Source organism: Marmota flaviventris, chromosome 1, assembly GCF_047511675.1.
Source record: "Marmota flaviventris isolate mMarFla1 chromosome 1, mMarFla1.hap1, whole genome shotgun sequence".
Taxonomy (NCBI): Eukaryota; Metazoa; Chordata; class Mammalia; order Rodentia; family Sciuridae; genus Marmota; species Marmota flaviventris.
In genome coordinates, this window is record NC_092498.1 from 219,589,753 (window position 1) to 219,705,073 (window position 115,321).

Genomic DNA, 115,321 nt, shown 5'->3' on the forward strand with positions numbered 1-115,321 from the left:
CTTCTGCAGCTGGCAAGCCATGTGTCAAAAAAGAAAAGGGGCTGGGGCTGGGGCTCAGCTGGTGACGCATCCCCAGGTTCAAACCCCAGGAGGCGCTGGGGTGAGCTGCGGAGGGGACGCAGTTGGCGCCCACCCCACACTTGCGTGTTCTCATTTTGATTTGTTTAGTGTAACCTTCGGGTTAGAGTTTGGGGAGGTGGCCTGGAGGCCTGTCGCCCCAGCCTGCCTCCTGGTGGACATTAGCCTAGGCCCATTCCTGGATGTTCCCTCCACACCCTGTCCCGCTGGTCCTCAGCCCCATCTAGGATCCCGTGCTGCACGGCTTCACCGGTCTTCAGCCTTAAACTCTGTCATGGCTTTTGAGGCCCTGGAGACTTCCCTTGACCGGCTTGAGGACTGACCAGGTGCTGTGAGAAAAGTTCCCTGACTGGATTTGTCTTTCAGACTGTGATCAAGGGTTTGGGGAAGGACACCTAAAGGCGAGGCCTCTCTCACGTCCTATTAGGGATACCGCATGCCTGTGCCACATTACCTGTGATGTGACCTTGACACCAGATCGGGGGTCCACAGGTTCTCCATGGGCAGTTACCATCCTCCCCTCCCTGCTATGCTCTTGGGAGACCAGTCTTGGCATGGCACCATCCTCATACGTGACCCTGGGTATCTGCTGTGGGTGTACCCCTGGACACTTGTGATCTTCCCAGGTGTGGCCCTGGCATGGAGTCCTCTCCTCATCCCAGTGACATCTGGCTGCTGCCTGCTGAGACCTGTCCCTGAGCCCCTCGGAGCAACCCCGCTGATAGGCAGGAGCTGAGGTCTGCGAGGCAGGGCTGACACAGTGCCGAGAACCGCACCTGGCCTCAGCCTGGTGTGTCCCCAGAACCCACAGCTGCTCCAGCTTTGACCTCTCTACCTGTACAACAGGACAGGGTAACAGCACGGGCAGTGTGATAGTGGGGTGTAGGGGCCATCCCTGGACAAAAGCAGGCCCCTACCATTGTACAAATCATGTCCATCTGGGTGTCACTGGGGTGGAGTGTGGTCCGTCGGGGCTGCTGACTGCAGCGTGGCGTGCATGGCCACAGGCTTTGATCCTGGTGATGGATGGGATACCCGGACAGGGACCGCCTTGCCTACTGCATAGTCCTGGAGTGTCCTCAGGTTTCAGGAGCACAGTCCTGTGATGTTCAAGCTCCAGGTGGGGCCGCCTCTGGACCAGTAACTGTCAGTGGAAGGAATGCAGGGTTCTGGCTGCTTCCTCCTGTCGGCACAGGTGCTTGGCCTGGGCTCTGGGGGAGAGACCACCAGGCACACCATCCCAATCACAGCAGACAGGAGGGGCTGAGGCCTGCCCAGGGGTCCACCCTGCTCCGCCTACAACTACACTGGATGCCCAGGGAAGAGAAGGAGGCGTCCTAGGGAGGGAGACGGTACCCTCCCACGTCGCTCTTTCTTCTCCTTACCTTCCTCTGTCCAGCCACAGCACCACTGGGGACCCCAGAAGGTTCAGCTGTAACCTTCTGAGGGATACTAGCTGGCATCACCAAATGCGGGAAGCCGGGAGCTAAGGAGACTCAGGGGAAGTGGCCAGCCAGATAACAGAAGGGCTTAGCCAAGCCTGGTGGCTAGCTGGGGGATGATGGGACAGGATGGACACAGACCCAAGATGGGGCCCGGGTCGCAGTCCACCCCTTGCTTAGGGCAGCAACTCTGAGACCCCACAGCAGTGGATCTGGCTCTAGGAGGCCGTTATTACCTCCTGGAGGCCCCCGCGGCCACTACGCGGCCTCCACCGCCCTGCGGGAGTTAGGAAGGGGCGGGAGTCTGCTGGCTGACTTCCGCGCGCCCGCCCGCGCCCGCGGCCTGCACGTTTGGGGGACCATGCTCATCCGTGTCCCCAGCGTCCTCACTGCTACGTAACTGGCCTGGACGTCCTTGGGAGTTTCCAGGGGCCTCCATCAGGTGACCTGTTTTCCCGACCCAGTCACTGGGTTCTTAGCCCAGGGCCAGGAAGCGACGCCTGGGACCCTTGTGTCCCAACAGGGCGAAGATCCTTGCTGTGGCAACTCGACCCCGGCCTGCCCTTCGCGGCCTCGCCCGCCTTCTCTTTTCTTCTCCCTACTGTGGTCCTCCCCAGTCCCAGGGGGCCGCGCACGAGTAACTCCCGAACCCAGGGCAAAACAGGAACCAGCGCACGCAGGGTCGGCCCGGCTCCCCACCTCGCGGACTCTGCCACACGACACCTGGTGCCCAGGCAGGGGAAGGCCTGCGGGGCGCTGGGAACAGCGAATGGAGGACTTCAGAGAACTGGGAGACAGGAGACCTGGAGCGTGGTCAAAGCCGGGCTCCTGGACCGGGAAGCGGGGGAAGGGTCGCGCACGTGGCCTGGGGGCGGAGCTGGCTGCTTCCGCACCCCCACCGCGGCCACGTGCGGACCCGAGCCCTCCCCATCGCGAACGGGGGCGCGCCCAGGACGAAGGTGGAAGTGTCCGGGGAGGGGGCAGGCTCCCGCCGGCCGCGCGCCCCGGCGTGGGGTGGGCGCGCCCGCGAGGAGGCGGGGCGCGCTCCGGGAGGAGGCGTGGTACGCCCCGGGAGGAGGGGCGTTTCGACTTGGGGCGGGGCGCGCTCCGGGGAGAGGGGCGTGCCGGGGTGCGGGCGGGGTTCGCCAGCCTCGCTTCCCGGTGTGGGGAGGGGGTTCTCCGGGAAGGGCACGGGACGTGCGCCTGGACAGGGCGGGGCTCCCCGGTCTCGCGCCCTAGGATGGAGAGGGCGCCCTCGAGGCTGGAGACCCCGGCGATCTCCTGCGCAGGAGTGGGCGCACCGAGGGGGCGGGCTTCTCTGGCCTGAGCCCCGCCCCCAGAGCCCGCGCGCGGCTCCTAGGGCGGTGGAGGGCGCGCCCGGCGGGGGGCGTGGCCGTGTCGCCCCGAGGGGGCGTCCTCCGGGCGGGGCGGTCCTCGGCCGCCCCCGCGGGCTCCGGTGCGTCAGGGCGCGTCAGGCGGGGCGGGGCGGGCCGAGCGCGGGCGGCGGCGGCGGCGGCGCGCGCCGAGCCTCCTCCTCCTCCTCCGCCTCCTGCACTCGAGCAGCCGCTACCGGCAGGACGGGCTCAGCTCCGGCCGCCTCCGCTCAGCCCGCTGCGCCTGCACCCCACGTCCTTGCCCGGCATGTCGGCGGCCGTGGCGTGCGTTGATTATTTCGCCGCCGACGTGCTCATGGCCATCTCCTCCGGCGCCGTGGTACACCGCGGGCGGCCCGGCCCCGAGGGCGCGGGCCCGGCTGCCGGCCTGGATGTGCGCGCGGCGCGCCGGGAGGCCGCCCCGCCCGGGACCCCGGGGCCGCCGCCTCCGCCCGCCGCGGGCCCGGGAGCTGGCGGTGCCGCGGCTCCCCACCTGCTGGCCGCCAGCATCCTGGCCGATCTGCGCGGCGGGCCCGGAGCCGCCCCAGGGGGTGGCTCGCCCGCCTCCTCGTCTTCAGCCGCCTCTTCCCCGTCCTCGGGCCGCGCCCCCGGCGCCGCGCCGGCCGCCGCCGCCAAGAGCCACCGCTGTCCCTTCCCGGGCTGCGCCAAAGCCTACTACAAGTCCTCGCACTTAAAGTCGCACCTGCGAACACACACAGGTGAGCGCGGACACGATCCCCGACCGCGCGGGGGTGGCCTCCCAAGCCCCCTCCCCCGCCGGGACCCCGAAACTGCGTGGCGCGTGGGGGGCGGGGAGGGGGGCGCGCCCGGGCCGTCGCCGCGCCGCCGGGAGGGCGTGGCCTCGGTGGGTGGGGCCCGCGGGGGGCGTGGCGGCCACGCGGTCGGGCTGCGAGCTGAGGGCGGTGGCGGGGCTCCGGCAGAGCGGGGCGCCGGCGCGGCGGGGTCAGCGGGCGCGATCGCTCTCCGCCTGACCGTCCCTGGGTCTCGTTTCAAGTTCCTTTCAGTCTTGCGTCCTGATGTGGGTGGAGGGCAGGTGGTTGGAGCATCCGGTTCCAAGGTTCTTCTTGGTTCTCCCCCTCCCCCAGCCTCAGTTTCCTTATCTGTGAAGAGGGAGGAGGATCCGGGTCTCTGCCTTCTGGGTGGCCGCGCGGATTCTCCCACGAGGGCGGCTAAGTTTCTGGCTCCGGGCCCGGGTGGGGGTGCCTGGCACATTTTCTTTCCTCCGTTTTCTATTTTTTCGAGGTGGAGGGCGCGTCGGAGTGCGGGTTGGGGCCTGAGCCTCGAGCGGAGAGGCGTGGAGAAGGGATCCCACCACTTTTCGTCAGCGTGTTGCCCATTTCCTCTACCTCGTGAGGCATCCCCGAAGGTGCGCGGGGTCGAAGCGCAAAGCAGTCCAGCCCTGGGCGTCTGGGGAATCCGCATACTATCTGCGCCCTGGTCATCTTTTCACTGCCAGCCCTTCTCCGGCACCCCACCGGGCTGGCGGTTTGGAGTAGGCAATGGAAGGTGGGCCTTTGTGGCCCTTTGGGGTCTGGCCATTGGCGTGTTCACTCCTTCAGAAAGTAGAGGGGAAGCAAAGGTGGTGATGTGAGGCTGTATTTGGATGGAGCATCCATCCTGTCTGTCTCTTAGCGGGTGACTTATCTGCTCTGGATTGGGTGAAGGATGCCCGGCTGCCTCCTTAGGGTCATTGTGGGGATCCCTTAGGGGTACTGGCACCCAGAGGGGACTTGTTCCACAGCCTCTCAGGGAAGGAACAGAGTTGGCCAGGGCCTTGCAGCAGAGGTGGTCTTGGAGATGGCTCTGCAGGCAAGCCCCAGACACATTGCAGGGTCTCCAATACCAAATGGAGGGACTAAGCTTCCACCCTTGGGTTGTGAGGAGCTGGACTTGGAGGCTGGAGAGGAGGAGGGAGTAGGGTAGTGGGCGCGGAAAGTGCCTGTTTTCTGCATTTCCCCCATTTCTGTTTCGTCCTCATAGCCTGGGGCCAGGACACTCTGCCCACCTTGGAGCCTAGCAGGACAGAATATAGGGTGGACTCTACATTTAATGCCAGAGGTCTCCACCTTTTGCTGAGAGGTTCCAGGGTGTGTTGGGCATGCATTTCTGCAGGAGAGACATTTGGGGAGGAGCTGTGAAAGTGGCAAGGGAACTTTGGGGGCAGAAAAGGAGATGCCTGCAGGCCCAGGCTGAGCTGAAGAGTGCCTTGGCTGCTTGCTAGTGGGTTTGCTGTTATGACCTGTTGGGTGAGGTGGACCCTGTGGGGTGAGGTGGACCCTGGGGGAGCCCTGCCTTCTCCACTCACGGCTGCACACCCGCTCCTGTCCTGCTCCAGAACCTCAGTGTTTCCTGATGGTGTGGCTCTGAGTACTAGTGTACTGGCTTGGTTTGTTTTTTTCTGGGCCATCTTTCTTCCTGGGTTGGTTCAAAGGGGAGGCCAGGCCACCTCCCACTGTGGCATCCAAGGGATGCGTCTATAGGCTCTGAGGCGATGGCAGCGTCTGCCCCTGAGCCCGGCTCTGGGGTGTCAGCATGGTCATCCTATGTGGAATGAGAAACAGGGAAGAAGTGGGGCCTGAAGGCGAGTTGGGATGCCGGCATGCAGGTGGACATTTCACTACAGCACTGTGTCTCCTCTGCATGGTGGGGAGGGCAGGGTGCCCTCCTTGGGTGGATCCCGAGTCCCTGCCCCCAACCACAAAGCCCCCTTTATAATAAACATTCGGTGGCTAGGAGGACAGTCCTGGACCCAGGCATCTCTGATTTACTTTCTAGCGTGCTGGATGACTCCTCATTCACGGTCTCTTCCGCGCCCAGGACCACGGTGGGTTAGCGTCCAAGGGCCACTTTTAATGGAAAGGGCTTTGGTCTCTGTAGTCCTAAGGGAGGTCGAGGCAACTGTTAGGTCCGCTTGGGAAGCCAGGAAGGCCTACTTGGTCCTAAGGCCAGCTGGGTTCACCCTGAATGCCGTTGTTAGTCACCTGCTGTCTGTAGGGCTGTGGTCTGGGAGAATCCTGTCCTTACCCAACTCTGCCTGGGGACTTTCTCCTGATCTCAAGGGGACAGCAGTCTGGCTTAGCTCTCAGGGCAGAAAGAAGGGCAGTGTGCAGTTTTGTGTCCCCAGCAGCTTTGCCACATTTGACCCTGAGCTGAGGGGGGCCAGGAGGAGCAGCAGGATCTTTTTCTCAGAAGAGTACCACCTGGTCTGTGGGTAGAGCCTGGACCACAGGCCCCTGTGCCCACAGCTCTTAGCCCTGTGGAGTGCCCCTGTGTGGGGCGGGGAAGGACTTTGGAAGCTGTGGGAGATGTTGATGCCGTTGCTGTGGATACCTAGAGTGAGCCAGGGATGGGGTGGGGGCAGGGTGGAAGGAGAGGCGTGCTGTGGACTCCTTGCTCTTGGAACATTCTCCATGCCCAGAAGCCCCCTGTCCCTGGTCCCCAGTGCCCAGTACAGTCAGCAGTGTGCCTCGGGGGGGTGTCTGGCCCCTTTCCAGCCGAGGAGCTCAGACCTGGAAGAGGTCCCCCCTCTGGGCACTGCAGCCTGCTGAGCAGTGTTCCTGGCTTCCGCCCATTCCACGCCAGGAGCATCCCAGTTGTGGCAACTACTAGTGTCCCTGGAGGGGTTTGCAGGGTCACCCCCTGTTGCACTCTTCTCTAAGGTCCCAATTTACCTAAGTCTGAAAGGTATCACTGAGTGTCTGCTGTGTGCCAAGGCTGTGCAAGGCCCTGGGGGACAAAACCGGTCCCTGTCCTAACCATTGAGCTCCATTCCCAGCCCTTTTCATTCTTTATTTTGATTTTAAGATAGAGTCTTGCTAATTTGTCCAGTCTGGCCTCGACCTTGTGATCCTCCAGCTTCAGCCTCCTGAACTGGTAGGATGACAGGTGTGTGCTGCCAGGCCAGCTTGTCCCAGGACTTGTGAAACCTCGCGGAGGGAGGGACAGCTGTGGAGAACAAGGCTCCCAGAGGAGCGGGTTTCAGACCTGCGGCTGGCCTGGGTGGGTGGGGCAGGAGGCTGGGTTTCCCCGTGGGAGGAGTGGGCTGGGCTTGGGCATGGATTTTGAGGTGGGGAGGTGCAGGGCAGGCAAGGTGAAGGGCTGTCTGATCCCAAGGACGGGGCTGGGGAGGCAGGCTTGGCTTGGCAGAGGAAAATCCGTTTATGGAGAAGGGATTAGGGTGGAAAGGGCTGAGGGTGGAGCAGGTCTGGGAGGGAGGGTGGGAGGTGGGCCAACCTGCCAGTTGGGGTCGGGGAGGATGGGGTGCAGGGGGAGGCCAGGGTGACCTCAGTTTTCTGATAGGGAAGCCCGAGGTGTCAGCAGGGTGTGACACTGCCCCAGGAGGAGGCACTGGGGATGGGGGCCTAGAAGGATAGCAGCCCGTCTCGCAGGCAGAGCTGTGAGTGCCCCCAGGGGCAGACTGGCAGTTCTGGGAGGGGGTGTGCCAGGCCCAGGGGCACTGAGGTACACCTCCATTGGGTGCCCAGAGACTGCCTCCCCCACTCTGCAGGCTCCCCAGCTGGTGGGAGGAACAGGGCCCCCCAACTTTGTGGGGGATGATAACTATCCCCCACCCAGACTGCCTGATAAAAGTGGCCCAGATGGGCTGGGAGTTGGTGAGTGATACCAGCCAAGGGGGCTGGACGCCTGGGTAGGGAGCCTCGCAGGGGTGTGTCCCCCTCGCCCTCAGGCCCCAAGATCCCCAAGAGGAAGGTACCAGTCTGAGTGTGAAGTGGCCACACAGGCTGGGTGGTCTAGGAGGGACAAGGGGCCTTGGGTTGTTGGTGGACCTTGTGTCTTTAAGTAAACGGAGGGGTGTGCTTAGTAACGGAGAAGATGAGCACATTGGTGCCTTGCTCTCCCCGAGTCCTGAGCTTGGTCCTCTAGGACTGCACAGGCCCCATGCCAGGTCCTGCTGAGGACTCAGCAGTGCACACAGCACCCTGCCCTTGGCTCACAGTGGGGTGTCTAGATATCACCATGAGTTACAAGAAGGCTCGGGACAGAAAAGCTGACAAAGGGCACAGGAGGTGGGGGCCACCAGCAGTCAGGGGACCCTCTGCGCACAGCCCAGGTGGAGACCTCGATGCTCACTCTTGAGTTAGGGCTGAGCAGCCGCTGCAGGGCTGGGCAGAGCCGCCTGGGCTCTGGAGATTCTGAAGGTGGTGGGGTTTGCTGGCAGGTGGCACGTGGGGAAGTGAGGGAGTGAGGACCCCAGGGATGTGTCTGCTGATGTTTTGGGCAGGAACAGGACAGTGATTCCCAAGAGGAAGCTTGTGACATGGTGGGAAGCTTTGGCTTGGGGGGTCGAGGGCCGCAGCAGTGGAATGGGTAGGTGATCAGGGACCAGATGGTGTTCAAGACCATGGGGCAGGTGGTGCCACCCCACAGGCTGGCCCAGGTTTGCCGGATGCCCTGGCCTCCGAGCCTCCATTTGACTGAAGGCTAGCGCTCTTCCAGCTGAGCTGTTTTGGCAGGGTGGCAGGTTGGCCTCCCGTTTTCCCGTTTTCCTGCATGGCACCCAGGCAGCCCTGCTGTCCTGAGCTCACCCTTCCTGCCAGAGTCAGAGGGTCAAGTCCACCTTGGCTCCGCCCACAGTGCCTTTCCTGCGTGGTCCCCACCCACCACATCCCCCTGTGGCCACCTTCCAATCAGGTAGCCCGTAGTAGCCAGGTGGCTGTACTTGGAATTCTGGTGGACTCAGCTCTGGGCCATCCCCATCTGCCCCCCCCCCGAAATTAACCCCCCAGAAAGGATGGTAAGATTGGGCCAGGCATTTTGCGGCCGTGTGCCCGACGCTGCGCACCCCCTACCTCCGCCCACGTGCGCACGTGTGTCCTCGCCACCCAGCGTGGGGCGGCGGTTGGCCGACGCTCAGGAGGGGACCCTAGCCCGGCCCCCGCTCCCTGGCAGGACCACGTGAGCGGGGCCGGCTGGGGCTGCTGATGTCCCAGCCGCCACCAAGCAGCTACGTGCGGCAGCTGTGTTCCCAGCGGCGTTCGGCGGGCGGGCGGGCGGGCGCTGGCACCCCTCGCGGTCTCACAACCTGCTGGTTGCAAAGTGGAACTGGGGTGGAGAGGGGCCATTGGGAGGCGGGACCAGCCTTGCAGCCCTGAATGGGGAAGTGAGCCTCTCTCCCCTATGGCCTTCCCTGCTGCTCCCTGCAAGATGGCGACGGGTCGGCTTACCTCCAGGAAGGAGTGTGGCCCCTTCATCTCTTGGTCTTTGCCAAAGCCATCAGCCACAGCCCATAACCAGACTCCCTTAGGAGCTGTCAGATCTGCCCCTTGGGGACTGGGGGGTGGAGCTTCTTTCCGGGCTGTTTAGGGCTTCTGGTCCGATTGAGAGGGAGGCCTGGGTTATGGGGGGCAGCCCCCCCAGGGAGTTGGGGATCTGGTGGTCTTGGGGAACAATTGCTCCCTACCTCCAGCTCCTATCCCACAGCTGCTTGGGGTCACAGCCTTCTGGGACCTTTGGCTCCTCCAGAGGTGAGCATGACCCCGAGGTACCTGGTAAGAAGCTTCCCTGAAGGGTGTCTGCTGGCTTTGACCCAGTGGTCTGTCTGCAGGGGTGTGGGTGTGTAGCAGGGAGGATGGCAGGAGGAGGGAGGTTTTCTTTGGCCCCTTCCTGGTGGGGTGATGGCAGGTGCTTCTTTGGCAGCCCAGCCCCTACCATTTCTCCACCTCTTCCTCAGTCCTCTCCCCTAGAGCAGCCCTTGAGCTGCTTAGACCAGAGATGTCACCACGTCATCCTGGTGACCCTCCTGCTGGTTCCCAGTCACCTCTGTAGCCCCCCATATCTGGCTCTGTCTGGGGGCGTTTCCCTGTCCCTGGCTGAAGGGCCCCTTTCTGTCGAGTTCTGCACCTCTTTCCCAGCGTCTCCCATCTGGCGGGCATGTTCCCTCATCCCGGATCAATGCAGTCCCCGCTCCAGGACTGCCACCCTGGCTGTGAGGTCCTTTCCCTAAGGCTAGACCTCAGTGTCACCAGGGTACCTGGTGCTTCATCTCCCTTTTTCCCACGTGGGGCTCCATCCAGTGTCACAAGGGGCCTCACACATTTGAAGATTCCCACGCAAACATGCCCAGCTCTTTCCCTGTGCACCCCACCCTTCAAAACCCTTGAGCAGCCAGGCACGCCAGCACACACCTGTCATCCCAGCCACCCAGGAGGCTACTGCAGGGGAATCGGGCAACTTGGCCAGAGCCTGTCCTTAGCAGTGGGGGTTGGGTGCTGGAGGTCGAGCTCAGTGATGCAGGAGAGCACACGGGAACCCCAGCCTTCTGGGTGCCCTGCGCGTGGCCAAACGGACATTCTTTGGGTGTGTCTGGCTCCCAGTGCCCTTGGGGTCTGGGTGGACCCTGAATCTCAGTGTCACTGGCTTGTCCCTCCCCAGTCGTTGGAGGTCCCTGTTTGCTGGGTTGTCGTGTGCTGTGTGCTGAAGGCCGGGTTTCACGGGGTGTCCGTGGGCCCAGTTCTGGAGAAAGTGGCGGGACGGCGGCGGCCTGGTCCCAGGTTCCAGGAAGGATGGGCGCGGCTGGCCAAGTGGTGGGAGGGATTTGCAGAGGAAGTGCCTGCCCCTGCCCAGCACCATCTGTCTTTCAGGGGAGGGGGGGGTAGCTGCAGCCCTGCCCCTTCCCAGAGGCCCCGCCCTTGAGCACTGGGCCCTTATCTACATGGTGACCATCCTAGCTGGTCATTCTACCCCGCCAGCCTGGCTTCTACCCTGCGTCAGGGGCTCTGGAGGCTGAGGCTGAGGCTGAGACGGAGGCCTCTGTGACTGGCAGAGCCTGATTGTCGGAGGCTACAGGTGGCTCTGGGAGTGCGTGGGTGGGGCTCTTCACATGTTCTTGGTCCAGAGAGGGGACACAGTGGTCAGTGCAGGGGCTTCCGGGTGGGAACTTGCCCAGACTGCACCCTTCTTTGCGACCCGATGGTCATTTGAAAGAGGAGGGGCTTGGTTGGGATCTCTGACCCCTGGGAGGCTCTGGGATATCCCACAGGAGGGTGGACTGGGGGTTGGGGGTAGAATTGTCCATGGAGGGAGTGGAGTGGCTCATTTGCATTTGGAGCCACTCCCCAAACCAACTTGCTGGTTCCAAGTCGGAAGAAAACCTAAAACTAGGTGACCTTTGATCCTTCCTAAGGATGTTGTCCCGTCTTGGGGAGGGGGAGGAACAGCAGACCTGGGGACACTGTATCCTCAGGTGTCATATCCTCAGGTGTCACCAGGTTCTGGTACCATTCTTTATAGGAGTTTCTAGGACCTAGAGAAGGAAGGGGTTCCTGGCGGGTTCCTGATGGACCCCGGGGTGGGTGGGGTGACTTTAGTGCTGTCTTGCTTTCTTCCTTTTGGTGGTGCTGGGGATGGAACCCAGGCCCTGGCATGTGCCAGGCTCTGCCACTGAGCTGTGCCCCATTTGCTCATTGCAAGTTCGCATCTGAACACAGCCTCTTGGAGAAGGGGCTGAGAAATGCCGGGCTGGTTGCACCTTTGAGTTTGTGGAAGCCTCCTGCCTCCCCCTGACTGCTCTCTGCCCCTCTGTGCAGGTGAACGCCCCTTTGCCTGCGACTGGCCCGGCTGTGACAAGAAGTTTGCCCGCTCCGATGAGCTGGCCCGCCACCACCGGACACACACAGGTGAGAAGCGCTTCCCCTGCCCCCTGTGTACCAAGCGCTTCACCCGTAGCGACCACCTGACCAAGCACGCCCGCCGCCACCCTGGCTTCCGCCCGGAGCTTCTCCGTCGCCCAGGCACCCGCAGCACCTCGCCCAGCAACTCGCTGCCCTGCAGCCTGGCCAGCAGCCCTGCGCCCAGCCCGGCACCCAGCCCAGCCCCTGCAGGCCTGTAGAGCCCTCGCTCACACGCCCTGGGCGTGGGCCCCCTGCTAGGCCTCGGCTTGGACACCAGCAACGGGAGGACATGTCTGCCCCCTGGGGCCCACGTGGGGAACAACCCGGAGCCCCATGCCCCCTCCAGCAGACCCTGAAGATGCCCCCTGCTCACCTCGAGAAAGCAAGGAGGGGCCTGAGACTGGACCTGGGTCAGCCTTGGAGTTGGCCCTGGACAGTGTCTGTATATAGCCATGATTGTCAACTGTCTTCCCGTCTGTTCTGCAGGGGCCCCAGGTGGGCAGCCCGCAGGCCCTCCCCCACGCCCCGACGCCCTCTGTCTTGCCCCAGTGGTGGTGGTTGAGAGGCTGGGCGGGCCCAGGGCTTGTACCAGGGGCTGAGGGGATGGCCACTCTCTCTAGGTTGGGATGAAGTGTGCACAGAGCCATAGACGGACCAGGGGTTCCCTTGAACTCCTGCCTGTCCCTATCCCCACCCTACCGAAAGCCATTGGAGACGTTCAGGGAAATGGGGGTGCAGCTGGCCGCCCCCAACTCGGTTACTCAATCTCAGGTGTCCATAGGTTCTGCCCATGGGAGGGGCAGCCTAGCACCTAGGCCCCAGGGAGGGGGAGGTGTTGGGGTTTCCACAGGGACCCAGGCCCTGCCCGGGGTAGGGAAGGAACCGGGGTTCCCTGAGGAGAGTGGCAGCGCGGGGTGTGTGTGCTCGTTATTTATGCCCGCTGTCTGCTGGCTGGCCCCCCTCCCCGGGTGTGTGTGTGTGAGTCTGGGGAGGCTGGTGCTGTGGGCCAACCTCTTTGCTTCCACTGGGGTAGGGGCCCTGGCTTTGGCCTTTGTGGCATTGTGTGACAGACAATCTTGTACAGGACCCTGCTGGCCACTGGGCAGATGCCAGCGGTCCCTGCCCTGCAGGTGGGCTATTGCCCAGGCCGTAGTGGAGCTCTCGGGCTCTATCCGACCCTGGGCTTTCTGCCCTCAAGTCCCTCTTGCTCTTGGGTGCCTGAGAGGAGTGGCCCCTGGGCTCGGACACTAGAGGCAGGAGGCCCCGCTGTTCAGCCTGCGGGGATAGCTCGTTTTTTTTGGACCGGATAGAATATTTTTTCAGGCCCCAATCCCTTTCTTGTTTGGCCCCGTGGGTGGTCCGATGTCCTCAGGGGTTGTGAGTGGGGTGGGTAGGATAGCCTGCCAGGCAGAGCCTCTCCAGGGTCTCCCACTGAGGTTTGGATTTCCTTTTGGAAGAAGGACCCAGGACCTCCATGCTGGAGTGGAGAGGGATCCAGGGTCCTGCCCCAGACCTAGAAAGGGTCTGCCTGTCCTGAGGCGCTGCAGGAATTTGGCATGCCCACTTGCTCAGAACCTTCCAGTCCCCTGACTGGGGGCTTTGGGGTTTGGGTGACTCTGGCTTCTTCCTGGCTCCAACTCCAGGCCAGACGCAGCGGAAGGCAGGGGTGGTGAGAGGCAGGGTACAGTGCCCTTCTGGAGCTGGGCTCGGAGGGTCTACCCGGTGCAGCCTGCACCCCAGTCCTTCCCAGGGTCCTTGCAGGCTAGGTGCATCTGTTTGCACACCCTCCTCCAGTGTCAGATGCCTTAGTCCCTGGGGTGGGGTGGGGGGGCTGGGACTCCTTTTTCCTTGTGTCAGATGTGTCTTGCTTGGTACCAGCTCCCCCAGGGCCTGTCCTCTGCAGGGGTGGGACTGTGCTTCCAGGACCCAGGAAGCTGGGAAGTCCTCTGAAGCCGTGGCCCCTCTCTGGTATCTAGAGGCAGAGACTGCAGCCTGCTCTCCCCGCTACCCCGACCCCGGGAGCTAGCGGTCTCTGGGACCCAGTTCCAGCCATTTAGGTGTGGCCTCTGAAGGGGACGCAGGGGGGGAGCCCCAAGGGACTTGTGCTTTCCGTGGGCGGCGCCCCTCCTCCACCCTGCCTGGCCTCATCCTTGTATTTAATGAATTAAAGCCATTTTTTAAACCCTGCCCCAGAGTCTTCTGTGGTTTGTTCCCTTGGAGGGACCCCTGCTGGGGGCCCTCTGAGGCTTGCTGCCCTGCCCGCGGGGAAGCTGAGGCAGGGCTGGTGCGGGGCTTGGTGGTGGTCTTGCAATGCGGCTCCCCGCAGCCCTGGGGCCCAGGGAGGGGGCCTGCTGCAGTGCGCACTGCGCAGTCACCCACGCCGTGTGCAGCTGCGCCCCCCGCCCGCCCGCCGGGTTACCTAGCAACGAGCACGGTGACTCGACGCCCGCCGGGGGCGTCAGCAGCCTGCCCCCTTCCCCTTCCGGCTCTGGTGGGGCGGTGAGGGCCTGCGCTGCACCCCATGCGTAGGCGAGACGCTCCTCCCCGGAAGGCCCCTCAGGAGCGCCCCACTTCCCCATCCGTGCCCCCCCCCCCCAGGTTCCTGGGGCCCGGTCATCCTGCCGCTCAGGTACTGAGTGCCTGCTGTTTGCCAGCTTCCCACTGGGAAGTGGGGGTGGGTGCCGGGTGGAGGCCTAGTGCCCCCGTGGGCACCGAGCAGCCGGTGGGAACTTGAGCCCCTCCCTGGGAAAAGATCTCAGCCCTGGCCTCCCCCGCGCACCTGCCCTCTTCTGAGTCCCGCCCAGGCGAGGCGCTGGCCCGCCACCTGGTGACCACCCTTGGTACTGCGCAGCTGGCGTCCACTTGCCTTAACTCTTATGCAGGGTCCTTCCTTGGTACCCGGGGTCCCGCCCGCTGCGCCGGCTCTTTATCTTTATGGAGGACAGCGGCCCTGAAGGACGGCCTCCCCTGGCTGCTACTCACTCGTCCCCAGTGCTGCAGACAGCCCGGACCTCGCAGCCCTCCAGCTCCTGCTGGACCTCTCCCTAGGGGCTGGGCTCCTGGAGCGAGGGCTGCACGCCGGGCTTTGGACCCTCCACGTGGCCCAGAAACACCACCATTCCTTCTTTTTTCTTTTTTTATAGTTGGAAATGGACAGAATGCCTTTACTTTTTACTTGCTTATTTTATGTGGTGCTAAGGATCGAACCCAGTGCCTCACACACGCTAGGCACGCCTCTGCCACGGAGCTACGGGCTTTGAGTGGCCTCTGGACCCCTGGCCCACGTGGGTGACCCCTCCTACCCCCATCTCCTGTGTACTCCATTCCCGCTCACCGGACTGCTTCCAGGCCCAACCCATGCTTGTCCACCCACACTCCCTGACCAGCCCCAGCCTGGTCCTTCCCTCAACCCCACACAAACAGGTATCCCCCGCTTCCTTCGGCTGTCCCTGCCATGTCCCCCACTCTGTGTTGTCTGTGGCAACCCCATCTTCACACCCGTGGGCCTTCTGGACTGGCCGTTCTTTTTTCTTTTTGTTCTTCTGTGGTGCTGGGGGTGAAACCCAGGTCCCTGCATGTGCTACATAAGTGCTCCACCAGTGAGCTGCACCCCAGCCCCCATTTTTAAAAAATACTTTTTAATTGTCCACGGACCTCTATTTTATGTATTTATGTGTGGTGCTGAGAGTTGAACCCTGTGCCTCACATGCCAGGACCCCCGCTGACCCCAGCCCCTTCGTTTGTTTGTTTGTTTTGGTTGAACCACCTCCTGCCCTCTTTTAGAGTCCGGGTCTCACTGAGCTGCTTAGTGCCTTGCTTTTGCTAAGGCTGGCTTTGAACTTGTGATCCTCCTGCCTCAGCCTTCCAAGCTGCTAGGATTACAGGCCTGCACCACCGCGCCCAGCACCCCGCCCCCACCCCCACCCTTTATTTTGAGACAGGGTCTTGCTGAGTTGCCCAGATTGGCCTCAAACTTGCGATCCTCCTGACTCAGTCTCCTGAGTCGCTGTAATGACAGGTGTGTGCCACCGCACCCACCTGGACTCACCTCCTGTTACTGCCCACCTCCAGTGCACTTTGAAGTCTCCCCTGTGCTCTACCTTCAAAATGCATTTGGAGCTTGATCCCTAGCACCAAAACCCCACAAAATATACTCAGAATCCATCACTTTTTCCCACTTTTTCTTTGTGATACTGGGAATTGAACCCAGGGCCTCGTATATACCAGGCAAGTCCTCTCTCACCAAGCCACACCCCAACTCCTCTGCCCACTTTTAGGGATTCATCTGATCTGGTCCCAGCATTCCTCACCTAGACCAGAGTTAGCACCTCTGCCCAAGTTCTGTGGTGCCTCCAGTGTGTCCTTCCCACAGTAGCCACCAGAGGGCCTGTGAGCACCCAGGTGAGGTCCTCCTGTGCCTTCAACCTTCCCTGGTAACCGCCTCTGGTGGAGTCAGAGCCCAAGTCCCCCCCCATGGTGCACCAGGCCCCCACGACCTGCCTCAGCCTCTCCCTGCCTCCCCTCCTCCCTTCCTAACCCTTGCTGCCTTTGCTGCAGCACAAGTGCCCCCAAAACCCCAGGCCCAGGCCTGTGTCGGGCCTGGGCCTGGGTTGTGCCCTCTGCCTGGAACTCTTTGCCAGATCTTCTGGGTGCTCTTCCCTTCCCTCCATCTAGGTCTCTGTCTAAATACCACTTCCTCATTGAATTCCCTTACCCTAAACAGGAATTTCTGTAAGGAAGATATACAAATGGCCAGTCTGCCTGCGAAAGGATGCTCAACAGCACTAAACCACAGGAAAGTACAAATAACCACCACAATGAGAAGCCACTTCCAGAATGGCACTTCTTCAAGGTGAATGTAGGTAACGTGTGGCCCAGGGAGGCCTTTCCTAAGTATCCATCCAAGAGAAATAAAAACACGTGCAAAGACTTGTACACAAACGTTCAAAGCAGCATTGTCTACAACAGCTGAAAAGTAGAAGCTACACGAATACCCATACTTAGATGAATGGATAAACAATATGGCCCACCCCGCACCAGAATATTACTCAGCCATGAAAAGGAACCAGGCTCTGACACATGCTATAACATGAAAGAAACTTTCCCAATGTAACTATTTAAAGCGCACAATTCAGAGGCATTAAAGAGCATCACTGTTGTGCAAACACAACCATCCTCTGTCTCCAGAACTTTCTCATCTTCTTAAATTGAAACTGTCCCCATTCAGCACTAACTCCCCATGCTCTCCCTGGCATCCACCATGCTACTTCCTGTCTCTGTGGATCCGAGGGACCCTTGTGAGTGGAGTCCTGTAGTATGTTGTCTGGCTTATTTCATTGAGCATAATGACCTCGAGGTCCATTTTACAATCCCACCAAAATGCACCGGCTGTTCTTGCAAACTCCCATGAAGATGCGGGCTTAACCCAGGGGCCTGTGAGTCTCCCTGTCACGCCTGGTTCTGCTGCAAGGCCTGGTTTACAGTCGGTACCCAGTGTTTCCTGAACCTCTAGAGTGTAGACAGGGGATTCCACTGCTGACAGGGTTCATGTAGGGGAGATTTGGCATTCACTGAGAGCCAACTGTACTCCGGGGCGGACTAGATTTTGAGTGGGCGCGGAGCGACGCACGCGTGGCTCTCCGCACAGCATAGGGAGACCTGCCCCGAGGACCGCCAGGTTTTCCAGCCGGCGCTTTTAGACTGTGCACTAACGAAATGCAAATGAAATGCAAATGACCGCAGCCAGGTCCCAAGGCGATTTCTCTAGTCAGGCGCGCCGTGGACAGCCCAGTCACCGCCGGGGCCTGGGACCCAAGATGGCGAGGCTGTGCCGCGAAGGACCTGGCGCCAGCGCGGGAGCAGCTTCCAGAGGCCACGATCAGGGCCACCCACGCTCTCCAGCTCTCTTGTGTCCCGGAGCCGGGGCCCGCCACCCGCCGCGGCCTCGCGGCCGTAGGCCTTTCTGAACAGGCACGCCGCGGGCAGCCCCTCCCGGGGTCCCTTGCGGCGGCGTCCCGGGGGCCTCCGGGGGCCTCGGAGCAAGATGGCGGCGGCGGGGTCCGTGAGGCGCGGGCGGCGACGACCGCGGCGCCAGTGAGGGGCCCCGGGCGGCTCCGGGCCGGGGCCCCGCCGCGGGACGGATCATGCTACGCTCCACTGGCTTCTTCCGGGCTATCGATTGCCCCTACTGGGCGGGGGCGCCCGGGGGGCCCTGCCGGCGGCCCTACTGCCACTTCCGGCACCGCGGGGCCCGGGGGCCTGGCGCGCCCGGCGGTGGCGGAGCGGCGTCCGCCGCAGCAGGTAATGCTCGCTCGCCCGCCGGGTCTCGGCTCCGGGCCTGGGTCTGGACCGCACCGCCGGACCTGCCCGCGCCCCGGTTCCCCGCCCAGCCCCTTCCCCACACGCTCGCGGGCCGCGGCCCCCCCCGCCCGGCGTCCCGGGCGAGGGTCTGGGCCTCCCTGAGCCTCCCTGAGCCTCCCCTCCTGCGAGCCTCCTCTCCGGCAGCGGCGCTGTGAGCAACGGGCGGACGCGCCCTCCGGGCCTGTCGCGGGGCGGGGGAGGCGGGCCCGCGCCCGGCCGCCGGGCTTCCCGCCGCTCCCCGGCCCCGTGGGCTTGTGGCAGCCCTGTTCACGTCCAGGACCCGTCCCAGCCGCGCCTCTGGTGACAGCGCCTCTGGTGACAGCACCGCTGTTTCCAGTAGTTGTGTCCCGAGGGTCGTGGAGCACTTGCTGTCTGTCCAGCAAACAGGGAGTAAGTCAGAATCCACTTGGCTGGGACGGGCGCGGCCTTCCAGGGAGTGCCCTGCTCTTCGTTGGGCAGAGGACCTTGGTGGACTAAGTGTTGTACCCTCCTGTCATGGCAGCCTTTGAGCGCTGCGAGGGGTCAGCAGGGTCTCTGGTGAGAGGTGGGAGATGAGGTGAGACTTGAGGCACTGTGAGGATTCGGCGCAGGCGCAGGCTGGGAGCCGGGATCCAGCATAGTGTGGTTCACACTCCTCCTGGTGACCTCTGTCTCTGTGGAGTGGCCGTCCCCTTCCCTCGGGTCCTTATTTCTTCAACCACAGGTTTCTTCATCCAGCGTTGTTTTCAGACATGTCTCACATTCTCCTTAAGGTAGTGATTTTTGGGCTAAGGATCTTCTGACTTAAAAAGAGGAGCACTCTTGCTAGGTTAGATCTTGGATCTGTTTTCCTTTGTCAGAGAAAAGAGAATGGTTTTCCATTTCTCAAGTTTCCCATGTAGCTCTGCCAAGAGGACCCACACCTGCACCCAGCAGTCTGCAGTGCATTCCTGGTCCAGCTCTGCACCTGACACTTGGCACCCTTGCTGGGCCAGAGGTGATGGATTCAGAGCGCCATAAGATGCAGGTCTCCTCTCAGGAACTTGCTGTTGAAGAGGAAAGTTGGTGTGCCCACAGATACCGCAGCCAGAGGTGGGGATGGCTGGGGAGTGCATATGGGAGGCTTCTCTGTGGCCATGAGGCTCAGTGTAGTTTCTTGACTTCATTTATGTTCTTGCTGATCTTATGTGATGTTCTGCAAGAGCAGCCTGACTTAGTTTTCTCATTACTCCCTCAATCCACAGACATCCTCATTGTGTGTGTGTGTGTGTGTATGTATGTGCGCATACAATTCTAGGGGTGGGATCCAAGGCCTTGTACATGCTGGACAAGCACTCCACCCCTGAGCCACACCCCGCTGTTTTGGCTTTCTGAGTCCTCCAGGCATTGCTTTCCAGCCTTCTGAAGTTAGGGGTGTTGATTCCTCAGGTTGTCCCTTTGTGCCACGACAGCCTTTTGGTAAGTTTCTTTTGTTTCCCAAAAGGCCATTTCTTTGAGTTTTTTTGGTGATGTTCTGTGTGCCCCACAGTCCTACGGGGAAACGTGTCTGCTTACCTGGCCGGCCAGCTGCTGCATTTCCTTTTTGCTGGTGGAGAATGAATAGCCTTGTTCCAGTTTCTGGTAGGGAGGAAGTGTCCCTGCCTTCTAGAAGGCACCTTGCCCCACCTCAGTTCAGCCTTCACTTTGTTGGCTTGTTGTTGTTTTGGGTACCAGGGATCAAACCCAGGGACACTTAACTACTGAGCCACATCCCCAGCCCTTTTAATTCTTTAAAAATTTTTTTTTTTTTTTTTTGTTTTTTTTTTTTAATTTTTTAAATATCTTTTTATTTTTTTAGTTATCGGCGGACACAACATCTTTGTTTGTATGTGGTGCTGAGGATCGAACCCGGGCCGCACGCATACCATGCGAGCGTGCTACCACTTGAGCCACATCCCCAGCCCCTAATTCTTTAAAAATTTGAGACAGATTCTCACTAAGTTCCCTAGGGTCTTGCTAAGTTGCTGAGGCTGCCCTTGAACTTCCGATCCTTCTGCCTCAGCCTCCCGAGTCACTGGGATTACAAGAACACTGAAGTGTCTGCCTTCAGGTCAGCCTCTTTTGCCCAGCCTTGACAGTGTCCATCTGGACTCTGTAGAAGAGCAGAGGAAGAGGCAGCCCTTCTGCTGCCCTTTGCGTTTACCCAGCAGGTGTCAGTTGCTTGTGATTTCCATTTTGGTTTTTGAGCCCCTATTTTTTGCTAAGCACTTTTGTGTCCAACTTTGCTTCCCCCAGAGAGGCCAAGTGAACATGGACATGAGTTTGTTCTGTCTTTTGTTGCTCAGGGTCACTCCAGGAAAACTGGGCTAACTGGGCTGCGCAAAATAACCACACAAGAGACACAAAGACCTTTTTCTTTGGGGTCGCTGTGACGGCTCCTCTGACCTTAAGGGTCCGCAGGAAGAGAGAGCGAGAGCACACGCTGACCCCTTTTATTGAGGAAAAGCCATTCAAATGAGGCAAGGGGTCAGGTTTCAGGGGGCTGAGTCTGTCTTCATGATGTCCACTGTCAGCAGGATGACTGACACCTGGGTAGGCCACACCCAAGGGCACAGTAGGAGAAGGGGACACACACAAGGTACTTCCATGGAAGATTCTATCCTAAACAGGGCAAGGGGTTATATTACAAAGGAACAGGTGAGCATAGCTCCACCCATGGGCTGTAGCAAGACACACCCCTGCACTGTCCCTCGCACCCAAGAAGGGTGGGGAAAGCTCTGCCACGTTTCTGTGACTGAGCGCCTCAGCACCCAGCCAGGGAGTGTGACTCAGTCACGTGTGAGGTTGGTCTCCCACACCACAACATACCAACAAGGCTGGGCTTGGGACCTCAGGGAGCTGTGGGCTCTCTGAGGTGCGGGGGACTAGGTATTGACTGGGGCTCTGAGACAGGCAGGAACTGGCCTCGGGATGGCAGCATCTGGAGCTCTGACTTGAAGGGCAGGTGAGAGTACTCCTGGGTCAGAGGGACAGTGGCCATCCTCTGAGTATTGAGCTCTTTTAGGACTGGGCTGGGGGGGGGGGGCAAGAGACCCACCTGACTTGTGGGAACACTTGCTCTTTGAAAGTTGAGTGTTCCTTGGAGGAACTAAGCCCTGTATCTCCAGGGATGCCCAGCCAGGCAGGGCTGAGGTCAGGGAGGTGGTGGTGTTTCTCTGCTGTCAGAGTGGGGTCTTCTTCCTCTGTGAGCTGGCTCAGAACAAGGAGTGGGGCCGGGCAGCAGTACCATCCCTAAGGCTGGGTCCCTTTGGGCTCTCAAGTGCATTGTAGGGCTGATATCCTGCCATCCTGCTTCCTCTTCTCAGAGACCTGACATGCTGGGCACTTCCAGGACCCAGTTCCTCCTGGAGAGATAACTACTTTAGACTCCCTCCCAGGGGAAGACCCAGTTCTTGAAGAAAACCCAGCAGAGGGCAGTGCTGCCACATTAGGAGGCTTGGCAAGGACCTGGGTGGGGGTCTTCACTAGCTGGTGGTCAGTGTCAGGTCAGCTTGGCCGCCTCCTTTGGGGTGGGAGCTATGGAGCCCATTGAAGGAGCAGTTGGTATTCTGGACGTCAAAGTCAATTTTCCTGGATAGGGAGGGCTGTGTATCGTAGGTGTGGAGCAACATCTCTGGTCTTCCCTTAGTTGATGACGGTGGTACTCCTGCCCCCCCAGTCAGGACAATCACAGATGTCCCAGACACTTGCAAGTTATTTGATGGACAGAGTCACCCTGCTAGAGAACCCCTGGTTGTGTGTGGAATTTCTTGGGGCGGCCACTCTATTTTCTCTTTAAGCCTCTTCCTGCCCAGGGAACCTAAATCCAGCATGGCCAGGCCTGACTCCAGAGGCCTGGGACACAGCTTTACCCCGCCTAGTGGAAGAGCCACTGGTCTGACCTCACTGCTGGCTGGCTCTGGGGTTCTATCCCCATCTGTGGAAGCTGGGGTAGAGGTAAGGCACCAGGCACCCTGTGAGCATGGCAGGGCCCAAGCCTCCCTCCCGCAGCTGCACAACACAATGTGGGTTGGCTGCCTCTGTTGACCCGGTGCTTTTACTACCCTGGACTGGGCCTGACATTCATTTTAGAAATGCTAGGGAGCACAGAGAAGTCAAAATGCTTCTTAATTGCCACAGGACGGCTTTGGGTTTGGTGTCTCTGTAGAGTAGTCATGAGCATGCCTCACACGTCGCACTGGATTCTGTTGTTTTCTGAGGAGTTTCCCTACTAGGGCCCCCCTGGACAGCCGGGGGGGCTGTGAAAACTGCCTTCTTGGCCCTTCCCAACCTGCAGTGGGACGTCCTGGCTTGGGCTTTTAAAATAAGACTTCCTGCACAAGGTCACTTGGAAATCTTAGGGTCCTTTGCTTAGTGTGGATCAGTACAGCTGGGATCTCAAACTGCAACCCTGCCTCCCTGGTGAGTCCTGGGCCATGTCTGGGGACATTTGTGTCTATTACAACTATGGGAGCTCCTGGTCTGGAGTGGATAGAGGCCAAGGTTGCTGCTCAGCACCCTACTGTGCCCAGTGCCAAGAGGACACCTTATTCCAGTATGCCAGCATCTGGCCAAGGGCCTGTAGAGGCAGCAGAAACCATGAAAACACTTTCTGTCCCCCAGCCCTTGTGCTCAGGCTGGGGCCTGCTAGGGTCGGTGGAACCACCTGTCTGCTGGGAGTTGCCTAGAGGACCTGCAGGTCCTGAGTGCTCACCCAGTCCCAGCCCTCACAGCTCTCCTCCTGCTCCAGGGACTCCAGAGGAAAGGAGGTGTGGCCCTCAGCGACCACAGAGATAGTCGAGTCCCAAGTGAAGGTATCTTAGTTTGGCTTCTTGTGGTGGAGGGCCTAGCTAGGCGGGGAGGTGGGCCTGTTCCTTGCCTTGGTTGTCTCCTGCTCAGTGGGCATGCAGCATGTGTGTACCCTGCCTGTGCAGGCAATAGGTCTACCCAGTGCAGGGCAAGGGTGTGCCCCTCCTCCACCCTCAGCATCCCCTGCACCTGAGCAGCAGTGAGGAGCAGATGGCTTCAAGCTGAGTTGGGGTGCACAGTGCTGTGCTTACTCTTTAAAAGCCGTCCGTGTGCAGTAGGTTGCTGTGACCCATCATGCAGGAAAAACTGAAAGACTAAAGGGGATCAAGAGGAGAGGGAATTGGCTGGTCAGGGCAGATGCCAAGGAGTTCCTGGCACTTCCCTGAATATCTCTGGCTGACTGCCTTTCCCATCTTTCCTTGGTGGCCCAGTCCCGGGGGCTCTTGTGGTGGTCGCTCACTCTTGGAGGAAGTGAGTGTGTGCACCAGTAGTCCTAGGGTGGGTTGCCTGGGCCCTGTGGTGCCCAGCAGTGCTCCAGAGGCCTCAAGGAGGGAGATGCTGCTGGCTTCATAGGGAAACTGCCCTGGTACTTCCTACCTCAGCATGCTGGAAGGTCCAGACCTGGGCACACACACTGTGGGCTGTAGTGCCTTTTGTAACCTCCAGAGCTTACCCTGGTGCTCCCCTGGACTCGGTAAGTATTTGTGGGACAGATGGAGGGAAAGGGATGACAAGCATAGGGTGGGGACAGAAGCACAGACATAGTCCAATCTCTAGCAGAGAGAGAGCTGGCACCCGGACTTGCAGGGAAGTCAAGTGGGTGTCAGGTAGTTGCTGATCTGGCTTTGAAAGGTGCACTCTCCCAGGGGTTTGCCTGGGGTCTGGAAGCGGAGTGGGGGTGCACCATTTAGGATTCTGGACAGGGAGGCAGACCACCAAGGGGCCTGGAATGTTCTTAAACTCTGCTTCAGAGGGGCTGGCTCCTCCCAGGAGGTCAAGTGAGGCAGCCTCAGTGCTGCTGCTGCCCACGGGCCAGCAGGGCTCACCATTGGCATGCTGACTTGTTACCTGTCCTTTCCTAGCACAGGCCCTGGAGGGCTGCTGTGGACCTAAGTCTGCCCAAAGTCGGGGGCAGGGGTTTGTGTGCCAAAGATGGGGGCCTGAGAGGCTGGTCAGCCTTCCGTCTAGCTGCTGGGAGCTGTGTATCAAGGCTGGGGATGTGGCTCAGTGGTAGAGTGCCCCTGGTTTCATTCCCCAGTCTGTCTGTGTCTGTCTGTCTGTCTCTCTCTCTCTCTCTTGCGCGAGCACACACACAGGAGTGTCCCTTGTCCTTTTGGTGTCTCCTCGGAGGGTTGGGGCTCTGGTTCAGTGTTCCACTCATTCATCTGATTATCCACAGGTGCTTGCACTGGGCCTGCCTGGTGGAGACTGGAGGCTGGGTCCTGCTGCTGGTCCAGTGAATTGCGCTGCAGGCTGATGATGGCTCTGCCGGTTCCCAGGGAAGGGAATGTTTGGGGGGCTCTGGGACTGGCTTTCACTCTAGGCATGTCCTGGCAGTGCAGCTTGTCCCTCAGTTCTGGCACAGTCTGCTTGTCCGGGGAGACCACCCCCCACTCCCCACAGTGGCTCTGAGGCCTCAAAGAGCAGGCCAGAGGAGGTGGGGTGAGGCCAGAGTCTTCACCTGACTCCCCTCGTCCCTTCAGGTGTGCCTTGCATGTGGGCACATGAAGCTGGCTCCCTGGGGAGGGTCTTGGACAGCTGGAGGAAGTGGCTGGAGCAGGGAGGGAGTGGGGAGCTCCTTCTGTTGGGCAGACTGGGCTCTGTGGTTCTGGTGGAGGAAGAGGGCCAGCTGGAGGAGTGACTGACGGGGTGGGCTGTCTCCCTGGAAAGCCAGCCCTGTGTCACTCAGCACCTGCCTGCTGTGTGAAGAATAAAACCTCTGGTGCTCATTTGTGACCCTGACATGTGGGCACATTTTTGGAAGACACCGTGGCCCCATTCCTGGAACAAACAGCCTTTGAAACCCTGGCCTGGTAAGGCTTCCGTGCTTGTCCCACCCCAGCTTCCCTGTGAGCACCTGGGTCCTAGGTGTTGCTAGGCTGAGGGTAAAGGAAAGGTGGCCCCAGAAATCCCTACTGGGATTAGGGATTTAGGATACTTGAACATTGCTGGGTAGAAGACTGGGACCTTTATATTTCCAGTTCATTTATTTGAGCCATGAAGGTGATTCCTGCCTGTGATGGACTACGGGGAGAGGAGGGAGCAATGCAGAGAAGAACAGGCCCCTCCAGCCCTCCGGAAGACACATTCCAGGCCAGCAGAATCCTTGGTGGTTGGAATGGCAGTCTTGAGCTCTTGTCCTGACTACGTCTTTGTCATCACACATCATTCTATGAACATTTGTGGGCCCTTCTCAAGCCTGAGCAACGGACATGGCTGCCTGCTGGGCATGGAGGGGCAGCCCAGCAGCCTGTGTAATAAATGAGTGTCCAGGGCAGCTCTTGTGTTCTCTCTGTCCTTGCCTCAGGAAACTAAGCATTACCAGTGACGTTACAGTCTGGCTGGGCAGTGTTTTCTAGGTCAGGACCTGTGGCGCTGCCTGTTGGGAAACCCTGCCATCGCTCTGGGGATTGCCTTGGGGCAGGGAAGGCTCCCTGGGAGAGGCAAGTAGCCGGGCCTGGGCTTCAGGGAGTTTGGGGGCACTTTAAGGCTTGGCACCCTCGTCATTGGCTGGGCCCTGTTCTGGGTGCCTGTGAATGGTCTTCTCCAGTGATGTGCAGTGCCTGTCACTCCAGGCGTAGGGGTACTCTCTGGAGTCAGTGACCCTGTCGCTGCAGTGGGGCTGAGCTCAGAGGGCCCTGGGCATCCGACATCCAGGGTGGGACATGAGGATGTCCTGTATGTGGTTGGGAAGGAGGCCCCTGTGAGCCAACACGGGCCTGGGAGGACAAATGGCGGCCTGCCATGGGGACCTTGGGCTGTACTGTCATCCATTGAAGTAGCCTTTGGGGGGCACTGTTTGCCAGAACATTTTCCTGGGAAAATCCAGAGTGGGTGGGTCCTCTGACATGAGCCAGTGGGCAGCTCTGGGGACTGTCCTTTTTGAGTCCTTGGGCTACTCAGGTGGCTTCCTGGGTCTGGGGCGAGACCCCGTGGCCAACAACCCTTTGACTCTTTTGTCCTAGCAGAACTCAGGGGGGGAGGCCCTTGGCTGCTTCCCCTGGTGGGGTCAGTGTGCTGTGACCACCACCTGAGTGTGGAGCTACCCCATGCAGTCTCTTGGCCTTTATCAATCTTTGGGACTCAGGCAGAGGCTGAGAGAGAAGTGGAGGTGGGTGATAGCGGGCCTCCCAGGCAGTGAGGGAGACCTGGGCTCAGGACCCAGGAATGCTCCCTCCCACTCCTGCTGCTGCATCTGTGACCTCAGCTTAGGGCATTTGCAGGAAGTGGTGAAGGCAGAGCTCTGGGGGAGGTACTGGGAATTCATAGGAGTTTCTGCTGTCCATCTTGTAATTTTCAGAGTTTTCTGGTCATTCTGAATGTAGTTAGAGTTTGGGCCAGGCTTCCTGGGGGACCCAGGCCCCCATCCAGAGGCAGGTAGTACCCTGGGCAGAAAACCACAGCCAAAGTGAGGTTGGGAGGGATGGGGAGCTGTGCCTGGTCCTAGATCCAGTGCCCAGGGCTCCAGAAGGAAGCAACAGCCTCTTGCAGGTGTCCAGCCCATCTGGAGCTCTGTGCCTGGGCACCTCTAAGGAACTAGTGACAGGGCCCCTGAGTCAGGACTGGGTCGTACAGAGAGCTGGCCAGGTGGTTGGAACTCTAGCAGGTGGAGCCAGCTCTGCCTGGGCCAGGAGGGAGGCTGGGCATGGGGCCTTGGAAGGGACATCCTTGCAGTAACTGCCAGAGAGGCTCTGGCTTGGGGATTGTTGGGGCTGTGTGCCCTCCCTTCCTGGCCCTGGTGAGATGGGGAAGAAAGGCACAACCTAGAGGAGCCTTAGGCTTTTGAAGTCACTGTGTCAGTTGCCATATCCCTGCTCTGAGAAAAATGCAATTAATCTTGTTTACCAAACAATGCTTATCCCTCCAAAGCCCTGAAGAAATTCTCATTTGCTTCCACCTGGATTAGTTCTCACAGATGGAAGGCCATCCCACCTGGGCCCATCCTACCTCAGGGTCCTCCTTTTTAAATTGTGTTTATTTTGCCAGACTTGGTGGTGTACGCCTGTAATCCAGTGGCTCAGGGGGCTGAGGCAGAGGATCACAAGTTCAAAGCCTGCCTCCGCAATTTAGCAAGGCCCTAAGCAACTCAGAGATACCTTGTCTCTCAACAAAATTATAAAGCGGGGCTGGGGATGTTGCTCAGTGGTTAAGCACCCTTGGGTTCAATCCCTGGTTTTAAAAAAAAAAAAAAAGTTTATTTTGCAGCACTAAACCATAACTCAGCCCAGGCTCCTCCTTTTGATGTGTCCCCCAACCTCAAGTGCGGAGGTGAGCCACAGGTGCATCAAGTAGCATGCAAAACATTTTCCTAGGTTGACCTGGTGGGCACCCCCCTGTCATCCCAGCAACTTGGGAGGCTGAGGCAGGGAGATTGCAATTCTGAGGCCAGCCTCAGCAATTTAGCAAGGCTCTAAGCAACTTAGTGAGACCCTGTCTCCAAATAATAAAAAAAGGTTGGGGATGTGGTTTAGCAGTAAAACACACTGGGTTCAATCCCTAGTACCAAAAAAAAAAAGAGAAAAGAACAAAATTCAGCCCTGTGAGGGAGGGTCCAGGGGCGGAGGGGGCAGTGATACCTTCTGTATTGGGGCTCCTAAGCCTCAGGTCACCACTCTGTGGGCCCCGGTGCCCAGGTCTGAACTGCAAGTGGGCTACAGTCCAACTCTGTCAGCTGTGCGCTCTGCCTATGGACCTGTCTGGGTCAGGGCATCACTACTGTATGGTATCAGCAGGGGAACTTGGGTGCAGGGATGAGCTTCAGTGCCTGGAGGAAGTAGACGGTCAAAGGGGATGTAACTGACCTCGGCCCCGCAGGGCAGTTGCTTTACCCTTGGTTCAGTGCTCCTGGAGCCCTCCAGCTCACATCATTGGTCATCATTGGCCTGCTCTAGAGTGTTCAGCTGGGGCTGGGTGGGCTGGTGGAGCCCGCTTAGGGTCTGAGCAGCTCTGACCCTCCTTCACCCCTCCCTCTGGATGGAACCCACTTATTTATTTATTTTGGTACTGGGGATTGAACCCAGGGACACTCAGCCTTTTTTTTTTTTTTAATTAATATTTATTTTTTAGTTTTAGGTGGACACAATATCTTTATTTTACATTTATGTGGTTATGAAGATTGAACCCAGTGCTTCATGAATGTTAGGCGAGCGCTCTACCACTGAGCTACAACCCCAGCCCCAGACACTCAGCCCTTTTATTTATTTTTTTAAAAAAAATTTTAATATTTATTATTTATTTTTCGGCGGACACAACATCTTTGTTTGTATGTGGTGCTGAGGATCGAACCCGGGCCGCACGCATGCCAGGCGAGCGCACTACCGCTTGAGCCACATCCCCAGCCCCTTATTTTTTATTTGAGACAGGGTCCTGTAGAGTTGTTTAGGGCCTCCCATAGTTGCCCGTGCTGGCCTCAAACTTGTGATCCTCCTACCTCAGCCTCCCAAGTAGCCAGGATTACAGGCGTGCATCACTGCACCCAGCTTTTCCTAGGACCTTTTAGGAGTACCTTTCTCAGGTGGGCAGCTTTTGGGAGAACCTTCCTGGCCTGACCTAGGCAGTGGCCTCTCCTTCCAAAACACAAAATGTCTAAAGTCCTATCTCAATGGCTTTGAGATGGGCTAGAGAGTGGTTTGGGTGGTCTGTGCTTTGTCTGGCCCCAGGCCTTAGCCTGTGAGTACTGTACCTGCTTGTAATCCTGGTGACTTGGGAGGCTGAGGCAGGAGGATCACAAGTTCAAGCCGCCCTGAGCAACTTAGTGAGACCTGTCTCAAACTAAATAAAAAGGGCTGGGGATGTGGCTCATTGATTAAGCCCCCCTGGATTCAATCCCTGGTACCAAAACAAATCCCAGGCCTTGATCTACTCCTCTCAATATACTTGCCCTTCCCCCTGCCGCAGCCTGAGGGGTGGGGCAGCTGACTGGGCAAGAGCAGTGGCCCTCCTGGTGCAGCCCTGTCCTCATTGTATGAGCTCACATTCGGGGTGCTCAGCTCCTTGGCCCTAGAGATGGGAGTGCCCCACTTATACCTGAGCAGAGGAACAGGGCAGCTGCACTTTCTGATCCTGGTGCCCCAGCCCTCAGCTTATGAGGTTTGTAATAGAAGAAATCAAGAGGTTGGGGGTGTGGGTCTGTGGTTAGTGCTTGCCTAGTCCCTGAGTTTCCTAGTACAAAAATAAAATGAAGTATAGACTCCTAATAGTAAGTACACAGAGAATTGCACATTCAAATACAGTGGGGGGCTGGGGTGCAGTTCAGTAGTGAAGTGTTGCTTGGCCTGTGCGAAGTCCTGGGTTCAATCTCTGGTACTGCCAAAAAAAATATTAAGAAGCAGACAGTGTCTTGGTACTGGAGATTCTGGCCCAGAACTGGTACTGGGCAGCAGCCTATCTGTGCACTTTTGCTACGTGGCTCCACAGCTTGTCTCACTTTTTTATCGGCCTGTCTTAGACATGCCTGTTAGCACTGTATACAGAGTAACTGAAGACACCATTGTACTGCTCCTGCCCCCGAGACCACTGGCCAGCTGGCATGATAAGGGCCTGGGGGCGCCTTGTTCCCATGTTGGCTTAATTGTGTTTGTGGAGAGGCTTTGAAGGGCACAGACTGTGCTCGCCCTGACCACCCTCCACTCCCATTGTCCTTGTCCTTCCCACAGCAGTGTACCTTGGGGGTGGGACAGAGTGTGCTCTTCAACCCCAGGTGACTGGCTTAGGCTTCCAGGTCCTCTCCTTTGTTATTTTCTTCAGGTGGTGCCTCCGGCTGTGCCTTCACATCTGTCTCTTCCGTGTGTCTGCAGGGTGGGCTAGGGTGAGCCTAGGGTGCTACAAGCTGCTCTCCAGAGAGCCCCTCCCAACCCCGTGTGGCAGCAGGGCTGTGGCAGAGCCGCTCGCTGCTCTGGACAGTCCATCTCCAGCACTTCGTGTGGTGGCCTCCTGGCTGCCCATTCTCTTCCTGTTCCTCTCAGTGGTGTCTTCTCTTTTTTTAATGTTTTTTATTTGTTGATGGACCTTTATTTTGTTTGTATGTGGTGCTGAGAATCGAACCCGGCGCCTCACACATGCCAGGCAAGTGCTCTACCACTGAGCCCTAGCCCCAGTAGTGTCCCCCTGACAGCTGGGTGGCAGGCAGCCCCTGTGGAGTGAGCAGGCTGGATCTTTTGTCGTGCTAGTTGGACTGTGTATTTTGTCCCCTCTGTCTCTCGACTTGTGGTGATCTTTTCCATGCAAGTGTTTTCTTTTTCAGGCTGTTGGTTTCCTATGGCTGCTATAACAAGTTATCACAAAATCAGTAGCTTAAAACCGTATAGACTGCTGGAAATGTAGCTCAGCAGCTGAGCGCTCGCCTAGCGGGTGCACAGCCCGGGTTCAGTCTCCAGTATTGCAAAAATAAATAAGTTTGTCCTCTTGCATTTCTGGAGGCCAGAAGTCCTAAGGTCCAGGTGTGGCAGGGTTGGTCCCTCCTGAGGCTCCAAGGAGAATCTGAGCCCCGCCTTCTCCAGCTTCTAGAGGCCACAGCCCTCAGCTGGCCAGCGATGAATGCGGTCTTCCAGTCTGTCTGACTCTCTGCCCCATTCATGGTGTTTTTCAGAGTGTTTGAATGTATTGTGCTTTTTCTTTTTCTACACAAGTGTGATCACCAACAGACCTCTTTCCTTCACACGTCTTATGCGGGTGTGACGGGACAGTGTGCTGAGTGGGGACTCTTCCTCCACCCCGCCGTGGTTGGCGCTGGGTGCTTTCTCGGCTTTCACTTTCTCCCCAGTTAGGGCTGGCCTAGTGAACTTTGCCATACGCAAAAAAGTTTGTGGGAGCTAGGCAACTTGGGGAGACCCCAGCTAAAAACAAAAAAAGCTGCACACAGTGGTGTGTGCTCATAATCCCAGTGACTTCCGAGGCTGAGACAGGATGGCAAGTTTGAGGCCAGCCTTAGCAACTTGGCAAGATCCTGTCTCAAAAGGAAAAGGACTAGGGATATAGCCTCTGGGTTCAAATTCCATAAAAAAAAAAAAAGTCTGTGGGAGACACTGGGCCTTGTGACATACTCACACCACTGGGTGAGCGGAGCCCAGTTGCCCATGGAAGGCCTCACCCTTGTGTCCCCTGCCAGAGCTGGTTGGTGGCTCAGCCCAGAGCCTTGAACTGTCGGGCTGTGTGGCCCACTGCCCAGGTAGCCTGGTCTGCCCTGTCGCCTTTGCATTGTGAACTCAATGTGTAAATTCCTTGAGCCGAGCTAGGATGTCTCTGGGACACGCTGCTGTTGGCAGTTGCCAGGATCCTGCCTGCCTCCCACCCCTCTGCCTGGGCCTCAGTGGGGGCTGCTGGGACCTGGGCCAGAGCCTGGAGTCTGGTTAGTCCCAGGAGGGCTGGCTCTGCTCTCCCTGCCCGGTGGAGGCCGGTGTGCGGCAGCTCTGCAGGCCTGCTCACTGGCTCTTCTCTCCTCTCTCACTCTCAGGGCTTGGCTATGATCCATACAACCCCGAACTGCCCAAGCCCCCAGCACAGAGGGAGAATGGCGCCCTGGGCCGGGGGGATGAGCCCCGCTCGGACATCCTGGAGCTGCAGCTGGTCAACCAGGCCATCGAGGCTGTACGAAGTGAAGTGGAGCTGGAGCAACGGCGCTATCAGGAGCTACTGGAGACGGCCCGCGAGTACAGCTCCGCTGAGTACAGTTCCACCGGGGCTGCTGCCCTGGCCCCCTGCGGTCCTGCTACCAGCCCCACCTCAGCCCTGGACAAGGATGCCTTCCCGCTGACCTTCAGCTATACCTCCAGCAGCCATGGCCTGCTGACCCCTGATGCCAGCTACCAGCCCACCCCGCTGGCCAGCCCTGCTGAACCTGGCAGCAAGTATTCCCTGGCATCTCTGGAGAGGGGTCAAGGCAAGGTGGGAGGGGGCAGCAGCGCCCTAGAGTATGTTCCCAAGGCTGTAAGCCAGTCCCGGAGGTACGGCCGCCCTGTGCCCAGCAGCAAGTATGTAGTGGACAACTCCAAGCCGTCCACTGACCTAGAGTATGATCCACTCTCCAATTACTCAGCCCGGCACCTCAGCAGGGCCAGCTCCAGGGATGAGAGGGCCACCAAGCGGCCCCGGGGCTGCCGTGGCAGCGAGCCCTACACACCTGCTCTCAAGAAGCCCTGTGACCCCTTTGGTGGCTGCGATGCCAGGTTCTCAGATTCTGAGGATGACACCACCCCAGCTGCAGCAGAAGAGCCAGCCACAGCCAGCTCCCCTGTGGCCGAGGCCAGTCCTTCCAAGGCTGGGACAAGCCCCAAGAGCAAGATCCCTGGGAAGCCATCCCCGAAGGAGGGCCTGGAGCCCGAGGAGGGCAGTCTGCGGGAGACCAAGGAGATGGCTGTTCAGTGTGACGTGGGAGACCTCGGGCAGCCCCCAAAGGGCCCAGATGGGGCGTCCCCAGCCAAATCTGGCTCCCCAGCCAGGGCCTTGCAGGGTCGGGGTGGCCCAAAGGAAGGCACACCCAAGAAGAAAAATGGGACCCCACTATCCCTTGGCCACAAGGACAGTGCCCGGAAGAAAGACAAGACCAAGGACAAAGACCGAGGGCGGTCCGAGAAACCAGGTGCAGGAAAGAAGAGCCTGCAGACTGGCAGCCCCCGGCATAAGGCCGAGCGGCCAGAAGGGACCAAGAAAAAGCCATCTTCAGCCACCCCAGTGGCCAGCTCAGGGAAAGGGAGGCCCACCAGTGGGGGCCCCCGGCCCCAGGACTCTCGTCCCAGTCCCCACCAACTGCCAGACAGGAAGGGTAGCGGGAAGATGCCATCAGGGAAGCTGGTAGAGCGCAAGGCCCGCTCGCTGGACGAGGGTGCCTCTCAGGATGCCCCCAAGCTGAAGAAGCGGGCCTTAAGCCACGCCGAGCTCTTCGGGGATGAGAGCGAGGAGGAGGGCCCCGGGCCCAGGGCCCTGCAGGTCCGTCCCCCTGCCCTCCCCAGCCTCAGCTCAGACTCAGACTCAGACTCGGACTCCAGCCTGGGCCTCAGCGCCCCGAAGCTGCCCAAACGTCTCAAGGCCTCCCCGCCCCCCTCCCCTGCATCTTCCTCCTCCTCTTCCTCCTCCTCCTCCTCAGGGGCTGGGGAGGATGCAGAGGAGGATGTGGACTACTCGGCCCTGGAGAAGGAGGTCGACTTTGACTCCGACCCCATGGAGGAGTGCCTGCGGATTTTCAACGAGTCCACCAGTGTGAAGACGGAGGACAAGGGCCGGTTGGCCCGGCAGGTGAGGGGCACCGGGCAGTTGCAGCTGGGCTCCTGGTCGGGCCGGCCTTGGGGTTCAGTCCTGGCCCTGCGGTACTCAGCCCTGGCGAGGGCCCTGCAAGGGGACGTTCCACCCTACAGCTGTTTGCAGACGACTCGAACCTCAACGACTGGTAGAAGCTGCTCCTTCAGCGCTGGCCTCTTAACTCATTTAAAATTCAGGAACCCTCGGTGGCCGCCTGCTGCCCCCCCGCACCCTCTCCAGAAAGAGGACCTTGGCTTACAGCCCGCCCAGCCGGGTTTCCGCGGCAGCGTTTGGACTGACCGTTCAGACTGACCGGCAAAGGGGTATCGGGCCCAACCCGCCCCTCGCCCTGCCCTCTTTGTCCCCTACCCCTTGCCTCTAGCCCCTCTCCCCACTCTGTCCTCTCTTCTCTGACTTCTCTCTCCTACCCTTCCTTGCCTCTAGCCCCTCTCCTCTCTTCCAGCCTCCCCTGACTCTGGTCTCTGTCCTCCTCTTCTCTTCGTCCTTCCCTCACTCCCCCAGAACATTAGGGATTCCTGGTTCTCTGGCCAGCCCTGACTTTTCTGGGCCTCCTCATCTAGTGCCCCCACATCAGCCACCAGAGGGAGCTCTCCTAAACCAAGTTGGACTTGGCTTGAGCCCTCCAGGAACAGGCCTCCAGGGCCTGTCTGGAGTCATCTGGTTCTCAGTGCCTGAGCTCTGCCCCGTGCCCTGCAGGAGCAGGAGAGGTGGGACTGGGCTCCTGTGGAACCTGCTGCTCCATCCAGGACAAGGCCTGGCTCTGGGGCCTCAGCTACAAGACCAGCGAAATGTCCTGCCTGCCCCAGGATTAGGGCCTGGAAAGGCACATCCTCCACTCGCTGGAGGGTGGTTGGAGGCAGGGTGGGGAGGAGGGCATGTGCCCGTGTCAGGTCCGTGAGGCCTGGCGGAGACATCCATGTTGAGGAGCGGCCATGTGTTTCAGCCCCCCAAGGACGAGAAGAGTGAGGAGAAGGGGCATGCCGGCCTGACCACTCTGTTCCCAGGGCAGAAGAGGAGAATCTCGCATCTTTCCAAGCAAGGCAAGGAGGTAAGGGCTGGCATTTTGGTCCTGGGTGGAGACTCTCGGGGGAGGAGGGCGTAGCCCCTTTATCCCTGGCACCTCTGTGAACGTCAGACCCCTTGTGTTCCTGTCCAGGGAACTTGGCAGACTTGTTTCAACAGCTGCTGTGTCCTGGGGGAGAGGTGCATTCTACCCACACAATGTCCTCAGATTCTCCCCAACGCTGAGCAGGTGTCACAGAGCAGGGGAGACTGCCATGAGTCCTGGCCCCAGTGGGCTGTGACCTGGTGCAAGTTGTCCTACCTGAGCCTTTGCTTCCTCTCCTGTAGCCGTGGGGACAGTGAGTTAGCACTGGAGAGCCAGGGTAGAAACGCTGGCTCCAAGGTCAGCAACCAGGAGTTCCAGTGGCTTCTGTCATCAGGCCCTTCCTGGGAGGAGGGGCCAGGGGATTCAGGAAGCTGGAGTCCAAAGGAATTTTTTATCAGGCAGGATTGGATTGAAGCATTGCCCCAATCAGAGGCCCAGGGATTCCTGCCCCACCCTGCCTGTATATCAGCACCCAGTGGCATGGCCTTGGTACTGGGGAGGCTGGAGCCAAGAAGGCAGGTCAGGCAGATGCTTCTGGACCTCGGGCAGTGTGAGCTTGGGGGCCGAGTCTCTGTGCTGGTCCCCTGCAGAGGCTCAGGGGTGACTGGAGGGGCTGCCTACCCATCTTCGGAGCCGCTGCTGCCTTGCTGGCAGCCTCCCTGGGGCCACCTGCTCTGGGTGCTCCAGACATGCAGCCAAGCCCCAGGATGTGACTTCATCCAGGCGGAGCCCCCGAGGAGGGGCCCAGCGGTGCCCCCGGCCCGGCTCCCGACCGCCCAGGAGGTGTGCTACAGGCGGGCCCAGCAGATGCAGAGGGAGTCAGCCAGCTGGCTGCAGGCCGCCCCCCGGCCAGCTGAAAAGCCCTCCTCCGTCCACATCGCTGCACCTGGAGAGAAACGGAGGATCGCCCACACCCCCAACCCCCGCTTGGCCACGGGTGAGTCCCCGCCCCAGCCCTGGCCCTTGCTGGGAGGAGGGTGGGGGAGGAGGGGCTTGGGAATGTTTCTTGTTGGGTACAAGAAGAGGCAGAGCCCCAAGGTCACTGGCCTGGCCACCCTGTACCACTTAATGACCTCGAGCTCTGCCCTGGGACCTCACTTAACCTGTCTGTAAACTGGGGATGAGAGTCTTCCTTACTGGACCATCTTCATTATCCTCCCTGACCCAACCACCCTGGGATGTTAGAGGCCAAAAAACCAGTAGGGACTGGTACCAGGGTGGTACCAGCTCTAGCTCCTGTGGCTTTGCATCTGGCAGGTTCTGAATGAGTGGGTGTGGGCTCTCATGAGTCTCTGCAGCCATTTTTGCTGGGGTGGGTGGGACTGTGTTTCTCAGGGGGCACTTTTCCCCATCATGACCACACCTCAGTGGGCAGGTGGGCAGGACATTGAAAGGGGAGGCAGTCCGGTTTTGTATGAGCCTTTTCATCTCTGGTATCTGCATCCAGGAGGTCACCCTGGAGGCAGGTGATAGGTGGAATCACCTGGAGGACTCCTCAAAGTAGAGATTCTGAGCTGGGCACAATCATGGCTCAGTGGATAAGCACCCAGTACCGAAAAAAAGAAGAAGTGGTGCAGCTTCTGCTGGGTGGGGCCAGGGAAGCCTCAGCACCTGCCGGGAAGGGAGGCCCTTGCCTGGGTGCAGAGCCCACCTTTGGAGCAGCCTGGTGGTTGGAGGCCCTGCAGGTCTGCCCGTCTTAGGGGCCCTTGCAAATCCAGACTCCCTGAAGCCTTGGGTCCTGCCCCATTGCCTAGGACCTTCTAGAGAAAGCTCTGTCTGGGTGATTCTAACTCTCCCCTCTCCAAAGCCACTGGGTCACCACACCCTTTCCCAAGTCGGTGTCTTCCCTGGGTCCCCTACTCATATTTGATGCTTTGAGGGCAGAGCTGTCACAGAGCAGCCTGGCACTCCAGACACTGCTCCCCACCACAGGGCTGACCTGAATGAGGAGGGGTTCGTGGGTGCTTGAGCAGCCCAGTGTGTGCACTGCAGAGCCTGGAAGCTGCTAGCACCGGTCAGGGGTGGATGCCGGCCACAGAGGCTCATGCACAGCTTGTCCACAGCTCTCTTCTTCCCCTCCTCCCTGGGGGCTGGCTCGAGCAGCCCTGGGTACCTCCCAGGTCAGGTGGGGCTCATGTGGCCCTGCTTCTCAAATAGGATGGGCAGGAACCATTCTAGGGCCACTGTAGTCCCAGCTGGGAAACCCCACAAAGGGCAAGATGGACTTTGGGGAGAAGCTGCCCATCCAGATCCTTAACACGAGAGTGAGGGCATGTACCGCAGGGTGTGCCCATGTGCCCTTCCGCAGTGTCACTCCGGGTTCAGGGCCATCCAGATACCCAACCTCACAGACCCATTCCTGGCCCAGCCACCCTGAGTGACCAGCCTCGGAAACAGCCCCTCCCCCGCGGCCCTGCTCTCCTCCAGGGGCGGGAGACTGTTTGGTTTGTGACCTCATCAAAGGGACAGGCAGAACACAGAGGCAGTGCTGGGCAGGCTGGTGGCTTGTCATAATGACTGGCCGGGGCCGTCCCATACCCTCTGGTCCTTTGCCCAGGAGCCAGGGCGTCCTCCTCAGACGTTAATGCCTCGGAGTTGGGGGCTGGAACATGTGGCAGAGGCCCAGTGTGCCCCTCGCCACTCGCCAGACCACCCCGACGGCGACGTTGCCTGAGCCGGCCTCCACAGCTGATTTTTGTTTCCCCGTCTCAATGGACTTACCAGAAAGCAGATAGAGCCTAATGCCATTCCGCAGCCCGAGCTCCGCGCCCCGGCCGCTCCCCCTGCACTCAGAGATGCACGTCCTGCTGACTCTCAACGACCGGAGCTGCCTGGTGCTGCGCAGCTCGGTGATGGGCCTCCTCTCTTCCTGTGCTCACGTCCCCTGTACCCCGCCAGCCCCCACAGGTGCCAAGAGGACCCTCTCGGCCAGCAGCAGCCAGGCCTCCCATGGCCCTGAGCCTGGCAGCCAGCCGCTGAAGACGCGCACGCTGTCAGGGATGGCGTCCAAGACCACCACCACCATCACCCCGAAGCGCGTCGCCCACAGTCCATCTCTACAGGTAATGGGCACCAGCTGGCTGCCAGCCACAGGTCCCTGTTGGCAGCCTCTGGGCTCCTTCCTCAGCCTCTCCATCCCGTTCTCTGACACCCAGGAGCATGGTGTTCATTCTTCTGGATTCCCTCTGTGAGGTCTTTTGTGCCTGTGTTTTTATTTTATTTTTGTTCTGTTTCTTTCCCTCCGTGGGTTCAGTTAAATACTTGGGGTTTACATTTTAGAGTGGATGAACCCAGAACCTTGGGCATACTGGGCAAGTGCTCCATCACTGAGCTGCACCCCACCCCTCATGCACTGTTTTATTTTTAATATTTTACATTTTATTTGTAGATGGACACAATATCTTTATTTTATTTTTATGGGGTGCTGAGGATCGAACCCAGGGCCTTGCACGTGCTAGGCAAGCGCTCCAGCGCTGAGCCCCAGCCCCAGGCCTCATGCACTGTTTTTAGAGAACTTCTGGGTTTTGGAAGTCTGAGCCCCACTTGCCCTCCACACTCACGTGTCTCCGCTGCTGACACTGTGTGTGGTGCTTCTGTCCCAGCTGGTGGCCTGCGCTGGTGCCTTAAATGCACACTGCCGTCTCTGGCATCCACAGTGCACGGCGGGGCTCGTGGTGGGTAGCATGATGTTGAGTGTCCACCCCAGGATCCTCTGCTATTTCTCTTTTTTCTCCAGAGTCTAAAGAAACCCATTATCCCAAAAGAGTTTGGGGGCAAGGTCCCCACCGTCATCCGCCAACGCTATCTCAACCTGTTTATTGAGGAGTGTCTCAAGTTCTGCTCATCCAACCAGGAGGCCATAGAGAAGGTGGGGGCCCCAGAAGTGAGTGTCCTGTTGGCTGGCTGGGCAGGGCTGGTGGCTGTGGCTGTGTGTCTAGTGGCTGGGGGCTGGGACAGTCACCAGACATTTCCCTGGCTCTCAGCCCTCTCTCTGGTACTGAGACTTGACTGGTCCTGGCAGCTCCCTGGTTACCTCCTGACCTGCTGCTGGGGCTCCAGGGTGCCTGTTGGGGCCTGAGGGCTGAGTGCCGTGTGTCCTGTCCAGGCGCTGAATGAGGAGAAGGTGGCCTATGACCGCAGCCCCAGCAAGAATATCTACTTGAATGTCGCTGTGAACACACTCAAGAAGCTCAGGGGCCTGGTCCCCAGCACTGTGCCTGGTCTCAGCAGTAAGTTCTGGGGGCAGGGGCTGTATGCAGAAGATGCAGACTGTCGCCTCCATCAGAGGGACTGGGAGTAGGGCCTGCGAGGGTCAGGCAGCCCGAAGCCCACCAAGGTCCCAGACAAAAGCCTCGAGGGGAAGCATAGCACTGCCAGGCTGTGGCTGCCTGCGCTCGGGCTGCTGCCTGAGGTGGACCTGGCCTCTTCTCACTGTTAACCACCCGCCTTGGCAAGTGTGGCCTCGGAGCTGAGGGGCCACCCGCTAATGGAGCCGCTCACAGCCTCTTCAAAGAAGAGGCTCTGGCGCCCGGGCTGTGCTCTGTGCATTAAGCTCTGGGGAGGAAGAAAGAGCCGGGTTAAGACATTTCATTACTGCCTCTCGAGAGGGTGCATTAAGCAATCAGCTGGCGTGTCCCCAGCTCGCTCTCGCCTCCCCCGCTGGCCTCCAGGCCCCCCTGCCTCCATTAGCTTCTCAGCCCGCACTCAGAGGTGTCTGGTGGCCTTTGCAGGCCTCCGGCTGTAGCAGCACAAAGCCCTGGAAGACCGCTGGATGGCTGTTCAGTCGGCCCGGCCTCCCTCTCCCTCCAGGGAGGGAGAGCCTCTCCTGGGGGCCTCTGCCCCGCACAGAGCTCTCGTGGGGAGGGGCTGCCTGGCACAGCCATGCCTCCTGTTGCTGGTCGAGGCCCTGTGGGCAGTGGGGAACTGTCCTGGAAGGACATTGAGGCACAGGGAGCTGGGTGGCCGCCGGGGGAGCAGTTTGGGGTGCCCAGCCAGCACTGGACAGATGTTTAGTGCACCCCTCTTCCTCCTTCACCCGCTTCCTTCCAGAAGCCAGTGGCCGGAGGGTCGTGTCCCATGAGGTGGTGCTAGGGGGGAAGTTGGCCGCCAAGACCAGCTTCTCACTCAGCCGCCCCAGCAGTCCCCGGGTGGAGGACCTGAAAGGTGAGCGGGTCCCTCCCAGCCTGGCCACCCTCCCAGCCCTGGCCAGGCTGCGTGGGCTGACAGGCCGCCGCCGTCTGCAGGGGCCGCCCTCTACAGCCGCCTCAGGGACTACCTGCTCACCCCGGAGCAGCTGCAGGAGAACGGCTACCCCTTCCCCCACCCCGAGCGGCCTGGCGGCGCCGTCATCCTCTCAGCCGAGGAGAAGAAGCCCAAGGACCGTGAGTCGCCTCCCCTGCCTGGGTGGGTGGGTGGGTGCAGAGGGCGGGGCTGCAGAGGGTGGGGCTGCCCAGCCCTCACCCTGCTCTGGCCTCTCCACTCAGCCTCCTGCAGAGTCTGCTGCCGCTGTGGCACCGAGTACCTGGTGTCCTCCTCCGGCCGCTGCGTCCGCGAGGAGGAGTGCCACTACCACTGGGGGCGGCTCCGGAGGAGCCGAGGTGAGGCCCACGCCCAGGCCCCACCTGCAGACCCCACTGGGGCCCTGGCCACTCCCTGACCCCCTGCTGGTTTCCTTTCCTCCTCCTTTCCTGTAACAATGTCCACATGCCCTTTCCGTCTGCCTCTGTAAAAGTAGAAGCTGGGGCTGGGCCACCCTGGGAACACAGGGCTCGTCCTGTCCTGCTCCTGCTCTTCCCAGTTCCACTTGGTCTAGTCGTGCGGGCCCCAGCCCAGGCGCACATGGCCTGCCTCGTGCTGCTTCACACCTGCCGGCACAGCCCGCTGTAGGCCCTGTCACTCCTGCAGGCCTGCGTGGTGCCCATGCCTGCTGCTTCCTGGCTTCGAAGCTGCTGGGGAAGGACCCAGTTGCTTCCAGCTCAGCCCCTAAGTTCCCCGTCCTCACTGCATAGTAGGGCCTGGCTGCCAAACCACAGAGGGGGCTGGCATCCCCCTGCTAGGAAGCCCTGTCCTGGCATAGGCCAGCCTGGTGGGGGAGGTGCTGGGACACCCAGGCTGTGCCCCTGACCGCTGTCTCTCCCTCAGTGGCTGGGGGCTGGGAGACGCAGTACATGTGCTGTTCGGCAGCCGTTGGCTCCGTTGGCTGTCAGGTCGCAAAGGTGAGTCCTGCCCTGGCACCCCCTCTAGGCTCTTGCCTTCTGACTCTGGATTGGTTTGGGGTCAAGGGACACACTGCAGCCTGGCCTCGGGTCCTGGCAGATGGCCCAGTTATCCAGCCCTTACCAAGGTGCCATGGAGCCCAAGTACCCAGAGGTCGAGGGCCCAGCCATCCTGGGAGCCCTCCCTCTGCCGTGTCTTCTCAGCAAGCTCCCAACCACAATCCCGGCTCAGGCTGAGGGTCACCAACTGGCACAGAACTTACCTGACGTGGGGCCTGGTCTTCTCTACCACGAATGGGCTTGAGGGTGACCAGAAGAGCTAAGCCTGCCCAGCAGCCCCTGGCCTGGGGGGCTCTGTCCCTGAGCCCCTTTCCCACTACCCCCAGCAACACGTACAGGACGGCCGGAAGGAAAACCTGGAAGGCTTTGTGAGGACCTTCGAGAAGGAGCTTTCAGAAGACACTCACGCAGGAATCTACGCCCTGGACTGTGAGATGGTGAGTCCTCCTGTGGATACAGGCACTTGTCACAGCCTGTGGGGCAGGAACTTGAGCCAGCCAGGTCTGGCACCGGAGCCAGGAGTGGAGCCTGGCCGCACCGTGAAGTGCAGTCACCTGAGGCAGGGAGGTGCCTGCCCGGGGCTGCTCCCAGGTGGGCGTGCCCAGGGTTCCTGTGCCTCCTGAGGCAGGGGGCTTGCCCTCCACTGAGGCCCTGTAGGTCTCTTGCCTGTTTCCCCATCTGTAAGTGAGGCTCTGCCTCCACCCCACAGGCCTCTGGGGGATGAGGCTGTGTCTGAGGCCTGTCCCTTGGCTCCTGCAGTCTTACACCACATATGGCCTGGAGCTGACCCGCGTCACAGTGGTGGACACAGAGATGCGTGTGGTGTATGACACCTTCGTCAAGCCCGACAACGAAATCGTCGACTACAACACCAGGTGTGGCCCAGCCCCAGCAGCAGGAACCCCAGCTGCAACTGTCCCCTCCCCACCACCTGCTCAGCCCACGGTCCCGTCTCCCCTACTCCCACCAGGTTTTCAGGGGTAACAGAGGCTGACCTCGCGGACACAAGCATCACGCTGCGGGACGTCCAGGCTGTCCTGTTGAGCATGTTCAGCGCCGACACCATCCTCATTGGACATAGCCTGGAGAGTGACCTGCTGGCCTTGAAGGTAGCACCCATCTGGATTGTGCCCAGAGTCCCTGTGGATCTTTGTTCTGGGCCCCATGGGATGTGGGGGTGCATCTGCCCAGGTCCTGAGGTACCCTGCCTGCCCGCCTGCCCACAGGTCATCCACAGCACCGTGGTGGACACATCTGTACTGTTCCCTCACCGCCTGGGCCTCCCCTATAAGCGCTCCCTGCGGAACCTCATGGCCGACTACCTCAGACAGATCATCCAGGACAATGGTGAGTGGCCTGCCCTGGGGGCCCTCTTCCCCGGCAAGGGCGACCAGTAACCGTGTCTGCCCTGCAGTGGACGGGCACAGCTCCAGCGAGGACGCCAGCGCCTGCATGCACCTAGTGATCTGGAAGATCCGAGAAGACGCTAAGACCAAGCGATGACTCCCGCCCGCCCACCCGCTGCCCACCCACCTCTCCTGCAGCCCCGGCCCGTCCTTAGCCCCAGGCCTCTTCCAAAACAGTGCAATAAATCTCGAGAGCTAATGCTGTGCGCCTCGCCAAGACATGGAACTCAGAAGCGGGACGAGCCAGCGCCATGAGAGAGCAGAGTGCAAAGACAACCCTGCAGCCCAGCCCCTGCCGTGGCCCCTCATGCCTGTCCCCACGTCCTTGCCCCTCCTAGGCCTGTGCTGTCTGAAGACTGCTGCTGACCAGGACAGACCCAGCCCCTGCCAGGTTCCAGTTGTATGTCCAGGGCAGTGGGACCTGGCCTGTCCCTGCTCTTCGTATGCGGTGACGTGGTGGGGGCAGGGCGGGCTGTTGTGGGCTTGTTTGAGACAGGGGTTCTTTTTTTTTTTTATTTTGTATTGTTATTTTTATTATTATTAATTTAAACCTGTTGACTTGCACAGTTACCTCCCCCACTGGAGGAACAAGGCCCTGGTGCGGCTTCCCTCCTGGGGGACAGGGGTGGGCTAGCCAGACCCGAGCCAGTGGCCCGGGTGCCTTTCACAAAGATCCAGCCCAGGTGGGCCTGGATGTCCCGCTCTGGGCTCCAGAGAGCTCCTTGTGCTTGGGTGGCTGGCTTCCAGAACCGCCTCCCCCGCCCATCTAGACTTCCGTGACCTCTGAGAGCCAAACCAGCCCCCAGGGCCCGCCAGCCTCTGGACACTGTCTTCCCACCAGAGCCCCACCCTCCTCCCCATGGGGTTCTCTGTACCCCACTCTCTCCCACCCTGGGCAGGGACAATAAATGTTTGTATGGATTTTAGACTCCATGGTCTGGTGGTGCTCCTGGTGCCCAGCAGGACCTCCGCACACACCCTGTGGGGCCACCAACCCCGGGGCCAGGTGAGGAGAGCAAGTGGGCCTTGTCTCACCTTCATCAGATGGCCTCTCTGGGCCCAAGCCATCCCTGCTTGAGGACCTGTCCTGGAGCAGCCCTGGAGCTTGCCTGGGTGTCTTAGAGCAGCCGGCCCCACTTCCTGTCCCCTGCCTGAGGGTAGATTCAGCCCCACCTTGCCTGCTCTGGGGGGTGCGCTGCACACAGGGGCCCCTGGGTTGATGGAGTAATGCCTGCTCGTATCTGCGGAAGGCCTGGCCCACTGCGTGCCTCTCCATCCCCTGGCCAGGAGATGCCAGCTGCACCAACTGTGGCTGAGTGGCCCCATCTGTGACTTGTGCTGGCTGGTTGGGGTAAGAGGAGGCCCAAGGCCATTAGGCCCTCAATTGTGTGTGTCTAACAAGTCAAGCTGGAGAACTTCTTGGACCAGGAGACAGGGAGGGACTTCAGCTTCGGGGCAGGGTGGAGGTCTGGGTCAGGACACTGTTGGCCACCTAGAAGAGGTAGTCCGCCATCCTGGTCACTTAGGCTGTTGAAGGCCAGGAGAGTAGGGCCGAGGGCTAAGGACATGGAGGCCACTCCCCCAGCACTTTCTGTCCCCAGGCTGCAAGGAGAAAGGACTCCTGGAGCCCTGGGGTCCATGTTGGGGTACCTAGCTCTGTGGGTGTCCCTAGTTAAGTCAGGCCATCTTCACCCTTGGGGGCTGTTCTTTTGACCAAGTTGACTGTCCCCCACCTTCTGTAAACAAGGCATTTTCTAAATAAATGGTGCCGATGTATTCACAGAAGCCCGCGTCTGTGTGATATCAACTCCCTTTCCCCAGGACGCACGTGCTGCCCCAGGGAAGTTGTGGGCAGTTGGGGAGCTCCAGAGGCTGGCCAACAAGCCAGCTGATAACTGAGGGCCAGCTCCTCTTCTGCCGGCCAAACTGGTCTGTTGGCCCTGGAGGCCTCAAGGCCTTTGCACACCTGATCTTCTGTGCTTGGGAAATGCTTTGTCCCCACTGGGATGACCCCCTGTGGAGGGTGCGGAGATCTGGTGCCACAGCTCTCCAAAGCAAGGACTCTTCTAAAGGGTACCTTTGTTTTTTTTTATTTTCCTACTGGGGATTGAACTTGGGCACTCGGCCACTGAGCCACACCCCCAGCCCTATTTTGTATTTTATTTAGAGACAGGGTCTCACTGAGTTGCTAGCGCTTCGCTGTTGCTGAGGCTGGTTTTGAATTTGCCATCCTCTTGTCTCAGCCTCCTGGGCTGCTGGGATCACAGGCATGGGCCACTGCACTTGGCTAAAGGGTACCAGAAAAATTTCTTAGGACTCCCCCCACGGGAGTCTTATAACCAATGACTGGGTGTCAGATAAGTGCCTTTTGCTTTAATCAATCTTAGGCACCCCTAAGAGTCAAACAAGCTTGCCCTTGGTTTCCAAAGCTAAGTGTGTGTTCACTGGGAGCCTCGGAAGGCGGCCACTTGGGGGAGGGAGTGGGGCCCATGTCTTCCCCACTGCAGCCTCTTTCCTTCATTCACCCAGCATCTGCCTGTAGGTGACACTGGGAGGAGATTGGGGGACAGTCTGGCAGACACAGGCACTCTGGTCTTTTGGGTGGGGGCCAGGCCAGAGGGAGGGACCCTGCCATAGGGGCTGGATAGGGGGAAGGGCAGGAGGGCAGGAAGGGCCTGGGCAGCCAAAGTTTGGTGCCCTCCTAATTTCCAAGTTTCAGAAAGTTCTGTCTGAAGACTGCTGCTGACCAGGGATATCTCCTCGGTCCCCCTCCCCCCCACCCTCAACCGGCCCTCTGGGCAGTGTCCCTCTGGGACACCCCGGTGGGCTTCCTCCGGCACCCCGGCAGGCTGATCAGTGTTTTAACCTGGCCCCCAGCCTAGAGCCAGCACGGCGCCTGCGCGGGGGGAGGTGCTCCGGCCGGCAGGCAGCCAGGCCACATACCTGCATGACCTGTGTCCTCCACTCCAGCCCCACACAGTCATGCCTGCAAGGCCCGTCTTGGCGGGACTGGACATTAACTACCGGGACCTGTTTTGAAGATCTTCCCGATCCTTCCCTGCGGAATGAAGCCCCTCCACGCCCCCATCCTCGGGCCGCTCCTGACGCCTTATCTGTTTGTTTTGTACTAGGGATTGAACCCAGGAGCGTTTAGCCACTGAACCATTTTTTATTAAAATAAATTTTTAAAATTCAAAATACTTTTTAAATTTTGAGACAGGGTCTCACTTGCTTAGGGCCGCGCAAAGTTGCTGACGCTGGCTTTGAGCTTGCGATGCTCCTGCCTCAGCCTCGGGTGCACCGCGATGACAGGCAGGGCCACGGCGCCCCGCCCCGGTGGAGAGCAACTCGCCCGGGCCCCGCCCCTCTTTGCGAGGTTCCTATAGGTCCCGCCTGCGGCCTGTCCCCGCCCCCGAGCTTGTCCCCGCCCCCGGCTGCCCTCTCAGCCAGGCCCCGCCTTCTTCCTGGCCCCTCCCTCGTCAAGAGCCGGCCCCAGCCCCGCCCCCAGCCCGTGCCGCCCGTTTCAGACCCGTTGGCACCGGGGCTAACAGCTCCACCAAGTCCACCGGCTGGATGCCCGGCGGCCCGCCTTAAGCAGCCCGGTCCCCCCCCACCGCCCGGCCCGCGCAGGTGAGCGGCGAGTGCTCCACTGCTATGCGTCCTCCGGGTTTCGGCGGTCTGAGGGCTTGGGTTGCAGCGGCCAATTCAGGGCACCCCCTAGAGGTTTGTGCATAGGACACTGGGACGGGGTGCCAGAGAGCCTGGCGCCCACTAGACAGAGTTCCCTGGCCTGGGCTGTGCTCTGGGCATTTGAAACCTGCCCTGCACCCCCCGGGGGGCAATCCTTGGGACTGTGATTACTGGGGCTCGGGTTAGTTGCAAGTGGGGTGGGAGGAAGCAAGCTGTGTGCTTCTGTCCCCAGATAACTCTGGGGGATTCTGGCCATCTGGTCTCCTCCAAACCCAGCCCCCACCCACCGGGTCTTCCCCTCACCAAGCTGCACTTCACCTCAACCTCACTTTTCCTCATCTGGTGAATGGGCACTGGCCCCTCTCAGATTCCCAGAAGACCAGCGCTGTCCCTGAGCCAGGCCCTGCCCCACCAGGCCCTGGGGACACTGATGACTCAATGCTTGTGATCCCAGCCCCAGGGAGGTGGAGGGTTCAGCAGAAAAGGAGAGAGTAGAGGACAGAGGCAGTCAGAAACAGGATGGGGGACCCCCCAGGCAGAGGGCAAGCCCCAGGGAGTCGCAGGGCGCAGCCTTCGAGGTCCGGGACATACAGAGTGAGGTCGCCGCGGTGAGGAGGCTTCAACTGTGCGGGGAAAGTGCTCTGGCAGGGCTTGGGGAGGAGGCAGCAGCTGAAGTGCTGTGGAGTGGGGCGCCTCTCAGGCTCAGGGTGGGCTTGGGACTCCTAGGTCCGCGCTGTTGGGTGAGGGATTATTTGGGGAGCTGCCAGGGAAGGGGCTGCTGGTTAGGGGTGGTTGGAATGACCTCCTAGTGGCTGGACCAGGGTCCCCTGGTGAAAAACCAGACTCAGAATTCCTGAGCCTGTCAACCAGAGGGTTCCCAGCTGGGAGGGGAGTGGCTGGGCCTGCTGGACCCTCCCTAGGCTCCCCAAGGCCAGACCCCTCGTGTACACTGCTGGGAGATATGACATAACCCTGGGTCTGTCTGGTCCGTCAACAAACACGGATTGAGCCTCTAACCCAGTGCTGGGCCCCAGAGGGAGGGGCAGGAGGGGCAACTGGGCAGGGTTGTCTTGGAGCAGGGAGCAGTGGCTCCTGGCTAGAATCCCTGGTCTGGGCTGTAATGGAGGCAAAATTGGGGTGCCATCTGGGAGACTGGTGGACGTGAGGCTGTTGCAGGTTTGGGAAAGGTTTGGGACCCCTGGGTCTGAGGACACACAGACAGTGGCAGAATTTTCTGAGCCCAGGGAGGTGGCCACAGCTACACGTGGTAGTCAGTTTAGAGGGTGGACCCCTAGGCCCTGAACTCCTTGAGGGCCCAGTAACAGGCAGTGTCCAGCCTAGGCCAGGGCCACAGGTGTGATGTTGGCCTTGGGCCCTTCTCCTTGACAGCCTCACCAACATGGGCAGTGGTACCCACAAAGGAGACCTGAAGGATAAGGAGCACACAGGTGCAGGTCCTGGGGCGGAGGGAGGCGTGCCCTCGGGGAATGGGGGGGCTGGGACTACCCCCCAACAAACATGCAGGACTTGCATGGTGCTCACATGGGGCTTCACACCCATCACTGAATGGGGGACTCAGGATTCGGGGCTGCCCAAGCAGGCCGTGGGTCTTGGGTTCCTGACAGCCCATCACCAAGCCTCACTTTGCCCATCTGTGGACGTGAGTGGACGTTAGTGAGTCTCCAGGCGCATTCTGAGTGGAGGTGACTCGGGAAGGGAGACACTCCTGGGATCCCTGTGCCCGCAACCGCTGAGCACAGGGCAGGGACTGGGTTGCACCCAAAGGTGCCAACCGTTTGTTTACAAGCCGCCCAGGCCCCTGGGGACCCCTTAGTGCTCCTGCCAGCGCCATCAGCTGCCTGTCCCTGCAGAGTTCACCTGGGAGGTGAGGGCCAACGACTGGGGCTACTACAAGCAGTTCAAGAAGAAGGTGTGCCTGTGCTGGTACAGGGACAAGTACAAGGTGGGCCCCCACCCTGCTTCCCGGAGCCCCATGGGTCACCTCTGGTCACCTGCGTGTGCCCTGCATTCTGATGTTATTCAGGCGCCAGCTCCTGTCCTTACCATGGCTGGCTTGGTTCATTCCTGTTCCCTGCCCAGGGAAGATGAAAGTCACCTAATACATACCCCGAAGTCCTGTGTCCAACCTCCCGTGGGGCCTTGCCTGGAGCACAGGAGTCCCAGCCGCGGGACCACGTTCAGCTGTCCACTAACGCTGGCCTCAGCGGTGCTCCGTGGCCTGGTTCAGTAGACGCCTGACTAAATCTGGCCGTGGCCTCTCAGGCGCAGGCGAGGGCCCTGTCCAGGGAGGGCTGGGCTGGCTGGGGTCCCGGCCTGGCAGCACCCTGCATGCCCACTGGTAGTTCTCTTCCAGACCAACGTCATCCGCACGGCCAAGTACAGCGTCCTCTCCTTCCTGCCCCTGAACCTCTACGAGCAGTTCCGCCGCGTGTCCAACCTGTACTTCCTCTTCATCATCATCCTGCAGGTGGGGCCCAGGCTGCCACCCCAGCCACGTCCTAGCCTGCAGGCCCCAGCAGCACTGTCCTCTCCTCCCCGGGGACACCCTCCCCAGCCACCCCGGCAGCACGGCCCTAGAGCCCTGGGCTGTGACTCCTGTGCTTGTACCCATGGGTGGCCGTCCCTCTGGTCCTTCCCCGGCCCCCGCTGCAGCCTGGCACACAGAGGTGCCCAATGCGTGCTGCATGAAGGAGGGTCACCTGCCCTCCAGGCCCAGGAGGGTGTCCTGCCGGCTCCCACTGACTCCCTCGGCCTGAGCTGCAAAGCTGACCGCAGAGGATGAGGAAACAGGGTGCAGATGGGGTCCTCAGGACTGGCCAGCAGGGACAGTCAGGTCAGGATAGGGCAGGCATCCAGCAGGGAGCCTCCTCTCCCTGGGGGGCACTGTTCCCAAACACCTCACCCATCCAGCGTCTTGCTTCTGGTCTGGAGAAGGTGAGATGCTCTGCTGTTATTCACTGGGTGCCTAAGCATGATTGGGCACCTTCTGTATGCAGCTTCCAGGCTGGGCATGGGGTGGAGGGACTGAGCAGTGACCCTGACCTCTGTCTGCAAGTGATTCAGGACCCAGTGAGGGGTTGGGGGCACCTGGAGAGGTGAGGATGGAGTTCAGACCTGAAAGAGGACGGGGAGGAGGCGAGGTGCTCAGAGGGCCGGACTTGGAGGGGGTGGGGAAGCACGGGAGGCCCCACCTGCTGGCTGACGCCACCTGCCCACATGTGCAGGCCATGCCTGAGATCTCCACACTGCCCTGGCTCACTCTCTTTGCCCCCCTGGTCTGTCTCCTCGTCATACGCGCCGCCCGTGACCTCATGGATGACATTGTAAGTGGAGTCAGGGTGGAGCTGCCCGGGGAGGGGACTGTGGGGAAGAGGGCACCTCTGACCCCACCCTGTTGGCCCAGGGGCGGCACAGGAGCGACAAGGCCATCAACAACAGGCCCTGCCAGATCCTGACAGGCAAAAGGTGAGGCTGTGAGGGTAGCTTAGGGGACGTGCCAGGACAAGCGGGCTCCCGCATGCCGGGCCTGGCCCTAGAGGCAGTGTCCACAGAATGGCTGGCACCTTGGTGCTCCTGGGCCTCCTGGTTGAATCTGATCAGGACCCAGGTCTGCACTTATTAGGCACCTGCCATCTACCAGGCCAGAGGCCAGCCCTGGGATGGGGACAGAGAGGAAGAGGCCCTGAGTGTCTGCTCCTATGTTGTGTGGAGCTCAGACCAAGGGGAGGGTGAAGAGAGGCTAACAGGCTTTTGGACATGGGCCCCAGTGTCGCTGGACAGGAGCAAGGACTGAAGGAGGCCAGGGGAGGCCTGGGGGCGGTGGCCTGAGCTGTGCTGGCCTTGCAGTGCCACCGCGGCTGTCCTGGCCTCTCACGCCTCCTACCCGGCAGGTTCTCCTGGAAGAAGTGGAAGGACCTGTGTGTGGGGGACGTGGTGCGCCTCAGCAAGGACAGCATCGTCCCGGTGAGCCGCCTGGCCACGCTCTGCCCAGCCCGGGAAGCGGCCGCCACCTGCTGCCACATTCTCTCCCTCCCCAGGCCGACCTGCTCCTGCTGGCCAGCACGGAGCCCAGCAGCTTGTGCTACGTGGAGACGGTGGACATCGATGGGTGAGAGTCCCCCGGGTTACCAGGCCCAGCGGAGTCGCCTCCCAGCCTCCAAAGAGGTGGGCGGCCAGGCTGCTTGGCCACGTGCTGTTCAGGTTCCCGGGGGAGGACGCGGGCACTGGGTGTGCTTGTACTGACAGCTGGCACCCATGGCGCAGCAAGAATGTGGTGTTAGTGCCTGGGGAGGAGGCCCCCGCCTGGGGTCTCACCTGTTGCCCCCTTTTCATGGCCAGGGAGACCAATCTGAAGTTCAGACAGGCCCTGCCGGCCACCCATGAAGAGCTGACCAGCAGAAAGAAGATGGCAGCCTTCCAGGGTAAGGGGCGCTGTGGCTGTGGCACGGCCCTGGGCCTCTCTCTGAGTGCCCTTCTTGGGGCTGGCATCACATGGACTCTGGTGGTGGGCGTTTTTCCTGTCACTGAGCTGTTCCTTGACCCATGGGTTTGGCAGCCTTTAGTGGCTTCTAACAGGCTGGTCACCACCGCCCACTCACCTTCCCTCCCTGGGTGTGCCATTAGGGGGATCTTGGTGTCCTGTGGCTGCGCGGCGGCTGCAGCATTTTGCTGGGGCGGTGTTTTCTTTTCCGCTTAAAGAGCAGCCGCACACGGGAGGTCCTGTTGAGAGCGGCCCTGGCCTCAGCTGGCCAGGAGCGGGGGTGGAGGCACGGGAGCAGGCCCCTGGCCTCCCTGTCAGGAGTCTTCACACACCTGGTGTGGGCGCAGTGGCCCTGCTGTGGCCAGTGGGGGACAGCCCGTTTCCTGCCCCACTGCAAAGGGAAGTCACTCTTGAACTGGCTCCTGACACCCAGCACTGTCTTCCTGGATGGCGGTGAGATCTGAGAAAAGGGCGCCTCCCTCCCTGGCACCCCTGACCCTGCTGACTCCATGGGGACAGATTCAGAAAGAGGCAGGGACTTTTGACTGAGCTTGCCACCCCCACACCCGCGGGTCCCGCAGACCTTGAGATGATTGGCAGGAGGCTCTCTCTGGGCCCTGGCCTGGTCCAGCCACCCACCCCACATCCCTCAGGGCAGGGTCCCACCTTCCAGAGGAGGTGGCTAAGGTCAGAAAGTTGGTGAAAGGTTGGGCTTGCCAGGGACTCTCTGCCCCGCCCTTCCCCCCCCCCCCCATGTTTCTGATTCCTACATTTAGGACCAAGTTAGGCGCCCAGTCCCGGGGATGGACTGGGGCAGGCAGGTGAGGACCATTCCAGAACCTGGCAGCCCTTCAGCCCCTCCCCACACCCGTGGTTATTTCGACCCTCAGTGAACATGCCCTGGGTTGGTGTCTGCCCTGGAGCCCATCTGCTCAAACAGGAATGAGACAGACATCATCTGTGACAGTGCATGGCATGAGGGGGACAGGCCCGAGCATCCAGAAGAAGCAGGATGCTGGATTAAGCTCCTTCCCACCTTGTACATGTACTGAGCACCTACTGTATGCCACGTGCTGGGCCAGGCCCTGGGGAAACTGTGTGACCGTGACTGAGGGTGGCTCATGACGCTGATGATACCATCTCAGGCATAAAAGTCCGCCACACACCTAGGCCCAGAGCAGGAAAGGCGGGGGTCTGGTGGGGCTGGCCCGGAGGGCCGCAGGAGAAGCAGGTGTGCACGGCCCGTGGCCATGAGGGATATCAGTGTGCAAGTCTGTGGCACTGCAGGACCATGAGGGTGTGACTAGAGCTGCAGGGTGGCAGGAAGGTTTCCTGGCCTCAATTGGGGAGGGGCACAGGGAGTCCTGTGCCAACACCTAGCCACACAGTCCAGAACTCGCCTGGCACCCCTCCCTGACCACCCAGTGGCCACAGGTACCGTGTTCTGTGAGGAGCCCAACAGCCGGATGCACCAGTTTGTGGGAATCCTGGAGTGGAACAGCAAGAAGTATCCCCTGGACATTGGCAACCTCCTCCTCCGCGGCTGCAGGGTCCGCAACACAGACACCTGCTATGGCCTGGTCATCTATGCTGGTACGGTGCTCCGGGGCCCTTGCCATGGGAGCTGTTGGGGTGGGAAAGAGGCAGCCAAGCCGGGCACTGCCACCACTATGTGCCTGCTGAGCAACGCAGGCTCCCAAGGCTCCCCTGAGCTGGGGTTCACAGGCTGACCATGCTGAGCCAGCACCCGTGGTGCTCGTGTGTAGATGGACGGGTTCGTGGTGGGGTGGACTGGCTGGTGGGTGGGATAAACAAATGGATGAGCCATGTTTGCCGTCCCGGAGACTCGGAGGCTGAGGCAGGACATCCAGTTTCCAGGCCAGCCTGGGCAACTTAGCCAGACCCTGTCTCAAAAATAAAAAGAGCTGAGGTGTGGCTCAGTGGCAGAGCACCCCTGAGTTCAATGCCCAGGATGGGGGGGAAATGGGTGGGGTGAATGGATGGGAAGATAGATGGATGGACAGGTACCAACCCTGCAGGTTTTGACACTAAGATCATGAAGAACTGTGGCAAGATCCATTTGAAGAGAACCAAGCTAGACCTTTTCATGAACAAGCTGGTGGTCCTGGTGAGCTGCCAAGCAGAACCCTTGCAAGGGACACTGACAAGGGCAGGGCTGGTCACCACTAACAGAAGCCCTATGGCCACCTTCCTGGCTTAAGTTCCCTTCCTCTGAAAAGTGTGCAGCCTGCTCCAGGGAACAAGTCTCTGGGTCAGGGAACGTTTTGTTAAAATAACAGTTTTTAAAACATGTGTGGAAGGCTGCAGTTGGGGCTCAGCGGTAGAGCGCTCGCCTGGCACGTATGAGGCCCTGGGTTCGATCCTCAGCACCACATAAAAATAAATAAAGATATGGAGTTCAACTACAACTAAAAAATAAATATTAAAAAAAAAAATGTGTGGAACCAGACACGGTGGCTGTCCTCCCAGCCCCTGGGGAGCTGAGGCAGGAGGATTGCCAGTTCAAGGCCAGTCTGGGCAACTGAGCAAGGCACCATCTCAAAATAAAAACAACCATGGCTGTAGCTCAGGGGCAGAGCACTGCTTCCCCGGTGTTATGAAACTTGACCCTGACCCTTTGCAAACCTATGGCAAATAACCAAATGCTCACCTACACTGTCCTGAAATTTAACAATTCTTACCTTCCAGGCCCCCTCCCCCCTCACCGGCCCATGCCACACCCTGGGCCCCAGGGCTGCTTGTCCTTTCAGGGGAGAGCATGCCCCCTCTCTGCTCCACCCTGCAGATCTTCCTGTCCCTGGTGGTGGTCTCCTTGTGCTTGGCCCTGGGCTTCAGTTTCAAGGTGAGAGACTTCAGAGCGAAGCACTACTACCTCTGGGCCATGCACATGCGGAGCGTGTTCACGGAGTCCTTCTTGAACTTCTGGAGCTTCCTCATCCTGCTCAGCGTCATGGTGCCCATGGCCATGTTCATCCAGTGAGTCCTCCGCGGCCGCCTCGCCCACCCCTGGGCAGGGAGGCCCGCGGCGCCGCGTGACCCGTGTGCGTTCGCAGAGCCGAGTTCATCCACCTGGGGAACAGCATCTTCATCAACTGGGACGTGCAGATGTACCACGAGCCGCAGGACACGCCCGCCAAGGCCCGAAGCACCAGCCTCAACGACCAGCTGGGCCAGGTGCAGTACATCTTCTCAGACAAGACGGGCACGCTCACGCAGAACATCATGACCTTCAAGAAGTGCTGCATCGCCGGCCGCGTCTACGGTGGGCCCCGCCTCGGGTGGGGGGGGCCACGCCCACGCCAGGCCCCAGTCTCAGGTGGTGCCCCACCATGGCCTACCCACCCTGCCAGTGCCCAGCACCACTGCTGTGGCCACACCAAACCTGAATCACCGGCTGTGGCCATACTGCCGCAGACCTGCGTGGCTTCTCCTGCCACATCCGGGGTCCCTGGAAGTCTGAGGATAGGAGTGCAGGGGGTGTGGAATTCTGAAGCAGGGTCTCTCCTCAGGTCCAGATAACAAGATCGAGACCCCTGCTAAGGTGAGTCCTGCCGCCTGACCACGTGGAGAGTGGGGAGTGGGCAGTGACACGCCCAGCCTCAGCTGGCCACCCCCTGCCCTCCAGAAGAACCCTTACCTGTGGAACAAGTTTGCAGACAAGAAGTTCCTTTACCACAACGAGGAGCTGCTGGGCATCGTCCGCAAGAAGCAGGACAAGATGGTTCAGGAGTTCTGGCGCCTGCTGGCCATCTGTCACACTGTGATGGTCCACCAGAGTGACAGTGAGTCGTGGGGTGCTCCTGGCCTTACCTCCCCTTCTCCAACTGAGCAGTGGCTTAGAGCCCTAGGGGCCCCTGAGGTGCCCCTGAGTGTCCCTGGCCTCAGAGCTGGCCCTGACCAGCTGGAGGGTGCTCAGTCCAAGTCCTAGGCATCTCCTCAAGGCCGTCCAGGCCTGTGGCCAGGCAAGATTGCTTCGCGTTGGGATCAGAGGCAGAAGGTTCCGAGGAGAAGCACGTGCAGGGTCAGGGCCTGAGCCTCAGGAATCTGGTTTCAGTAGGGAGGTCACACAGGCCAGACCCAAGTGGTCACCTCCCTTGGGCTTAGAGGTCGCCCAGGATCAGAGGCTGTTGTTCTACAAACATTCTCCAGCTCTGACCTACTGATTTCCTCCCCTCCACTGTGAGGTGAGATGGCACCTGCCGTGTGACCCTGAGGACCACCCCAAAGTCCCGGGGAATGCTTGTTGCCCCTTGCCTTCACCCGACTGGTCCTCTCTCCCGCCAGACCAGCTGGTATACCAGGCGGCCTCCCCGGATGAGGAGGCACTGGTGACGGCAGCCCGGAACTTTGGCTACGTGTTCCTGTCGCGCACCCAGGACACCATCACGGTGATGGAGCTGGGGGAGGAGCGGGTCTACCAGGTCCTGGCCATGATGGACTTCAACAGCGTGCGCAAACGGATGTCAGTGCTGGGTGAGCCCTGGACCCTCCCCACCTCGGGCTGGGGGTGGCAGGAGGGGAGCGTAGTCGGCAGCCTGGCCTCTCCCCTACCCCCTGCACAGTCCGGAACCCAGAGGGCTCCATCCGCCTCTACACCAAAGGCGCGGACACGGTCATCCTGGAACGCTTACACAAGAGGGGTGACATGGAGATGACCACAGAGGAAGTACTGTTTGTGAGTCCCTGCTTGGGGGAAAGGTTCAGGGATAGAGGGATGGGGGAAGAAGGAGGGCTGCCAGCCCCTGGGGCAATGTACTTGGGCAGGTTGTGCACTGCACAAACCTTTCTCCCCCCACCCCAGAAGCTGGGAGGGGCTGCTCTCCATCTCTCCAACCCAGAGAGATGTCTTCCTGTAATTCACACAGGGGCTGCATGGGTGGGTTGGGCTTTGGCCTGGGCACTGCCCCACCTCCAGCCCTTTCTGTTGCAAGGCCTTCCTTCATGGGCGAGAAGCTCAGCTCTCCTGCTGGCCTCTGCCTTGGTTTGCCCGGGTTCTGGCCTGAGGTCTGCCCCACACCTGGGCACCTTGGGCTCTGCACACAGCCCTCTGTCTGCTTGGGATGCCGCTCATTCTTTGTTATTCACAATCTCTTGGTCCTTGGGACTCACGACAGGCCCCGGCTTCAGGGAGCCTGCACCCTACCACAGGCCTCTTCCCATCATGTGTGTCCAGGCTGGGGCTCCCCGCCCTGCCCTCCTGCGGCAGTGGGGGACAGTTAGGTGTCCAACCTGTCAAAGTCACAGAGCTGAGGAGCTTGAGGTCCATCCCCCCTTGAAGCGGGCAGGTGAACTGAGGCCCAAGGCCTCCTGAAGCTCTCCCACCCTTGGGGGCCCTCGGTGCTCTCCAGACCCCCCCAACCCCTTCCACACCTGGATCTGCCTACGGGGAGGGGAGCCTGAGCAGCTGGGAGGGGGAGCAAGGGACCACGGGGCCCCCTTCCTTGGGGCCATTGGATGAGAGTGCGCTGGGCCTTCCATGGGGGCCTGAGACAGATTGGTGTTCCTGTCCCCTCAGTGACAGGGACTCCCAGAGGGAGGGGTCGAGGGTTGGGGGAGTCCTGACCAAGGAGGGGTCCAGGCAAGCAGAGTGGAGGTCTAGAGAAGTCTTCAGGATCTGCAGGGTGGTGACCGCCGCTGCCGCCCCAGGCCTTTGCGGAGGAGACCCTGCGGACGCTGTGCCTGGCCTACAGGAAGGTGAAGGAGGAGGCCTATGAGGAGTGGAAGCCCCACCACCAGCAGGCCTGCCTCCTGCTGCAGAACCGGGCCCGGGCCCTGCACGACGTCTACGAGCAGATGGAGCAGAAGCTGCAGGTGGGCCGTGTGTGGGGCTGGCATGCGGCCCGGGGACCCACCCCCCGCCGGGTCCCTGCTCAGTGTCCTCCCTGTCCCCAACTTTCCACCAGCTGCTGGGGGTCACAGCCATTGAGGATAAACTCCAGGATGGCGTTCCGGACACCATCAAGTGTCTCAGGAGAGGAAATATCAAATTTTGGGTGCTCACTGGGGACAAGCAAGGTGGGTCACCAGTGCCTCTCCCCCAGCCCTCTCACACCTGGTCCATCATTCCCCCATCCACCTGTCCATCTGTTTGGGTTCAGTGCTATTCTCCATATTGTCCCTGGGAAAGGGAGAAACAGTAATTAAAAGTGTGGCGACCTTTTGGTGCCTCCCATGGTTGGGCAGCTGCCGAGCATGTGGTGAGGGTCTTGTCCTCACGGGAACGCTGCAAGGTAGGGTCCTCAGCACCCATGTGTAGGAGATGGGTGCAGCAATGCTCAGAGAGCTTGAGACACCTCCCCAGAGGCGCCCAGCCACATAGGTGGCCTGTGATTCCCTGGGTCTCCACCGGGCTGGTGCCCACCTGGCTGCGGAGGATTTCATATGCCTGAGTGGACCCCTTCCTGCCCGCGGAGGCTAAAGCTGACATGTGAGGGGCATATAAAGACAGATATCCAGGCGGAATTACGTATTATATTTTTCACTATGATTTTAAGAGATAAAGAAATTTTTGAGGATCCTAAAAGGTCATGCGATGCCTGACCCCCCTGTCTTGCACTCACCTCGTTCCCACGGCCCAGCCCCAGCCTGTAGACAGTCTCAGAGCTGGCTCTCATTGGCTGACCTGGGTGACGTGCCCTTCACTGAGCCAATTGCCATGGCTGGGGGCGGGGCGCGCCGCGGTGATGGGCAGGGCTTGCCGGCTGGGCCCTGGAGGGCGCTGAGCAGGGCTGGTTCGCAGAGACAGCGGTGAACATCGGCTTCGCCTGCCAGCTGCTGTCGGAGAAGATGCTCATTCTGGAGGAGAAGGAGATAAAGTGAGCTCGAGGCTGGGCGGGCGAGGTGGGAGGGAGGCCCTGGAGGGAGGGGCGAAGGAGGCCCGAGCTGACCCCAGCTGACCCTCAGCCGCGTCCTGGAGACCTACTGGGAGAGGAACAACAACATGCAGACCAACAAGGGCTACCTGAAGTTCGTGTCACAGGCCAAGCTGGCCATGATCATTAGCGGGGACTTCCTGGTCAGTGTCCACTTGGGGTGGGCAATGAGAGTCTTAGTATGGGGGAGGAGCCTGGGGGAACTGCAGGCTGGTGGTGGGCACCCCAAAGAGCTCCCAGGGGAGGCTATTCAGGACCTCGAATGAAAACAGAGAGAGATTGCACCGAGGAGGCCCGAGCAGGTCCAGCCAGGGATGGCGATATAGGGATCTCGGAGGGCAGTCTGGGAAGGCTGTTGGATAGGGGCTGTGCATAGAGAGCCCGGAGCAGGCAGAATGATGCCCCCTCTTCCCCCTGTGCCAGGACAAGCTGCTGCTGTCCTTGCGCAAAGAGCCCCGGGCTCTGGTCCAAAACGTGGTGATGGAGGAGGCCAACCAGGATTCTGGCCAGGTGAAGAGGGACTACCTTCAGGCCAGGCGGATATCCCTCATGTGGCGGAGCTTCGGGACCTCCGTGGCCTCTTCCGAGTCCAATACTACAAAGACCCCAAACAGCCCCGAGGTGCTTCGGGAGCGGGCCTTTGTGGACCTGGCCACCAGGTGCCAGACGGTCATCTGCTGCCGGGTGACGCCTAAGCAGAAGGCTCTGATAGTGGCGCTGGTCAAGAAATACCAGCACGTGGTGACCCTGGCCATCGGGGACGGTGCCAACGACGTCAACATGATAAAGAGTGGGTGGTGGGCAGCAGGGATGAGGTGCGGGGCCTGGGGGTGCTGGGGGCCTGGCCAGGGGGAACTGGGCAGCTGGTTGGGTGGCTGTGGGCTGACCAGCTGCATGTGCCCTGCAGCTGCGGACATCGGTGTGGGGCTGTCGGGTCAGGAGGGCATGCAGGCGGTTCAGAACAGCGACTATGCGCTGGCCCAGTTCCGCTTCCTGCAGCGGTTGCTGTTGGTGCACGGGCGTTGGTCCTACATGCGGGTCTGCAAGTTCCTGCGGTACTTCTTCTACAAGACGGTGGCCAGCATGATGGCTCAGATCTGGTTCTCTTTCTACAACGGCTTCACCGCCCAGGTGGGCATCAGTGGGAATAGTCTCCCCTCAGGAGCAGCGGGTGGGCCCACCCAGAATGCTGGGGTTCCCCCCCGGGCGAGGCTGGCCTGAGGTCACACTGGGCTGCATACGTGGAAGTACAGGGTCCAGACCAAGGGGGAGGGTCATGACTCCCACCTGCTGTGTGCCTGACATGTCCAGGGTCCTTTGAGAGTGAGTGCTGTGAAGCGAAGGCGCGCTCCAAACGCACTTCCCCTGGGGCCCTGGATGGGACTGAACCCCAGAGGGGGTGGTGGTGGGAGCTGGGTCCCTGACTCCTAGCCGCTCACTGGTGAGGCGGGGTAGACTGGATGTGTTCTTCAGGGCTGAGAGGAGACACAGGGCACGATTTTCCCTTAGTGTAAGGAAATGGCCTGGAATTCCACTTTTCCAGAGGTAGGGAGCTGCCCGTCACTAGTCCTGGGCATCTGAGAGGGAGCTCCCCAGAAGCACTCTTGCGCGTCCCCTTCCCCAGCCCTGGAATCAGCCACAGCCTCAAGGAGCCCTGTTTCTTCATTAGTGAGTGGAAGTTAGACCCCATGGTCTGAGGTGGTGGGGGCTCAGAGCCACTGGGACACTCTTACCCTTTCAGAAAGCAGAGCTAGGAAACGTGCACGGACGGACTGGTGTGTCTCTGGACCCACCACTTCTGTGCCTCTCCCCACCCTCCCTGGCTGTCATTATCTGCCTGTCATCTATTGTCTCCTCTCCTGTCTGCCACCCATCATCTCTACCAGTCGTGGGTCTGTTGCCCACCTACCTATCTTATCAGTCTGTCTCAGTCTGTCGATCTCGACAGTGTTTCCACCTGGGAGGGGTCTGGGCTGCTGTCCCTGGGGCTCTTCCACTCTGCACCCCTCAGGGGTCCCCTAAAGCTAAGGTGCTGTGAATCGAGAGCTGCCTGCAGATCCTGCTCTCCAGCCGGTCCACCTGCCGCTCTTTATGGGGCCTCCATTAAAGCACAGACTGGAAGTGCTTCCTACAGAGGCCGCCTTCCCCGCCTTCCGCGCTCCAGCCTTCCCTGGCCTCTCAGCCCCGTCCTGGTCTAGTAGTAGATCCAGTTTTGGCCTGGACCCCTCCCCAAGTGCCTGGCCAGCTTGGCGGGGCTCCTGGGGCCCGGATGTGCCTAGGTCCCTGGCCATGGGGCGTCTGAGGGCCACCCTGTCCTCCCGCGCTCCCGGCACAGCCCCTGTACGAAGGCTGGTTCCTGGCGCTCTTCAACCTGCTCTACAGCACCATGCCGGTCCTCTACATCGGGCTCTTCGAGCAGGTGAGAGGTGGGCCTTCTCCAGCAGAGGGCCGGGGCCAGGCTGGGGGCCACAAGCCAGGCCCAGGGTCCCGGTGGCAGGGTCTGAGCACCTCTCCACCCCTCCGTGGAGCCCCGTCTCATGGGGAGTCCTCAAAGGCGCCTCTTGACAGCACCCCACACCCCACAGAGCCTCCTCGCGGGAACCCTTTCCATTCCACTTGCCATGCGTGACCAGTGGCTACTGGGGGGTCTGTGCCCTTGGGGTCCTTCTGCCCACGCCCTGCCCCACGAGCCTCTACCCCTAGGATGTGACCGCCGAGAAGAGCCTGCAGATGCCCGAGCTGTACACCGCGGGCCAGGAGAACAAGCTCTTCAACTACTGGGTGTTCTTCCAAGCCATTGCCCACGGCACGGCCACCTCCCTGGTCAACTTCTTTGTGACACTCTGGGTTGGCCACGACTCGGTGGGACCCTCCAGCTTCAGTGACTACCAGTCCTTTGCCGTCATTCTGGCCCTGTCTGGGTTGCTCTCCATCACCCTGGAGGTAGGCAGCCCTGGGCCCTCGTCCCCCTGGCCTCTGCTTCAGGGGCCCCACCAGGGGGATCTGGGGCTCCTTGTCCTCAGCTGCACCCTTCCCTGTCCAGGTCATCCTGATCATCAGGTACTGGACAGTCCTGTGCCTGCTGACCATTTTGTTCAGCCTTGGTTCCTACGTCATCATGACATATGCCACTCAGAGCTTGTGGCTCTGGAAGATGTCACCCAAGGCCTTCCCATTTCTGTGTGAGTCCCCAGTAGGGGTCGTGATGTGGGTGCCCACAGTGTGGGAGGTGGCCCAGGCATGGGACGGTCCTTGACGACAGCTGTGCAAGGGGGTGGGCAGATCACCAGTCACCCAGTGAAGTGTCCCAAGAAAGGGGCTGAATTTCTGGAGTTTGTGCATGGTGGACCGCAGGTGAGGGGAGGGGAAGGAGGTGAGGGCACCACGTGGGCCCTGCCGTGACTCCCACCCTGCCCAGATGCTGACCGAAACGTGCTGGCCCACCCCTCGAGCCTGCTGGTGATCCTGCTGAACGTGTCCCTGAGCACGCTGCCCGTCCTGGCCTTCCGGGTCATCTACCAAGCGCTCAAGAAGCCACGTCGCGAGGTGAGGCAGGTCCAGGGTTGGTCCAGAATCAGGTTCCGGCAGGACACTGGTGGGCTCCCGTGGGGAGGGAAGGACCTGGCCAGTGCCTGTACACCAAAGGCTGTAAATGCCCCCAGGAGGCAGTGACCTAAGGCCAGTCAACAGCCTGGGGCAGCCTGAGTGCCCTGTGCTGCCCCTTTGCTCTGCAGCCAGAAGAGGAGGCCCCGCCTGAGGACATTGTCACCGTGGAGGCCGCACCTCCCCTGCGCCGGGGGACCCCCTCACGGCGCTCCAGCTACGCCTTCTCCCATCGCGAAGGCTACGCGGACCTCATCACTCGGGGCACGAGCCTGCGCAAGTCAGCCAGGAGCGACAGCGAGGCCCTCTCAGATTCCACAGCCCCCTCGGATGCAGAGGTGTCCCTGAGCTGCAGGGAGTCACCCTGCCTCACGCGGAGGGCCTCAGGCATGAAGAGGAAGAGTCACCAGCACCCAGGGAAGCCGTCCTTAGAGGACACACAGACCTGGAGTGGGTCAAGCTCGTCCGTGGCTGCAGAGGGGCTGGGTGCGCTTCCCTCAGAGAGCCACTCCACTGTCAGCAAGACGTCACCTGCCACCACGAGCAGGTCACCAGGGTCCACCCAGGAAAACAAGTCACTTTCTGAAAATCAGTCTCAGCTCCTCACGAGTCATCCTCTGCCTTCAGGCCAGACGGTGAAGAGCCAGCCGGAGCCCCTGGAGGGACGGCCGCCCTCGGTCCAGACTCCCATCAGGGAGAGCTGGCCAGGTGTCTGGCAGAAGGAGCGCCACCCTGCCATGGAGGCGGTGGCGCCGCTGCCCCCACAGACGCCCGCCCCCCCGGCAGAGGCTCTGCGGCCCACCCTGGAGGAGTCGTCCCTGAGTGAGCAGCCCATGGAGGTAGAGCTGGGGCCGGTGGAGAGGCAGCCCTCGCCCATGGAGTGGCTGCCAGAGCTGCCCCCAGAGGCAACCAGCAAGCGGGAGCCTACCTCCAGTGACAGGGGCCACGTCTTTTCATTTTCTAATAAACCAGGGTCCCCCTGACCCCAGGGTTGCTCTGGGCTCACTCCTTTCCTCACTCTGGGCTGCCCCCTTCTCCTGGCGCCCCCTGTGGCTCTCGCTGCCCTGTGGCTTCTCCCTCAGGTGGGCTGCCCTCTCCTGGGGACCTGGAGAGCAGGTCCTGGAAGGTCCCCACCCTGGGGCCGTCTGGCTTCAGCAGGGCTGTGGTGTGGGTCCCAGGCTGCTGCGGCCCAGGAGCAGGCTGGGCCAGGACCCCAGGCCCAGCCAGGGAGAGGCAGACCCCCAACCCTGGCCGCCGTCCTCCCACCTCCCGGTTGGGGCTCCCGTCCTCCCCACCCCCTGCAGTCAGCCAGCACACACACCCAGGTGAGTGACTAGAAAATAATTTATTGAAGGAAAAAACCCAAACAAACCCAGCACAAGAATGGTTGACAATGAGGAGGGGTTTTGGTTTTGGTTTTTTAACTTGTAAGCCTGTTGCTGAGGGTGGGGGTAGAGAGGGCTGCTTGTCCCTCTCGCACTCGGGGAGAGGGGCCTTTGGATGATCTGAATAGGGTCTCCCCTGTAAGCAGCCCCTTCCAACCTGATTAAAAACTCTGGGGGCCTCCTTCCCCCCACAGCTGAGGTACCCCTCCAAAAACAGCTCTTGAGGGTCTGATGGGGTCCCCAGGAGGAGCCCAGTGCCCTGGGGCCCTGATTTTGGTCAAACCACTTGGGGCTGAGAAGGAGAATGGCCAGCAGCACCCACCCCCACCTCTCCAGGGCCCAGGCCCAGCCCTGCAGAGGAGGCCTTCTGTCCTGCAGGGAGCAGGACACCCCTGCCTGGGGCCTGTCCTAGGAAGTGGGTGGCCACCTCCTCTCTGCAGCCACGCCCAGGAGTACAGCCTGGCCCCCTTTCCCCAACTCCAGGGCCCTGGGTGGTGGCTCGGGGCCCTGGCCTCCTGGTAGTAGCCAAGTCACAGGCAGGGGGACATGGTCCCAGAGCCATCGTTCCTGGTGCTGGGACAGAGGGGCCTTCTGTCCTCCAGATCCCCAAGTGGGCTAGGGGATGGGCCCCCCACAGGGCCACATCGTCCCCGCTCCTGTCCAACCCAGGGCCAGGGAGGCTGAGTGTCTGGTGGAGTGGGGGGTATCAGGCCAGGCGGATCTGGGGAGATGGGGAGCACCCAGCCCCCCACCCTGGGTGACGAGGCCGCACTTGATTGTCTTCTCCTGTGACAAGACATTGGGAAATCCAAGTAAAGTGAAACCAGCTGGGGGGGGGGGGTCTGGGGGCAAGATGGGGCTGACACCCAGGGGCACCCAAGGCCTGCGGTGGGCAGGCAGCGCCCACCCAGCCAGGGCAGGCGGGCAGGCGGCGCGAGGGCCAGCCCTGCTTGCTCTGGGACCACCTTCCCTCTCCCTGGGGCTCCTCAGAAGGGGAACAGAAACACAGAGCAGAGATGGCGGCATGGATACAAAGACGGACCGGACGTGACCCCAGCTTCGGCCCCCCACCCCCCACTCATTACATTATCGCCAAGAAAGAGTACATTAGCCATGCATCAAATCAAACTCCATTTTGTCTTTTTTTTCTTTTTTCTTAAATTACATTTGAACACAGAACACACAGAATAATAAATACTCTCATAAGACATGACTCCAAAAAACGAGAAACAGAACAAGCCAGAGATCAGAAAGGTACACCTTGCACACCCTCTCTCTTTCCCAAAGACTCATCTCCGTGAGCGTCTGTCAACCGCCGGTCCCTGCCTCACAGCCTTGCCCTCCCGCCCTCTGACCACCGGCTGCACCGCCCTGACATTCAATACGTCTCCCACAGAACGGGCCAAAGAAACGACATGCCATCGTCTGCAAAATTATAATTTAACGGTATAAAGCTTCAAGTCACGTTTTCCAAAAACTAGCTAAGGATTTTTTTTTTTTTATCACATAAACTATACATTAAATATTTTGAGGTATTTCAGAGAAAATTGTCAAAGGCTTGAAGGAATTGTGCTGGAGATTGGGTTCCCTGTGGGGAAAATGGTCTTTGGTATGGGATGATCAGGTGGGTATAGGAGACATTTGGGGTCCAGGCCCGGCAAAGGGGCTGGCTGAGTTCAGGCAGGGCACAAGAGCCGGTGTGGGCGTGGTGTGTGTGTGTGTGTCCGTCCATGGGGACTGGGGGTGCAGCGCAGTGGCCAGGGCTTGCGTAGCAGGCACCAGGCTCTGGGTCCTTCCCCACTGCTGAGAAAAAGGAGAGAGATCCAGGAGCCCCGGTGCTCTGAGGAGGCCTCACCTGACCTGACCACCCGAGTCAGAACCGCCTCAGGGCAAGGCCTCCCCTTCCACAGGGACACAGGAAGCCCCTGGCCCTGGCCCTGGGGTTGGAAGGCAGGAGCCACCAGTCCCTGTGTTCTCAGAAGGGCTGGCACTCGGGCAGGCCACTGCCTGGGAGGCACACGCTCACTTGGCATAACTTAGAAGTTTGCTGCTGATCTTAAGAGAAATGAAAAGGGTCTCGCCAGCCCTGGGCCTGTGGGACTCCGAGGAGCCCCAGGCGGCCAGGCCTGGGGAGGGAGCTCTAGACCTGCCCATCAGAAATTGGGGGATGAAAGGGGTAAAGGGGGCCCAGGTGTTAGTGGGGAGCCTGTGCTCCCCCAGAGTGGCATTCAGTGCCCAGGGACCACCGTGAGGCATAGGAGGCAGTGTGTGTGTGTCAGTGTGAGTTTGTGCATGTCTGTGTATGTCCTCATGCATGCGTCTGGGGCAGCGTCACTTGTGAGTGGGGATGGGGAGTTTTCACTTTGGGGATTCTGCCCCAACACCCAAAGGTTCTAGAAGCATCCTTCAGATGGGTTGCTGAGAAGCTGGGAGCACAGCGTGTCGATAAGGACAGAGGACACTCCACACACATCTTTGGTTCAAGAAAAAGGCACTCATCGACCTCGCTGTCCTCTCTCCCTCATTCTCTCGCTCTCTGGGGGCAGGGCAGCCCCTGGCTGCGGGGGACCCTAGCATCCAGCACAAGTCCTTGGGGGAATCTTTGGTATCAGGCGTGATTTTTCCAATCACAGATTGAAGGTTGAGTGAGGTAGCCTTTACCTAGGGGGGTTCATTGGAAATGTCTCTTGCGTTCTCCAGGGGAAATGGGGGGGGGCCCTCCCTGGGAGGCAGCCCACAGGTGGGGCCAGGGGACAGGTTGGCTTCTGGATCTGGAACCCCAGGGGGGGGTTGGTTCCTGGGATCCAGCTGCTGGCCAGTCCTGGAGGTCACCCAGAGGAGACAAGATGAGCAGGGTGGGTGGGTGCTCATCTTCATTTCTCACCCTCCCCCCTGCATTTTTTTTCTTTTTTTTTTTTTTGGCAAAAAAATGGAGCAAGCAGATTCCAACTTCCTCAAAGTCGTCCTTCTCTCCTTGGGGAGAGCTGTGGCAAGCGCGCAGTTCACCTCAGGCTCCCGCAGGCTGAGTTCTGCACCCCGGGAGGCAGGGGTGGGGTGGGGTGGTGAATTCCAGGGCTCAGGAGCCAGCCCAGGCGCCAGCCCAGGCCGGGGCAGCCGGGTGCTCTGAGGGCCGGGGCTGGTGGACTCCAGCGTGGTGTCCTGGTTTCTGGGTTCTGCCCTTCCCTGGGGACCCCTCGTCAAGGTGCCTGGGGATAAAGTGAATAACCAAGGGGGCGGGGAGGGAGGCGTCTGGGAGTTACCCGCATGTTGGAGCTGGACCCCGGCGGTCTGGGTGGGGGTGGGAAGGGCGCTGGCCCGCAGGCCCCCTCCCCGGGCTTTAAGGCAGGCGATTCTTGGCACAAGGAGTCCTGGCCGCTGGGAGGGCAGCTCGGTTCTCGGCGGTAGGGCGCCGTCCTGCCAGCGGAGGGGGTCGGCGTGGGGTGGGGGGGGGCTCTGCAAGGACCCAGCTTGACGGGGGTTTTGGCGACTTCCAGGGGGCCGAGTTCTTGGGGAGGGGACAGGAGGCGCTGGGGGGGAAGGAGGGCAGGCCTCTGCCTTCCTCCGTGGGTCGGGGGTCTGGCGAAAGGGTTAGTTATTCTTAAAATTCCTTTTTTTAAATACCCGGTTTATATTTCTCGTCTGTGCTTCTTGACCCGCTTTAGGGAACGACACCGTGAGCCTGGCTTTCCTCGAGGCCCCTGGCGTCCTGGGTGAGGGGCTGGGGAGCTCCTTTCCGCCGTCCCCTCGGGGTGGGGGGCTTCCTCGGCTGGGCGGGGGGGGGGCCTTGTGCGCTCGGGCTGGGGTGTGCGGTCCCTCCCGGGCGGGGCGCGCGGCACCCCTGCAGCGCCCGGGCGGGAGGGAGCCTCAGGCCTTGGAGAAGGTGGCGGCGGCCCCCGCAGGGCCCCCGGGGGCGGCGCCCGGCTCCTCCGCCCAGCGGTTCATGCAGCGGCGCCGCGCGTTCATGAAGAAGTTGCTGACGGTGTTGAGCTCCAGGCCGAGCTGCTGCGAGATGGTGACCTGCATCTCCTTCGACGGCCGCTTGTTCTCCTTGAAGATGGCGATCAGCGTGCGCCGCTGCAGGTCGGTGAACACCAGGCGCTGCTTCTTGGGCTGCAGCGCGCGCTCCTTCTGCTGCTCCTGCTCCTTGCGCTTGCAGGCTGCGGGGAGCAGGGCCGCGGACAGCGCCACCGCGCGGCGGCCGCGGGTCCGGGCCGGAGGGCAGAGCCGGGAGGGTCGGGACCCGGAAGGGAGATGGGGTGGGAGGACAGAGCAGGGAGGAAGGGGACCCAGGACAGATGCAGGGGATGCAGAGCAGGGAGCGGGGGACGGCAGGGAAGCATGACCAGGATGAAGGACCACAAGGGGCAGCGGGAGGGACAGCGCAGAAAAGGAAGGCGAGGACAGAGGGTCACGGGGCAGGAGGCAGGTGGGGAGACAAAGAGTCACAGAGTGAGCACTCTCCACAGCCAGCTCCCATCCCCCTCCCTGGGCCCATTCCGGCCCCTCCCCAGCCTCTGGCCCCCAACCCCCTCATCCTCCCACTCCAGCAAAGATTCCCGTCCCTAACCCCCAAAGGCTGGCTTTTCCCCTCCTCTCTGCAGCCCCAACCTGGGGGATGTCGGGGAACCCACAGAAACTACACCGTGAATCATTCAATCAATGCAGACCTGGGTGGAAAAGGTGGTTAATCAGCCAGCCCTGGGCGCACCACAAACCCCACCACCCAGCGTCTGTGAAAGGCAACCAACATCCTGAGCTCCTCCCTGTGGGGCCTGATGGCCCTGGGGACCCTGTGCCAGGCAGACGTTGGCACCCACAGCCCAAAGCAGATATCCAAGCGCTCCCACAGGACCTCCTTAGAGTGGCCTACTCCAGCGCCCTCTGCAGCTGAGAGGGTCTAAACAGAGGGCCTGGAGAGGGGAGTGGGGGTTCAGGAGCACCCCTCCCTCTCCCAAGGGGCAGGCCTCTCTTTCTCTCTGCAGGGAGAAGGCCCCCAGCAGCCCCCACCACCCACAGAGGCTGGGGAAGGGGAATAGCATGGAGCTGAGCCTCACTCCCCAGCCTCAGCGGCAAGCCCCCCCCCCCAGGACCCACTGAAAGGACAGGTGGGCAGGCATTACCCACCAGGACTGGCTCCCCACAACAGGGGCTGGGGTGGCTGTGGCCTCAGCTTCAACTTGATCACAATCGCCTTGTGGAGTTTGTCCCATCCCAAGTGCCTCCTCCAGCCGCTCCCAGTCACTGCCCTCCAGGTGCCGAGAGAGAGGCAGGCTGTATTGTGGGTCCCTGCTGCCAGCCCCTCCTCTGTGCCAGCCCCAAGGCACACTGGGAGCACACAGCAAGGCTTTGGGTTTCAGAACACTTCAGACCAGATGTCCACCCATGTCCTCAGAAATAAACGGGTAAACTGGGTGTGGTGGCGCACGCCGGTGATCCCAGCAGCAAAGTTGGCAGGAGGATCACGAGTTCAAAGCCAGCCTCAGCAACTTAGAGAGGCCCTAAGCAACTTAGTGAGGCCCTGTCTCAAAATAAAAAAGGCCCGGGGATGTGGCTCAGTGGCTAAGCACCCCTGGGTTCAATCTCTGGTACCAAATAAGTAAGTTAAATAAATATTCCCTGCACTGTGACTCATTTCTTGGGGACAGGGTTTTGCCCATTTAGAGTGTGAAATGACAACATCTCACTCTCCATCTCCCTCTGAGGAAGATGCTCAAAGTCTCTAATTGGCTGCTTCATATTTTATGGTCAAGCAAGATGGACACAGTTTATTGGATGTTTTAGAAAATCATCTAATGGGAGGATGGAGAGAGTATCAAGAGAAATGGTTAATTTCAGAAAAAAAATCAACAAAACAGGAAAAGCTATCAATATTGTCAGGGGGTGAGAGAAATGTATTCATGAAACAAGAATGTGGTGCTGCTAAAGAAAAAGGACAATTAGAGAAAAGGAAATGAAAAAGGGGGCCGGGCTATAGCTCAGAGGCAGAGAGCTTCGCGGCATGCGCAAGTCCTCCCGCTCCATCCCCAGCACGGCAGGAGTGAATGATCTCATGTGAAGATCGGATGCTAAAGTCAAGCAAATGTCCCAGAAAACAGAATAGAGCAGATGCGGCGACGGAGGAGACAATTACCACGAAGTTGGAGGACGGAGTCACGAGCAGGTTTGTCACTGGATCAAGAGGGATCCAACACCAGAGGAAGAGATGATCAAATAGCGTAGAATTAATTCCAGATTGAAGGCCAAGAGGCTCTCAGTTATGCACATCAATGAATGAGAAAAGGCGCTGGCCAAGACTCATCCTCGTGAAATTTCAGAGCCCTGGGAATAAAGGGGAGACCTGAAAGCTTCCGGAAAGGAAGCCAGATGTCACATCAAAGCTGGAGAATCAGAGTGGCCTTGGGCTTCTCAGAAACTAGGAGAGCGTGGGGCAAGGCTTCCAAAATTATTTTTTAAAACCAACCCCAATATTTTATTTATTTTTAAATTTTTCTTTTTTAGATGTTGATGAATGTTTATTCTATCCATTTATATGCAGTGCTGAGAATCAAACCCAGTGGCAAGTGCTCTCCCACTGAGCCACAAACCCAATGCCTCTGATGTTTTATTTAATTTTAAGGTTTTAAAAGGCAGTGCTTATCTATTATCTATTTTCTTTTTATATAATATTATCTATTGTCTATTTATATATGCATGTGCATCCACACACATACAAATATGCTTCCAAAATTCTGAGGAAAAAGTACTTATATATTCCAATAGAATTGCCAAATTTCCAAACATTAGGCATGAAGGCAGAATAAAGATACAGTCAGACAGTCCAGAGTTTCAAGTTGGCGTTGGGCACACCCTTCCTCAGAAAGCTACTGGAAGTTGTGCTCCATTCAAATGAGGAGGTAAATCAAAAAAGGGAGATATGGCATTCAGGAAATGTGATCCAACCTAGGAGAAAGAGAAAGGGGCCTCTGAATGGTGAGGACACCCTCTGGAAGACCACTGGACAAAGCTGTCACCCACCTGACCCACAAGGGCATCCCCACTCAAACCAGAGCAGGAGCCCCAGGGGAAGGGATAAGGGAGGGAAATCCTGTGGAGTAGGTTTTGCATTTTGTTGGGGAGCGTGGGAAGAACTTGTGACTGTCGAGTGTTAGCTCCTGGAGCAGGTAACATTTCTACAGGCAGGGAAACGGAGTCCTGGCATTCTACACGGCTCAGTTGTGGGCAACATGCACAGAAACCCTAATAACGTCAGTTATCGAATACTGATTTAGGCAAAAGGTTGTATTTGTACCTATACTGAGAGGTTGGCAGAGGGTGGTTGAATAGGGAAAGAAGGCAGGGACCAGGGCTGTAACTCAGTGGTAAAGCCTGCCTGAGGGACTAGGTTCCCGCCCCAGCACCAAAATACTTGGCAAAGTTTCCATGATGAGCACTACTGTCCCTGGCAGCCTTTTGTGTATCACGCGGGTGGGGAACAAGGGCGCCTCCATAGTCTTACATGCAGAGAAAACACTGGACAGAAACGCCTGGAACCACCCGGATCTCCAGCCTCTTCGGGGCTTGCTACCCTGTAAAGGCCCCAGGGACCAGAGAACACCAAGGCTCGGGCCGCCAGTCTAGGGCAGGAGTCAAAACCCAGCCCAGGCTTTGAAGTGAAGGGGCCTTTCGTGCACACCTCTGACCTCACTCATCACTCCCCAGCAATTTACTCCGGATCTGTAAATCTAGGAGGACAGACGTGCAGATGCTGAGCTCACAAGACGGTGGTGTCCCGCCCTGCACGGATCCTAGCACTCCATTCTAGTGACCACAGTTCCACTTGGACTTGAAGGTGAGCCACTGGCCCGGGGCTGTGCAGCCAGGGGCGGTACAGGAGCCAGCGCGGGCCTCCAGGGACCCTCCAAGGAGGGAAGGCGGGTCGTCCCTACCCCCCACCTCCCCTGTCTCCATCCAGTGCCTAATGGGGACCCCGAGGCAGAGGCTGGGGGAGGGGTTGGCGCAGCAGAGTCGTGGAAAAAACTTCGCGTTTTGTCGATCACAGCAGAAAGAGGCTCGGCTGTCCCCGCCCTTTCCGGCGTTCAATCTAATTACAGCTCCTCACAGCCCGATCGATCGATGGCGCTCCCGTCGGAGCTGTTTACCGGGAGCAGCTTTTGTCATTCGTCCCATCCCCCACAGCCCCTGCGGAGCCCCGTCCCCGGCGCAGCCCCTGGGCAGCCCAGACCCGGCCCCACGCCAGCCCTTTTTACTGAGTGGAAAAGAGGCTGCGAGGGGACCGGGGTCCCGAGGGCTGGGGAGAAGGGAGCCAGGAAGAGAGGCCCCGGACTCAACCGCGTCCTCCCAAGGCCACTGTGGCTCCCACCTCCCTAGTCCCCTCCACCCAGTGTCAGGGCACCTGCCCTCCTCCAAGGCCTCCTCCTCCTCCAATATCGTCTCCTGTCCATCACCTCCTTCTCCATCTCCTCCACCTCCACCTTCCCCTCCATCTCCTTCTCCTCCACCTTCCCTTCCTCCTCCTCACCCTTCACCTCCTCCCCCTCCACTTCCATCTCCTCCTCCACCCCCACCTCCACCACTCCACCTCCTTCTCCTCCACCTCTTCCACCTCCATATTCTCCTCCTTCACCTCCATCTCCTCCTCCTCCATCTCCATTTTCTCCACCACCTCTACCTCCATCTCCTCCTCCTCCACCTCCATCTCCCCCACCTCTTCCATCTCCTCCTCAACCTCCATCTCCTCCTCCAACTCCTCTTCCTCCAACATCATCTCCTTCTCCATCACCCTCTTCTCCATCTTCTCCTCCATCTCCTCTTCCTCCACCTCTCCCTCCATCTCCTTTTCCTTCACCTTCCCCTCCTCCTCCTCCTCCCCATTCAGCTCCTCCTTCACCTTCTTGTCCTCCTCATCCACCCCTCTCTTCATCTCCACCTCTACCTCCATCTCCTCCACCTCCATCTCATCCTCCTACTCCTCACCTCCTCCTCTTCCACCTCCTCCTCCACTTCCATCTCCTCCAACTGCTCCTCCTCCACCTCCATCTCCTCCTCCAACATCATTTTCTTCTCCATCACCTCCTTCTCCATCTTCTTTATCTCCATCTCCTTTTCCTCCACCATCCCCTCCTCCTCCCCTTCATCTCCTCCTTCACCCTCTTCTCCTCCTCCACCTCCTTCACCTCTACCTCCACCTCCATCTCCTCCACCATCACCTCCTCCACCTCCATCTCATCCTCCTCCTCCTCAACCTCCATCTCCTCCACCTCCATCTCCTCTACTTCCATCTCCTTCACCTCCATCTCCTCCTCCAACATTATCTCCTTCTCCATCACCTCCTTCTCCATCTTCTCCACCTCCATCTCCTCCTCCTCCACCTCCTCCTCCTTCACCTCCATCTCCTCCACCTCCCCCTTCTCCACTTCCATCTCCATATTCTTCTTTGCCTTTATCTACATTGCTTTCTCCACTTCAATCTCCTGCTTCTTCACTTCCATGTCCACCACCACTTCCAGCTCCTCCTCCTCCACCTCCACTTCCCCCTCCTTCACCTCCATTTCCTCCACCTCCACCTCCTCCACCTCCAAATCCTTCTTTGCCTCTACCTCCATCTCTTTCTCCACTTCAATCTCCTGCTCCTTCACCTCCACCTCACCACCACCTCCATCTCCTCCTCCTTCATCTTCACCTCCATCTTCTCCTCCCCTCTCCTCCTCCCACTTCATCTCCCCTATCTTCTCCTCTACCTCCACCTTCTCCTCCTCCACTTCCATCTCCTGCTCTTTCACCTCCACCTCCTCCACTTTCACCTTCACCATCTTCTCCTTCATTAAGAGTTCTTCCTTCCTCCACAAATGTCTTCTCATCCATCATCTGTATCAATTCTACCACCATCACCTCTACCTCCATGACTTCCTTCACCATTGCCTTCTCCATCACCTCCTTATCAGTCACCTCCTCTTCACCCCTCTGCTGTCCCCCTTTTCATCCCCTCCTTCTCCATTGCCACCTCATCCATCACCTCCATCATCTTCTCCTCTATCTCCTCCACCTCCACTTCCATCTCCTCCTTCATCCCCTCCTTCACCATTAGCATTGGTTCTTCCTCATCATGCCTCCACCATCACCTCCACCATCTGCATCAGTTCTATCACCAGCATCTCTTCTACCATCAGTTCTGCCTCCACCATCAGTTTTACTGCTACCACATCACCTGCACTCCTCCTCTGCCTCCATGTCTCCTCCATTGGCCCTCCACCACCTGACCATCTTCACCTCTTGCACACGGTCACCTCCTCTAGCACGAGTCTTCCTCTGTCCTGCCACTCCCTGCACCTCTGTCCCTATTGCTTCCACTGGACCATCGCCAGCACCTTCCTGTTCACCCCTCTGCCGTCCGCTTGCTTGCACTACCAGACATCCACCTCCACATCCATCACTCTACCTCATCACCTCCTTTGTGCCACTCCACCAGCCTCTGCTCATCACCACCACCTGCCTCCTGTTTTCTTCACCTCCACTGTGACCATCAGCAAGAGCAGCCCCACCTCTACCTCCCACGGTACCATCCACAACTCAGAGCCCACCCAGGCCCACCTGTACATGCCTAGCACAGGGGACATGATCTGGGTTCCCTCACTAGGGGGTCCCGGGCTGTAGTGGGGGGACAGAGAGGAACCTTAGGTACAGTTCCTGACCACTACTCATGGATGTGTGGCAGCTGGAGGAGCAGCTGGTGGGACCTTCGTGTGGGATTGTTGGGGCTGGGGGGACAGCAGACTTGCTGTGACACCCAAGGAGAGTCATTCCCTGTGCCTGTGAAAGCCTCAGTACCCTTACCTCCATCTCCTCCTTCCAAAAAATTGGAAAGGAGACTTTTTTCAGTGTGGGCCAGCCGCCCTGGGTCCTCCCATGGTTCCTCAGCATGGGCCCTCCCCATTCCCATCCCCTTCCGCCGCGTCACCTCTCTGTCCTCACCTCTTCACTCAGCGCCTCCTCAGCCACACTGGTCTCATCTGGTCTCCAGCCTCAGGGTCTTTGCCTGCTGTCCCCTCTCCTCAGAATGCTCCCTCACCCCAGCTTTCTCCCTGGAGGCCCATGCTGACCCCTAGCTTCATCCTGCTCTCCTCTCCTCTCTGCTCTGATTTCAGGAGATCAGCCCACCTCCTCCTTGTCCTCTAGGGCCTGCGGCTGAGGAGCTAGGCTGGCTCCTGGAGGGTCCTGGGGTCCCGGGCGGTCCCAGCAGTCCCGGGAGGACATCATCATCATCCAGAAGAGACCGAGGTCTATCTGAGGTTGAGCCCATCCGCAGGGCCCAGCACACCACCACCTGCCTCCTGTTTTGAACGTGGGACAGCCCCAGGTGGCTGTCCCTTGGCCTCCAGGAACAAGTCACAGGATCAGGAAATCTCCTGGAAGGGGTGGGGACACTTTCCTCCAGAGTGTCACCCCCTTGGCCTGGTGGTCCCTTGAAGTTCCCACTAGGTCCAGCAGAGGGCAGCCGTCCCTGCCCAGCTAAGGAAGGGGCGCCTATTAGCTGTTCCGGGGCAGATGGAGGGGAACCCCAGGACTCCAGTGGCTGGATGAAAGCCCTTCTGGTCACACCCCCCCGGGACTTGCCTCCACATCACCTGCACCCTCACTTCCTGCCTCTTTGGGAGGGTGCTGGGGTCAGCAGACCACCAGGGGCCAGGGAGGTGGTCTGACCGGCTGCTCCTGGGAGCACTGCCTGGTGTTGCACCCGGTGCTTCCTCAACCCGGGGCCGGGCCAGGGTTCAGGCAGAACGCCCCCAAGGAGGTGAGGCTGAGCTTTTCTTGAGCTTCCATCTGAGGCCACCGGAGAAGCTGGGCTCCGGCCCCACTTTCTGTGAGGCCATGAGGTCCCCTGCCCCCAAATAAGAACACTATCCCCTCTTCTGGAACCTTCCTGGAGGGGGGACCGTGGACAGCCCCTACCTACTCTCCAGGTACAGCGGCTCACCCCCCAGAGGCCTGGTTCCCTCCCCTGTCCTTCCTTCTGGCCCTGCCCTGCCCCTGTGGGGCCTGAGGCCCTCTGCTGTCATCCAGGAGTGCACCTAGGAGAGGTGGCTGCTTGTTCCAGGACTCTGCCCCGTGACTCCCTGGGCGGGTGGCAGACTCCAAGGCCCTGCTGAGGGAACTGACCGGCGGGTGCTGTGTAGAGGGCCCAGAGGGATTGGGAGGTTGGGGTCGGCTCTCAGTCAGGGTGGGGTGGGGACATTGGCCTGGGTCAGGTCACCCCTCCATGGACCAGAGTCCCGGCTGCCACTGGGGTGCACCTGTTAGACCACAATCCTCGGGCAGGTGACAGTCTGAAAGACTCCCTCTGGCCCTCTCCTCCCCACTGCCCTCCCCCTCCCTGCTTCCCTCCCCTCTCCAGAGGCCCTTGGTGGCTCTGGCTCTGGGTAGCTGTGAGGTGCAGCCTCTGCCGGCTCCCTGGGTCAGTGGGTGTCTCTTTGTGCTTCTGAGAAGGACCAACTCTAGCTGCAAATAGGCTGAACCTGCAGGCCCCTGCCTCTGCTGGGCCTGCCCTGGCTCTGCAGGACTGCCTGTGGCCAGGCGGAGGGTGACCACCCGCATGAAACCACCTGCAAGAAACCAGGAGAACCTGTGACCATGCAGAGCACACCCTGTGGCCAGTGGGAAAGGAGAGCCTGAGAGTCCGCGGGCACAGAAGGCAGTGGCTGTGGGCGTGAGGAGCGGGCAGCAGACCTCAGCCGCAGTTCACTTGCAGCTGTGTGACTGTAGCCCTGACCAGGGCCTCCAGCCCAGGGAGTCTCCCTCTGCCTGCGTCCCTACTCCAGGTCAATGGGGATGCTGGGCTGGGCTTTGAGCACTCACCCTGGGCTTTGGGACACTGGTTTCTTGTCTTATGAAGTATCACGCAGTAACCCGTGACTCTGGGGGCCCCACCATGCAAGGGCCCTGAGACTCCAAGGCCACGGCCAGCCTGCTGGCCTCTCCTGCCTTCATCTGGAGCATGTTGTGGGGCCAGTCAAGAGCAGCCCTGCCTCACAGAGCCCCGAGGAGGGACCCTGGGCTGGGGAGGACCACCTGAGATCTCCAGGAGACAGGAGAGGGGCAGCGAGGGGCAGCAGAGAGGAACAGCCCCCCTCTGAGCAGGTGGGGGGTGGAGCTGGCACTGGGGGGCTAGGGAGGAATGGCTCCATGGAGACACACCTGGGTTGGGAGGGTCAGTGAAGCCCAGAGGAGGCCAGCCTGACCCAGCCACAGGGCCTGAGCCTGCGGGGGGGGGGGGCATGGGAGGCAAAGCCCCCAAGGGTTGGGGTGACAGGAAAGGCCACAGTGGGGCTGGGCATCAGTGCGATGCCTCGAACCACTGAGCCCCTGGCCTGCGCTGTGTGCCCCCGCCCTGCCCTGTGGGTCTACCTGGGCAAGGGGTGAGCATTAGGGAGCAGAAACTGGAGCCACTGGCCCCTCCCTCTGGCCACCTCTGCTCCTTACTGGGCTCCAGCTTCCCGGAGCAGACAATTCAATACGCAGCCTGGTCCCCGGCTGGGATGATGGCCCGTTTCCTTGGCAACGCGTCCTGCCCTGACCACCAGCTGCCAGGCCCCAGATGTGGGGAACACTGACATCCCACACCTGGTGGTGTGTCCCTGCTTGGCTGAACTGCCCTGGCACCCCACACTGGCCTCTTCCAGCCAGAGACCCAGACAGAGGTGACTAGCTCAGGGTCTCCCATTGTCCCTCAGGGGATCAAGCTCCAGAGCAAACACTCTTTTTGTCTAAATTCTGCAGCCCTGGACCAGCCAGAAATGGGGTTCAGTAGTGTGGACGGGTGTGGAGCCTTCTTCAAAAAGAGGCTTCCAGTGGCTGGGGCTGGGGCTGAGAGGCAGAGCGCTCGCCTAGCATGCATGAGGCACTGGGTTAGGTCCTCAGCATCACATAAATGTAAAATAAAGATGTTGTGTCCACCTCCAAGTGAAAAATAAATATTTGAAAAAAAAAAGAGGGTTCAGAGCTGGATCCTCATGCCCAGTGAGGCCCCAGAGGCCTCCTTACCCTTATCAGTCCCCACCCTGTCCCTTCTCCACCTCCGGCCAGGTGGCCAGGTGGCCAGGCCAGCCGCCAGCGCCCAGTCTTGGTAGAGGTTCACTTCCCTCTCCTCCGCCCCTCCCCTCCCTCCTCCCTTGATGGGATATTAATGGCCGCATTTCAAGACTTATCAGGGCAGAGAGGTTCAGCAGCACCCTCTTGCCCTGCTCCCCCTTCCTGTCCATGGCTCCATCTGGAGGCTGGACACCTAGGGCGAGGGCAGTGGGGGCCACTCTCATAGAGAACACCAGCCCGAGACCCCCACTCAGGCACTCAGGGGGCAAACCAACCTGGCCCAGGTACCCTGCACCCACACCCGCACACGGAGCTTTGACTTTCAAAAAGACATCCAGGAGCACACTTGGGAATGAATTTGAAAAAGATGGCCAGAAAGGAAATAGATAAGAAAAGGACAAGGGAGGCCACCCAGAGAGGGGCCGGGGCTGACCCAGCATTGCAATTATTAAGAAATTAATCCACCGATAAACACACAGCAAAGGGACCCACCCCACCCCTTCCCGCAGGCTGGGGCTGCCCGTGGGGAGGGCAGAAGAGGAAGCAGTCGGATAAAGAATGGAAAACAAACACCTCACTACCAGGTGGCCCCCAAACCCTCTCCCCCCTGGCCCAGCTCCCGACGCGCAGGGGAGGGCAGACACTTGGAGGCTCTTGTTCACGTTTTTGTTGTTGTTTTTCTTCTTTTCTTTCTTTTCACTCTAACACCCGACCTTGGAAGAGGAAAGGGAAATAAAAAACAATCGGGCCCTGCTGCCTCTTCAAGGGGAGCCCCTGGAGAGGAGCTGCCTGCGGAAAGGTGGACCGGCGGCCTCTGCTCCATCTAAACTTGGAAACCGGCCCGCGGCGGCCAGCCTGCCTTCCAGGGGCGCGGGAGGCTGAGGCAGGAAGACGGCGAGTTGGAGACCAGCTTCCCCCACTGGGGGAGAGCCCGTCTCAGGACCTGACAAAGTGAGAGGACTGGCCATCTCGCTCAGGGTTCAATCCCCAACACCGCAAAAATCAACAGTGATAATCTGGGAACTGGTCAGTGGGTTTTGAGTAATACAGTTTCTCCTTTGAAGGGTCAAGGGGACCCGCAGGAGGAGGAAGAGGACGGAGGCGTCCGTTTTGCTGGTGGGGCGGGCTGAGCGCACAGGCTGCGAGCCCGGGGCGCACGGGGAGCGGCTCCCGGGGTGGAACCAGGGTGCCCTGAAGGCTGCGCCCGACTAGGAGCCCTGAAGCTTAGAGGCCCAGACCCCTCGGCGGCCGAGGGCGAGCGCACACCCCTTTGGGTCGGGGACCCACGAGGGTGGAGGTGGGAACGCGGCGGCACCGGACTCTGCGGACTCTGCGGGACTGCGCTTGCAGGATGGGCCAGACAGACTCACAGACAGCCGGCCGGCCATCGAGAGCGAGCGCCTGGACGCGCCGGAGACCCTCCCCCAGCGCCCCAGGAATCCACTCCAGAGGCGGGAAGAGGTCGACGGCGCGGCAGCCGCTCCCCCCAACTGCACAGCCGCTGTGCCTGGGAGTCGGTTCTTCCAGCAGCCCCCAGCCTCTCTGCTGTCTGAAGGCCGGTGGTCCGGGTGGGTCAGCTCACCTGTCCTGCTGTGCGTGTCCATCCCCGCGGTGGATCTCCTGGACATCTACACTGTGACCCTGCAACTCTCCAGCGGCAAGCATCTCGCTGCCCTCATTTCTCTGCGGCAACTCCGTGGCTTTGTCCCTTACGTCTGGGGGTTCCCTGGCCGCCTCCATATCCACAGCAAGACTGCGGTGGAAGAGCGAGCGTCGCAGTTTCTAGCTACAACTACTTGGCAGAGGGGAAACTGAGGCTGCAGGTGTCCTGGGCCTGCCCAAGGTCAGGCAGATCACCAGGGCCCCTGGCTCGCCCAGGCTCCCCTCCCCCGTTCGTGCAGACTTCACATTGATTAGGGTCTACATTTAATTAAAAACTTGATCCAAACCAGCTTGAGCTCCTCTGGTTAAGCTGAGCCGCTGCTGGCTCCACACAAAGAGGCTGCCCGGCCTGGCCTCACTCCCATAGCTGCCCCAACTTTCCTGCCTCTCAGCCTTGTCCCCATGGGTCCCACCAGCCAGAAGTGCCCTCCTCTATCCATGCAGGAAGGGAAGGTGGGGAGTGCAGACAGGAAGCTATCTGACATCTGAAGGGCTCTGGGGGGCCACAGGAGAGGGTGTGATGAGATGGGTGGAGTGGCAGCTTCCATGTGGCCATACGAGGCCCCCTCAGCTTGGAGAGAGAGAGGAAAGGGTGAACCTCGAAGACCAGGAAGGAGGTGCCTGCAGCGGGTGGGGTGGGATGCGGTGGTTCAGACTAGAATGGTAATGGCTGACAGGGAAGAAACAAACCTGGGAAGGGGAGAGAGGTTCAAAGAGGAGATGGGTGGATGCTGGGTTAGCTCCAGAACTTACTCTAAGGGGACTTCAGAATAAAGGGATGAATGTCAGTCCCAGCCTCCTGCCAGGCAATCAACTCCCTAGATTCATCTCTGTGGCTGGGGGGGGGGGGCATGTGGGAGTGACTGCCCCTGCCAACAGGCTCTGATGTCATGACAGAGAGAAATTATTGAACCTGGCACTGGTGGGCTGGAGCGCTAAGGCTGGGCCCAGGCCACCCTGGGGGGTTGGCGTTGGGGAGGGCAAAATTGCAGGGACCCTGGTTGACCCAGTTGGATGGGAGGAAGCTGAGACTTGGCTCTGACCCCTCTCCCCAGGGACTCTGGTGGGAACTGTCACCCTCCAAGGAGCTGGAGGGGAAGCACAGGCCCATGGCTAGGCTGGCACGTGTGGTGAGCAGAAAAGGTGGAGCTGGTCACCCACCAGATGGCCACGCAAGCAGCCTGTAAACTGGAAGGCACCACCTGAGCCTCCATCCACAGCAGGGCTTCCCCACTTCCCAGCCTCCAGAGTGCCCACCCTGCCCTACTGCAGGAGGTCAGGGTGCTTGGGAACCCCAACCCTGGTCTCAGCTCCACCGGGCTCAGCCTTTAGAGGAGCTGGAACCCCGGCCACACTCCTGCCCATTATGGAAGCTGAGGCTGCTGGAGCCCGGCTCTGAATCATAAAAGGGGTGTGGCCTTGGAGGTGCCCTCCTGGCCTCGGCCTCAGCTTGCTTGCCTATAAAGTGGGCACAGCAACTACATTCAGTTTAAAAGAGAGTCGCATGGGCCATTTCATCTCTTACTCTGGACGGGAGTGGGGACCAGGACCTCAGTCATCCAGGTGACCCTGCCCACCCCTGTGCCTGCTCTCCTCCCCTGCATCATGTACCAGATCCCGATGGCCCAAGTGCTCCTCAAGAGGGAGGGCATTGGTTGCGGACACCCAAAGCACACTGGGCATCATTCATGGTGATCTCTCCTGGATCCAGCACTTACAGCCCTGCTCTGGGAATCCCCTTGTGGGCACCTGCAGAGTCCCCTCCGGCCCACAGATCCCCTTCAGCACCCTGGCCCACTCTCTGAAGTGTCAGAGAGATGGGGAAACTAAAGCTCAGACTCTTGCCTAGCATCAGTCAGTTGGGGATGGAGCCCAGGTGATCCCCAACCCTGGTCCTCTGCTGCCTAGTGGGGCTAGAGCTCTCTTCTGGGGTGTCTGTACAAGACACCCATTCAGTGGGAGGTAGGGTCTTCACAAAAGGAACAGGGGTCCTAAAGAGTGGATGGCTGACCCTCCAGGGGACTCCCAGCTGGCACCTTTGGGCCAGGGCCTCCCCCACATCAACTCTGACCTGGATGGTGGAAGCAGACGCGGGTTGATGTCCAGGTGGGCCAAGGAGCCTGGGTGGGGCCCATGTGCCCCCTCTTTTCCTTTCCACCCCCAACTCCTCCGGACCCCCAGCAATCTCTTTGCCCACCCAGTGCCAGAAACAGCCCTGGTTTTGATCTTCCATTTGTCCCATGTAGAGGCCAAGACCCCGTTGGCCCTGGGTCTCTCCCTACCTTGGTTTCCCTCTGCTGGTGTCCACCATCCTCAGGGATTCCAGGCTCCTGCCTCAGCACCAATGCCCAGCCCGAGGAGGAGGACACAGGTCCCCCTTTTCAAAGGACTCCATCTGATATTTTATCATATATATATATATATATATATATATATATATATATATATATATATTCTGATCAGTTACAAAAAATACTTTTCCTTTGGAGTTGCAATTTAAACAATATTTGAAGACGGCCGAAGCTATCTATCGACCCGGCCACAGTGATGAATTGGAGACGGTAATTCGAATTCATCGACCGCCCCACCCCTCCCCCAGCCCCTCTCCCATAATCACAGTTTGCAGGGGAGGGGTCTCTGCAAGGAGGAGACCCTGGATGAGCCCCCAGCCCAGAGGGAATGGGGCTGGGGGCTGCAGGGTGGGCCCTGCCTGGAGCTGCAGGATCCAGAGTCAGCATGTGGCAGTCAGAACCTGGCCCGGGCACCAAAGGCGCACGTTTTACAGACGGGTAAAATGAGGCCCGCGAGCCGGAGTCCAGGCCTGGGACTCAGGTCTTTTGAGGACTTCTTGGGCGTCTCAGTGAAACAAAGAAACCACCGATTTCCTCCTTTCTCCCCGGCCGAGATCCGCCAGGAGGTGCACTGGGAGGGGCCTGGCCGCGGGGCAGGGTCCTGGGGCCAGGCTCCCACCTCTGCGCTGTGGCCTCCCCTTTGTCTCTCCCTCTCGCCCTCCCTCTGCTCCTGTTTCGGCCAGTTTCTCCACTCGTCGGTCTCCTCCCCAGTTTTCTTTATTTTCTGTCTTTGGACCCCTTCCCGTCGATCTTTATCCCCCCCCCCCACACACCATCTGTTTATTTCTTCTCTCCTTCTCCCAGCGCGGACGCCCTTGCCCTTCCGTCACCCTTGCTGTCCCCGCCCCAGCCTGGGGAGACTCTCGGCGGCCCGGGACGAGTGGCCAGGGGCTAGGAGACGAGGACTGGGACAGAGAGTTCTGGGACGGGGCGGCGGCCGCGGTCCAGGTAGGAGGGCTTCGGCGCGCCGGCCGCGGGTGGAGGAAGGGGAGTCCTCCCTGGGGGCTGGAGTTAGGCTGAGGGGTGTCTGGGCGCCGCGGACTTGGGGCATCTGCTGGCGCTGGAGGCCGCCGCCTGGCAGGCCGGCTGTCCAGTGGGGACGCGCCTGCCGCCTCCCGCTAACCGTGCGATTTGCCGCCACTTAACCGCTCTTCATTAGCGCAGCGACCGGAACTAAAGGCCTCGGCCGGAGCCTAATTACCCCGCAGCCCTCGCCCTGGCTACGTCCCAGGTGGAGTCTGCAGGTGTGCTCGCGGCCCCAAGCACAAGGGAGGTGCGAAGGGTTAGGGCCGGGCCACCCCCAACAGACCTGGGGACAAGACACGTCCCGGTTCATTAGGTTCGTGACGTCCAACTCTGCCTGAGGCTCAGTGTGTGCCTGGCCCTGGCTCACCCCTCCGGTGGCCCCAGGCGGCGGCCATGGCCTCTGTCCCAACTAGTTTCCTAAATGGGGGACAGGCTTTGGAAGACAGAAGTCAGGGAGGCAGCCTCAGAACTCCAGCCCAGCCTCAGTTTCACCCTCTGTAAGTACACCTGCTGCAAGCAGGACACCAGGCTGGGTGGCCTGAGGTGGGCGGAAGTGCACACAGACCAAGGTCTGCGGCAACCAGGCAGTCCCCACACCAGAGTGGCACTGTTCACCTAGCGGTGACCTCCATCCCAGGGGAAGGGGCTTCTGGCTTGACCTGTAATGATCCTCTGTGGGCCCTCAAAATATGTCATTCAAATACCACCGAGGGGTCACCTTACATGATAAGTTGGTCATGGTAAATGCCAAGACTGTGGCTAATTCAGGGTTCCCCTAGCCCACTAGGTCCCCCAAATGTGTGGCCTGGATTTGAGGCAGTTGATGGGCATGGAGGTATATAAAACACCTGGCTCAGTGGCAGCCGCTCATGCCTGGAGAGGGCTGCCCCTTCCACAGAGCCTATGGGGTGTGCTCTCTACCACCTGAGGTCACCCCATCACACACTGCAGGCCGCCATTGTGTACTGATATGACTGAGCATCCACAGTGAGGCCATGCGTGCCCCTGCATGTGTCGTGGGAACAGGACACCCTGGTTCAACCCTCACAGGAAACTGTCCAGATTCTTGTAGCCTTTCTAATGCCTTCCAACAACCTCCTGGGGACTTAGTTACTTGCCACATTCAAAAGATGGCTTATTTCCCCGTGGCCCAAAGTGGAAAATCCAAGACTCCCACAAGAGGCTCCAGCTAGACACCTGGCTTTTCAGAAGGGGAAACTGAGGCACTCCTGAGGGTGCAGTCTCCAGGAGGCTGTCCAGTCTGCCTGGGGTGTGGAGAAAGAGCAGCTTGCAGGGGGGCTGCAAATCGGGGGCCATCTCTATCCCCCATGGTGCCTCTCTTCCCAGCCCCTGCTTGGTGGGCTGTGCTGGGGTGCAGTCAGGCCCTCCTTGTCTCCTGGCTGATGGGGAGTCTTGCTTGAGCCCCCGCCTGCCCCGCCCTCCTGGGCTCTCCTGTGCTGGAGAAGACCATCGATCTGGTACTGGAAGCTGCTATTGTCCCTGTGGCAGGGGTGTGCAGCCCCCTCCCCAGCGTGGCCAGGGAAAGACCCCCTTCCTGGGCCAGGGGCTCTCCTGCACCCCACAAACACAGGATGGGGTGTGCCCTGGGTTCCTGTAGACCCAGCTACAGCAGGGAGGAGCATAGGGGTCCCAGGAGGCTGCTGCCTGAGTGGGATTGAGAGAGACTGAGGCAAGAGAGAAGAAAGAGCGAGGAGCTGGAGAAATCCTGCGAGCCAGCTGAAAATAAAGAGCAGTTTGTGGGGATAGAGTGGTGGGTCGTGGAAAGGGGAAAGACAGAACGGAAAAGCACAGTGCGGGGTGCACCCCTCCAGGAGCAAAGGCGGGCAGAGGCAGGCAGGAGGCTAGGCCAGGGTGTGAAGGCCTCTGGGCGGCCCGAGCTGAGGGTCCCGAGGGCCGCCCCTCCCCCGCCCATTCTCGGGTGACCTTTGCCAGCGGCCGGAGTGGGGGAGGGGGCGATCGATCGCCGGGGCTGAGCTACAAAGAAGAGAGCGCCAGGGCTGGGGCTGAGCACAGACTCTGTGGCCCGGGGCTGGACGCTCAGCGGTCCCTCTTGGGCGCGTCGGGAGGAGGGGAGTGGCCCGCCAAGCTGACAGCGGCGGCTGGTCCGGGGACACAGCAACACCACCACTCCTCTCCAGGCGCGCGATCGTGTACACACACACACACACACACACACACACACACACAATGAACTACATTGAGCGTGCTTCGAGGAACAGCCCGGACCCTCCCAGCAGTCCAAAAGGAACTAGGGAACCCTACCCATTCCGGAAAGAGCAGCAGGGCGACAAGGGGTGGGGGACCGCGCAATTCCTTTCTCCCCTTTTGGTGTCGACACAAACCCACAGAAGCGCAGACAGCGGTCTAGCCTACTGCGAGCCCGCGGGCAATAGTAGGGTGCACGGTAGGAGAGTGGGGAGGGGGTCCGGGCGCTCTGCCGCCTCGCGGCTGGGCGCTGGGGAGCCCAGAGCCCGCGCTCTGAAGTAGGGCGGAGAGCGCCAAGCTCCTACCTGCGAGGCGCAGCGCCGACATGCGCTGGAACTCCGGCTCCTGTAGCCACTTCCACATCCTGCGGAAGGTCTCGCGGCCAGACTTGAGCTTGCTCCACGGCTTGGGGTTGCGCAGCAGGTCGGAGAGCGTGCCCTGAGAGCGGCACAGTATGCGCTGCGCGAAGATGGCCTGCGGAATGCTGTAGCGTTTCAGCTCCGCGGTGATGCGCTGCGCCACCTCCTTGGTGTTGATCTCCTCGGCCGCGGTGCCCGCGCCAGGGCCTCCGCTGCCTCCGCCTGGGCCGCCGCCACCAGAGTGCGGCCCGTGCGCCCCAGCCGCCGCCAGCCCTCCGAGCGGCGCCAGCAACCCCGCGGCGCCCCCGCCGCCCGCTCCACCACCACCTGCACTGCCTCCACCTCCCGGCAGCCCTCGGGCTAGCGCGTCCTCGGCTCGCCCCAGCAGCGCAGCGTGCGGCTCGAAGGCAGCAGGCGGCAGCAGCTTGTCTCCGGCCAGGTGGCCCGGCGCCCCGTAGGCAGCCAGCGGCGGCGGCGGTGGCGGCGGCTGAGGGGCGCTGTGCAGCGCCGGCGGCAGCGCGTTGGGCAGCGGCGACAGCGGCGACCCCATGGCGGGCAGCTCCTTGCCATAGGGCCCGTAGAGATGGCCCACCGAGGCGAGTGCAGCACGCTCGTCGCGCATGAGGGTGAAGCTGCCGCTCACACTAGCAGCCAGGCGTTGCGGCGGGGGCGGCGGGGGCGGCGCGGCCGCGGGGTGCGGGTGTGCGTGAGGGTGGCCGGCGTGCGCTCCGGCCACGGCCGCGGCAGCAGCGTGCTGGTGGAACTTGTCGGCCACGGCTGCGAGCGGCGGCAGGTGCTGCAGGGGCGTGAGCGTCGTGTAGGTGCCACCCAGACCCGGCGCCTCGCAGGCCATGCCCATGGCGGGGTGCAAAGGACCCGCCAGCTCCCCGCGGAAGTCAGCGCCGCCGCCTGCGCTGCCCGCGCCGCCCGCGCCCCCGGCGCCCCCGCCGCCGCCGCCGCCGTCCAGCAGGCTGGCCATGCCCGCCACCAGGCCCGGGCGCCCGGGCGCAACCAGGCTGCGGTGCTGTGCGGCCGCAGAGCGCGCGTGGCCCGGGCTCAGCAGCTCTCCCGCCTGCGCGTGGGCCACACCGTGCAGCCCCCCCAGGCTCTCCAGGCTCAGCTCCATGCTCAGCCGCCGTGCGCTGGCCCCTCGCCGGCTCGGCCTCCTGCCCGCCGCGCGCTGCTCGGCGCCGGCCCGGCGCGCTCAAGGCCGCTGCATGGCCCCCGCCTGCTCCCCGGTGGCTGCGCGCGAGGCTGCCCGGCTGCGCGGCGCACGGCCCGGCCCGGCTGCGAGCACGGCCACCAGGATGTGGCGGGGGAGCAGCCGCTGGCGCCCGGGCCCGGGTCTGACGTCAGCGCCCCCGCCCACCGGCTCCCGCCGCCGCGGCCTCCTATCGCCTCGCTCTCTGCCCGCCTCGGCCCCCTTGAGCGCCCAGCTGGAGTGGGTCAGACTGGCCGGAGTGGGCCGGACCTGGGGTTCTAGGTTTGGTATCCCTAAGCCCTCCAACGCCCCCTGGGGTCTCCAGTACAGGAAACTCCCGATACAGTGGACAGGGGTCTGAGGACAGCCTCGGTCTAAGGGAGGGCAGGGGGCCTCATCTCTGCGTCTCTGCTTTCTCACCAGAGAGCCCCGAATGTGACTTTCCTGCCTCGTGTCTCCACAGAGTGCCTGGGAGTGCGACTGGTCACTGCCAGAGCTCCGGTCCACCCCTTGTACAGAGCCCCACCAAGAGGGTCGCTTCTGCAAGCTCCACCCTTAGGCATACAGAGAGTCACAGCGTCCCTCAAGTGACCTCTTCGGGGTAGAAGTGGGGAAAAAGGGAGGTCACAGTCTACCTTGCCCCAGATGTGAAGATCGGCCCCATGGGCCTCAGTTGCCCCAAATGTGCCATGGAATATCCAGCCTCTGGGGTTCCAAAGGCCCTTCCCAATTCCAGGCTCCTTCTATTTCCCTCCAGTCCCAGTGTGCCAGGAGCCTGAGGGTTACCATTAAAGATTTCCTGTCACCCTCCAGCCCAGAGAGGCTGAGGACACACGTCCTGTTTCCTGAAAAGTCCCTGCCATAAACCCCACGTCCCTGGGATTTTCCTTGGGCAGAGGAAGCCAAGGTGCTCTTCATCACCTGGAGACAGGTGAGGCCAGGGTCCTCTTGGAAATGGGGTAAATAGGGCGGCTTCCTATAATCAGAGAGACCTCTGTGGACAAGATCCCTTCAGAGGGATGAGATGCAGGTCAGAGAGGAGGGTCCAGTGTGCCCAGGCCAGATCTTAGAGGGTCCCGCCACCTTGGAGCCTGAGTCTGGAGTCAGGAGGGTATCCAAAATGCATGCACTCCTAGCCCTCCTTCCTTCCTATGACATCTGTCCCCAGGGTAACCCTCTTCATGATCTAGAATGGGAAAGGGAAGGGCAGCATTATTAGGGCTTAATTTTGGAACCCCCATTGGTCCCCATCTCAGTAGGGAGAAGTAGGGCTCTCAGCTGAGGGCGGGAGGAGGACCCAGTCAAGGAGCCCTTACAGGCAACCCATTTGGGCAGCCTGGGACTTTCAAAATGATTCTCTGGCCCCTGTAGACCTGGATGTACATTGGAGATTCTGTTTTCTGACTAGGTCAGACCCTGTACCAGGCCCTTTCTCCATTTCTCTTCTATGATGGGGGGTGTGCAGAGGAGGGGCTACACTCTCCCCTGCAGACCGAGAGGGAGGGGGCTGTGCCTGGGTGGGCTGGGGAGTAGCGGGCAGTCCTTGATGCGGCGCAGCACCTGAGGTTTGGGGGAGACAGTAGAGTGATGTGATCTCACTCCTGGGCGGGATAGGGCTAAAGGGGACCCCTATTAGTACTTGGTGTTTAGGATTGAGCATCTAGTGAGCACCTACTGTTTATCAGGCACATTCTTCTCACACCACTGGATCCCTATAGTTTAAGCCCCAGTTATACCCCTTCATTCTGGTGTTGTCCTAAAGTGAACACCACCCCAAAATACAGGCCCTTGGACTTCCCCACTTCAGGGCTTGTGTGCAATTTCAGGTTTTGCACATCTTCACCCTTTTCTACAGGGTGGGGAGCAGGTCTGGGCAGGTGAGTTTCCTGGTAGTCTTGCAGATCTCAAGTCCGGAGAAGGGAGAGTCTGGCTGTGCCCAGGCTGGCCCTGAAGTCCCCAATTCTACTGAGCAACAATCACAGATAATTAAAAATAATGGTGGGGTCTAAAAATCAATCAACTGCTGTACAACTATAACATCCTGGGCTCAGCGAAGGGCACAGGGGATTAGGTCTCTACTGGTGGGAACTCAGAGGGAAGTCGACCCAGATCCAGCCATGGGCAGCTTGGTGGGGAGGCATTTAGGATCTGAGCTCCCTTCCTTATGGATCTTCTACAGCTCCATTATTTTATTTTTATAACAAGCATCATGGCTTTTCAAATGGGGAAAGCCACCCTTTGAAGGAGAGAGTTGGCTCAGGGACTTTGAGATAGGGGCTCCCTCTGCTACCTCAGGATTCCAGGCTACAGACCCCTGTCAAGCTCCCTAGATTGGAAGGGCCTCCCAGGCTCAGCCTTATCCAGGTGTGTGCAACCTTCCTTCTTTCTTAAGTTGGGGGGAACTGTGCTCCCTCGGGGACAGGGATCTGGCCTTTGTAGAAGCTGTGGTTCCATGGAGAGATGGAGCAAAATTTGCTAGTCCTCAGAGGGGGAATGTGGCCCCCTGGAGCCAGCGGCACCCTGTATTGCCCTTAGTAATTAGTGAAATAGAATTGAGCCGGGGGCAGGCGGGTGGCTGGGGCCTTGATCGATCTTAGGTCATTAGGCAAATTGCCGGCAGGGAGGGGTGTGCTGGATGGGGGCAGGGCGCCCCCATCCCTGCCCCTGTGGGACTTCAGACTTGTCGCAGAAGCTCTCTGGACTCAGTATCCCCTCCAGGAAAATTGGAGATTGACTCCTGACGCCTGCTTACGCACCTAGGGGTGCCTCAGCTCTCGCTGGGCAGCCGCAGGCAGACACCCACCCTCTCTGTGCCAGCCCAGGCCTGGGAGAAGCCAAGAAGAGCAGCCTCCGAAGAGCTAACCCGAGGGCTGTGAGAGTCGGCAAGGGAAGCACGGTGGGGTTTGGGGCTTCTTCTGACTCTGGAGTCCAGTGGTCTCTGTCGCTTCCACCTCCATAAAACCACCCAAAGCTCGAATCCCCGCTTAATCGGTATCATTTATCCACGGCCTTCCCTGTTCTCAGCTTTTCCGTGAAGGCTAAAAATACCGGGGCGGGTGGGACAGGCTTCCAAAGTTTTCCTTTCCGGTCCTTCCCCAGATGGCTGCGCAGTGCGCCGCCAGGAGTCCTTGGTGGGGTTTGTCTCCCGGGCAAATGGGAGTCACCAGCTGGGTAACCCTTCTCCCCTTTTATTGGAGCAGGTTTTATTAATTACAGATTCATACCCCCTCCACCCGGCTGGAGCCCGAGATCCGCGCCGCCCTTTCCTCAGCACCCCAAACCTGCGGGCGCCCCAAATCCCGGCCGCCAATCCGGGCGCGTCCCGCTTGCAGCCTGGGCTCCCGTCGCCTTCGTTCGGGCGGGGTCGGGGACTCTGTCCGGGTGGAGGAGGGGCCGAGTTTTCGGCCCGGCGGGGGCGGGGCAGGACTGCGCGCTGCCCCAGGCTCCACCCTTGGACGGCCGGCACTCGGAGGTCCCCAGCGCCTCACTCCCTTGTGGGGCGACTTTGGGCTTTCGCCCCTGGAGGGCCCAGGGTCCCGGGATCCCTGCGCGCGGTCGGGGGCGCCGGGGCCCGCGGCGTGGATGCTCCCCGGGCTCTTCCGCGACAGCTGCGACGGATCGATCTCCGCGCCCGCCCCGGCTTCGTCGTCCCTGCCGCTGGCGCGTGGCTCCATTGAATCCTCGTCGCTCTTGGGCCACGCTGCCCGCCGCGCGCTCCGCAAACACCGCGCTTGTTTGCTTGGGCCACCGGGACTGGGCGGCAGCGGGACTAGGTGGGGACAGCCTGGGGCCCCGAGTCCTCGGCCCCCTCCCTGGGTCCGGGAGTCCAAGGCAAACAATTAGAGGAGGGAATTCCACTCCTAACACTTCAAGCTGGGGAGGGCGCAGGGGGACACTACCCTGCTCGCGCCCCAGTTTCCCCATCCAGAAAGTGACACGCTGGGGCTGCGGTATCCGAGGTCCCGCGAGGGGAAAGGAAAGGTTTACCGAGATCTATCGGATCTCCCTGGCCCGCCCGCTTCGCTGGCTTTCGCTTCCTCCCGCGCCGCCTGTCGGGTGCAGATTCGGGCGCTGGATAGGGGTATGAGGCGCAGCCAGGTGTGGGTGGGGACAGCACTGCGTTCCCTCCCGCCAGCCCGGACCCCTCTTTTCTGGGTTCCTTTGAGATCGTCTCCCCGCACCGTGCGCTCAGGAGAAAACTGAAGGTTTTATACTACAGTCTGGGAAACTGAGGTCCAGGTCTGGCAGGGTGTCGGCTCTGGTCTTCTGCGGGTAGGGGAAGGAGCAGGACCGGTCAGAGGGCTACAGGACTCCCTCGGCCTGGACTCCATTGACCGTGCGTAGCTGGGCATTGCAGGCCGCGGACTTCCCCCGGCGCAACGAAACCCGCGTGGAGCGTGGCTCTCAGGAGTCGCCCAACTTCCATCCCCGCCCTGGGCTTCGCTCCTGGCTCCACTGAGCTAGTCCCCGTGCCTCTAGCTTGCATAGCTTTCAGTCAGGCCACTGAGCGCCCTTCCCGGAAGGCAGGTCCTTTGACGATTAAAACCGTGGGGAAAATTATATATACTATTCCCAGCGTTCTGCAGAAAGGCAACTGCGGATCCTGGAGCTGGGCGCTGCAGGTGCATGGCTGAGGCCCCAGGCTAGATGGGATCCGAGTGCGGCCAAAGACCCGTGGCCCTCGGGGCTTCTCCCAGGCTCAGACTTAGCTCGGGGTCCCCACACCAGAGCTCACCTGCATGGACACCCTGGAGTGTCCAGACCGTGGACACGAACTTAGAGGCTGGAGAGGACAGGCCTAGGACAGCGCCTGGCCCCAGACACCGCCCCCCCCTCGCAGGGGGCATAATGCAGGTGGGTTACCCTGGGCATTGATCCCTCCAGAGCCATTCATCTGACCACACCTGTGTCCTTTCTGCAACGCAACTTCACCAGGAAGAACATGCGTGCACAGGGTGGTGGAGCTGAGCTGCTCACTTATTTTAATAAACCTCTCTGTGTATCCCCACCCCCACAACCACTGCGACCCACCCTAGAGATCCCAGGTTTTGGAGGGAAAGACAAGTACTGCTCTACCGTCCCATGCTCCTGAGGTCAGGACCAAGGGAGAGCAATCTCCCTCCTTAAAGGAGGGGGCCTAGAAGCTGGGTTTTGAGGATATAGAGGAATTGGGATAGGATGGGTAAATCAAGGGATGAAAAGGCTGCTTGTAATTTGGAGCAGGCCTGGAGCAGGGGGTGGAGCAGGGGGTGGAGCAGGGGGTGGAGCAGGGGGTGGAGCAGGGGGTGGAGCAGGGCTGGAGCAGGGGGTGGAGCAGGGGGTGGAGCAGGGCTGGAGCAGGGGGTGGAGCAGGGCTGGAGCAGGGGCTGGAGCAGGGGTGGAGCAGGGGGTGGAGCAGGGCTGGAGCAGGGCTGATGCAGGGGCTGGAGCAGGGGGTGGAGCAGGGGTGGAGCAGGGAGTGGAGCAGGGGGTGGAGCAGGGGGTGGAGCAGGGGCTGGAGCAGGGGGTGGAGCAGGGAGTGGAGCAGGGGCTGGAGCAGGGGTGGAGCAGGGGGTGGAGCAGGGGTGGAGCAGGGGGTGGAGCAGGGGCTGGAGCAGGGCTGGAGCAGGGGGTGGAGCAGAGGCTGGAGCAGGGCTGGAGCAGGGGGAGGAGCAGGGCTGGAGCAGGGGGTGGAGCAGGGGCTGGAGCAGGGCTGGAGCAGGGGCTGGAGCAGGGGCTGGGGCAGGGCTGATGCAGGGGGTGGAGCAGGGGGTGGAGCAGGGGGTGGAGCAGGGGGTGGAGCAGGGCTGGAGCAGGGGGTGGAGCAGGGGCTGGAGCAGGGCTGGAGCAGGGGGTGGAGCAGGGGGTGGAGCAGGGGGTGGGGCAGGGGCTGGAGCAGGGGCTGGAGCAGGGCTGGAGCAGGGGCTGGAGCAGGGCTGGAGCAGGGGGTGGAGCAGGGGCTGGAGCAGGGGGTGGAGCAGGGGCTGGAGCAGGGGGTGGGGCAGGGGCTGGAGCAGGGGCTGGAGCAGGGCTGGAGCAGGGGGTGGAGCAGGGGCTGGAGCAGGGGCTGGAGCAGGGGGTGGAGCAGGGGGTGGAGCAGGGGGTGGAGCAGGGCTGGGGCAGGGGGTGGAGCAGGGCTGGAGCAGGGGGTGGAGCAGGGCTGGAGCAGGGGGTGGGGCAGGGGCTGGAGCAGGGGCTGGAGCAGGGCTGGAGCAGGGGGTGGAGCAGGGCTGGAGCAGGGGGTGGGGCAGGGGCTGGAGCAGGGCTGGGGCAGGGGGTGGAGCAGGGGGTGGAGCAGGGGCTGGAACAGGGGGTGGAGCAGGGGCTGGGGCAGGGGGTGGGGCAGGGGCTGGGGCAGGGGCTGGAGCAGGGCTGGAGCAGGGGGTGGAGCAGGGGCTGGAGCAGGGGCTGGAGCAGGGGGTGGAGCAGGGGCTGGAGCAGGGGGTGGACCAGGGCTGGAGCAGGGGGTGGAGCAGGGGCTGGAGCAGGGGGTGGAGCAGGGGCTGGAGCAGGGGGTGGAGCAGGGGTGGAGCAGGGGGTGGAGCAGGGGTGGAGCAGGGGGTGGAGCAGGGGCTGGAGCAGGGCTGGAGCAGGGGGTGGAGCAGGGCTGGAGTCCAGCATCAGCCGGGTCCTAGGTACCTACCTCACAGACCTTCCTTAGGAAATGTTGGTTGAATTAGTCAATGAGACTCAGGACACAAGGCTGGTGGGGCAGGGTGAAAGCCAGGGTGGCTGCCGGAGGAGGGCTAGTCTTTGCAGCTGGGAAGCTGTCCAGGGCGGGCTCTAGGGGCCCTCTGGATGACTCCAGTAGACACTTAAAGGGGGCGTCGGACCAGGTGGGAATGGGGCCACTCGGCCCTGGCGGGTGCTGTGGGTTACATTGGCTGTCGGTTCCAAGCCACAGGTGACTCACCTGTGCAGGGAGGACCTGTTCCCCCCTCGTCTTTCTTCAGTCTGGGCAGGCTCTTTCCTCCCTGCGTCCCGGCTCCCTGGGGAGCTTCGCCCCAGCAGTCCATTTCCATCTGTCCACCACTTTGCCTGGCTGCGAGTGGGGGGCCACTCGGGGGTTCCCATGTGTCAGATGAGGACCTGCAGAAAAGGGGGTTCTGAGGTGTGCCCCAGCCACCATCCAGCGAGCTGACCTGGAGCCTCAACATGTGTCCACTTGGTGTGTCTGGCCTGGATGTGCTGACCAGCAGCCGAGCGAGTCTCACACCACAGATGGCCAGAGGTGGGGACACTGAAGTCTTGGCTAAATTCTGGGGTGATGGCATTCCACACTGCTCCTGCACCAGGGTCCCTCCTGTGACACTCCTAGGGAATCCAGAACCCCCACACCCTCTACCCCTCCGTCTCCCCTCCCCCTCCCTCTCCCCTCCCCCTTCTCCCCTCCCCCTCCCTCTCCCCTCCCCTCCCTCCTCTCTCCCCTCCCCCTCCCTCTCCCCTCCCCCTCCCTCTCCCCTCCCCTTCCTCTCCCCCTCCTTCTCCCCTCCCTCTCCCCCCTCTTCCCTCCCTCTCCCCCTCCCCTTCCTCTTCCCCTCCTTCTCCCCTCCCTCTCCCCCCTCTTCCCTCCCTCTCCCCCTCCCCTTCCTCTTCCCCTCCTTCTCCCCTCCCTCTTCTCTCCCCTCCCCTCCCTCTCCCCTTCCCCTCCCTCTCCCTGTCCCCTTCCTCTCCCCCTCCCTCTCCCCTCCCTCTCCCCCTCCCCTCCCTCTCCCCCTCCCCTCCCTCTCCCCCTCTCCTTCCTCTCCCCCTCCTTCTCCCCTCCCTCTCCCCTCCCTCTCCCCCTCTCCTTCCTCTCCCCCTCCTTCTCCCCTCCCTCTCCCCTCCCTCTCCCCCTCCCTTTTCTCTCCCCTCCCTCTCCCCTCCTTCTCCCCCTCCCCTCCCTCTTCCTGTCTCCTTCCTCTCCCCCTCCCTCTCCCCTCCCTCTCCCCCTCCCTTTTCTCTCCCCTCCCTCTCCCCTCCCTCGCCCTCTCGCCCTCCCCCTCCCCTCCCCATGCTCACAGCTGTGATTGCTGTTGGGTCCACTTCCCTAACAAGCACCCAGGCCCCTGGACAGTGAGCAGTCCCTGGACAGTGCCTCCTTAATTGCCTCCATGTAAACCCAGCTGGGGGGGAGGCTGGGCAGCAGGAGCTGCTGCCCACTCCCCTCCCTTCCTCCTCTTCAGTTTAAACAGAAGGAACCTTTCTGATATCATTAGCCCCTCTGCGTGGAGGAGCAGGCAAGTCTCTGGGAACTCCTCCAGCCGGCCCCTGGCCCCCAGCTCTGCTCCCACTGGAGCTGAGAGACCTGGTGGGGACATAGGGGGTGAGAAAATGCTGTGGGTCCTTCCTGTCACAGGCCAGCTAGGAGGGTCCCCTGGGAGACGGCTGGGGTGGGGGGCAACAGGCTTCCTTGGGGTCACAGCCCTGGCAGGTGGGGACAGGGCTGGGGAGGGACTGAGCCAAAAGCTGGTCACCACCTGGCTTTTCCTTCAGAGAGAGAGACTGAGGGGATCCCAAGCTCCTGCCTCCAGGGTGGTATCTCTCAGCCACTTTGCAAATCAAAGACCTTCCAGTGGAGTGACCCAGATGGGCGGCTTCCTCCATCCACTCACAGCTGCCTGTGGGGCCTCAAGCCAGCCCCTGGGCTCCCTCCCTGTGGGTTCCTCTGCCTCCCACTCAGGGGCTTTGTCCCATAAGGTTAAGGACCAGTCATAGTGCCCACCTCAGTCCTCATGACCCCTGTACCTGACCCTCTGGTCTCAGTCCTCCCTCCCCTGGAGTGGGGATGGAGCTAGGACACCTGGTAAGTGCTCAGGAGGGCTTGTGACAGGGGGTCACCAAGATGTGTCCAGCACTCCCCTATGAGAGCCAGGCTGGGGAGAGCAGGCCAGGGCCCTGAGGGAAGGCGGGGAGGAAGAGGCCCCCACCTTGGGATTGATCCTGCCATCGATCCTGGGGGAGCTGGAGCCGCAGGGCCAGCTCTGCACCGGGAGGCAGCAGGAGGGGGCAGCAGGAGAGGGCAGCAGGAGGGGGCAGGGGTGGGCCAAGGGAAGGGGAGGCAGTCCTTCTGCTCTGGGACCTGCAGACCTGGCCAGTTCCTGCAGACTGTGAGCTGGACCACAGGGGCCCACTTCACAGGTGAGCAAACTGAGACCCAGAGGTGGACCCCGGTGGGCAGCACAGGACCCCAGGACAGGTGGATTTAGGCAGAGTCCTGGGGTGCCTCTGTACCCCTGATTTCCTTTTCCTCCAGCTTCCCCAGGGTGGCACTTATCCTGATTCTTCTCAGGGGAGCAAAAATGACAGAGGTGCTGCCGGGGACATCAGGGCAGAGCCGACTCCTGGGAACAGGGCAGAGTGGCCTGCGTTGGCCTCAGCTCGCTGCCCCTTTCTGGCAGGTGGGCAGGGTGGCATCCCCGGCCTGTGGATGGGTGACCTGCAGCTCCCGCCCACAGCGGCCATGGTTCCTTGGCAGGGAGCTGAGGCGTGAGCCCAGGTCATGGTGGGGTTGCAGAGCCCCTGACCCCCGGCCCCCGGCTGGCGGAGTCTGCTGCACCTCCGTCTCCTGTCTGTGAAATGGGCTCACAGAGTGCTGGCTCTGGGCCTGGCTCATGGTAGGTGCCCATCTGGCTTAGCAGTGGCTCTGACATGAGGTGCCCACTGTCCCCCAGAGGGCCTGGCTGCTCTTCTGCCTCTGACCTGCGGCGGCTCCTTGGCTCCCAGGCTGAGCACCCACTGCGCCCCCTCGCTCCTTGGGCTACTGGAAGCCTGGATGGGGTGCCTGTCACCTGGCTCGGGCCAGGGCTCTGGAAGCTTCTCAAGACAGCCTGAAACATGGGTGTTTGTGAAGACGCCTCCCGGTCCCTTGGGGGGCTCTGGGTGGGGTGTGGACCCAGGTCGGCCCCCATCCAATGGCTGGAGAGGGCTCCCAGGCCAGCCTGGGGCATGGACGCCAACGCTGTGGGGGCTGCTCGAGGGACGGAGGTTCCCTGAAGCAGCACTTTCTCCGCGGATCAAAGCGCAGTGGGGGCATGTTTATGAATGATTATTTATGCCCCTGGCGCCCCACATCCAAAGCCCCTGCAGGACAGAGGAGGCTCCTACCCACCCCCCTGCTGGCCATTCTGCCTGCGCAGCGCTTTCCTGTCCTGCAGGGACCCTGTCCCACCGGCTTCTCCCCTTTCTTGGTGGCCCTCTGTGCTGTTCCTTGTCCACATGGGGGAGGGACTGAGAGGCTTCCTGTGCAGCCAGAGACAAATGCTGCTTGTGGGGAGCTGCTGTCTGCTCAGCTCATTTGGGGTCCAGCAAGATTGGACTGGACAGGATTGCAAAGAGGCAAGGCAGACAGAGGAAGCTACTCAGAATCAAGGCTGAGAGACGATGATGAAGCCTGAAGAGAAGTCAGTCTACAAAATGCACGTTAGGCCATTCTAAACCCTTGCCACACAAAGGCCACAGTTTTGACTCTGAGCTCCCCAGCAGGCAATGCAAAAAATAAAACACTTCAAATATGCCCATGTCTGTGGCCACACTTTTTAAAAATTTATTTGTATGCCGTGCTGAGAATCATGCCCAGTGCCTCACACATGCTAGGCAAGTGCTCTACCGCTGAGCCACAACCCCAGCCCGCCACAAACACTTTTATGGCCCCTGGAAGGCATGGATGAGGGCCTGTCTGCAAGCCCAAGCAAGATGTGGTTGGCAGAACTAAAGTCGCCCAAGGTCTCTCAGCCCCTGGGCATTTCACCCTGCACAGTACCTCTCCTCCAGTGTGTGCGGAGCCTGCAACTTGCCTACAGCCAGTGGAAGGTGGCGAGGTGTTGGGTGCCACTCCCATGCTTCCTTTGTGTTGGACATGTGGATCTCCCATCTGCAAGTTTAACAGCCCTGGATCAAAAACATCTGGGGAAAAAATCACATCTGTCCTGAGCATGTGTAGACTTTTACTTGGCCATTGTTCCTAAACAGTGCAGTTGACATTATGTCAGGAGCGACCTCAACCTGATGGGAAGATGTGAACAGGTTCTATGCAAGCACTCCGCCTTGTTATGTAAGCACCAAGCCTCAGGGATTTGGATATCTGCAGGGGTGCTGGAACCCGACTCTCAGGGTCAAGGGATGACTGTATAAGACCCCATCTTGGCAGACTAGAGGCAGAGATCCTGCTGACAGGATCCTTGGAGGGAACCATGTGGAGGGAACAGTGGGTGTCCTCCAGTTGCGGAGAGTCGTCCAGCTGAACAGCCAGCAAGAAAACCAGGCTGGAGTTCCACCAGTCACCCCCTGAGTTGCCCAAGGTCCTTGAGTTCCAGAAAGACACTGGGCCTAGCCACCCTTGACTGCAGCATCACGAGACCCCGGGAAGAGGGGCCGGCCAAGCAAAGCCCAGGCCGTGATCCACAGAAGCTGAGACAATAGATGTGTCTGGTGTTAGGCTGGTGCCCTGTGGACCTGTCCTACAGGCGCAGCGACTAAGTCGCGGATGTGTGTCCGGGGTTCTGCACTCATCCGCATCGGCTCAGCCAAGGCCGCTTCATCAGTAGCACACTTGGTCACTCTAAAGTCACCCAAGATCTGGCACTGCATTTATTGAGCACCTACTGTGTGCCAGGCTCTGCACTAAACACTTATCATCCTAGTCCATCCCTACAGGACACCACTAATCATGCCCATTTTCCAGATGGGGAAATCAAGGCCCAGAGGTTCAAGGGGGTTCTCCCAGAGCAGGGGGGTGTTGTCTGGCTCCATTCCCCACCCTTCCCTGCCCACCAGGTCTAGGTTTGACCTGTGTCTACATTGCCAGCTACTGGCTCAGTGGTTCTGGGAGCAGAGCCTCTCAGACCAGACACATCCCTGTGACCTTCAGAGTCATCAGAACTGCGGATTCTCAGAGCCCAAATCCTCTGCATCATGCCTACCAGTGTGTGTGTGTGTGTGGGCGGGGGGGGGGGGGCTGCTGATCTGTGCTCCCATGAGCCCTGCAGGGGGTCTCCACGCTGCCTGGGCTTTGAGACCCACCAGGGGGGCAGGCGGGTCCTGCTGCTTCACAGACAGTTCCCTTCAGAGGACAGGCGCCCCAGGCCCTCCTCACTCAGGGTCTCCACCTCTGGGAAGTGACCCCGTCACTCCACTCTTTCTTTACCCCAGGGAGGGGGCTGCCTTGAGGGGGTCTTGTCGGGGTTGGCAAGGCCGCGAGCTGGAGGGGCCGGCGGGGCACACAGTGGGTGCCGGGCAGTGGGTCGCTGGTGGAGAGAGGGAGGGAGCGCCCTTCTCCCCGTGGCCCCCGGAGAAGGAAGCAAATTTTCAAACAACCCAGAGACGTGTCTCCGCCTGGACCGCGGAGCCACCGGCTGGCTCCCGGGTCCCCGCTCCCAGCAGGGCGCATCGACCGCGGAGGGGGAGCGTCTGGCCTGCGGAGGGCGCTGGGCAGGGGAGGCGAGGCGGCCGCTGGGCAGGCGGCGATCAACACCCGACAGCCACCCGCCGGCCGCCCTGGGAGGGACGCGCAGGCTGGACGGGGAGGGCTCTCGACAAAAGCCGGGAGGCGCATTAAGTCCATTATCAATATTTTGCCTGGAAAAAATACAAAATGCGTTTTCTTCTCTGAAAAATTAATAACCTGGAAGGGGGCAGGCCGGCCTCGTTGTCTGGCGAGAGCAGGGGGATGGCTGCCCTCTCCCGCGCGGGCCCCGGGTCCCTGGGTCCCTCCAGCCGCCCCTCCTCCGCCAGGGGAGCTGCCCCGCCCGCCTGCCCAGACCCGCAGCCTGCCCAGATGACGGGGATGCCCACGTGTGGACATGGGTCGGCCCCACAGAGCCAGGTCCCTTTCCCCCACAGGCAGGAGACCATCAGAGTCGCAGGGACTGGAGCCTGGTCTGGGAGGACTGCTGGGGGGAGGCGACCTCATTAAAACCTGAAAACGGTTCCCCTTCCACACCCCACCTGGCTTCTCAGCCCAGCCCCACTCGAAAGGCTGGAGAGTGGGGGCAGCCCTCATCTGTCTGGAGGGAGAGGACGGGCTGAGTAGGGGAGGGCATCAAACGGCTTCGGACTGGGGGGGGCGCCGGCAAGAGGGAAGAGCCTGCGAGGCGCTGCCATCTCTCTTCCAAGGCCAGCGCCGCGTCAGAGATCGAACACCCTCGTCGATGCGCGAGCTGTAAGTGGGAGAAGAAAATCGCTTAATGGGCTGCGTGAAGCCCGCTCAGGTGGGAAGGTGGCCGGGCTGCGGGAAGGAGGTGGCGCTGGACCCCCAGAAGGGCTCCTGCTACCCTCCCGGCTTCGGGGGCCTGAGGAAGGCTGGAGGTGCTGCTAATGACCCTTCCACAGTGGCCCACTTGCTGGGTCCCTGGATGCCATTTCTTCTAATCTCACCAGCCCTATCCTAGACAAAGAACTGCCTGAGAGACCTTTCCTGCACGTGCCCTGTCACAATCTGAGGGTGACAGCCGTTAAACCACAGTGGACAGGGGCCTGGATGTTGCCCCAGAGGAGGACATGTTTGTCCCTGAAGTGTAGGCCACAGAGGAGTTGATTAAGTGGAGAGAAGTGGGAACTGCATCCAGTAGCAGGAACAGAGTATGCAAAGGTGTGGCAGTTAGGAGAGCAGCACCATGAGAGGGGCTGGATCAGGACGGTACTGCTAGGAGCACCGCAGCACTTTGAGATTAAGGGGCAGCCAGGCAAGTGTGTGAGCAGGGAAGTGACAGGAGGGGCGTGTGTGGGTGGGTGCTGGGGATGGAACCCAGGTCTCCAGCATGCTGGGCAACTGCTCTACCGCTGAGCCACAGCCTAGACTCTAGTTTTTAGAACACTTTTGATTGTACAGAAAATAAGAAGAGTCGGTTCGAGTTCCCATATAGAGACCCCACCACACACCTTACTATTAACATTAGTGGGAGTGGGCACCAGTCCACGCCTGTCACCCTGGACACTCTGGAGGCTGAGGCAGGAGGATTCCATGTTCAAGGCTGGCTTCAGCAACCTACCAAGGCCCAATCTCAAAAAAATAAAAAGGGCTGGGGATGCAGCTCAGTGGTAGAGCACCCCTGGGTTCAATCCTGAATACAAAACAAAACAAAAAATTTTAGGGCATCCCAGCAGCTTGGGGAGCTGAGGCAGGAGGATCACAAGTTCAAAGCCAGCCTCAGCAAAAGTGAGGCGCTCAGCAGCTCAGTGAGACCCTGTCTCTAAATAAAATACAAAATAGGGCTGGGGATGGGGCTCAGTGGTGGAGTGACCCTGAGTTCAATCCCCGGTACCCCACCAAAAAAAAGTTAGGGCAATACATTTGAACAAGTAATGATGAACTGTTAATACATTGTTACTAAGCATTATGAGTTGGGTTGTTTCCAAAGATGCTGAAGTCCTAGAGCCCGGGACCTGGAAATACAGCCTTATTTGGAAGGAGGTTCTTGCAGATGGTCAAGTTAAAACGAAGTCTTCAGGGTGGGCCTGACCCTATGGCTGGCGTCCTTGTGAGAAGGGCAGATTTGGGCACAGACCATGTTGAGAGGACTGTGTGAGCATGGAGGCAGAGATGGGGGCTTCTTCTACAAGCCCCTAACACCCAGGGTCACCGGGACCCCAAGGGCTGGTACGGGTTTCCCCTGGGGCCTCAGGAGGAGCCAGCCCTGCGCTCCCCTTGGCCTCGGGCTCCCAGCTGCAGAATGGATCAAGAGCAGTGTCCTGTCTCGACCCCGAGGCAGCCAGGAGAGCACTACCTCAGCTAATGTCCATGGCTCGCCCTGGGTTTCTACTCTGGTGCTCTCCTCCGCGGGCTTCCAGCCCTCGATGTCCTGTGCCCCAGTACAGCATGGCACAGAATGGCTCACTGTGCCCCACCCCAGTCCTGGCCACCCCAGCTCTCTTGCTGTGTCCATAGTTCTTTCTTCTCCAAAATGTCACTGCTGGACCCGTCCACATGCAGCCTCTGGACCAGCGTCCTTCACTGACCACACACTTCTGCCTCCGCCCCTCCTCGTGGCCTGGGGCCCAGTGCTGTCATTGCTGAGTGACGTTCTCCTGCGTGGAGGCACCCGGGGTGTTACCCTCTCGGCTCTTCACAGACATCTCCCTTGCTTCCAGGGTTGGGCCTCGGCATTGGCAGGTTTTGTGTGGTTCTGCAGTAGAGGATCCGGGGTGTAGTCTATGTGCGTGTGCAGAGTCCTCTGTCCAGCGTGCTGCACTCTGTCTGTTGGACTTTGGACTACGTCCAGGCTTCTGTGTGGATATCAGTAACAGCTTAGTGCACATGCCCAGAAGTCTCAGCGGTGGAGATGCTGGGGCCTGGGGACTCACTAGGGGCCTTGGGGAGGGAACCCAGGGCCTTGTCCATGCTGGACAAGTGTTCTACCACTAAGCGTATCCCCAACACTTAATGTTTTTAAAATTTTTTATAGCTGTCGATGGGAAGAATGCCTTTATTCCATTTGTTCATTTTTATGTGGTGCTGAGGATGGAACCCAGGGCCTCACGCATGCTGGGCAGGTGCTCTGCCCCTGAGCCTCAGCCCCCGCCCTTTCCTTCTTTTTCCTTAATTTTGAGACAGGTCCAGGCTGTCTAGGTTGCCCAGGCTGGCCTTGAAGTCGTGATCCTCCTGCCTCAGCTCCAGAGCATCAGGGAGGACAGGCGTGCCCTGGCTGCATTTGCCATTTGTTGAGTGCTCACCACGACACGCTGACCCTGGCTGGACAGGACTGGAGGCAGGACAGGGTGACGTAGGGCTGCTGCCCTCATAGGGTCCTCATGGTGAATTTTGCTCGTGGTCCGTGAATCATTTTCCTGAAAGGTCCAGTGGCATTGATCCAATCCCAGAGTGTTCGAGGGTAACCGTGAGCGTGCGTGCTCTGAGGGGTTCTGGTGCAGGGGCCCCCAGCCCAGGTCCCTGGAGAGGTGGGCGGAGCGATAAGCAAACATGTCAATCATTCGATCCGTGGAACTGGGTTAATAAAGCTGCCAGATGGAGAGAAGCCTTTGGAAATCCATGCACTTGGCCACGTCCGATGGGGACATTGTGCCAGGATTCGGCTGATGCCTGTCGGGGGCCCGTGCTGGGATGCAGCAGAGGCAGGACACGAGGGGACCTGTTGTCTGAGCCTCAGCTTCTCCATCTGCCCAGGGGTTCCCTCTGCACTGCCAGGCCTGTGTGTCGGGCGAGGCTGATCTCCTCAGGACACGGCTAGTTCTGGTGCTTCTCCCACTCACTGTCCTCTCCCAGGCCCTGGGGATCAAGTGATGCTCAGGGCAGACGGAGGCGTCTGCCTTCCCAGAGCTCCCCCGGGAGGCTGGCATCCAAAAAGCAACTGCTCAGCAGAAGCAGCAGCTCATTCTCCCAGGGAGGCCTCAGGGCCAGGCCCAGGCTGCTGAATCCTGGAGGGCTTGGAGGGGTTGCTGCAGAGGTGAGCACAGCATCTCATGCTCATGCACAAACACGCACACACCCCCACCCATGTACGCCCACTCACACAACACTCACAAGCTCACTTATTTGCACACACATGTTCACACCAGCACACTCATGTAACCACTTGCACGTGCACATCACACGCACATGTACGCTCACACACAAACACAGATATACACAGGCTTGCACTTGTGCATACCCACTCAAACACACCCCCAGATGCACTCACACTCCTGTGCACACATGGATGCATGCACTGAGTTGCACACACAGGAAACCACTCACACACCCACACAATCACACACATGCACCTGCACTCTGACACGCTCACCCACACACTGTGATACACAGGATCACATGTTCCCCCCACCACGCTCATACACAAACACTCTTTTAGGGCCGTTGTTCAGCCATTCATACATTAAAAACCCAAGCAGCTATTTTCAAAATAGCTCATCCTTTGATAAAACCCAGCGTTTTCATCTTGCACACAAACCCGCCAGCCTTCACCTCCTCCCCCTCCCCACTCAATAACCAGGTTAAAATAAAAATTGAATTCCAGCATCTGCTTTCAAAAATAACCCCGCACAATCCGGTCAATGCAGCCTTCCTAGCTGTCAGGAATCAGAAACGCAGAGGCTGCCGAAGGAGGCCGGAGACCTCAGGCACAGTGTGGTGCGGAACTGGTGAGATGAGTGCAGATGCGAGGGTTGCAGGGAGACGATGCTCTGGAAAGTACCCCTGTGCATGGGCCAGAGCCCGGGAGGCCTGAGCACCACGACTTGGGGAGGATGTGGCCACGACTCTTTTGTCCCTTTTTATTTCCTTAAAGACAGTTGCAGAATTGCAAGGACAGTTTCCTCCTCTATAAAACTCCACTGATTTGGGGTGTGTGAAATTGAGATCATTTACAGAAGTCTCTTTGCACTGGACTTGGTGTGGTCTGCACAGTAAAGCTAGAACACATGCAAAATGTTAAAAATCATTTGCATCAAATAGTTCAATTTTCACCCTCAGCGAGGGAAGAGATGGATATTTGGGGTATGTCTGCATTTTACAAACAGAACCTTTATGCTTGAAGTAAAGGGTCCTTTGTCACCCCTTGTCCATTTTTATAAACGCAGTGTCTTGTTGGGGGCTTTAGGTGCCTGTTTTTCTAAATTGAAAGATCTGGAGCACCAACACACCCCCTTCAAAGTACCCAGTGGCCTTTCTGAGGTCTGTAACCTTGGGTTGGGGTCTTGCTCTCTCTCAGCCTCTGTGAAGTGGGGGTGTTATTGAGCACGAAGATCTCCGCCCTTTTGTTTCAACTTTGCAATCTAATTTTTAAAATGTTCCTTCTTATAGGGTTGGTGGCTATAGGCAGGAGTCAGTGGGTCCCGTAGTGCATGAGTGCTCTGACTCTCTTCTGGGGTGTAGTCGTCAGTCGGGTGTGGCAGAGAGGACGTGAAGCCCTGCCACACTTCCCGGGCGCCACACTTTCTAGGCACAGGCCCCATTCTACCCTGTGAATCAATCCCCTGTGACTTTGGCCACCCACTGAGCCCTCTGGTCCTGGTTTTCCACGCACAGAATGGCGCCCAGCCCACCCAGGGAGCCGGCCAGGTGAGCCGGCAGATGGGCAGGGGGTCCTTGCCGCCTCCCCATCCCACCCGTCTTTCAATCGCCTCCTCCGCAGGAAGCCGTGCATCCCTGAGATAAGAAACGGGTCAATAAACTTTTTTCCAAGATGGTCCAGCTCTCTCCATCCTCCCCGGCCCCCTCTCCGCCCGAGGCTCCCTCCCCGCGTTGGGAAAGGTCAGATGGGAGGCGGCATCGACCCGCGCCCGGAGCCAGGCCCCTGGCCACGCCGCGGCCGCGCTGACCAACTGACCACGCGCGGCCGGGGAGCCGGGCGTGCCGCCGGCCAATGGGAGTGCGCTGAGCCGCGGTTGCCGAGCAACCCGGCGGGAGGAGGGCGGGGCCAGGCGGGGAGGGATGCGGGAGCGCAGCGGATCAATCCTTCCCCCACGCGCATGCGCGCCCAGGCGGCCGGGAGGGATGCTACAGTCGGCGCCCAGTGGCCATCGATCGCCTCGGCCCGAGGCGCTTAATAAGCTCGGAGAAGGGCTTCGGGGAGGGGTGCAGGCGCTCCCGCTCCCCGCCACCCCCTTTCCATAATAATAATGACAACACCAGCAACCGTAGCTAACTGGAGCCCGGCAGGGCGTCCCCACATCAGAGGAGGGGGTCAGTTAGGGACGGCCGCATCCCGGAGGTGGGCGCCGGGGTCACGTTGTCGGGCTCGGAATCCTGTCCCCACGGACTGCGAGCTGGAGCGAGTGGGCTCCCAGCGTCACCTGTGGCCCTGCCTCGAGGGGCTGTCGCGGGGACGCTGCGGAGGGATCACTGCGCTTGATCTCTTCCCAGATGAGTCCCACAGAGGGGACCCAGGCTCAGGGCGGGTAGAGCAGGGGCTGCTCCTCCCCGTCCCCTCCCCTCCCCCTCCCCACCCTCCTCTTCCTCTATTTTCTTTTCTCTTGATCTTTTTTCCTGAGTCGGATTCTTCTCCATATTCCGTGTTGGCCAGAGCCTCACACACAGCACTCTTGGTCCTTCCATCTGGTGAGCTGGTAAAGTATCCCCATTTTCCTTCGAGGAGCTGGGAGAAGGAGGCCAGCGAGCCCGGGAAGGAGAGGCCCCTCCCTTCTTCCTCCCCAACCCTTTTCTCTCCTGCTCAGCCTTTTCCCTCTTCCTAAATCTTTCCTTTCTCCGCCTCCCTCCGCCCCCCGTCGTCTTTGTATGGTTTTAAAGCCAAGAGGTTTTGCCGGGAATGGCATTAAAAAGAAAAAAAGAAGAAGTCCTTAAGCCAGGCTCAGTGGCCTGGTGTGAGACTATCCCAGCTACTTGGGAGGCTGAGGCAGGAGGTTCATCTGAGCCTAGGAGTTCATGGCCGCTCTGGTTGACACAATGAGGCATTGTGGCAAGACCCTGTCTCAAAAACTACTAGTAATAATCCTTCGGCCCAGCTGATCATCTCAGTCCCGCGCAGGTGGGTGGTGGCAGAGGCCCAGGAGGAGGAGGATGGCTGCCCTATGGAGGCTCCCTGAAGCTAGACCACAGCACCCCCCAGCCCTGCCCTGCCTACTCTGAGGCTTTGAGCTGCTGACAGACCTTTCTGAGCCACCATTGGCCCTTCATCTTGAAAAGCACAGGTGATCATCCCTGTGGAGTGGGGTCTTGGGGAGGTGTGAACATGGGGAGCCTCAGCTGCTCAGCACCAGCACCTCCTGTTTCCCAGGTCTCTGGAGGTGCTGGAGCTCCAGCCAGAAGCCTTTCTGCCTCCCCAGCTTGGGCAGCCTCACTGCTTCCCGGCCTCCGCCTTCACCCGGCCTCTGCCCCTCCCGTCCCCACCTCTGCTCTTTTCATAAGGGTGCAGGTCCTGGGATTTAGGGATGCAGTTCCTCCTGACTAGATCACACCTGCAAAGAGGAGGGACACAACGGTGGCCTCCTTTAGAATCTCAGGATGCTGCCTGCAGTAACTCACTCAGGAAACTGCCGAAAGAGGCCGGGGGACTCCTGCTGTCGTCTGGCCTGTGTGTCTCCCATTATCACATGGACACCTTCCCACGCCATTATCATTTCTCCTCCTTCAGCTGCCTTTAATAACCACCCAGCATCCTACCGAGGGAAGAGACACCCACTGTTTTTCAATCCCCCGCACCTGGGCAGCAAGACTAGTCCCATTACATTCTGTTCTGGCAAATAGCCAGATAGCACATTTGCAAGGATAACATGGTGGAACACATTGAGGATGAGAACACAGGTAATAAAGACCCACCCCTACAGGCCTACATGAAGGGGATTACAGCTTGCTGGCCCCTGGCGGGAGCCAGCACTGCAGAAAGGCAGGGACGGGAGGAGGGGCGGGGCCAGGCACCAGGGTGGGCTGCCCCAGCCACACTCTATGATTTCTTTTCAGTTGCAGCAAAATTCACAAAGTATAAAATTGATCATCTCAAATGACAACTCAGTGGCATTTAGTGCACTCACACTGCCGTGAGGCTGCCTCCTCTATCTAGTTCCAGAACATGCCGTCACCCAAAGAGAAACCCTGTCCCCATGAGCAGCCCCTGCCCCTCCCAGCCCTGCACCCATGATCCACGTCTGGTCTCTGGACTGTCCTGTCCTGGGCGTCTCCTGTCACTGGGGCCTCGCACTGTAGCCTTGTGTCGGGTTCTCAGGAACGTGAGGTCCTCAGGTCCGTCCACACGGCAGAGGGTGTCAGAGCCTCATGCATTTTAAAAAATTATTTAAAAATTGAGGTAAAATATACCTAACATAAAATTAACCTTTTCTTTTTTTTGGTGGGGGGGTGGTTACCAGGGATTGAACTCAAGGGCATTCGACCACTGAGCCACTCCCCAGCCCCATTTTGTATTTTATTTAGAGACAGGGTCTCACTGAGTTGCTTAGGGCCTCGCTTTTGCTGAGGCTGACTTTGAACTCGTGTCCTCCTGCCTCAGCCTCCTGCCTCAGCCTCCGGAGCCCCTGGGATGACAGGCGTGTGATACTGCTCCTGGCGAAAATTGACCTTATTAAATACATTTTGAGGGGGGGAGGGAGCTGGGAATTGAACCCAGGGACTTGCACATGCTAAGCTAGCACTCTACCCTGAGCCACATCCCCAGCCCTTTGAGACAGGGTCTTGCTAAGTGGGTTAGGGCCTTGCTAAGTTGCTGAGGCTGGTCTCAAATTTGCAATCCTTCTGCCTTGGCCTCCCAAATCTCTGAGATTACAGGTGTGTGCCACCATGCCTGGCTTCACCTCAGTGTGTTTTGACCTTAACAGTTTCTACAGCAGTGAACAGGCCCTATGTGGGCAAAGCACCCTCATCCCACCTCACACAGCAATGGGAGGAGGCTGCCAAGAGGGCTGTGGTCAGAGCTCCAGGTGTGGGGCGGGACACGCTGCCTCTGCGGCCCAGTGTGAGTGGGCCTGGGCACGTGGACTTTCACAAGCTTTGGGCTTCTAATCCACGGACCTGAGGATTGTGACAATTAGACAAGACTGTCTGGAGCCCCCCGAACTTAGGCATGACTCCAGGATTCCCATGACACTGGGTGGGTGCAGGCAGCAGGCGTGGGGACAGGGTGGAGGGAGGCCACTCCTGGGCCTCTGCCGTGCCCCCTCCCCAGGGTCCTGGGCACAGGACAGGGGCTGGTGACACATGCAGAACAAAGTCATGGGCTCTCTGAATCCCAGCGTGTGACCCTAGGGTCAGGTCACTTCCCTGTTCTGTCCTCCACTTTCCGATCTGTAAGGCGGGGGCAGGAGGCCCTTCCCTCAGTGCCTGGCCACCAGAGCCTGTCCAGCGAGGGTTCTGAACACACCGCTGGGCGCTGAGGTGGCTGCCTGTGTCTCCTTCCTCATGGTGTCCCCAGCCCTAGGCAGCACGTGATTTGTCCTGAGCCTGTGAGGGAAACATTTTCTTCAATTATTAATCATTGATGTGAGAGACACAGGAATGAAGTGAGCCCCCTGACCTTTGGTGAGGGACAAGTGGACAGGATGGTCCCTGTGTCCCGCTCAGGTCCGATGGGGACTGAGACCGGGTGTGGAGGGAGAGTCCAGACGGGGGCCTCTTCTCCTGTTTCTCTTCCTCTGTCCAGGTGCTGGGAGAGGTCACTCTGGGTGGGCTTGGGGCTGGGCTCAGAGCCAGAGGGTGCTGAGGGGCAGGCCCAGCCGCTGCAGTTTCCACGGCTTCCCAAGAAAGCCTCTCTGTGTCGCACCGGCCCCTGCTCCTTTGTCCACCTTCGGTCATCCTTCCAAACGCCCAGCCTGCCCTCCCCGCATGCCTAGCCCTGTGGAGGGGATGCCAGGCCCCAGGGAGCCCCCGCCTGGATGGGTAGAGTCAGCCAGGCACAGCCCACAGGAGGACCCCTGGGGCGCGGCATGGAGAAGAGGGGTTTGGCAGGCTTCTTGCTTGGGGAACGCAGAACTCCAGGCAGGAGGGACCACCTCAGCAAAAGCAGGGTGACATGAGAGCAGCTTGGCAGCAGCCAGCCAGAGCTGCAGCATGGGGCTGAGCCTGGTGGGCTGAGCAGCATGTGGCTAGACTTGCAGTGGGACAGGTGGGTAGCAGGTAGGTTTGGATTCGCCTTGGGGAGGTAGGGGGAGGCTTAGAGCAGGCGGAGGCAAGGTCAGCTCTCGATGTGGAAGGTTCCTGCAGAGCCAGTTTGGGGCTGGGGGAGAAGGGCAACCAGTGGTGACCAGTGGTGGTCATGGCCACATCTAGGCGTCATTCTGGGACAGGATGCTAATGACTCATGTCACTTTCCTGGCCAATCCTCCAGGGCTTGGGAAAGAGCACTGCTGCCCTGCTGCCCTCCGCGGGCTCCGTCTGGTTGCCAAGCCTTAGCATGGCTGTTCCCTCTGCCTGGAACTCTCTCCCCAGCTGGGGCGGTCGGGAAGCCGAGGGAAGGGACCAGTCATGAGCCAAGAGTCCTGAGGGTGCGAGTCAGGCCTCTCAGAGGTGAGGAAGTGAACTCAAGGTCAGCAGCCACCGGCGGACTGGCCAGGTCTTTTGTCTTGAATTTTCTTGGACTAAAACAGCCAGGAAGGTTCCTGAGGTCCCAGGGCCACACTGCACCCGGGAGGGCCCAGAGCAGAGCAGCGGGCGGTCTGCGCCTCGTCGCCAGAGTCCCCGCCTGCACACGCACCGTGGGGCGCGCTTCCCGGCCGGTGGGGGCAGGTGCGCCTGGGTCCCGCGCGGTCCACTCGCCCCGCCTCCCCTGCAGCCCGCTGCGGCGGCCGCACCGATCAGCAGCCGGCGATCGATGGCGTATTGAGCACTTTTCAAGCTCCGGTGATTTTTGTGGATTCAGTGTAAACCGCAGCCTGCGCCCCCGCTCCCATCGACCCGGGCGGAGGCGCCCCCTCCCCACGATCGCGGCGCTGACAGCTCCTGCGGCCGGCTCTGCGCCCCGGCACCCCGCGCGGTAGCCCCCTCTCCTCCAGGAACCCGCAAAGGGGAAGAGGGCAGGGAGGGGAGGGACTGAGCGATTGAGAGGAGAGGTGGGGGTGCGGGCGGACCGCAGAGCGCCCCGACCCGGCAAGGTGCAAGGATGGGGGACTCCCGCGTTAGAGGGTCCCTCAAGAGGGAGGACTCGGCTGGCGCTCTCCCTCCCACCTACAGGGATTCCTTTCTCCAGGGAATTCTGCGTTGCACCAGGCCTCCACCTGATCCCAGCTCCAAGTCTAGGTGCTGCTACCTGTGAGACCCTCTGATCCACCCCAGGTCACCCACAGGCCTAAATGTCCTCCCCCAGCGCCTGCACAGCCACCAGAAACACTTGGAAAGGGAGTTTCAGGGATCTCCATCTTCACAAGGCCTCCTGTGGCAGTCTCCCATGACCTTTGTTCATCACCAGTCACCACTGTGCCCATCCAGACTGTCCTCTACTCCCTACCCACTGATGCCCACACCAGCCCACCCATCTGCCCACCCATCTACCCACCCATCCATCCACCCAGTCAATAAGCCATACATTCATCAATATACCCGTTTATCCATGATTTATCCATCTCTCCATTCACCTATCCAGCCACCCATCTGGCTACCTACCAATCCATCCTCCCTTTCATCCATCCATCTGTCCATCCATCCATTCATTGATCCATTCATTCATCTTCCTTTCCATCCATCCATTCATTTATCTATCCTTCTAGCCATCCATACACATGTCTATCCACCCATCAACTCATTCATCTATCCATCTTCACAAACATTTCACACCTATTCCTTCATTTACTCGTTCACTCACCCACATAGCCAGAACCCATGCATTCATCAAATGGTTTATTCATTTATGCATGCACTTATCAATCCTTTTAGCCACCTACCATCCTACTTTCCATCCTCCCATCCACCTGTCCACACATCCGTGTCCCTACCTGATCACACATTCATTTACATATTCACCCATTCTTCCACCCACCTATTCTCCCATCCACCCACCCACCTACCCATCCACCCACCCATCCACTTATGCACCCATCTATCCACTTACCCATCCATCCACCCATCCACCCATGCACCTATCCATCCATCCACCCATCCATTTATGCACTCACCTATCCACCCATCCATCAACCCATCCATCCATCCACCCATCCACTTATGCACCCACCTATCCACCAACCCATCCATCCATCCACCCATCCTCCCACCCAGCCACATACCCACCCATCCACCCATCCACCCACTTTCCCACCTACCCATCCATCCACCCATCCACCCACTTTCCCACCTACCCATCCATCCACCCATCCACCCACTTTCCCACCCACCCATTCATCCACCCATCCACCCACCTACCCATTCATCCACCCATCCACCCATGTACCCACCCATCCATCCATCCATCCATCAACCCATCCATCCGTCCACCCATCCACTTATGCACCCACCTATCCACCCATCCACCTATCCTCCCACCCAGCCACCTACCCACCCATCCACCCATCTACCCACTTTCCCACCCACCCATCCATCCACCCTTCCACCCACCATCCAGCACACATCCCCACCCACCCACCCACCTACCCATCCACCTTTATTTATCATTCCATTCATCCATTCATTTACCCACAAGTGTTTTCTTTTTTTTTTAATATTTATTTTTTAGTTTTCGGCGGACACAACATCTTTGTTTGTATGTGGTGCTGAGGATCGAACCCGGGCCGCACGCATGCCAGGCGAGCGCGCTACCGCTTGAGCCACATCCCCAGCCCCACAGGTGTTTTCTGTGGTCACTTCTGGGTCATCTTGATGCTGTGCTCTGGTGACAAAGGTGAGTCAGACCCCATCCCTGACCTTGTGAGTTCCCAGATCAAAGACATTTCCTTCCCATAAAAGACCAGATTTGGCCTAGACAGGGGCTGACGTGAAGTGCCACTCGTTGGAGGGAGGCTCCGTCTTCCAGAAGAGCACACCAAGGCCGGCACAGTCAGCGGGGAGACGCAGGACACCTGGCCCTGCAGCCTGCGGTCTTGTCCATGGCGGCCTGAGCCAGAGAGACTGCAGGCCATCCCGGGGCTGCCCACGGCCTCAGGCGGCTCAGTCCCACCCTAGCCAAGTGTCACTGAGCACGGGTGCCCGGGGTTGGAAATGCAGAGGTGGAAGGAGCTTCTGTTCCAGTGGGGAGAAGCAAAGGCTGCTGGGGCGAAAGGGGGGTCACCAGGCATGAGGCCTCTGCAAAGCCAGAGGAGGCTCTGCCTGGCGCACCGCGGTGGGGCACAGCGCCCTCGCTCCCAGCCTTGGGGATGCTGAGCCACGGGTGCCACAGGCCCCAGACCCAGGCGGTGAGCAGGGAGAGAAGCCACCATGCCACAGCAAGAAGGAGACAGAAGCTCTGAAATCCCCGTTCATAATTAATAAATGAAGAATATGGTTGTTAATCGATGCAGCTGTGAGGAGAATATTGATCCCAACCTCGCGCTATTTTTTTTGTGCCGCTTAGATTTTTACACCTCATTTAGAACAAGGCTTCCCCGGGGAACTCTTAAAACCAAAAGATATTTGCAAGACTCCAGTGGGGTGGGGGAGCGACATCGGCCCGGCTGCGGAAAGGGGGGCTGGGAACGAGGATCGGCGGAGGGGGCCGGCGAGGAAGGGCGATTCATCATCGGGGCCGCCGCTAAGCACCCATTTGAATATTTGATTAAGGACCAATTACTGCCAGTGTTGGGAAAGGTCATCGGGCACACGCACAGGAGGCTGTGGGGAAGTTTAGGGGCAGGAGATAAATCCTGTTATTATTTTTTATTTCATAAACAGTGCATGTCTAAGGGGGGACTCGTAGCCATGAAGACCACCAACCACCGCGGGAAAAGCCTCCTTCCCACGACACAGGGACCACCCTCTGGGATTTCTTGCTTCAGACAGGGGCATGTGTGTACACCTGCACGCGAACACCAGAGAAGTTCAGAGCGCGTCAGGCCCGCCGGGGTCTGCAGAGGACCACTGCCCACGGTCAGCAGAACCCGTGAGGGCCAGGGACCATCAGGAAAATGCTGAGCCGTGGGATGGAGAAATGTAACTGTGGGTAATTTCATTTCTGAGAAATGAAACGGCGGGTTGTCCTCATTTTCATTCTTCATAGATGTTTTGTTGTGGAATGATTTTGGACCCCTGAAAAGTGCCACCCACAGGGTACCTGCCCACTCTCATGCAGCCTCCTTTGTTACCTGCCACAAAACCATGCACAGTCCCCTGTCACCGCTACATATCGCCACAAGTGGGATGTGACGTCATGTCTGACAGGGCACCAAGGTGCCTCCTGGGGTCTCTTTGGAATCCCCGCATTTTGTCAGAGCCCCCCATGTCAACCCTCCCTTCCCTTCCCTGGGGATGGGACCCCGAGCTGCACCACCAAGCCACGTCCCCAGCACCCACTCACTCACTTGCCCAGGCCAGCCTGGGACTTGGGATCCCCCTGCCTCAGCCTCCCTAGTGGCTGGGACAACAGGCGTGGTCGCACCTGGCTGCCACCTTCTTCTGACCCTAATGGATCGAGCTTTTCTTGGGAAGACACAGTGGACAGCATAAACGTGCCTATCCTATTTTATTTGTACCAGGGATTGAACCCAGGGGTGCTCTACCACGGAGCCACATCCCTAGCCCTTTCATTAAAAATTATATATATATATATATATATATATATATTTTAGGTGTAGATGGACACAACACAGGGCCTTTATTTTTATGTGGTTCTGAGGATCGAACCTGGGTCCCGCCTGTGCTAGGGAAGCGCTCTTCGGCTGAGCCACAATCCCTGCCCCCTCCCCTTTTTATTTTTTGAGACAGGGTCTCACTGAGCTGCTCAGGGCCTTGCTAAATTGCTGAGGCTGGCTCTGAACTAGAGACCCTCCCACCTCGACCTTCCAAGTTGTTGGGAGGACGGGTGAGGCCAGCACCCCTGGCCCTCCCCCCTTTACAAGGAAGTGAAATTCAAGTAATTATAAAATCAAACATTTTAAAGTACGATTTAATGGTCTTTAGTATGTTCACAGACTTAACAGCCATGAGCTCTATTTAGTTCCAGAACATTCCCTCACCCCAGAAGGAAGCTTGTCCCTATGAGCAGCCCTGCCCCTCCCAACCTTGCACCCATGGGTCCACATCCCATCTCTGGACTCCTGTCCTGGACGTCTCCTGTCACTGGGTCACCCACGGTGGCCTTGTGTGTCTGGTTCTCACTGAGCACAGTGTCACCTTGTTCCTGCTCGTGGCAGGAGCTGCCTGCGTCCGTCCCAGCGCTGGGTGCCACCGTGCCCTTCAGTTCTGCTGTCCCCACAGCTAAGGGCCCTGGCCTCTCCTGGGGGCCCGGGCGAGCTCCCCGTGCTCACCGCCTGCCCACGTCTGGGCCCCACCAGGGCTTCCTGGAAGCAGCCTGCTCTCTCTTGGGATCCTGGGACATTAAGCCCCCGGTGTGTGACACCCAGGCTCTCCTTGGCTTTCTCTGCACTTAGGTGACATGCAAATCAAGGCGCCCCAATGGGTGCCGGGCAGTGGTTTCCTTGGCCCTGGCGCAAAGCCGCTTCACAGCCCAGGGCAGCCCAGGGCATGCTGGCGCTCTGCTGGACGCCCCTTCCCTCCAAGCCTGGCTCTGGGCCCCAGGGCCTGGCTACCTGACCTGCCACCCCGGGGTTCCGCTCCTTGGTGGCTGTTTGTGTGTGGCACCAGGGTCACGCTGCGCTCCTGCGGGGGTGGGTGCATGGGGGAGGGTGCTGGTGTGGCTTTCTGCCTCAGCTGAGGTTGGTGCCACCCTCTGGGGGTTCCCCAGACCCTGTGATGGAATTCTGGATCTGGAATGTCCCCAAAGGACATGTGTAAGGGCTTGGTCACCCACCTGCAGCTACTGGGAGGCATGGAGCCCTTAAGAGGAGGGACCTGTGGGAGGTCTTAGGTCACTGGGGACCCTGGATGGGAGCTGTGGGACCCCGAGACTGTTCCTGTCTTTCAGGTTCCAACCCGAAGTGAATGAACGTCCTCTCACAGGTGACACCACAGGCCACAGCACCTGGACGCTGGGGGGGGGTCTAGTGAGACCCCCTGCTGTGAGTCAGCGGCCTCTCTAGGCAGAAACGTGCCCCACGCCCAGTGGCCCTGGGGCTGCACCCCAAACAGCTGGCAGACCTCACCGGGCTCAGCACCACCCTCCTGACCCAGCTGGCCTGCGTCTGGGGTTGATGGCAACTTGTCCCAGCAAGTAAGGGGACTCAGCTTCCTCACCGACCCCTGGGACCAGCGGGTGGCCCCCAGCAGGCCTCACCCTTGCCCGGCTCCCTGCCCTCAAGGGTGGGCTCTGCCGAGGCTGGCTTCTAACATGGCAAGGTTCAATCACGGTGGCAGGGCCACCATGCCATCAGCTGGCCAGAGTGGAGAGGTGACGGACCCGGGCATTTAGATTATTTCCAGTTTTCAAAGACAAGCCGGATGCTGCCCGAGCCTCTGGGGGGATCTCGGCAGAGTGGCGGGAGGTCTCCGGTGCCCCGTGGGTGTTCTCTGGGATCAGGAAGGGCCTAGAAGACACCCTTGGTTCTGCTTCTACCGTCACCCGCTGCACCTGTTGCGCTCTAAGCTAGCTCGGCCCTTAGCAAGGACACTGTGACCTTCCAATCCAGGCGATTCCTGAGCGCATTGCCACTTCTCCCCGAAGCAAACCCCTCCCCCCAAAGCTGTGTTCCTAAAAATGAACCCTGGCACCTCCAGGGTAGGCACCGCCCTGCGTTCTAGAATAGTTTTACCCAGTTCTCCTTCCCTCTGTGGAAAAAAAAGAATTACCATTATTAGTTTTTTACACTTGATCTCAGCCAAAAGGCTGAGAAGCAATATGGAAAAATTCTGATTGGACTATTGATTGGAATTGAAATAAAAAATTATGGATTAACATAGAAATCGGCATTTCCACACCACTGGGCTTTCCATCGGCACTGGGGGGGGGCACCTCTCGGTCTGTTCCCTGCTGCCTGCGTCCTTCGGGCTCTAGTGTCCTTCTCCTTCACCTGCGCAGTCCTCGCAGGTGCTGCGGCCGGTGGCGCCGACCACCGGGCCACACTCCCCGACCGGCCTGGGCTGCAGGGTCCCTCCTGGCTCCGCTGTGTTTCCGTGACCGGGGTCGCAACCTAGGGACTGGGGACGAGACCACCCTGCGTTCCTGCGGCCCACACGACCTTGCGCAGCTGGCACCGCCCGGCCCTGGTGGTCCGAGGCCCGGGATGCTGAGAGCTACGTCAGACACTGGCCTCTGCTCAGCTCCATGTCACCGACTGCTGCGCAGAAGTGTCTGTGTGGCGCAAGGTGCTGGCTCGTCCCTACAGGGTACAGGCCAGTCACCAGTGGCAAAACGGAAGACCAGCCGGGCCCTCCTCCAGGGCTGCCTGGCAGGTGTGCGGAGGGTCACAGTGGCCCTGGGTCCCGCCTGTGCCCTCTCCTCGGCAGGGGCGGGTCTTCCTCAGAGGTTTGGTCGGCTCTGGCGACTACCCAGGGACCTTCAGCAGATGGCCACCTTGCCAAAGAGACATTCGCTGGACTCCCGGCGGCCACCCGGGAATGTGCTTTACTTTGGTGGTTTATTTCCTTCAAATGTCCCTCAGCGTTCCCCTGGATGATGGTCGACTTTGCACTTTTGCCTGCTCTGATGGTGGGCGCCTGACGGACCTCCTAGTTTGTCTTGGCACAAGGCCATGCACCCACCACCTCTGTCTAGTTCCAGAACATTCGGCCACCCTGGAAGGAAGCCTGTCCCCATGAGCAGCCCCAGCTGTCCCCCGGCCCAGCAGGCATGGCCCCACTCATTTCTGGGCTCTCCTCTCCTGGGTGTCTGCTGTCCCTGGGTCACACACTGACTGCAGCCTGTGTGTCTGGTCTCACCGAGCACCAGGTCCTCAGGTCCCTCCACACTGCGGCTGTCACCCGACTCCTACTCTGGCCCAGGAACACTCCAGGTGGATGGGCCAC

The 115,321-nt window shown here is 60.0% G+C and overlaps 4 protein-coding genes across 7 annotated transcripts; 3 read left to right on the forward strand and 1 right to left on the reverse strand.

Moving 5' to 3' along the window:
* Nucleotides 1-3,038: 3,038 nt before the first annotated feature.
* Klf16 (KLF transcription factor 16) lies at nt 3,039-13,731 on the forward strand. Its single transcript, XM_027952775.2, has 2 exons — nt 3,039-3,612; nt 11,461-13,731. The coding sequence occupies exons 1-2, from the start codon at nt 3,162-3,164 to the stop codon at nt 11,760-11,762; spliced, it is 753 nt and encodes a 250-aa protein (XP_027808576.1). The 5' UTR covers nt 3,039-3,161; the 3' UTR covers nt 11,763-13,731.
* A 3,853-nt stretch (nt 13,732-17,584) lies between these two features.
* Rexo1 (RNA exonuclease 1 homolog) lies at nt 17,585-43,757 on the forward strand. Its single transcript, XM_027952422.2, has 16 exons — nt 17,585-17,844; nt 31,382-33,159; nt 34,127-34,231; nt 35,015-35,228; nt 37,190-37,353; nt 38,028-38,159; nt 38,397-38,520; nt 39,341-39,454; nt 39,535-39,672; nt 39,775-39,888; nt 40,433-40,506; nt 40,893-41,003; nt 41,326-41,441; nt 41,537-41,675; nt 41,793-41,913; nt 41,981-43,757. Exons 1-16 carry the CDS (start codon nt 17,688-17,690, stop codon nt 42,067-42,069), a joined length of 3,690 nt encoding a protein of 1,229 aa, XP_027808223.2. The 5' UTR covers nt 17,585-17,687; the 3' UTR covers nt 42,070-43,757.
* Nucleotides 43,758-45,523: 1,766 nt separating this feature from the next.
* Nucleotides 45,524-61,643, forward strand: Atp8b3 (ATPase phospholipid transporting 8B3). 4 transcript variants are annotated; one of them, XM_071604418.1, is made up of 28 exons: nt 45,524-45,602; nt 47,052-47,110; nt 47,534-47,625; nt 48,037-48,150; nt 48,908-49,006; nt 49,087-49,148; nt 49,574-49,646; nt 49,721-49,791; nt 50,022-50,104; nt 51,598-51,756; nt 52,203-52,291; nt 52,970-53,160; nt 53,238-53,446; nt 53,694-53,725; nt 53,810-53,966; nt 54,469-54,657; nt 54,747-54,859; nt 55,831-55,995; nt 56,088-56,199; nt 56,924-56,999; nt 57,088-57,199; nt 57,480-57,846; nt 57,964-58,187; nt 59,392-59,475; nt 59,760-59,999; nt 60,100-60,238; nt 60,475-60,602; nt 60,791-61,643. In XM_071604418.1, exons 2-28 carry the CDS (start codon nt 47,062-47,064, stop codon nt 61,640-61,642), a joined length of 4,281 nt encoding a protein of 1,426 aa, XP_071460519.1. In that variant the 5' UTR covers nt 45,524-45,602; nt 47,052-47,061; the 3' UTR covers nt 61,643. The 4 variants fall into 4 exon arrangements, with proteins under 4 accessions (XP_071460519.1, XP_071460509.1, XP_071460511.1 ...); XM_071604408.1 differs by lacking the exon at nt 45,524-45,602 and adding an exon at nt 46,143-46,270; XM_071604410.1 differs by lacking the exon at nt 45,524-45,602 and adding an exon at nt 46,143-46,270 and having other exon boundaries at nt 53,813-53,966.
* Nucleotides 61,644-65,908: 4,265 nt separating this feature from the next.
* Onecut3 (one cut homeobox 3) lies at nt 65,909-84,876 on the reverse strand. The gene is made up of 2 exons (XM_027952370.1): nt 83,697-84,876; nt 65,909-66,201 (listed from the first exon to the last, which is right to left on the reverse strand). Exons 1-2 carry the CDS (start codon nt 84,874-84,876, stop codon nt 65,909-65,911), a joined length of 1,473 nt encoding a protein of 490 aa, XP_027808171.1.
* Nucleotides 84,877-115,321: the final 30,445 nt, after the last annotated feature.

What these genes read in the sequence shown, in the direction of transcription:
- Rexo1 (XM_027952422.2), top strand. Translation starts at nt 17,688, where the DNA reads ATGCTACGCTCCACTGGCTTCTTCCGGGCTATCGATTGCCCCTACTGG. An exon ending in CCGGGTGGAGGACCTGAAAG is followed by an intron (nt 39,455 to 39,534) that starts GTGAGCGGGTCC and finishes CGCCGTCTGCAG; the next exon opens with GGGCCGCCCTCTACAGCCGC. An exon ending in GTGACCTGCTGGCCTTGAAG is followed by an intron (nt 41,676 to 41,792) that starts GTAGCACCCATC and finishes GCCTGCCCACAG; the next exon opens with GTCATCCACAGCACCGTGGT.
- Atp8b3 (XM_071604408.1), top strand. Translation starts at nt 46,182, where the DNA reads ATGGGGGACCCCCCAGGCAGAGGGCAAGCCCCAGGGAGTCGCAGGGCG. An exon ending in GCAAGGACAGCATCGTCCCG is followed by an intron (nt 49,647 to 49,720) that starts GTGAGCCGCCTG and finishes CTCCCTCCCCAG; the next exon opens with GCCGACCTGCTCCTGCTGGC. An exon ending in CGACGTCAACATGATAAAGA is followed by an intron (nt 57,847 to 57,963) that starts GTGGGTGGTGGG and finishes TGTGCCCTGCAG; the next exon opens with CTGCGGACATCGGTGTGGGG.
- Onecut3 (XM_027952370.1), bottom strand. Translation starts at nt 84,876, where the DNA reads ATGGAGCTGAGCCTGGAGAGCCTGGGGGGGCTGCACGGTGTGGCCCAC. An exon ending in GTCGGCGCTGCGCCTCGCAG is followed by an intron (nt 66,202 to 83,696) that starts GTAGGAGCTTGG and finishes TGCTCCCCGCAG; the next exon opens with CCTGCAAGCGCAAGGAGCAG.
- Klf16 (XM_027952775.2), top strand. Translation starts at nt 3,162, where the DNA reads ATGTCGGCGGCCGTGGCGTGCGTTGATTATTTCGCCGCCGACGTGCTC. An exon ending in GCACCTGCGAACACACACAG is followed by an intron (nt 3,613 to 11,460) that starts GTGAGCGCGGAC and finishes CCCTCTGTGCAG; the next exon opens with GTGAACGCCCCTTTGCCTGC.